Source organism: Falco peregrinus, chromosome 12 (assembly GCF_023634155.1).
Source record: "Falco peregrinus isolate bFalPer1 chromosome 12, bFalPer1.pri, whole genome shotgun sequence".
Classification (NCBI taxonomy): domain Eukaryota; kingdom Metazoa; phylum Chordata; class Aves; order Falconiformes; family Falconidae; genus Falco; species Falco peregrinus.
In genome coordinates, this window is record NC_073732.1 from 7,860,626 (window position 1) to 8,004,804 (window position 144,179).

Below are 144,179 nucleotides of genomic sequence, written 5' to 3' on the forward strand. Positions count from 1 at the left end.
AAATACCATTTATTTCTAACAATGAATGTATAGTTCCCAGGCTTATTACGTCTGCTCCTGTATTACCAACAGCCCGTTCCAAATCTCTGATATGGAGGAACCCAGTTTAAGAATGACAGAGACATAGTCCACATTCTGAATCCAATCCCACAAGAATCATTAAAAAGACCCCATTCCACCCATTGCTAGGCTGCCTGTCACTAGCAGTACTGAATCTGCATCACACCAGCTCCTGTGGCCGCAGAGACTAAGTGCTGATTAAAAAAAAAATGTTTTATGTAGTTTGGTACAGAACAGATGGCGGCAGCAGCTGGAAACCTTTGCAAAATATATATTCTGTCATTATCAAAACAGCAACAAAAAAGATCTCCAGCATACACAGAAAGAACTGCAAAAACCAGAGCGGAATGACCAGCCCAGAGAGCATAAATGTACAAGAAGGATTAGTTTACCCCAAGTGGGAATGCTGCTGGCACAGCAACACATTTCCCACAGCTCCCCAGGGCATGCACAATTACTTGTCCAAAGCATTATCCTGAAACTACCAGTTTGTCCTTGAAATGGAGAAAGCCGTACTGAATCCGTTAGACTGTGGCCCTCGCAGGCAGTAGTGACAAATACAGCTTTTACTGAACAACATCCAAGCCTGGGGGCTGGGGACAGTGTGGCCCCAGTCTCCTCAACAGCCTAGTATGACTGGGAGAGGAGAGGGCTTAATGACCTGCCTGTACCGGGTACTGTAGGCAAGAGATCTGTTCGCCAACCTGTGGCTGACACTTTGACTCCTCCCTGGTCAGGGACACATGACTCAAATTCTTTCTCTGCAGCGTACGGGACCTGTATTAGATCAGACAGATGGGTGGTATGAAGCTAGCAACTTGCTTGCTCTGAAGACAATGAGACATAGCCGGGTACTTTTACAAAGAACAAGTTCTCTTTGGCAGTGATAATTGGCAGACTATAAATGCAATCATAAAACCAGCTCAAATTAAGAAGCTGTATTTTTGGGTTTTTTGGGCTTTCTTGAACCCGTTTAAAATCCCTCTAGTACAATCTCATGCCTCCTTATTTTAGCTGAAAAAAACTGGGTAAACTTTTAGGAAGGGATAAATGCCTTCCCATTTTTCACACACACTCACATTCTTCACTGAAATTTAAAGTCTGAACATCCCCATCATACAACTGCAGGTTTCTATTTTTACATTTCTTCTTCATCCAAAGCATTTCTCAGCCTCACTAACCTACTTAGCTTTATTACTTGTGGAAGAAAATTCATGCTCCAGATTCATCACAGGTTCTGTAAAGGAGCATCACAACATGTTTTTATTTTTATTAGTCACAGTCAGTAAGCATTTCCTAGCTAGAGGTATAGGAGTTGGACTGTTATCTGCAGACATGGCATAAATAGCATAAGCTAAATTTATAAGGAAGATTATGCCAAAAATTAGCAACATAGTCACCAAGGGATTTAGAACTGTTACATAAAAAAAAAAAACAGTTTCTCTTCTTCTGAGCCTCCAGATGAGTGGAACAGGAATCAAACTCTGATTCCACTGGGTAGAAGCCCAGGCCCGTGATTCTCAACACACAAGTGAATCTACCAACCTTTTTGCAGGCACATAGTTTCTTTTCTACACTTTTCTTGCTGTACTAGGTACTGATTTTCCACAGGCAAATATTTTCTGCTGCTACCTACCAGTGTAGGCGGAAAAGCAGCAGAATCATAGACTGGCTTTTCCTGTGTTTGAAGGGAAGGTAATGAAGGGGAACATTGACTTTCCAGCATAGACCATGCAACAAGTGTCCCTATGAGACCAGAAACAGAGGAACCATCCCAACACCATTCTTCTTTTTTATTGTCTCCATTATCTGCCTTTAAACATATATTTAAAAAAAAACCACAAACCCTAAACTAAGCAGTTGCAACAGACAGACTGCACGAGTATTCAGTAAAGCACACATATACTGGATTTTTTAACAAATAGCAAGTCCTGACCAAACTGATTGCTGTTCCATCTCCTTTCCCACTTTCATTTTCTTAAATGTGGCAGGTAATATGTTTTGGCCAGTGTAGCACAGCCTCAGCTGGCTGTGAGTAGCCCTTCCTGGCACAAAAAATTCCAATCACAACTAAGTTGCCACTTCCAGAAAATCATACTTACAAGACAACACCAAACACAGAAGTGATGGGGAATGACTAAAGGAACAATGCCAGGTATATTACAGCTTTCCCTACCAGCTGAGATGGACACGGGTCTTCACAATTTATCTGCCCTATCTTAAGGTGAACAAGATGTGCCAGAATATAAACTAATCTCTATTAAACGATATTCCCAGTACTAAATAGGTCAGTTTGGGTTTTATGCTAAGAATTTGCAACTGTAAAAGGTATCACATCTGAAAACACACACTTCAGGCTGGGAATTTGAGATCTCTTAGGGAGGAAATTCATGCAGTTTGCTTCCTATGGCTTTGAGCCATACTTTCCAGTATTCATATTTTCCCAGTTTCTCAAACCTGAACAGTAATACAATATTAACCATACTATACATCAAGATAGTCCACTCTGTCTATTCCAGAAAAATAAAAATGAGGGTTTGAGTTAATAGTTCCTTTTTTCTTTACTGCTCTGCAGAGGCCAACAGTTATACTCTGTTTATTCACTGACATGAGAAAATATACTTGTTCAATAGCACTTCCCACTTTTCACAGACATACATTGTGCTATCAGACTAAATAATTGGACAAACTGATTACATTTCTCAATGAAATAATTTTCTAGTGTATTGATTTTGTTTATGACAAGGTGCCCACAACTCTATGCATCAAGGATGTTCCTTGAGGTTTTAAAGTTATGACAGACAGGGAGAAGAAAAGAACAACTTTGTAAGAACAGCAACTTGTTGCATAAATATATTATAAGAAGAAAGAGGCCAGGGCCTTAAAAGTGCACAGAAAGACACGTAAAATTTACTAATACCAGGAGTCTTAGTCATGTTTCTAGCTATTCGTGAGGATTGTAATGGAATATAGTCTCATATAAAGAAAATTCCTAAGGGTAACCTTGAAGTAACTGAAAGACAAAAAATGGTACAAACCAAGAGTAAACACAGTGTTTCAGAAAAGCACACACCACTCACTTTTATAATAGCATCATAATATTTACTGTTACCCTCCTTTCCTTTTGTAAGGAGGATCCTTCTTGCACAAATACATTTATTATTTTTTTTGTTAAAAACTCCCATTTCTTTTCCCCTGTGCCATTGTAGATAAGGGTGGCGAGATGAGGTTTGTACTGAGCTCTTTATAGGTTTTCCCAAGACGCCATTGTATATTTGAACATCACTAGTTGTTCAAAATCTCTGTATTACTTTGAAACTAAATGTTAGTACTGAATAGCAGCTGCTACTGTGCCCATTCCCACCAAATTTCATGTCCGTTATAATTTATTAAGTGCTACGTTTGCTCTTTGGAAAATCACAGGTATGTGTACAGCTGTGAACTCACCTGTATCAAAAAAAGGTAAAATAACAAATCTGACAGCAAGCAGTTCAGTCATCACAGGCAACAGTTTTGAGCATAAGTGGGAGTCTTTCACAGATAAACTCAGGAGAGAAAGTTTGGCTGCACAGGAGCTCATTACAAACAAGAACTCCTCACATTCATAAGGAGTTGAACCTACGCAACGTTAGTGTGATCCAGGAAGATTGAAATGTGCAGCATTATAGCCTGACAGCACAAAAGACTGGCATGAGGGAAAAAACCAATACTGGTGATCGAGCTGATTGTCTAATGCTACCAAGCAGCATTTAGCAGTCAACACAGTAGTCTTTTACACTTGTTTATATTTGATAAAAGAAAACCATAATGCAGATATAGCAAGATACAGAAATAACGTTTAAGCTAACCTATCACTTCTATAAACAAGACCTTACAGCAGCTAATGTTTTTGACATTTTCTGCAAATACATCAGAGATCTCAGGCACTAGATTAAGGTGCTTGACTTTGTGTTCTCATGCTACCACATGACACTGACATGATTTATCTACCTGTGTTAAGACAAGTACCTATATCACCGGAACCTGGAGCCCAGTCCACAATTGCTTCACTTTCACGGCAACAGCATAAAATGTGACGGATGCAGTGTCGATTCATTTCCAACTTACATTTCTGAAGTTCCTCCAGAGACCACCAGAAACATAATTCTGTGATATAGAAAGAAAAATGAAGCACATTACTATGGAAATTAATATATTACTGAAATCTCATGAGTAAGACTCTCAGATACCCTCAGATAGGTGTTACCACATTAGATGAAAAATTACAATGATAGGGAAATGGAAATAATGAAGTGAAGAAAAGGGAAATTTTTTAAAGTTATCAATATTTTCTACTTTCTTTAACTCTTGTTGATTTGCCCCTTTTTTCTTACAATACTCCTTTGAATTATAATTATCAGCTCTGTAGGAGATAATTATTTACTTGTCTTTAGTTAAGTGCTTCCATGCTCAGCCTTATAAAGGGTGAGGCTGGTAACTCTTTCACTTATGGTTCTAAATGGATAAAAGAGAGCCCAACAACAACATTGTTAACTGTAACTTTAATAAGGAGAGTTTTGCTTAATTCACTACAGATCAAACCTTCATTTTCTGGTAAAAGAAAACGTTCGTAGTAGAGTGCCTTCTTATTGCTACTCTATTTTGTACCAGTTCTACAGTGCTCTCAAAAACTTTTGCATTTTTATACCTGGTCTGATTTACAACATTCATTGACACAGAAGAGAGTGCTTGCTTGAGGTCACATCTGAGCCATCGTTCAAATTCATTCATAGAATTTACTCAGGCAAGGGGTACAAAAATAAGCACGTCCCCTCTTACCCAATAACAAATATCCAGCCTCCACTTGACAGCTTGGGCAAAGGTACCATTTTCTTGGATGTGATCTCTACAGTTGTGTATCTTCATGTTGAAATGCAGAGGACGACTTGTGTAGATTATGCACTAAATCCATTAGCAGGTGGGCAGATTGTTGCTAATAGCCAATGTGCTTTTTTTGGATGTGATGAAAGTGGCATTTTGCTAATGTTGGTAACAGCTCACATGGCTTGTGATGCTGCTACAGCTGAAGAATGTCCCTGAATTTTAAATAATGAAGCAGACTGCTCTGCATTACAGGAGCCTCATTAGCTACACACAATGACATTGCAAGGGGGATTGTTGAGGACTGTGTCAAGGACTGTCTAGAAAGGAACTGTAATTTCACTGTCTCAAGTACTCTTATTAATTCCCCTCACAGTAGTATCTGAGCACCACAATGCTTTTATTTTGTTTATTTGTCTTTAGAACATCCCTGGAATAAATGGGAAAGATTGGGAAATGAAGTAGAACATGACTGATCTTAATTTGCTCATGTGCTCAGAAGTACTTCTGGGCATCTGAGATGTACACTCAAGGTCACATTGGAGACTTTTGGTAAATAGAGAAAATCCAGCTTTGCCTTCTGGCAGTCAGCCATCTCTCTGAAAATAAAACCTACCCTACAAGAAGGATTCAAATAATAGTTCAAGTGCAAAAATAAAAAATAAAATTAAAAAAGAGAAAAATGGCAACAATGGATTTACACAGAAAAATGGGATCATATAGTCTTTCTATCTTAACTTCTTCTATCAAATTGTGTTCATACACAAAGAATCTACATTGAACAACTTACACAAACAGAATATACTACACACCTGCTGAAATTCGTATTAGAAACTTGCTTTGTCATATCAGAGACCTTATCATGACAAGCAAAGTAAATATATTTAGATTTAAACATTAAAAAAATGTCCAAAAACTACCTTTAAACCCATAAAATATAATGCCTCAGATTTAAATAAAGCCTACACATCAGAAATGTGTGGAAGGCTATTTGCAAAATCACCACACCTTCAGACTTAGGCCATTAAGGATCTGGTCCAGGTGTCATGTAAGATGGCAAGAAACTCCTATTAACTTGAATGACATAATAGCAATCCATAAAATTGTGAAGGCTCAATGTTAGACTGCAGTCAAACATTTAAATGTATAATTCAGAGGTGCGGACAGAGGGTACAGCCAAGCACAGGAACTAGACCTAAATACTGCTTGTTGGAACTAGCCCGCAACATATTTTAATCTTATTGCTCACTTAACTACAAACCACATAACTACAGTGACCATTTTGCTCTGTGGTCCATTAATATGGGTCAGACAATGCAAAATAATCTAACATTCACATTTTAATATCAATATCTAGGGTATGTGAAAGAGGTCATTATCTAGACTCTTTTTTTCCATTGCTTAAAGAAGAGTCTAGGGGACTCAGACTGGGTATATATAATGGAGAGCCAAAGTGAGGATGTTGATCATACTGGTGAGGATGTTCATATTTGCAGCTTTTCACAAATAGGCAGCACTTTCAAACTCACAAGGCAAAGAGCTTCAATACATTTGCATGAAAAAAAACCCAGGGATGGTTCGTGAAGGAATGGAACAACATATAAATAGATGAATAAGGGCTCCATTATACAGAGATATGTATTCCACCGATGAAAGATTAACACAAAAATCTGCTATTTCACACTTCCACTGCTATTTCTCCCCTTGTATTGAATGTTTATTCTATAGGCATGCTATGAACACCACAACTCATAAATTATTTGAATGTAAATAGATTTATAGTAAGACAGGAAGGTTACTGTATCTGCATCAAATTTTGTATATGTTTATATTCTGGTTGGCACAGCCATTAGCAAACACTAGTCTAAATTATTTAAGGCAATCTCTGAGTCATCAACATTTAAAACTTATTAGTATGTATTAGAACTTTAAATTAATGCAAAGTTTGCCTATCTGCATAGCCTTTAAAAAATGTTTTGTTCTGTGCTCTTTTATATGAAATTCACTCCAATTTGCTTCTGAGCGCAGTGCTTCCAGCTCTCATTTTAAATGCCAAAAATTTTATTTTAATAAGCTATAATTGAGGAATGGAAATGAACTTAAACCTGCCTATTAACTACATTATATTAGAGTTCTTGGTCTCTTCTTGTCTTACGGTTTTGGCCATAAAATGTTTTTTGAAAAGGACATGAATGTGCTCAGTTGTTCATGAAATATCCCTTCCAGGCCCTGAGATCTATGACCTCTGCAGCTGTAAGTACAGCATGGAAACAACTATCTATCAAGATTTTTGTTCTTGTGTTGGTCCTGCTGCTGTGACCCTGGGGAAGCCAACTAGCTTCAGTATCCCCAACCACATAATACAAAAGTAACTACCTGGAAAAGTACTTTCATTTCCACAAATGGAAAATTGCTACATCAGAATGAACATTAGTATTTATCACTGCTTCACATGAATTGACCTGTCTGAACGATCCTTACTCTGTACTGGTACCATTTTCATGGTGGGCTGCAAAGAATACAATAATGGGATAATACTACTCAAGAGTCAGGCTACAAAGGGTTTGATGCTGGAAAGCAAAACACTGTTTTTCTTAAAACATTGGAGTAAATGATTTTAAAAGAACAACAATTAAAGTGGTAAAATTTGTTTTCATGGATTTAAACAACTTCCTGTCAAAGCAAATTTCAGGCAACTGCACCCACAAAACATTTTATCCCTTTTCCAGACATATAAGCCACAAGCACCGAGCACAACTTATAAACAGCAGTAGTAGGGTTAAAGGATGCCTGCCTAGTTCCTTGCAGGCAAGTTTTAATTCATCCTACTTAGCATCTGAGTAATAGCAGCAACACATTTTAATAATTTATGTGTTTGCATGTGGCTCCATGCAACCCTGTTTTAGCTCAGTTCCTTAGTCCTAAAAATACACAGTTGTCTCCTGTTTAGTATGTCACTTATCCCCAAAATGATTATGTTTATTTTTGTCCTGAAAAATTAGTGGGGCTTTCCTGATAAATTCTTTTAAACATTGCTCTTTCAGAAACACAATCTGATAAAAGAGTTTTGTACATCTGTATCATGCTCATCTCTTATTTCTCCAGACTCAGTGTTTGACAGCTGGATCATTCATATCCAGAGAAACACTGAAAATGCAGACACTGTCTGGCGCCAGGTGCACTGTGGTTACTGAGTCCCAGAATCACTGGGGTGGCATGCAGGACGTTCAATTATTCTAATGCAATCTCTTGCTGTTCTTGGATTCCAGCTGGAAAAGTCTACTAGGCTTGCCTGAGCGATGCTCACACACTGCTGTCTTTCTTACACATCTTTCTTTTTCCTGGTCCTTGAAATAAGCTGGAAAAATTTGTTGCATCCAATTAGTAACAATTAAGAATATAGCCAGGAACTGCAGGCTTATGGCCTGTATTAAAAAAAAGTTTCTAGTTCGGATATCTTTTAAATTAATTATGGTACAGAATAATAAACTACGGCCACTGGCAGGTGATCATGGTGTTTGTTCTTTTTATCTCTCTGGTTAGCTATTTATTTACGGCAAACACCAAAAAGTATTTGTCTAGGAGGAGCCAGCCTGTTCTTAAGTGGAGCCACTGTGCTTTCAGGTTCATCAGATACTTAGAATTCAGCTTTCTAAAGAGAAAGCATGAGTAAATCATGTCACACTGAATGCTTGTTCATTCTGTTCAGCACCAACCTGCTAGCTTATACCTGCTGAAAACTGAGTGTACCTCAATGGGTAGCCTTTAATATTCCAAAAATAATATGATTCCATGAAATAAACATTAGAATTCACGTAGGTAGAAAGCTCAAATGTCAGAGAAGTTTGATGTACCTCTGTCATCTTTACTTGTGCATCACACCTATCAGTTTCTGAGGTGGGGGAAAAAAGCTGCTCATCTGTACTGATGTGAAATTCAGTAGAGCAGCTTGCCAAGTGGTGATCTCTTGTGCATCTTCAGAGATCAGCTATCTGCAAAAGTAAAAATTTCTAAGTTATTCCAGACCAAGGTAATTTGGGTACAAGAGCACCCTGGGCTCTCAGCCTGACCTCATACTGCTTAGTTCTGGAGTCATTTCCACAAAATCAGTGGCACATGCAAGATCAGAATTAGAAGTTTCACTCTTACAAGGAGAAAAATTAATGAATTTTCCAGATTTTAAACTGAAACTGTAATTGATGTTAATACACAGGGAGAAATCATTGACTTGCTGCAAAAATGCTTCCACAGAGAAAAGGCTGCTGTTTCATTAGAGACTTTTCTTTACATGGCAGCTCTTGCCCCACAGTCTTCAGCATTTCTATTGAGTAATATTGATACAAGTTAGGGGAAAAGCCGACAGAAAACTCTCGTCCTACAGTGGATGTGATAAAGCCAGGAGGTAATTTGGACCATGGATTTTTTGCCAACAGATTATTTCTTTCTGTCATAAACTCTTTATTTGCTTCCATTTACTTAAAGAAAACAAAACCAGATGAAAAAAATAAATTGCAACCCCTGTTATTTTTGGCATGTATATGAACAGATGAGTATGTAGAAATACTCAACTGGTAACTCAGGAGACAGACAGCAGACATCTGTTAAATTCACACAGTTGATAAGGTAAGTAGTGACAATGTATGCTTGCTTCTTAAATAACCCCATAAAACTACACTCCAGACCTCTTCAGGGACCCTTTCAGTCCTCACATTCTTCAGGCCTGGGGTAACCACCAAGTATGACACAAAGAACCAGTTATGTAGGCTTGAAGATGCCAACTGCCACCCAAAGACCTAATTTCACGTGAAGACTGAAAAGCCATGAGAGGGTGCAGTGATGGGCCTGGAAATTAATGAGACTCCACACTCAAAAGGGTCATAATTTAGTTGCTTGTTGCCAGAGATTTTTGTTAGCTGATTGCTTTGTCAAGAAGACAAATTTGTTACGATTAATAGTTGACTTGTTTGTTTCAGCTTTTTAATAGGAACAGGCTCTTTATTAGAGAGAGAGAGACTGTGAAGTGTAAGTAAAGGTCTGGAAAAATCAGCTTTTGCCCTAAGAATGATTAATCCTATGCAGCTGTTCTCCTGGACTATTTTCAAATGTGTTCAATAAACCTTAAAGATTTGTTACAGAGTGGTGACAGAATTATTTTGCTTGACTAACTTCACATTTTGAGGAACTGTGAAAGCCTAAAATTTCAGAGAAGATAGCTTGTACTGATTTGGATGATTAATAGGCAAGAAAGTTTTAAATGGAGAGCACCACCAGCTTTATAAGACACTAAACACCACCACTCCATTACTCACTCGCCTCTGCTAGTTACTCCTGCTTCAAGAAGCTTATTTTCCAAGGACTGCTGCACACTGCTTATTGTCTTCAGAACCTCTGCATTTCCTATCTCACATTTTCTTGGTATCACAGTCCTTTTCAGCTTAGTTTAAACCCATCTTCCTGATTTTCAGTCGTGTTCCTCCCAAAACAATTTCTAAATATTTTCAATTCATTTATCATACTTGCTTCAGCTGTTTCCTTCTGCTAAGCCGGGCCCCAATTCAAGGGGCCATTTAATTATCTTCAAATTTAAACATGTTTTTAAGCTTTATGAAAATCAATTTGTCATGGAAGCAACATTAACAAAAATGGACATAAATCCTTATTTAAACTCTTTCCTTACTAGGGATATCTTCCTAAATCAGTACTTCCATGTTGTGGTGTGACATTTTCAAGAGCACTCAAGTAATTTACGAAATCAAGTGTTGTTCACTTGCAGGTTGGCACTTCTGAAAAATTATGCTCTTGCTGGATAAGGCTGGATTTGGAGACTGTTTTGAAAAGCTTTTGCTGAATTGCAGCTTTATTCAGTCCATTTCTTTCAGCACAGAAATATGTAGTCCAAGCTTTTTTATTTAATTCTGGCTCTCACATTTCTATTGGTAGCCACCATACGCCATCTGCTTCCACCTGCTTTGTCCCCCTTTTCCAAAACATAAACCTTAGGTTTATCCCTGAAGAATATTGTCTAGTGGGGGATAAAAAAAGAAGCATTTCTTTTAAACATTCCTTATACTTGATGTCCTGGGACTGACTGGGTTTCATCCTAACTGCTGAACATCACAGCCTCTCACTAATAATATCCTTTCTGTTGTGAAACAGCCAGCACTGCATGGCAGCAGCCCAAAGCAGTTCTAACCAGCACACACCACTGAGAAGTGCTGCCTCTGTTCTGTACTCTGCATCTCTGCCAGTACAATCCAGTGTACTTTCCCTTCTTCTTCCTTTTATCCCGCTTTCCGCTGATGACCCTGTAAATAAGGCTAACATCAATTTTTTCTGTAACAAACTGTATTCTCTTCCAGGTCAGAGTCAGTAGGCATTGTTGTTGTTCATGTCCATCACTTTTGCTATGCTTTCCCAAACATTTATCTCCTTTAAGAAAGCAGAGAATTTCACCTTAATTTTGTGTTGCTTTCCATGCCCTCAGATGCTTCTAGCTATCAGGACACAGACAGAAAGTTACCTTCTGATTTTACCCCAAATATCTGTTTATTGAGCCTTTCACATCCCTACTCTGCAAACTTCATCAGCAAAATGCAGCTGGTGAAGGCCGTGTTGTGAGAAGGAAGCATTTCAACTGCCAATTCAGCTTGGTAAAGAATAGTTCTGACATTCTTGCACCTTTTACCATAAAAACATTAGACTTTCTCATCTCCAAGCATCTATAAACTTTCCTAATTGAAAAATACCAGCAAAATTTAGGCCCTGGCACAATTCACTGGTGTCTGTGCATGCTGTATGCCCTACACTTCTGTCAGTCTGATGAGTCTCCTGCATTTACAAGTGCTTATTTTCACAAGCAGCCTTAATTACAGGAACATTATATAACAACATATGTTTGATATCCAAGTTATCTGCCTGATAATTTATATGCTGGAAGATGCCACTACTATGCAATCAGAGATTGGAAAATTATTTCATGAGACGTAGATAACCAAAAAACAGGAATTCAAATAACAAAATGCAGCTGTTTCAATAAGCTTAGAGCTTGAAAAATAATCACAGAAAAGTACTAGAGAACACACAAGGATGTTCAGCTCAAAAACTGATCACAGATAGGTCCTGCTAATCTCTTCACTCATTCCCAGAAAAGCATGAACAGTGCCTTGTTTGTGATTTTTCCCTTAAAACTTAATTGCTATGTCTGTTTTGCAGCATCCTGTGAAAGAGTCCACTATATACTAAATGCACGTGGAAGATGAAATGTTCTGGAAAGCAAAGAGCAGCAAAATTTTCCAGATGGTTATCAATCAAAACCATTCACCATTTTCCAATGTGTTTAATCAAAAAATTAAAACAATTAAGAAAGCATTACAACTGAACTAGATTATCTTTAAATCAATACTTTGCATTTAAATGTATTCAACTCTAAGTGTAATTAGAATACTTTTAAATTAAAAATAATCACAATTCTAAATTACATTACTGTATTTTTGGACATGGAAAAGGTTTCATTTCCCCTCCCAAACACCATTCTTTTTCATTTCACTGGAATGACTTCAGGCTAGGACGAGTTGCCCACTTGATGTTCCCATTTCTTTACTGGCCTTTGAAGAGATGAATCATCTAAGTTAGACAAGATCTCAAGATGCATATAAAATATCAATAGGAAGAGTAAAAAAAAAAAAAAAAAAGAAGCAGCAAAACTTTTTTCTCTTACATGAATTTCATTTCTCTAAATGGAAGTACAATCTTGTTTCTCTACGGCAGAACAGCAAGTTCTTGGCACAGAATTCAATCGCATTGCTTGAAAACTTTGTGGTTAAACAAAATTCCTCTGGCAATGTAGCAAGGCTTACTCTGAACACTGAGACTCAATTCTAGTGTGCTACCACAGTGAAATAAGAACTCCCAAAACAGAGGGCTGAACATTTGGGACATCAATTTTTCAGCTATCAGAAGCTAGACTCTCCTCATGACACAACATTACTGACCGCTGAGTGGCAGTGTAAGGAAAACAAAGCCAAAAAGAAACTGAAAATCCATGTGGTCTTTCAACTGTATCCCTTACCATCACAGAAAATACCTGAACATTCAAACAAAATATCCCCACTCGGAGACAGATATTTTAGCAGACAACATGCGCTGATGTACCATACCACATACTGTAAACAGCTGACATGGCCAGGATTTCATATACAAAGCATTTAGTAATGATTCCACATCTGTATGTCAACTATGTTCCATGTTTAAGAAAGGATTAGAAAATCCTTAGGCTTCCTTAAAAAAAAACTTCAGAGAAAGGTTGTGGTTTTCTGCTAGATTATACAGGACTTTTCCCTAAAATCAAAAGGACTTTAAATCCATTTGTCAGTAAGATGGATATTGTTTAAAGAAAGAAAGAAACAAACAAAACCAACCCAACCCACTGCATTCAAGGCCAAGTGAATATTCAGAAAGTAATGACAATAAAACCTTTCTGAGAAAGGGGATGGAACTGAGGAAATGTACAATCTACAAAATGCATTGTGACCTACACCGCTCTAATAAGAATAATTGCCTAAAACACAAACCTTGAGTTGTTTTCCAATAACATTGTGGGGGAAAAAAAACACAACCAAAAAAAAAGTTTTCTGAAACACAGAACTTTACAAATACTTTAAAAAGAGAGCAAACTCCAAGTAAAACCAAACAAAAATCAAAAGAAAACTTCAACCAGGCTAATAGTTAAGTACTTGCACTAAGACCGACTTGTGAGAGCCCAAAAAAGACATAATGGGCTACCATTCATAATCTAGTAATTGCTGTCTACTTACCTTTTAAGATCAACAGACATCAGAAAGAAAACAAAAGATGCTGAAATGAAATACTAGTGTTTCCAAAAGGATTTCACATACAGTCTCCTGATTCCTCAGCTAGCACTCTTCCCTTTGGTCAGTAAATACTTAGAGGGATAAGCAGCAGAAGAGGAAGCTTTAAAAATTGCACATGAAAAATGAGAAAATGTTTCTTATTTGCAAACAGCTAATTTGGGAAAAAAAGTAAAATGGGTAAGTGAGGAAGACTCATTGCATTGCAGAGCATGCAGAAAGGTGGTAACAGATGGCTGGGTGCAAGAGTCCATAGGCTAGAAAGACAAAAGCAACACGGAAGTCTCTTTCAAGATACAGTATATATCTGCACAAAAGACAAATGCTTCCTCCCCTTTGCTGCATCTTAAGATGTGGTTTCATCTTCACCTTAAACCCATCTGAACTCACACTCATGTCTGTACGCTCCTGCCCTTTTTTGTGTCATCACCAGCAATCATTGGTACATGCTAAGTCAGACCAACTTGCTGATACAGCTGAAATTTAATTTGTTTTCTTCCTCTTCTGCTGCCTGCATGGCCACACAACTGCTAGCACCAATGCAGGGAAGGCAGTGCACAATCATTTCTGTGGATGAGAGGAAAAGATTGGATTGCCCTTTCCAGCAGCTGCTACAGTCTCTTAGTGTGATTTATGACAGTAAACCTGGGAAAGTAGGATCATAGAATAACCACATTTTTCTAACCTTTCCTATTACTCCAAATTATGAGAAACCTGAAAAACTCAGCCAGAGGAGCTGCAACAGAGTACAGCACAAGCCACCTAACATCAGGAGGCATTCCTCCAAAACAGGCAGCTCAGTACATTCATGAACTTTCTGTGCAGAGTACTGAATATATGCCGTATTTCACTCTTTGGAATTAATTAAGCAACAGACATAACAGGACATGAATCATGATGTCATAATTTATGAATAGGGTGTTGTAAAACCTGAAGCCAAGTACAGAATATTGATGCAATTAGGCAAAAATTAATAACACACAATTATCATAGCATAGCCTCTCAAGTGAAATTGGAAAAGGACACCATAAATGAAAAAAAGACTAAAAGAAAACCCCAAATATTTGTTAAGTCTGCCTGAGCGGGCTGTGCTGGGTTATTAGAATTGCTGACAGCTGATGCTGTGCACCAACAACACTGGGTATCTCCCCTCTGTAGTAACCAATGAGCTCATGGCCTCTTGCCATGTTGTACAATCTCCTCAGGATCAGCTTGAATGAGGTTTGAATTATTTAACAGCAACTCATGATTTCACTCAGGAAAAAAAAAAGTCTGAAGATGATGCCACCGGCCACAATCCAAGTTGGATTCCTGACTTTATGTATGTACCTACAGGCATGCCAGAAAAATACAGCAATAACATGAAGTATACCAAAACAATCGCCCCATTTCCCACTCTCCTACATTGCAGTTAAGGCTATAAGAAGCTGAGCAGAAAAGTTAAATCCAGCTGTGGAGAAGGACAGATTAAAACTGTGCCTGGCCTGAGCTGAGAAGTAGAGAATGACTTTTGCATTTCCCCTTTGATTTTGACAAGGGTGGCCAGACTGAAGGGATGAATTACACCCAAAACTTAAATTTTTTTACAGTTTATGCTGCTTGAACCACTGCTTGGCCAAATCCTTCTTATGGGTCAGGACAGACCACCAAACCCACCATGCAGTTACCCAGGGAGGGCAAACATCCCCGAGCACGTTATGGGGGTATCTGTACCCCCTCAGCTCAGCCTCCTGTGTCTGAGGGGGGTAGCCCCTCACCTCACAGGCACCCCCCACCAATACCCCTAGGAGAAGGTTGGACCATCCCCACCTCAGGAGTATCTGCTGTGCTACTCTTTGCTGGGAAAACACACATTTCTCTTCTTTAAGTTAAAAGCTGCATTCCCCTCCCTGGCACAGGCGTTACACGCGCACTGCCCCCCCAGGGCCATCTGGCACTTGGTGGGGACTCCCCCCAGCTGGGGGTTTCACAAGGTCCAGCTTCTTTTCCAGCACCACCTGGGCTGCCTGCCCCCAGCCCACCACACAGGCACAACTGAACCAAACCCTGCCCTCCCGCCCTCTCACATCCACCAGCTTTCCCTCCTCTGGAGAAAAACCAAGCGCCCCTCCAGCAAGGGCAAAATGTATTTGCGTCCTGGCCCGCGGCCCACCATCCCCTCAGGTCGCCAGCCCAGAAACATGTTTACCCTGCAGGAGCCGGCAGGGCTGGGAGATGGCGGCCCCGCTCCCCCGCCATGACTGACCCAGCAGGCCGTGTGGGGAAGCACCCCCTGCCCCGGCCACAGCGGCCACCCAGGCACCGAGCCACAGGCTGTGCCAGCAGGCAGGAGCTCCTGAGGCAGGGGGATCCATTTCACCCCCTTGCCTCAATTTATCTGCGCACTGAATCTGTATAGCCTGCCTTCCCTTGCCGCAGCGTTATACTCGCAAGTGATTTGGGCACTACCACAGAGCTTCCCTCCCACTAACACCTCCGAGGCTGAGGAGTTTCCCACCAGGCAGTTTCCAGGTGTGACTTTCCTCAGACAGGCCAGGAGGCAGCAGGCGGAGGGGGCTCAGCAGGCAGGGACAGCACCGCTGCGGCTCCTCCAGGCCACGTCACCCCGCTCCTTCCCGCCTCCCGCACCTCCACAGGCCCCCATCCGCAGCTCTGACTTCTCATCATTTCAGACATTTTCAGGTGAAAGACCCACAAAGACATGGCTGCTGTACAGTCTGACCCTGCCCAGTTGGTGTCGCTTCACCTTAGGGGCTAGAGAATAGTCCTTCTGTCCATATTTTGTAACCTAGAAATATACGCGAGGGGAACGGGGTGCAAGGAGCAGCTCACATTTGTGACTGAGAGTTGCCAACATAACAGGCCTGGGAATGAGGCAGGTACCATCTAAAACCAGGCCGAGAAGTGGGGTTGTATCAGGCTCCCGTGGGTTTCACCCAGCACCCAGGGCAAGGCCACCTCGGCTGAACATCACCTGTGAGCAGAACAGCGGGCGGGCAAGGGGCCACCACCGCTGCCTGTGCCCACGCCATGCCAAAATGACACCGAACAGTCACCCCTTGGTCTAAACCCGAAAGGAGCGTAGACTGAGTATGAATGCGTTTTGTAAGCTTTAAAACAAGCAGAGGTTTTAGTTTTTATGGAATGGCGTTTTGCTGTGTGACATGGAGGGAGAAACCAAGAGTTCACCAGAGGTGGAGACCTGAAAATTTATGGGGTGGTACTGAGAGCTGAAGGCTTTAGCTAGTGACCTGCCACACTTCAATGATTTTTTTGTTATCCTCAAGTGAAAGAAACAAAACATAAAATCCAGAACCGAGACAGAAAAGAGATATACTTTTTAAGCTTATCCCCAAAGAGTTGAAGAATCGTCTCTGTGAGGAAGTAAGGATCACGACGGCTTTTGTTTGGTTTTGCATTTCCTGATCTATTTTAGTCGTGGTTATATCTGACTGGAAATAAATTAAATCGTAACGTGAGAATGCTAATACAGAAGGGCAGGAAGCAAGCAGGATCTTTCAGAGGCAAGCTTTGCCTGTAGCTGCTGCGGAGAGGCGTACTATCAGAAGCCCACCTTGGTCTTCTGCCTCCCACTGCGGCAGGCAGCAACGAGCGCTCACCAGCAAGCTTGCAGCCAGCTGGTAGGCAGCGATTCACAGAGTGTTGCTCCTGGAGTCCTCCCTCATCACCTGTGCTGAGCCAGACTTCATCTGGCCAAGCATATTTTCAGTTTCTGCTGCTAACAAAGCATCGGGTAACCCTGTCAAGGTGCTAAAACATATAACCTTGCTTCCTAAAGAGATACGTGCGAGGCTGCCAAGCTGTAAGAACCAGGCATTTCCTGACAACCTGCGTGCACATAAGTCAGTCATAGCACCCTACCAGTAAACTCCTATAGTATCAACACAGTCTCATTATTATAAATCTGTTAGCATGGTAGGATCAGGCCCTGTAGGAACAAGAAACTGATGCTTAATGGAAGCTACCCCAAAAGTGATTTGTAACCTCAAGTACCTTATTTACCATGTTCACCAGCCATCCTTTTATCTTTCAAACTACTTTCAGGGCACCAAAGGGTGGTACACCTTTAGAAAAATTATTTCACCTATAAATTCCTTGGAAATAGTGACTGGGTATAAACATCTTTAAATGCGGGAGTGGCCAAGGTACGGGCTTGAGCCAGGTAGAAATCATCTGTGGCAAAACTAGAAAGAACTTCTCTCTGTGTTTTTAGCAAGCGAGTATTTTCTATATACTGTGCATCGCAGTAACTACTTTTCAGTTCAGCACTCTGTCTTTGGAGGCAACCACTTGTAAAGCATTAACTTGGTACACTTATCCTTCCAAACTGCAACACCCTCTACAGACTTGATAAGACACAAGAAAGATGGGACAAAATTAAAGGCTACTAATGTTAGATTTCTGGTGTACTGCTTGTAAATATATTCACGAAATATAGTCAAATAGAAATGCATTGATAATGCCTCAATGTTTTAGTCGGAAAGCACGCATGTGAATAGAAATAAATCAATGCAGTCAACTACTGAGGAGTGCACAGTAACAGCAAGGTCATGATTGAAATAAAATTTGTAAAAACCAAATTGCTAGAAGATCTTAAATTTGGCGTTTCATCTTAAAGAACCTGCTCAATATTCTTTAGAGATCATCATAATGACTGCAATACATCATTGGGTCAGCAGAAGACTTTACTATACTTAGTAACAAAGCTCCTCTTCTCTTCCCGCCCCATTACCTTCTCTCTTCTGGTTCCCTTCCTCAAACACACACTTTTGTTTACCAGTCTTCTCCACCTCCGTCTCACATACTTCTTTTGAAGTTTGTTTTAAGATGCAAAAAAGAAAGCACTATTTTTACTTTGGTAAATAATTAGAACTAGTACCTGATGGCTTATTTTAGAAAATGACCGCACCCTCAGCAAAGTGCATGTTGAGTGAATAAGCACTGGCTGCCGACAACTGAAGAGGTTATCCGCAAGCAATGATTACTGAAAAGTACTTCCACTTGAGCTCGACGGTGTTTGAAGTTTCCTTGGTGGTTTGGTTGGGACTATCAAATCATGGTTTATCAAATTTACAAAAGAACTGATTGGGTGATAGGTAATGAGGGAGAACAGGGCAGTTGTACAGAAAAATTTGGATCACTTGGAGACTAGATCCATTCACACACAAAGGTGATGAAAAAGCCAAAGTTAGGTATCAAAGAAGACATCAGGTTTTAATTATGAGACGAGAGACTTTCAGGAAGTAGCAGCTAAAAACCATGAGGGTTGCAACAGACACGCAGCTAAATTATGAGTTTCCAAAGCCATGCCATGGCAAATGAAACAAAGAAGAAATGACAGTGAAGGAAAGAAAGGGCAGAATTGTTTTACCTGGCAGGAGACCACTGACTGACAAAACCAGTTTATTAGAAGGTAGAATCTGGCACATCGAAAGATACCTGTTTCCTTAGAAGTTTCCAAGAGATGTTTCCTTAGAATTTAAGGTTTAACTGTACGGTTAGATCATCAAAAGATGACCAAATAAATTGTGGCTCGTTTACAACGTGTATGTATCAGACTGGTAAGACAATACTGAGTGCTACATCATTCTTCAATTCCATACAAAAAGAACCACCAGTGGCAAGCAGCTCAAGGTACATAATTTTAGGTAGGGGAAAAAATCCTCAGCATTAATTGCTTTTGTGCACAACTGGAACAAACTATAATAAGAAATAGTGAATGAGAAATACATTTATTGTCTTCTAGCTAAGCATCATAGTCCAATAGAAGGGTTTTAACTTGCTAAAGTGAGACGTTATGACCTCCATAAAACTGTTAGATTAAATGAGCTAAGTTTCTTCTCCACTTAAAAAAAAATAATCTGTGAAACATCTGATTTCTCTCCCCCTTCTATTCCCATGTGGGTGCTATGAAAAAAAAACTGTTCTCAAGAAAATCTTCCTTCATCATTTTCCCTCCTTCACCAGCAAGGGCAAGCAGCACAGCTTGCCAAAGAAACACAAATTTTCTTTACGCTGCTTAATGTGTATTGCAGATAACGATGTTCTGGGACCTCCTTGCTCTGCTTGTGCTGCAGAGACAGAGCAAACATCTGGCAAAGGGACCTTGGGAGAGCTACAGGTGGCCAAGAGCAGCTTTGCTTGCCTGGAATTTCTTGAGTTAGGAACCACTGACAGCTGAAAATCTGCTTTGAGTTTGACAGAGGAACTCAAGAGATGTGTGCTGGAGCTGTGTTTCCCATGCATTGCTTAGCAATTCCTATTAAGAATGAAATTGGAATTTTGATCCAACTTAGCCTGCCAAGACATGTAGGTCTTGTGATTCGAAGAACCCATCTCTGTGATTTATAAATTCTGTTTATTTGCATTCTCCTTACCATTTGACACCTCTTCTGCAAATAGAGGGAGTAGCACTTCCAGATAAGCCTGAAGCCAACAGTTTTGTACTACTTTCTTGCAGAAAAGGAGCAAAGGACTTTCTCTAGAACAAAAGAAAATGAATCATTGTGCAATAACCTATAAATTCCAGGAACTGACAGCATAAGAGAGGAACACAGAGGGCATAATTCTGTGCCAGGAGACAGTTTCTGACTAAAAGCTGTTGGATAAAGAAAAGTGAAAATAACATCTGCAATTTGAAATAAAAGCTTTGCTACGCAAATGTCACTGCATCCTAAACACTGCAGCCTAAACTAAAGAAAAAAAAAAAAACCAACATAATACCTATCCATAGCCAATGATGGGTAGGAAAGTAAAGCCTGGAAATACACCTAAGTTTTCATTTGTTTTGTCCGTTTCTCCACTACTTTTGTGCTACCCAAAGTGAGAAGTAACCTTTTAGAAACCCTTGCTAAACTCATGGAAAGTCTGCTTTCAGTATTACATGTTCTAACGAGCAACGATAAATCTAGATATGACTCCCAGATGAGCTTCTGGAGCAGGTTCTGGAGACTTCATGGAGTTAGAAATTACTTCTAGTCGCAAGGATCTGTAGGCAGAGGGCTCCCATTTCCATTACAGACCAACAGAGACCTTTCAGCCAAGAAACATAGTCACAGGTTGACAGCGTTGGCCTATGCAGGCCAAGGGAAGCCGAGACTTCAGACTGTGCTTCAGCAGAACAAGACCAACTGCTATGCAGAAAAGTGCCTTTAACTGACTCTTTGAATCTGTGGACAAACCAGGGAGCTGGGTGACAGGCAAACTGGAAGTGTGTGGATGGGATGGCTGGCAGAATAGAAAATAAAACTATTGCACTCAAATTGTAAGTTCACTATTAGTCTTTTAACTGGTAAAAACAGATTAGGAGCAATTTTGCTTTGTCTGCCTTTTCCTTCTCTCTACTGTACTTAAAAAGAGTGCTTTGGAAGTCTTTTTTCCTTCTTTTTACTCCATTATACAAATTCATAGCCAGCTCCTACCATGTTTTTCCAAGACAGCAGAGCATGTGTAGGCCTAGGAAAACATTCAAACAGGAGCTCTGTGCAAACAGCAGAGAATTTAAATTCTCAGAACTCATTTATGTTTGTTTTCTTTAAACAGGAAAATCATGAAAGGGAAAGATCTTGATTAAATATATGACATCTGCTCTTTTTAGTTAACTTCTATGTAGAAGTGATGGTGTGAATGTACGCATGATTACTGCAGGGTATAAACAGAAGTGAATTTACAGACAAAGATAATATCTTTAATGAGACTAATGCTATACTCTAAAAGCCAGACCAGCTTGCCGGATATGCAGGCTGAAGCTTTGATCCTCAAAGCAAAATACAACTTGAAACTAGGGACACACATTTAACTTATGCAAGTTAATTCATTACATCAAAGAAGTTTGTACCTGCAACTATGTAGGGGGAAGAATATCACAAAGAAAAAATTCCATTGAGTCATTAGTTCCTCTTAAGACAGGGGAAAGGCAGGTTTCTCAGAAAACAAAGGAATCTGCTAGTGGTTCAGGAACATGAAAAATTGTAATAGGGCACAGAAGTAATACAGTTGACTAAAATTTCTGTGTAGCAGAATTAAGTTTAAACAGTTCCTCATGTGTCGCAGCACTCTCCAAACTAGCTGGCTGCAACAAGGTCTTTTACCATTACATACCAACATACCCTTCATGCCAGTCCCTCTGCTGCCTTCTCCTAGTCTCTCCTGTCCCAGGGCGTGTGTTCTCTCTCTTCTCTCTGTCTCTTCCTCGCCTGCTCTCTCTTCCTTGGCTGCCCAACCTCTTACCAGAACCAGCCACAGCTGCACCTTATCTACACCAGCCAACCCACCGCCCCTGAAGCCAGCCCACAGCTGTATATTATCAATGTTAATTAACCCAGCTTCATTCCTTTACACTAATGTGAATTTAACTTTGAAAATTGGCATTTGTATTTCACTGAAGAAAAATTTTTCTGTTTGGAAGTGTCTCTTCTTTTCAATTTCAACCAGTTGGTCTCATAAAAGACACCATTTTCCCCTCTGGATTCCTTAATTATAGCAAGACCATAAAAATATACAGGTTCAGTAAGGAAACTCACAAAAGAAAAAAGAGTATTTTTTTATATCTCTACAAGTAAATTCCAAAACCAGAAAAAGCAAACAAAACCTTAAAGGCTTAATTAAAATAAATTAAAAAAACCACACACAAAAAAACCAACCAAAAAATAAAAAGAGGGCATGATCTGATGTGTCCTTCCTTTTTCAAAGTCAAAAAGTTCCCAGATCCAAAAGATGGGTATTTCAAAATGATTAGGAGCATCTCCTTATGCTCAATGAGACACACATTTAGGAGATCTTTCTGGAGATAAAAAGGCTGTTGAATTGTTGTGGGGGTTTTTTTGGGGGTGTGTGGGGAGGTGGGAAATCACTTATTTCTGCTTTCAACACAGAAGACACAACATTCTAGATCCTAGGAGAGCTGCCCATTTATAACCCGTTATTTGACAACTAAAACCATTTGTTCCCACTTCTGTGGGGGATGAGAATACCAAGTAATGCAAGAAAGCAGGCTCTCCAAATCTCTATTTTCAGCAGGAAGCTGGAGGGTCATGGATATCAAAGAGGAAGAAGTTTCTGAATTATAGATATTTTTTTTTTTTATGTCAGCGTCATCATCGATAGTAAAGTACCGTATAACATTCCTTAGTGGGAGAGAGTTAAAGATGTAAGAGGTACTAAAATACGGAGTTTTAAGCCTCAACAATAAGCAGCTCTATTATTAGAAGTCATACGTATTCCAATCTTTCGCAATGTCCTTTGTAACAGCTCAAAGAACTTTGATCTAAAACAAATCCTTACTTGAAGTACTGCTGATCCCTCTGAGAAGACGAACTAAACTAAGCTCACTGAAGGTTAAAGCGCCCACAGCGATTTTCCAAGAGTGATATCCCAGTAGAAGAGCCAAGAGAAGTTGCAATCACAGGCAAACAAGATGCACAAGACAAAAGGCATGTTAGCTGCAAGCTACCAGTGGTCTCTTGTGTATACGTGCAGAATGAGGCCATTGAGGGGCACTGGACTTAATAACTGGACATTTATTAAATTAAAAATAAATGAGGTCAGTTTAACAGAGACATGTCTCTCAACATGCTTTTGAGTAGGCTCTTGGGGTCATTAACAGTTAAGTTCAACAGTAAAGATTCGCTCCCTGATGTGGATGGTGAGGAAAGGAATGAAATTACAAGGTAGCAAAGTCAATATAAACAACAAGAAACACTTTCCTTCAGACATGGCATGGCACACGCTGCCACTGGAAAATATGAAATGTTTATTTTCATGAAGCTTAGCTTGGGAAACACAGTCTGATTCCCAAATACCATCAAGGTAAAAAATGAAGCAAGATTAAAAACAATGAACAAGTGGATTGAATGGTTTTGTTTGTATCAGAAAACTTAGGGACAAAGAAAAATGGGAAAAATTATAAAGTCATGTTTCAGGGCTCACACCAGCCTTTATTACAGACTAGAAGGCAGCTGGTGATTAAATTGCATCTATCTACAGAAGAGATGCAGTTCTGCTACCTGAGGTAATGCTCTGGCTGTTATCAGAGTTCCTGCATTAGAACCACGGAAATCAGAACCACGGAAACTAAGCTGGGTTATAGGCCATTTGTTTCCTGCAGACAAAGCCACTCACACCACGGTGCAAGATTTTTGAAAGAGCCAAGTATGATGTTGCCCATAAGCTCAGTACTGTGACCCATGAGTTAGCCAAGACCAGCAGCGAGCCTGCAAGATAAGTTGTGGGTGCCCCATCCTTGGAAGCGTTCAAGGCCAGGCTGGACGGGGCTTTGAGCAACCTGGTCTGGTGGAAGGTGTCTCTGCTCATGGCAGGGGGGCTGGGAATGGATGATCTTTCAGGTCCCCTTCCAACCCAAAACATTCTATGATTCTATGATGTTCCTGTGTAACAGCTGTCATGGAAAGAGAAGTCCTTGTTCTGCTATGCCAGCCACAAATAAACCAACAAGTTCATAGCTATTTGGTACCCGTGACTATGCAGCTGGAGAGGTTATCTGCATTACAGCAGCACTGCAGAAGTAATTACAGTATCAGATGTAAAACAACAGTCCTGCAAAGCAATTAGAACCTACACAAGCACTAGCCATTAAAGATGGAAGAAAAATGACAGCTGGTTTGGATGTACACAAGAAAATGATGGGGGAAAAAAAATCATCAAGGTATCAGAGTTTCTGGCAGAACCTGGCTTTCACCCTCCATCTTCTGTAGGCCCATTTAATACTCAAAACGTCCTTTCCTTTTTTTAAAGGGCTTTTTCTAATGGAGGGGTTTTTTATGCATTTAGATGATAGAACATGGGAAACATTTTTAATAGCAGCAGCACCTGATGCAAGGCTCTGTTTACCGAGGTAGTTTGATTTGGGGGGAAGTTTGGTTCTGGTTTGTTCCATCTTGAGACAAGCCCTGATAGATACAATACTTGGCTCAGGAGGATCCATTCCTATTAATTCCCAAGAATGACATGCAGTAAAAATCTATCTATAAATAAGGTAAAACTCCAGGTCCAAAATAATGCCACAGGCACCTTTACTGTGCTTGAGAAGTCACTTCCAAATGCGTATATTGAAATTCTGGCCCTATGCCTTAGAGCTGTTCACATTTTGCTACACAAGAAGCAATGTACTTGCCAAACTGATTTTCTCAGTGAAAAGAAAAAAGGCTGAAGCATTTTGCCAATAAAAACATGCATTAGTTTCCCAGGTATGTATGCACCAGTTACTTGTGTCTGTTAATATTATGTGCAATATGAACATTTCATTCTTTAAAAACCTGCATTTTCAGGTGGAGCTTGCAATTTGAATAACCTTATTTAATACCTTTTTATTTTTAGACAATAAATAAATATGGAGGAAGCTGATCCAGGCACTGCTGAACAGATGCTGACCTCAACTAAGGGCCTCTATAATGATGGCTTATGACTGGTATTTCAAACTGTCAGTAGAACCTTCAGCACACGAAGGCTCTCAGAAGCATCAGCTCTTTTCGTAGGTTTGTTTTTGTGGGGTTTTTTTGCTTTTCCTTAGAAGTCTGAAGACACCTGCCTTTTGTGTTGTAGTTTTCAAAAAAGCCAGAGAAACAATTTATTAAAATCCCAGAACATAGCTATCTCAACTGTAAGTACCCCCTAATATGTTAAAGTTACTAAAAACACGAGCTCTACTTATACATCTATGTCACACTAGAGGCTACAAAACGTACAAAATTTCACAGTGACACAAATGAAACTAGAAGTATCTGATCCTGACACCTATTTTAAACAGGATTTGCAGAGACACCTCCACATTGAAATGCAGACCCTTTTAAGCTCAGCCATTTATTAATCACTTCAGATATGCTGACACTGCTGTCTCGCTGCTGCCTGGCACAGTAAACCACCCCATACTGAGCTCTGTTCTGCCAGTTACTGGGCTTCTATTTGGCTAATATTTAAGCTAGCCTGGGTAGCCCCATATGTTACTGCAGCCGCAGCAATAATGACAGAGCAGCTGTGCTCTTTGCCTAGAAGTTAATTCATTAAGTTCCAACAGGACAATATGTGGAACAGGGTGCTACTCTGCAGAGTCCAAGGTCCTTCAGAGGTTTCTGAAGCCCATGCAGTCAGTGTAGAGCTTTGGGACGTTAAGTCTGTGCAACAAGAGTTTAGTGGGGAAGATATTATTTAAGCTTTAAATATCAACGTTAAACACCTGGTGGCAGTGGAAGCATGAACCACTTTTTTTCTTACCCTGTGAATTTACTTGCATTCTATAGTGGGGCTAAACAAAACAATAACAACAACAAAAAAAAGTTAAATCCTTAGAGAAATGCTACTCTCTAGAGCTCTGCTCCTTTGTTCTCTGACCCCACCCACCGTACATTCAAATCTGCTTCAATATACCCTCCGTAGGGTGTTCTGCTTTCTAGCAGATGCTCCAAATCATACTTATTTTTAGACACTGCCTGCAGAACACACCGAGTTCTTCTCTGAATAAACAGTTGCAAACTCAAGACAAAAAAAATAAAGAAGGGGGGCATTCAGGCTGATGTGTGTTGCATATTACTCATGGCTCTGTGTCTACAGAGAACATTTCCCAAGGAGGAAGGAGGTTTTTTGGTGTCTTTTTGAATCAAGCAAACAAAGGATTTCCACTTCGTGATCACCAGACATTCTTTTGTGAAATAAACAGGAATGGATAAAGATCCTACATTCCTTTAAGTATACAGAATAAAAACCGCTGTGAGATTTTAAAGGTTTATAAATGAAAAAGCTTTTGAAAATCATCATCAAGGAGCCAAAAAGTCTAGCTTCCCCTTTGAATATCACTCTCAGCCTGAACTAGACACACTTTTTCGTTCCACTTTCTCACATCTACCTAACTACACTTGCCAGCATGTTTTGCCAAATTAGAAAAACTGCTGCAGAAACCATCTGCTTGACATTGCTTACATATAATAAAGTATCGCTCAATACAATGTATTGGAAATGTTTGGAGATCTTTACATGGGAACCAAAAGCAGCAGTGCTGACTCGGACAGATCTCCCGCTGATGTCAGTGGGAATTGTACCTGAATGAGTACTGCTGGCTCTGATACAAAGCTTGCTACATGGCGATTGCCGCTGACTGACGTGAGAACATATGGTCATAGTTTAGTTCCAACTGTAATGGAGATGAGAAGGAAGTTTTATAGCATTCCTGGCTTGCTGCTCTTTTATAACTATCAGAAACACTCACATGACTCGTACATAGCTGCTTCCGTTAACAGTTTTTCCCAGCTTCAAGCGAACACTAAGAAACTCACGAAGTTAGATCCTACCTCAACAGGAAGAGTTTGAGTCTATCTGTTGAGATACAAACCTGATCACCAGAAAGCCTACATGCGAAGTCTAAACCGAGACTTCACAGTTTCTCTACAGATTATATTACATTACCTCTGGATGAGAACGCAGACATTTCAACACATTTCCCTTGGCCCAATATGGAGCAGAAACAAAGTCTTCACAGCACTGACTTTGCCAGCCTAGTAGAAGGGATACATGTGACAGCTGCTATACCAAAGGACAACAGCTTCTCAGATTTGACCCCAAATTTACATGTTGTGAAACAAGACCTTTAGTAAATCTAAAAGCTGAGACTGTCAATGAGGTTATAGCAAGTGCAAATTGTGATCACGACAACAGCACCTCTAGGTGGGTAAATCAAGACCCTTCCCTCACAAGAGGTGCAGAAGGATGAAGAATGGAAATCTTGAAAAAGTAATGAAGGGACACCATGATATATCCACAAGTCTTAACCACAGTTCTAATAGAAGGGATTCTGCATTTTTGGTACCTCCTTGGAAGGGGTCATATTAGAGATCCAAATCCCCAAAAAAGTAGGTGAAATACTTTCTACTGCAACCCACTAATTAGCATGCACCCATCACAAAGGTCGCAATTTGGTGGCAGCTCCCAGGAATGTGCCCTGTTCTTTTAAATATTACGGTTAAGACTCGTGTTTTGCTTTGAAAAGTTTCTATTGGCCTTGGTTTACCAGCCGTGCGAAAACTTCCAGATCATGTCTAGAAAAGCTATACTCCTTTTGCTCAGGCGCAGGGATACAAAAGCTGAAAATAATCACATCTATTGTCTATTTCTTTGTGTGATGAAAGTCAGAAGCAGCTGGAAATTAAAAATAAAGGTGCAAGAGAGATCTTACTGCAAATCTTGTAGTACAGCTTTGTAGTAAGTAATCACCCCCTCTGTTAGACACGTCTGAGCGTAGACTTCTGGGCAGGTATCTTGCTGCATTTAGGTTTCCAGGACAGAGGGACTGAGAAGTTTCAGCTGCATTGGTTGAAGAATGATTGCAACTTAGTGTTTGACCTCCGTTTTGGGCAAAAGCCAATGCACTGCCACCTTTTAATTAGTGCTCAATTCACTCCTAAAGCAGACAGTAAACAGTGTTTGCATTCCAGGAGAGCCAGCCTTGAGCATCCATGTCAAGAATGTACCACCCAGGCTGGAGTTCCATAACAGAGAGGAGACTCTTGATACATTCGGTGAAGAGGTACTCTGACTACATGCTTAGCCTCAATGCTTGACTCATTTTTACCAGCAATACAGATGGGCACTGTGGTTTCCCTATAAGCCCTCCTGGAAAAGAATCTATTCACAAAGGGATGGGTAGTAGGAACGCTGAAGTATGGCTAATATTCTCCATGGTACACCCTCCTTACAAAAATTCTGTGGACCAAGAAACTTTGACCCCCAAAGGAGGGCCCTAATCTCACATGAAGGGGTGTATCTACCATCCACAGCATCACAGCATGCAATTAGGGAAAAGTAAAAGAACAAATCTATCACTCCTGTAAAATTAGCACTCCTGGAAGGCAGCAAAGTGTTAGGAAAAAACCTGTTTGAAAGTTAAACCACTAAAAAGCTGTTAGCCTGTGCCAAGTGAAACACCAGAGAAGACAACACTTAAACAGTTGTGTCACTGCAGTTATTGAAAGGAACATGAAATCTAGTTACACACAGCAAAACTGATTTTAGGAAATGCTTACCTACAACGGACTTCAGTGGTGGAAAAATAAGGTCTACCAGGATTACTATGCCATTCCTGAACAGCTGCTTACCTTGCTTATGAAAGATCACTTGACTTAGCTATATTTTCCTTTCGAGTGTGTTACCTTTGTATCTCCTTCTTCCTACATACCTATAGAGACAAAAGGTTTAATATTAAACAAGCGGGAAAAGTAAGAAATACAGATCACAGCTGTAATTTCTTCCCCTTTGCAAGACTGAAGTAACGAATACAGTTAATGAAATGAAAGCAAGCCCAAAAGTAAGTTGATGCTGAAGCAAGCATCAACTTTGATAGTCAAGTTCAGAGAAACAAATACTTAACTGTTGACATCCCTGTGTTACCTTGCTCTTGTTGTTTCCAGTCTTGCTGTGGTGTTGTACCTTGTTTATCTCATGTTTCTCTTTCCCAATTGAAACTGTAATTCTGTTCCTTGGGGTGACAGAGAAGGGCAACCATCTGCCGTTCAGTGGTTGTGCCTGTATCATCAGTGCACAGCAGTCAAACTTCAGCCTACCTCAAAAGCACGGAGCCTTAAAGTGCAACTTTGCAAAAAACTGAGGTTTTGTTTAGAGGAATCTAGCCAGAATTGTGTTAAAAGCAAGAGTACAGCTATATTCTGAGCAAGTGGGACAAATCAGGAACCAAACACATTGCCCACAGTGTTGCTCACACGTGAACCCAAAGCAGCAATTTGAAAGAAGTGCTGAACACAAGCATTTGCAAAGCTGCAGGAGGAACTGAACTTCAACTCTGTATGCATTGCTATGTTATTTAACACTTCATCAAAGGAGACAAGAGTTTTGTTTTGGACAGTAGACTTTATTAGAAATTTTCTCCTCATTCATCAGTAAATTCACATTAAAATATGCTGAAGGCAGCTCAGTCTAAATATTTGACATCCTGCCATAACAACAACTTCCAGTTTAAAAACTAGATAACTGATCAGGCAGATAACTTGAAACATGTAAGAAATGCAAATAGAAAGCAGCATCTTAAAAAATGGGATGAGCCTGAAAAATTAATACATTTCAGGTGGAGTTGGGGAAAAAAACCAAAATCAGTCACCCCAAGATGGGAAACAGTTAAATGAGAACTCCACAGACTCTAAACAGTTAAATAAACATTATAACCACACATACATTAAAAAGAGAACCAAGTACTTAGAGTTCATACCACATAAAAATTATAAATTTGTTCAAATAAAAAAAGTGACAAGCTTTCTAAAATACAAATATCCTAAATTCTTGGGATAGTGAACACTTTGTTACAAACTGCAGAACTTTGGAGGGACTAGATTTGGTCTTGCAAACAATGAACTGCATCTTACTGTTACCACATCCAAAACCTGATCTTTCTGACACATATACCTTTTTTTTCCTCTTGTATTTTTAAATCACATATTCTTCTTCTAGACAATACTCTACTTTAAATGTTAGAACTTTTAGATATTATAGGCCTGATTATGTTGAGTGCTGAACACTTAAAGCTCTCAACAACTCTGCATATCAAAGGCAAGGTTTAAATATTTTTTCAAAAGTTACTGTCAAGGTTTTTCTTTTGCTAATTTATTTTTATCTATTGGGGTGAGGTGTAGCAGAGAGAAAGAAAAAGGAAAAAAAAAAAATCACATTACTGAAAAATTCTCTGTCCTGTATGACAGTGGATCTTGCAGGTCTGATTTTCTATTGGCATTGACCAGAGGCAACAAAGATAAACCAATATGAGAGATGAGAATAATGGCCTTCAGGACTGTAAACACAACAGGCAACAGATAATACACAAATCTCGATCAAATCAATGTTTTCACATTCTTTAGTAGTCCCCCACAGTGATCTGCTTTCACTGGTTCAGAAAAAATATATATTAAAAATTAAATAACACTTAAGTGTCCATCACGAAGATTTATATTTTGCTGTAAACAATTTTCTGCCATTTGCATTGATGTAGTCCAAAGTGAGGCCAGAGGGTTCTAGATGTCTTATTGGTACTGTAAATAATTTTTCAGAGAGAGAGGCAAAGGTAGAATTTCTATATCATGCAGGCGGTCTCTGCCAAGAGCAAAACGAATTGATCTTCGGCACAAGTCCATTAAAGGCAGGGGTTCCGCTGAAAAAAATAAAAGAAAACAGAGTTAATTTTTCTGCTTCTCCATTTACAAGCAATGTTTTATTTATTAATGTAGACTCTGTTTTGTATTAAACAGTCATAAAGATAGTAATGGTATTGTGAAAAACCTGACAATCATGAGGCAATTAAGAGAATCAATAGGAGCACAGACAGAATTCTATGCATTTCACCCATAGTAAGTGACTGTAAAGTTTCAGACTGAACTTCCTTATCTGTAAGGCTTAAAATAATAATCTAGACGCACTCTTCAGGCCTACCAAATCGCAGCATAAGAAGTTAGAAATCTGGAAATGCAATAACGAGACAAAGAGCCCCTACTTTGTTTCTAACACAGCATTTGTCATGTGTTAATGTGAACTACACTGGCAACTTCTCTTTACTTACCAGTTCCTTCTGCATCTTCGGAACTGGAAATGGTACTTAAAGGGTAACCAAACCACTCATCAAACACTGCTTTTCCTGCAACACCCTCTTAGCCTTTCTTTCTAGGAAGTTCATTGGAAGCAAAAAAAAGATAAACAAAAACAACCTCAGAAATCTAGAAGAAAATTAACCTCTTCCTCCATGAATAGATTAAGGGAAGAGGATTTAGCTGACCAGAAAGCAGGGAGGGTGTTCTCATATATACACAAACACCCCCAAAATAAGCAAAAAACATCTGTAGATGCTCTCAGTTTAACAGAAGTGCATTAACCATCTGTGAGAAACGTCTGGCTGATAACACTTAAGACTGGAGGCCCAAAACCAGTGGTCTGTAGCATCTCAAACCATCTCACCCCTATATCCCGCCCTGGCCTGCGGAGCTCACACAGAATTGCAGGAACCATCATTGAATTTGCATCTAGCGGTAGCATGAAGGACCTCTGTGGCTGCAGAGCCGGTTACAGCTATCTGCAAGAACAACTTTAACCAGATGGATTTGGTTACACATGTTGGTTTAAAAGGGTAGGTGCTTAAAAGACTACAGGAAACACTTCCTCTTTACATGATAAAACAGTAGTAGCCTTTAAAACCTTACTAGGACTTCAAAATGGAGAAGGGAAAAAAAAATCATGTGCCTATATTATATTAATAACCTTTTATAAACTTGCCAGATCACTTACAAATGCTCAACACTGCACAGCACTCAGTGTTTTTATCTAGAGTTCCTTCACAAGCCACAAGTTGATTTCCAAAAACTACGTTAACCTAAACAATCGTTTATCTGAATCTATTTCAACTTGAAAAAAATCATTACAAAGCACAAAATATCCAATTTAAATTGGCTTTATATGCTAGAACTGTCCGCTCTGGTGACACACCACTGACTTAATGGATTTTCCATCATTTATCCCAGCATCACAATTGATCCGTATAGTCCACAGTTCACTACGGTGTTTCCCAAAAGCGTCTAGCAGAAAAGCTTAGAGAGCATTCTGTTGTACGCTAAAAGACTAGAAAGCTTATTTTACTTTATAACCACTTCAGTGACTCAGATATGGAGTCTACTTCTCTGTAAAAATCCACTTAATCTGTAATATTGTCTATTAAAAGATTAAATAAAAAGTGACCTTACATTCCAGTAATAAAGTAACATTTTCTATACATTGGTGATCTTAAGTTTTTATTTTCACATACCAGAATTATGACCGTTAAATCTTAAGGGATGGAGCTGTAAAATTTATCAACCAGGATTAATAAATTGGAGCAAAAATAGCTCATGAGTTCCAGGACACAGAATACACCGCATCTTACAAGTCTTACACCATAAACAACAATTTTCTGAATATCTTCCCAAAATCTCTGAGGTCCCATTAAGAAGATGTAAAATAAAGACTAAGAGTGTTTAAAGCCATTAACTGACCATGTGGTCCTTTTTTTTTTTTTTTTTTTATTCCCCTAGACAAAGGAGTATGTAAAATGTAGCCATCTGTGCAGCCAGGCACAGAGTTAATCCTAAACTTCAAAATACAATTTAAGAAAACGTTAAAATATATTTCAAGTTGAAATTCTAAATAATGTCTCCTGTCTCACTTCTTCAGGGAATTTTCAAATGCTAAAGAAAATGCCCCCAAGTGTTTGCAACAGCTGCTAAATTACACGTACTGAATGTGGTTTTCCAACTTGAAAATTTAACTAAACTCTTTTCCCTTTTTCTATCCAACTGCAGTTCAGATCTACAACAAATTTAGAACAGGCTTGTCCTACAATACTAAATAAAAGTTATATTTTCTGGGCTTCTGGCTGTAAGAACTTGAGGAAAAGTTGTCATAACAGCACTTTAAGTAAAAACATTTTTGCAGCTGTGAATAGTCCTAAATGATCAAAAAATAAATTCAGAAAAAGAAATAATCTTATTTTTCAAATTAGTTTATGGGATAAATGTAAAACTTTAAAATTAAAGACCAGCAATATTCAGGCAGCCTAACTCAACAGAAGCATTATTCAACATTTGGTATATACCTTAAGGCGAGCACTCTCCCATCCATCGCATTGCACATTTTTAGTAAGTATTTTACAAAGGAGGATCGTTCAGAAAAAAGTTTAGAAGCACAAGTTAGGTTCTGAAAACCGGACAAGTTCCAGCGGGAGGCACTGGGATTAATAAGGGGGAGACAAAGTACAAAGATGATGCAGACCTTTGGTGCTGTGCTCTATGGCAGCCCGGAGTGCTCCTCAACTCTGCCATCTGGGGTCACCCCCCGAGCACCCTGCCCTGAAGCTAAGACAGGCTCAGCCGTGCTCCGATCTCCAGGCCCTGGGCTAGGTGGGTACCATTCTGTGCCCCAGCAGGTCCCCTGCCTTGGGAACCGGCAGGGCAAAGGCGTGCCGGAGTGCCATGGCCTGCAATCTAGACGTAAGCAAGTGGGAATTTCAGAGATGCTTTAACATTCATCAGGTGCCAGTATCTGGCGCGCAGCCTGGCTGCCATATCTGGCACTCACGCCGCGTGCCAGGCCCCGCTGTGCCCCCACTGCTGCTCCGATGATTCTCCAGTTGCATTTCCCACACTGGAGCTCAGAGAGGGGGAACTGGGATGCTGTTAGCACAGCACAGCGTGCTGGTGAGGAAATGGACTGCTGCAAAGAGGTTTGCTCATCATCTGTTGTAACGGCTGAGTCGTTGTCTTTCACACACAATGGAATGAAACTGGAGCGTTCAAGTCTCCCAGAACATGAACTACTCATTTTGCTGAAGTTCTGCGACCTCTAATAACGTTCTTGCCATTAGAAAAAGGAGGAATGAATTGCTCAATTGGAATGCAAAATACACATGCAAACACCAAAAGGGCTGCAGGTTTTCAGAAACAAAAATACCACAAGTAGCTCAGCCCTTTCGGAAAGGAAACGTTCAACCATCCCAAGTATATATTGCTGTGCACCCCACCTAAGACACACATGTAGACTTGATGTATCCAAAACACTCAACAGCACACCCAAACATTTCAAACAGCATTGTCAAACTGCTATTTTAATTTGAGATCATACAAATGCTGAGGGTAGTCTAATAATGCAAGAGATAGGCAGATGAATATTCTGAAGACACACAGTTAGCTGTAAGTTTAGCTACTGAAAAAGTCTTTCTTTCACATTAAATATTTACCTTTGAAAAACTTTAAAATTCAGGGTTATTAACTGATTGTCAGAACATCTCACTCATTAGTATACCTAATATGCATTGTAAGTGTTGCATTTTTAGAATAAAACACAACGGAATGAAACTGGAGCATTCAAGCCTCCCAGAACATGAACTACCCATTTTGCTGAAGTCCTGCGTCTTCCAATAACGTTCGTGCCATTAAAAAAAGGAGGAATGAATTGCTGAGTTGGAATGCAAAATTGTAAAGAAAACATGATTCACAAGAATGACTCTTTATATTAAATTTCCAACCAGGCTAAGAAATTCAAAGTGAGCCACTCTGGGGCAAGGCAGCAAGCTTCGCAGCGGGAACCCAGCGCCTCCTCCCAGGCTCCAGCAGAACTCGTATCATGGGTTTACTGTAGATGGAGCAGTTCTTATCAAGTTGCAAGGTAAGTGGAGCTCCTATATTGAAAATGCAACACTACTAAGTATTTTCATTTTCCATGCCTGATTTTACACCCCCACCCCCCAAGCACACACCCCGTTTCCTGCGTGTAAATTTGCATACATGGCCTAATATGCTTTTTCTACTGCTGTCTCTAAGTTAGCACCTTCCGGAATGCAATCACAGTACTGTATTTGCTTGTTTTTCACCTTCAAAATATCCACAGAGAAAAAAACACAACTACAGCTTGGTGGGTAAGAGATGAACTGAGCCTCGGGCCATCTCCTGCCACCTTCCTGAATGTACCTTAAGGAACAGTCTGCTCATTTAAAGTTTACTATGAAACCTCTTGACCCAAAATTAGCTCCTCACAACTGTCACATTACTGAAAACTATTTTTCAAGAGGAAAAAAAAAAAAAAAAGTGAGAAAGTAGTACTGTTTAGTTTATGTGGCAACGTTTAATCCCTGTATCTCCCAGTTTTTTACCAGCAGTTTACAAGCAGGCCCATTTAAAAAACCCAGCTAAGCAGCAGACCTTTGCTTCTGTTCCTCAGCAGTATCCGCAGCAGGCCCACCGCGGGTCCCCGAGTGGGGTACGCTGTCACAGACCTTCCGTTTTCCCTACGCAACGGTTACACACACACCCCGACACCTGCACCCCTGGGAGCCGGGGCAAGGCACAACAGCTGCTCACCTTACGTAGAGCTGCATTTCACCAAGCGGTGTAAAAAATAGCTGCAATAGTTACTTAATGTAACAGCAAAGAGCTTAAAAATAGCTTACATAGCTATTCAGTAAATTAATTTTAAATAGCTATTTAGTAGCCACTTAGCTATTGATAACACAGAATAGCCGTGTTTATGTATCTGGATTTATTTGTTTTAATGTTATCACTGACAGTTTAAGGACAAAGGCAAAGAAATGTTTGTAACTAGAAATAACTATGTGCTCATGAGCATTTCCGCAATAAATATGCATCTGTGATAGCAATTTGCACATCATTACCAGCTGAAAAGTTCATTTAATTTTGGCGACCTGTAGTTATTTAACAATCCGACACTCCAACAAGACTGCCTCATCTTTGTAAACAGGCTTTTATAGTTGAGATACTAAAGTCATTTAGGATCCAATAACACTAAATGTTATTAACTGCGATGTTACATAAGGCTCATACCAAAGAGCAGCTTTCAGCACACAACAGTTGTTTGCCAAATGACAATATCAATTTTTAAAAGAAATTTTTAAAGCTTTAACAGCACATAATGTTCATGGCCTTCACTAGCCTATGAGGAGCATATTTTAATCTCATTTGATAAAACCAGAGCTGTCTGAGGAAAAAAAAAAAAAACCAAAACCAAAACCAAACAAACCACAATCAAAGCAAAATTAAAGCTGATTGAAAAACAAAGGGAGTTTTTGCGAGAATCCCTGTAACCAAAAATTTGTTAGTTATTTTATAGGTCTACCTAAGATACCAAATTATCTTATCTTTTGATGTTTTTGGCATTAAACTTATTAAAAAGCACTTCTATTCAGCGATTCATGTTGCTGATCCCAACTGCCGTCAGGCAGGGTGGGAGCAGGGAAGAGGGAGGACACAGCGGTATGAGACAGAAATGGAATCACACATCATTACAGATGTGGACGCCATCTCCCCAGCCCCAGCTCTGCTGTGCTAGCAGTGCCATGCGGGAAGAGCCAGCTCATTTACAAGGCAGCACAACCTTTCTTGCCCCAGAATGCTCATCACCCGGCAGAGGAGCGAGGTGACGCAGCGCCGCCTCAAGAACAGAGAAAAAAGTAACCTCTTGCAAGAGCAATACATGCCTGGTGCACCGACAGTGGTCTTGGAAACGAGGAAAATGAACAATGCACTTGTTCGTATCCTAACTGGGCACAAGGTTTTCTATACAAGTTACCAGGCTGTCGGTACACGCGCACTAGGCTATTGCCTGGCTTCCCGTTCTGCCCTCTCCACTTTCCCACCAGCATCACTCCGGTTCCTGCCCTGCGCTTCTTTTGATCTCGGCAAAATACGAGATTCAACAGTCATCAGCATCTTTAGAGGGATGGCGTTCCCATAAGAGTAACCCTCTGTCACAGAAAGGGGATCCAACACAGACCCGAGGCGACCCTCAGACTGTCCCTGTTCTGGTGGGCCTCCCATGAAGCAGGTGGGAAGGGCAAGCTCCCCCCACGGCTCGTGACCGCTCTGCTACCCCACACCTACCCCTTCCAATGGACAATCCTCTGTCCCCTGTCAGGCTGCTTGAGGTCCCGCTGTACTCCAGACTGCGGCACATTTGGGTTTTAATCCTTTTTCTTGATTTTTCCCCCTTCCTCCAGGTATTCAAACACCTGCTAAGGAGTAATGTGGCCTAAGTGTTTCCATTAGGATGATTTAGGGTATACAGAAATTTGTAACTGCCATTTAATTATCACATAGAATAAACATACAAATACACATAAGCCAGGAGTTTTCCTTCCAACCTTTCTGCCAAAGCTTAATGATTGTTCTAATTTTATGCATTGCAGGCCAAGTTCTTTCCCCCACATAATACGATACATAAATACACCCCCTGTGACTTATTTATGGCTTCCCTGATGCAACTGATGGAAAATTTGAGTTGTGTTCCTTAACTGGCACAATCTAGAGAAAGGAAATTGCAAATAATATATTAAAGAACATAGGCTTTGACCAATCATAAAAAACGCTAATAAATCTCCTAACAGCAATGAAAATTCAGTCAAAGGATAACAGGATAAAAGAAATCACTTATCTATTTTTCCCACAGATGTCTTCCAGCTCTGCAGCCTACCCCAGCAAGCCATACACGGGAAGCACCTCAGAACAGCCCATTTTAATTACAGCTTAGGCGATCCAACAGAATCACCATTCTCAAGAAATCTGCAATTAAACAGGAACACCCTGGCTTTTCGAGCAAGGATTACTATTTCTCTCTAACTCCCATGTTTATCTCTCTATATCATGTTTATACCATGTAGGCTCTGGCAGCCTGCTACCAAACTTAGGCTGCCTTCGCGGAAGTTGCGTGTACAAAGCTCTGACATCCCCCGCCGCAGCTGATGCTGTTACGGGAGGCAGAGTGCACACACCCCCCTCCATCACCCCCTCCCACCCATGCAGCTTGTTCACATCCAGCTGGAAGCTATCGCACTCGCTTCTTCAAAAGCATAATGGGTGGCAGATGGTGAGATTTTTTCCAATCAGTCAAGGCTGATAAACAGCCACTGTGCCTGTATCAGTCAAGGCTGATAAACAGCCCCTGTCTCCAGCAGTTGCCTACTAGGACAAATAAAGCTTTATGTTGTACCACATCAGCACCTTGCCTTTAGCAGACAGGGTGGGGATGTAAAAATACAAAAATAACACAAACATCCCCCTATGTCTGAGCTAAGCCATATCCCACAAAGATTTGGTACTTGAAATTAAATATGCTAAAGGGAGAAAGGAAGGCCAGAAAGCTTGAACAGAGGGAAGGACTCGGGTAAAACTTGTCCCCTCCTCCTCTTCATGTCTTGTGCTGGGCTGGGGGGATTGGTTTAGATACCTTTGGCTTTGAAGTGTTAATGCATTTAAGTACAGTTTAAAACTTCAAATCGAGGACCATTTAGCAGAATTAAGCTGAAAACCAGCAATCGGATATTCTGCAGCATTATTTGTTTTCAGTTAATGCTCTCCAGCTGTGCCTGCTTGAGAGAAGACTTGAAAAGCAGAACAGAATGAAAACAAACCAAAATCAAACCCAAAAGCCAGTGGCCTCTTGATAGGGGTTTGATAAAGAATCTGTCATTTGAGCATGAGTATGTGTCTCCTTGGATTTCTCTTTTGTGTTTCAGTGTTTGCAATCTCCTACAAAGAAGACACAAGGCCTGGACAATTGGTCCCAACTCATAAGCACCAGAGCACATGCCTAAATCCAAAAAATTCAACACAGGCTTCAAATTTATTCCTAAAGATTTCAATTGATTAGACATAAGCATATGCCTAAACATGTTTTTTGAATCATATTGTTTACAGGAGTGTTCTTCCTAGGGAAGCAATTTGTCTGTGTACATCTGTAGGGAGACTATATATATAGTGTCATACACATACGTATCTGTAGAAACCCTCTTCTGAGGTGCAATGTGCTCTACATTTCTTACCCTTTAGGTGTGTTTATGATCCACCTATAACAGGCCCTAGATCAAGTACATTTAATATGTAGAACAGGAACAATACAAAGTCTGGCCCAAGCTGAATCTACAAGCAAACTTCACTGTGGAAACTTTCCTGAAAAACTTCATTTTCTGTATTACAACAGCTAATTTAAATGAACACATGCATTATAATAATTCAACTTCCAGTAACAAAACACATAAAAAAAAAAATCACAGGTATGACATATTTGAAAGCATTTTAACACACTGTTTCTCCAACCTACAGATTACTAAACCATACTGCTTACATAATTCAGAAGCTGTGAAGGCAGATTAATAGTTTTATCAGTGAACTAATAAGTTTTTGTAAAAAGGAGCAAAGCCCTATCATAACCTGGTTTTGTTAGAGCTCGATGGATTTGCATGCTGCCAGAGAGCCAGCGAGAATGGTGGCCACTGCCCTGCGGAAAGAGGAAGCACATGTACCATTTCATTCCCCGTGTGCATCGGGAAAATGCAAATAGGATGAGCTGGAAAGATTCGCTTTCAGGCCTTGATTTGTTTGTTCTTCTCCTCCTCTCAAGCAGTTCCACAAAACAACTCTTTGCTTAATTCTTGAACACAGTACGAAGGTAAATTGAGACAGTGACTTCAGCAATGACCTAGATGTTCTGGAGTAGAAAAAACACCTAAATATACGCTCTTTAAAACCAACCAACAAACAAAAAAAGAAGTACTTGACATCAGAGAGGAGCCTAAGCTACAGCCTGAGGCTCCTTAGCTCCTCCCAGCTCAAACCTCCCCAAGTTTAACATGGTGCAAATGACGATTTGGCTTAGATTAATCTTTAAGATACACTTTATAACTTTTGCTTTTAGAAACACATTTATCACCATTAAATTCAGCTTGTGTGCCAGGCCATAAAGAGGGAAGTTAAAATATATCAAGGTGAGAGAAGATTAAAGCTTGGATGAGAATTTCACTGAGTAGATGCACTGGCGTTCAAAGACGATGTTGTTCAGGAGTTATAGACAGATTTATAGGCAAAGCAGTAACAGAGAAAGTTGAAGGAAAGTTCAGGTTTCAAGGACAAACCACCACAGACAACTATTGCTACAGGAGTTCACACACTGCAAACAACATGCAACACGATGACTGCAATACACCAAAACAATTTCTTATGTTTTATCTGTTCGTGAAATGTGCTTCATAAATGGGCATATAGAACACCCATGTACAGGCACACACCTGTAACAACCCTTATGGCCGTGAACAAGTTTTATTGCTCTGGACAGGGGATCAGAAAAAGATTTTAGGTGAATTTTTTTCCTATCCCTCAATCCATTGGTACATTTCTGCCTTAACAGTATTACAACAGATGATATTTCTTGTTGGGAAACCTAATCATACTGAGTAAAATATTCTAAAATTCATAATTGTAAGTTTTTGCAGCTGTTCCTAAGCATATTTCTTATTTTTGGTTAAGATAATCAAGTACACGCACGAGAATGAGAGAATGAATGAATGAAAGAAAAAAGGAAATGCATGCAAGAAGACAAGATGTTGGAGCTACATGCTGAACCAGGTGGGTACCCGGTTGCCTGACTGCCCCATCCGCCCTTCTCCCACTGGCCTGTTTTATCTACTTGTTGCATTTTGTATGACATAGTAATTGCATGGGATGATGAAGTACATACACCCTGTCATCTTTCCTTGTACTGTGCCCTGCACTCTGGCACCTCACAAGAATTTCTAAATACTACCATACTAAAATAACACATGCTCGTTCAGGATTTCCGTTGCTTACAACTCACACATTCTCAGCAGGAATCTATCACGGTAGTTTTCAGTATGGGTGTTTAGTATTACACTAAAGTTATTTAGTTAGCAATTCAATTGATTTAAAGCATCTTCAGCATCACATTGCAGCTTTCTTCAAAGTTTCACCATATTGACAAGGCAACAGAACTGATGACTACTACTTTAATTAATACAAATTGTGCTGAGCTGTTTAAGACAATTATTATTTGACTACATTCCTCATATTATTGTTCTCAATTGCTTTAATTTAAATTACCCGGAGGCTCCAACATATGCATATTTCCTCAAACCAAGTGAAAAAATGGCAGCAGTGTGACATTTAAATTGTAATGCAACTGTATACAAGCTAATGATCTCTACGGGAGACCCACAAACAGCAGACCTGACTCATCACTTTGCTACTCTAGTTTTGATATTAACAGAATTACATTGGAACAAATCTGGATCAATGATGCTGCAATTAGGCTCAATATAATGAATTCGATCCCATTAGTTTAGTACCACTTATATTTTCAATTTCAGGAAAGTAATTTTTTTCTTAAGTACCATAATCTTTATCAGCACAAAATGGGTACTGGAGGCAATGTGAATTATTTTCACACTGAATTTATGATTTGTCATCATTCCTGGTATGCAAACACAGCTGACACCCTCTGAAAACATTTCTAATGCGTTCACTTGAAACACAAATGCGCTCTCATACCCCAGGTAGAGCACACAGGGCTGCCTTTACTCACTATTGCTCAGGTCTTCTCATCACAAGCTCCTGTTACCACCTTTTATAACCTTGGCAAAACCCTTGTCTGAAATTTCACACAGCTGTGCCACCGCCTACAGCCGGTACTCCTGCCATGTTGTCTTACAAATGGTCCGGCCATTTTGTGAGAAAGCATGGAACGATGATTTCCATATTATGCATTCCTACAGCCACCGCACGTGGTGTTATCACACCCCGAACCTCAAGCACCAGCATAAAACCCACTGATGGGAAGGGAGAGGTGAGGGGGTAGGTAGGCTAGGAATGGTTTGCCACTAAAGTGACTTTTCCTGTTCCTGGAAGCATGGGGGGATCCAACATGATGACAGAACATTAAGACTCACACACACACACACCCCCAAAAAAAAAAAAAAAACCAACCAAGAAAAAACACCAAAAACACACTAAAACCCCCTGGGATTTCACATGGGTTTACTAGAATCCGACAGCTAACTAGAGTTTTGCTCACACTGAATTTCTTCATCTCCAGGGCAGCATTACCATGCAGAACTTTCCTGTACTGGGTCCTACTGGATACATGGACAGCAGGAGCTGTACTCCTCACAACACTGCTTAAAATATTTGGGGAACTAGGCCTGCAGTGGCATACCATGGCTCCTTCCCCATCCTCCTCCAGCTCACCAGATCCAGCTCACACATTTCCTTTGGACCTCTCAAACTAAACACGATGACTCTTCCCCCAGTGGAACTGGCTTGCTGTTCCAAAGAATTCAGACACAAAGGGAAGGGCAGCAAGAAGTGAGACTGGGTGAGCTTTCACCCCAGCCCTCTCCTCCTCACACACCTCCCAGCTTCACGCTTGGTCCTTCTGTCCTCGTGCTTTGTGTCACCCACTCCCAGTTTTATGACCACCATCTGCACAGGGCATCACTGGTGCCAAACAAGATGAGCAGAAAGCCAAGCGCAGCTGAACCGCTGAGCAGTGTGGCTGCGCTCTGGAAGGAGCTATAAAACACTGTGAAGGGTCTGGGATTATGGCTTCTTGCTGATTCATTATCAAATACGCTCTGTCCATAAACAGCTTTTTCCAGCTCTCGCCACCCCCAGCTGCCAGCCAGCTAATGCAGTTGCACAGGTGTAAATGAAAGCATCATTTGGCCTGCGGAAAAGCTATTATGAACAAAGATTTATCTAGACTTTCAGATCCCAAAGTCAATCTGTAAGGCTGGCAATTAAAAAATTGCATTTGGGAACAACAAAGCAAAGCTGAGCAATTCCTTCACATCTTCAATGTACTTGTACGCATTATCTCTTTTGGAAAGGGAATCCCATCAACCCACTAATACAGCTGATTTCAAATACAAAACTAGAATGAAAGCAATTGAATAGGTAATACAATGCTTATAACAATTTGTACATGTTTGTCTTTTCAGATTCATGAAGAGATTCATCTTGAGGCACTCAGCTCACTACTATCTATGTGTGTACATACACGTGTGTATATATATCAAGCACATACATACACACACATGCACAAGAACATGAAAGAGTACGAATACGAGCGAAACATTTGAATGATCCTCTCCTCCTTCCTGCACACACATTTTATTTATTTCAGTGGCAGTATCACACCACGGAGTTTAGTGACACAAAATAGCTATTGCTATTTGATTTTAGATGTCAAAGGGAAACAGACAAATGAGATGAAGCCATGAGCTGGAATTAATACTATTCTGCTTACATTAAGATTAACGTTGTGATTAATAGCACAGAAAAAATATTTCTAGAATCCTACAATACAAAGATGTATAACAGTTTTAGTACAAAATATAAACTAATTTCAACACAGTTTTAGCTACAAAAGGATACATTTTCTCATCCTGACATTCACAGATATGCAGGTTAAGGTTTTCAGGAACAAGTGAGTTTATGCAAACCCGTACTTAGATATCAGAATAAATAATTTGATTCATTACAGTGTCAAGCAGGCAGCAGAGCTTAGTGAAGACAATAAAGCCACTTCCAGCCCCAAAAAAGGGGTGGCATTTTTTGTCAGTTTTTCCTTTGGTATTTTATTTACAGTTTGGGATATGGTAATTTAAAAATTACACATTAAGTTCTTCAATGGGAAGAATTATGGGCTTGTTTGGGGTGTGTGTGTCTTTGCTTTGGGTGGGTTTTTTATTATTTTTAATTAGTGGAGTATCAGTTTGATGCTAAATTTCCATTATGTTTTAATAGATTCGAGATAGACTCCTTTACTAACTATCAAGCCTTATATTTTGAACACTAATTTTTATCTTTTTCTTAATGTGATTACAAAAAGAAAAAGAAAAAAGTGAGAGACAAAGATCAATCCCCTTTTATGCTTTTGTGGCATGCATAAACATATGTATTATTTTTATTTATATACATATATATAACTCCACTATGACTGTCGTCTTTTCAACCAAATCTTCTGATCTGTTAGATCATTTAAGTATGTCTAATTCTCTCCTCTTACTGGCTGTCTCCTTCCCTTTCTTCTCTGCTCCAAATCTCAAAACAGCCAGTGTCATTCAATGAACTGGGGTTTAAAAGCAAAAAGTCCTTCTAGCTGTGGGTCTGTAAACATCAGGCACAGCATATTTTGCTTTTTTTAATCCAAGATCTAGGTGACATTGGTGCAACAGATGAAATGCTACATTATCAAACCAAAGTCTTTAACTCGGTACTTAATCCGAAGTACAAACCCCCAAAATATTAAAAGCACATTCAGAATTACACACAGCACAAAAGAATGCTTCCCACCGAATTCCTTCTGCTCCCTGTCGACTCAGCCTTTTTCACTCCACCAGCATTGTCAGCAAAGCCAAAGGGAATTTTGCCAGGGTAAATACTGCTAAATGGGGTCCCCCATACACAGATATTTCACTTTCCCCAGTTGCCAAGTCATTTCTGATGTCAATCTGCCTGTAAGATGAAGTATATTATTTTGTTTCCAAGTACTCACAGTTTTGGGATAAACGCTAACCCCTCGGGCACAAGAATATGTCCATGCCATTTTGATGTCTTGGGTATTTCTTAACCAACTAAGTTAATCACATAAACAATGACCGAGTAAAAATCTACACACAGCTTTCCAAAATCATCCTTGGTAGGGGTGGGAACAGCCCCCCGGGCCAGACTTCATGGGGAGTGTTCCATTTTACCCATCCTCTAAACCCGACGCATTAGTCAGTTGTTTACTTTGGTTATGCTTTTACTCCCCTGTCCAGGAGAAGGATCAAGACCTTGTGCTCATTTTAAATCTCACTCAACCATACACAGAGCCAAAACCACAACTCCGAAGAAGCCTGCAGTCAAGCACTAGAGCAAGAAAACTTAAGGGTTTGGGGTAACCTGACCCACTCACGTAGCCCATTTCCCAAAGTGCTGATACTTGTTGTGCATCTCCTCCTTGTCCTTTCAAAAATCAGAAAAAATTCTTCAAAAAGGAACTCAAAAGTGCACCTCTTGTGCTCCTCCTGCCAATCCCCCACCTGGGAAGACTGGGAGATCAGGAGCCTAACCAAAACATTACTAACCCACAAAGACAAAAGCTACTCCAGAGCGGTAAGCACTACACCAAGATCAGTGGAAAAACATCGATGAACAAAGAAAAATAAAGGCTTCTTTCCTTTCTGCGTTACCGTTTTAAGTATTGTTATCAATACAAACCTTATACTTTACATCATCTCTGCCAGTAATGACATATTTGTATGTTGAACATCATGCATTTCAGATTCTGAAAGAAATCTTTTTATAATATATTCTTTAATTTTATTTACTGATGCAAATTCAGAATTCTGGGGTTTTACTACTTGGGGTCCTGGTACCAACTGAAGCATGTGTTTCACTGTCTCTAAAGTAACTTTCCAGCTTAGTAAAAAAGGGCAATATTTACATATTATTTCCTTTATCAATATACCTTCCACAGAGAAAAGCAGAGCTACATATTATTCATCACTGCCTTTCCCTTGTTAGGTAACACCAATTAAAACTAGCCTTCCAGGACATTCTTTACTTTAAAACATCAAAGCCAGGTGACAGTTGTGCAAAACTTCTGGACTTCTTGCCCATACAGCTTTGAACAAGAACTTCTAAGCTTGAGTAAAAACAATCTTCATAGAGAGCAACTTGGATCATTACTGGAAGCCCTCAGAAGAGTAAAAGTCACCCGCCAGACAACAGCAGACTGCAGCCCGTCTGGTCAGAATTCCAGTATAGACTAGGACACAGCACACTGCAGTTGTAACCTTCCAGCACAGTAAGAAGACATTCCCAATAAACCGTTTGATCTACTTGTTTCTCAGATGCATCACATTTTTTACAAGCTAGTTGTGCATAAGACTTCTCATTTCATCAAATTCATGCTTGGGATGATCCATAGGGATTTATCAATTACCACTGACAGAAAAGGTCACAAAATTTTGCCTGTTCTAAACCTGTCTGTTCCTCTTCCGTGCTCAGTAGCCACTGCACGACTGAATCCTTGCTTTCAAATATGTAAAGCTCAATTAATTCTATCTGTGTTTTTCCTTACGGGCTTTAGCCAATTTTGATGAAAGATTCATCTTGGTCCCTTCAAACATGGATCTCTCACAAAAACTGACTTCCTCTGAGGCTATTTAGAATATCTGAATGAAATCTCTCTTACTTTGGGAAGCACCTTAAGGAGACATCCTGGTTACAGAATTTTGTTAATGGAAAAGCATTTCCAAGGAGTCCTGAAATGAGAAAATGTTCCTAAATAAGAGCACATGGACTAAAAAAACCCCCACAGATCTAGAAACTTCAAAAGGCTGAGTTGATTGTTACTCATTAAATGAGAAACAAAGTTGGTTTCTTATGCAAGTGCCACTCTCTGGCAGTTACCATGTATCTTTTAAAGGCCTGCTCTGAAATTTTGTCTCCACAAAGTCTTTCCTAAAATCCATTCACCTAACTTTTAAATATACTTTTTTTTCTTCATTATAGCAAGGTATTTCCAATGGTTCAGACTAAGATACTAATCTGCATGGACTTTAGCCTCATGCCAGGTTTTGCCATGCTCTGGGCAGCAGGAACACAGTTCTTCCCTGCACCACTGGAGTAAAACCACGTCCCTTCCCACCAGAATTCAGACCAAGCCCAGGACTTGCCGTTCCTCTTTGGACAAACACACCAGAGGGGGAAGGGAGAGGGACAGCAGGGGATTTATCAGTGGTAACAAAACATTTAGAGAAAGGACTCAGAGCAAGTCTACACGCCTTTCTATCTTCTGTAAGTTCCCAATGCTTAGTGACCCTTACATGCTGATGGCTCTCCACAGACTTCTGTGTTTCAGTGCTGTTCTTCCAAAGAGCTACTGCCTGCTTCATTCCTGAAAACCTGTTTCAAAGTTCTGGGTTTTGATGCTTCTTTTCCATTGCCTATCCATGCCAAAGCCGAGCTTCAGAGAAAATGAAGACAAACATCACCACATTGAAAGTTCTTACAGGGCAATTCCAAATTCATTTTTGGTTGAAAGGCAGCCACACTGACACCTGCCGTGCTTCAGCTTTCCTATTTTTACAAAACATGCCGCCTGGTCAAGATGGTACATTAGATACACAGTAATTACAACAATGAGGGCTGCAGATACACTGTTACTATACAGTTAAACCCGTTGCCACACTGATGAAACACATCTGTAATAAATCACTAATCCACCACTAAAATTTTAGTATTGGGGTCCAAACTAATTATATATTTGTTTGCACAAAGCAATCTAGAGCCCACAAAGCAGGGAAGTTGAAGGAACAACAGAGAAGACAAGAAGTAAGCAAACCAGCAGCTCTCTGAAGCCTCCGACTCCCTCCAGGATCCCTGAAAACTGCCTCTCACCCTGTGCAAGTTGCACTCTGCAGATGCCACACATGATCTTAATCCTGCAGAGCCTCAGTAAAGCTCCACCTACCACAGCATGAAACCAGCTCTTTGGGAACCTCCGCTCAAAGGAAGGTAAAACTAAGAGCTGTTATCAGAAATTCCAGTAGTAGCAATTCCCCCCAAGTGCCATAAACAATTCACGATGCTGGATGTTCAGTATTTTTTGGAAAATGTAACAACTATTATGCCCCTCCCCATCTATCATTTGTGAGAATTTAAAATATCACTTCAAAAAACTGAAGTTCATCTGATAAGGGCAAAACAGCACTGCTGACACAATGCCAGAATACATCTTATGCAAGTCTTCAACCCTGGCTTTCAGAAACAAGAATATATAAGCTTCCCGTTGCACCGATCTGACTCCATTCTCTCCAACAGGAAAAAGCTATTTATTACCGCTCAGCTACAAGCTTTCTGCAGCGCAGGGAGCCCCGGCCGGGTAGCGGTGCCAGCCGCCTTTGTCAGACAGCTGTGGCTCTGTTCCCAAAAGCACCAGCCAACCTCACTGGGTTAAGAGCACACGCTACATTTTTCACAGGGCTGTGGCCTGTGATGTAAATGAGGTTGCTCTCTAAGCCTGCCTTCAGAAAGCACTCTCAGGAACCCAGGTCAGCCATTTCCTCCTTGCAATCTCTCATTCCCAGAAGGAAAAAGAAAAAAACCTAAGCTTCCCTAGCAATAAGCATCTGCCAAGAAATTTTAAGAGTTCCCATCCAAACCCTCCTCCCTTTTCTTAAGCTTTCCATTTCTTGCTGTCTTTTAAATCACTCTGGGGAAATAGCATGGACTCTGAATGTTTAAGTTATGTTCTTAAATGGTAAACCATCTAGTTTTACTAGACTCTTTAAAATAAAATAGTGCGGTCTATCTGCAGAAGTGAAGTATATCTTGCTTTTTCTATATTAATTATATGTTACACAGATTAAAAGCCGCAGTAACAGGAAGTTAAACTAGCACTTATTATGGAAAACCTCTATATCTGAAAACAAGCAAATATCACAAGGGTGGAAGAAAGCTTTGGGGAATGCATCAAAATGCTACGCAAAGATTAGTTCCCTTGGCTCCAAAATACCTTGTCAAATAACAGCAAAATACTTTTTAAAAATTCAAATATAAGAGCATCTGACCTGTGGTCAGACAACAGGCAGTACCCTTCAAAATGCTGCAGCTCTGCTACAAGGCAGCAGGTACACTTTGTCCCCTGCAAGAGCTTCTCCTACACATACCTCCTCCAATTTTGGCCTGTGAGTATTCCTTCCTTTAGTAACAACCTCCTAATCACATTCTTTGTTCCAGGAAGGTTAAGAATAATGTACTGGAATGGTTTCCAAGTATTTACAGAAAGATGTTGTAGAAGGTAAGGAATAGCTTAAGTACAACCGAGACTGTGCATCGCTGATGGCGGTTTCTGCAGAAGCTGAGCATTTGGACAGGACACCAGCCTGGGAGTGGAGTTACTAAACCAGCAGAGATGCAAACAGGCAGAAGTACCAGCCATCAGTCAATGCTTTCGCCTGACATCAACTGATGGACTAGTTTCCTTTACCACTACAGGACGATTTACATGCCCAAGGGACGTTCTCGTTTCCTGTAAGTGGTGACAGAAAGTAGGAAAATAACCTGAAAGGCTTGGGACCAGTGCGCCATGTTCGCTCAGGTCCAGCGATCGTTTTATTTGCACTCCAGCAAATGTTCAGATACTAACTTTGGATATTCGATGTCTAATGAAATAGCACTGAGGTTTATTGCACACATCTGTGGGGAGACCAAAATACAGTATCATCAGCTTTAAACTATACACCTAACTAATAAAAACCATCATCTTGCATCATTTTAAAATTGTGTGCATCTGGTATAAATGCAAATGTCTGGGTTGGTTAGCCAGGGCCTACAAAACCCTACAAAAATCATTATTCCAACACTGTAAGAACCACCACAGTGGTTTTGGGGAATCCAGAGGCTTTGTGAATACCAAACCACCACACGTGAAAACATGTCAGTCACAGAACATTTCTAGCTGTGACACATTTCCTACATGACGTTGGCCAAACCACTTAGGTTACTGTAACAGTCAGCTCTGCTGCACGTACGTATGGAGCGGAGCTGGGTTCCTCATGCACAGCAACATCGAGCCGTTTCTGAAATGACATGAGTGTGCTGCACATAGACCTGACCCATCCCGGGGGGACCTTCTGCTTCGGAATTTAGAGGAGCGCTACCTCGCTTTGCTGTGACTTAAAAGCTTTTTGTAAAAGAACATTTAGATGTAGGCTTCTATGTCTTCTGTTTCAACTGCTGGAGCAGCAAAGATCCAGCTCAAGAGGCTGAGCTAGGTGCAATGTTTGTCTTGCCATGGCTCACGTTTGGAATGTGCTGGACATGAGATGCAGTAAAAGCTGGCACACAACCCTGCCAAACATTGCACGTGCATAACACAGGCCTGAAGAACTGAGAAATCCCCTTGTGTGAATGAAAGGCCACAAGTACATGTTACCACAATTAATTCAACTGACGTGAAATAGGTCCACAGTCTGGTCCAGAAGCAAACACCCTCACGGAGCCACACAAGGAGCACACGTGCCAGAGAAGCCACTCCAGCCCGAGGGGCAATGGGCACTTCTCTTTGGCACTGGCAACCCGTGTGGCACAGGCAAGCCAGGTGCCAGGGAGCCAAGCCTGCTCTGCCTGCCGGGGCTCCGTGCTTCGGCTGATAAATCCTAACAGCAAAGAGATGCTCAGATGGCAACATGAGAGGTGTACTGCTAGTCTTTACACGCCTCATTTTGTTTCTAAACACAGAAAGAAACATTTTAATGAATAAAATCTTGTATTTTCAATTGTAGAAGTTCATGGGTTGTTGGTTTTTTTGTTGGTTTTGTTTAGATTTTTCCCCCCAGAAAATTCACGCTGTGGTACAGCAATGCAGTGTAACAGATTCTGGCAGGAGACAAGCCCAGCTCGCCACAGATCTCTGTCCTGTTAGCAACATTTGACAATGCTTCATCATTATCTGCCCTCCTCACTGGGAAAAACACATTTCCTTTCCAAAGCACATACGTTAAAGATCAACATCCAAAGGCTTTTTAGGTTCTCCTATTGCTATTACTGAGGAAGGAAAGTGAAAATTAAGTCATTAAAAGGAGGTGACCTTTCTGCCAGACTGGTTTCCATTCTAGCAGCTTTCACACAGTGAGGAAAATCTCTAAGATATTAGCAGAACGGGCACTTGCAGCGCCTCCTCCATGAAATGGAAGTTTGCTTAGTTAAAAACAATGCCAAGGAAATTTGTTCTGAAAAGAAACCAGCTGTGCCGCTCCACAGAAACCGGGGGGAGGCACTTAATGCATGAAGTGTCTTTCTTTCTACCAATGAGTGATTCAGACCCAATTATTTCTTTCTTTTTCAAGGAAACAGACAAGCTGCTACAATATCTAAGCTGGATAAATGAACTGTAACATCTGATTGCCTCCGGAGGAGCTACAGGGTTTACAATGTTCAATTCCGTTAGGCACATAACATGTTACTGGGACAGAAGTGGCATGCCCACAGTGAGCAGCACACCGCAGAATCACCTTGTTCTGCACAGAGGGAGGGAAAGAGGGCTTCAGGAACATCCCGAGGTGCAAATCCCCCGGGAACACCCAGCTCCCCTCCTCCTCCAGCACCACGGGCACCCTGCCTGCCCTGTTGCACAGCCATGACAGAAAGCTGGGAACAGCAACTGCAAACCACCACAGCCTCACTCACTGCAAGCCTCTCTAAGAGCTTCACTCACACTTAATCACTGCTCATGACAGGTAAAATATGACGATCATATTCAACAAGCCAGTGGCAACCACATGCCAGATCATTTACCAACAGTGCTCCGTTGCTCTGTCAGCATCGCTGCCTCTGAAGCACAACCACCAAATCCTAAAGAAAATATTAAAATAATTAAAAAAAAAAAAAAAAAAAAGACACACACACACGTCTTTGGAGCATTCTTCTGAAGTAGGAAAGGAAAAGGGCTCACCAAAGTGCCAATGGTTCCTGCACATAAGCCCTGAGATTATGTTACTCACTTGCCAGGACCAAGAGCTAGCCTGATACTGCTGATAACATTTTTAGCACAAACTTAGTAGCAAAAATGCCTGTCAAATTACTTTTTTCTTATGATGAATACTGTCTTCTTCTTTTGGTTCATGACCAGCTGGAAAGAATCACAGCGGCTGTTCAGGCAGGCAGGAATGACATCGGAATGCTCCGTTTCGGATGTGCCTAGCCTAATTCCATTATTAAACCATCCGGTCTTGAGGAGTGAAGCTGGACATCACTCATTCCACTTAGACTTAAAATGCCTGAAAAAAAATCTCTTCCTTCAGCAGCTTTCAGCATATTTGAATAAAAGTGACTGCAAGATATACTAAGAGCATAACAGATGGCTTGTTCTGAAAACGGGCAGCAACACATGTCAAGGGGATGGACACAGAAAGTGTCTTTCAGCAGTGAATTATGGAGCGTGAGTCAAAAGGCAAAGCTTGGCCATACCCCTAGCTCCTTCCAGTTTGTAACAAGAAGAAAAAACAGCCTTCAGTTTCTCTGATTTGGTGTAAAAGGAAATCCCTAATCCAGTTTCCTAGTGCAGAACCATTAAATTGTAGTAAATGGTATATGAATGGATTACAATAGTACACTTCCAATGTTCTAACATTTGTATGTAATAATTCAACATTTAAGCCTGATTTCAGAGTGACTAAATTTAGCTTGGAAGGAGAGATTAAAAGAACTCTCAGCACAGAACTTGTTAAAATGAAACGGGACAGACAAAAATCAAATGTCACAGCTCTCAGCATGAAAAGCAACTCCTTAGGAAATCATACAACTTTGGAAACAAAGGTGGTCGAAGATGAGTATCAGAAATGAGCTGTGGAATAACCTCTTGAGCCAGACTATGGCAGTTTCATCAATTGATATTTTTAGAACAGAAAGGGGGGGGGGGGGGGGGGGGGGGGGGAAAGATACTGAAACCATTCAGCCCAATAACTAAGTCTTCTTGCAGATGAACACAAGCCATTAACGAAACAAAATACACCAAAAAAAACGCAAAACTGAACTGGGTCATGGAGTTTACCAACTTGCTACAGTGAATGATGCAATATAGACTATTTCATTAACTCATTGAGCCTTATCTTAGAGCAGCCTGAGCTTCTTTCCCTTGTAAGAAGTACTAGAAAGAGCAGCAAATGGTCAGCCCTAGCATCTATAATTAGATTGGGTAAATTGGAAAAGGGATGAGCAAAAATTTTTGTTTTCTATCCTCTTTCATCATTCAGGCAGTGGAAAATGCAACTCCAAATATACAGTTATAATCTAAAAGATAAATGCTGTCTGACCTACAGAAAAGTTACTGTGCATTTGTGCAGCAAACTTCTGGTTGGCTTCTGTTCATTTCAAAAGCCATTTAAATTAATCTTTTTTTAAAGACCGCTGATCAACAGGGGAACCTAACTAAACGTGCCTTTTTAATTTCTTTATTTATTTTTCTTTTCAATTTGCTCCTGCCGCAAAACGTACCCGCTATTACCAGGGACCAACACAAAACGTGCCTTTCCAGCGGGTTTCACGTCGTGCTCGTGCTGGTTCGCAGCACCCAGGCGAGCGCTGACGGCAGCGGAGGGGAGGGTGCTGCGGCAAGGGCTGCCCGGAGAGACGGCTCCTCTTCCCAGCCAGATCTGACTCCCACCCCTGGAAATCATCTCCACAACCCCTTCCCCTGGCTCTCAAGCTCACGGGTGAGTGACTGCCTCCCAGATTAACGCTCGCCACCACCCTGCTCCAGGAAGCTGTTCAAAGATGGCAGGCCTCAAGGTACAAACTGGTTCGCTTTGGAATCTTTAAATCCCTTCAGAAACTGCCTGGCTGGTTAAACAAAGCTGTGGCCTTCGGTCTAAATCTTGCGCTTATCACCCGTCCTCAGCTCAGGCCTCCAAGCACCATTTCTCTCCCTCTGAAGCGCAAGGGCACCGTGCTGGACGATGGCACATCAGAGCCCCTCGAAGCCCCTGCCCGCGCTGGGGGACACGGACCCTGGCCCCACCACCAGGCTCCATCGGTAGCCCACGACAGGCTGCAGCTGCCAACTGCGGCTGGGGAACGCCACTATCAAGAGACTTTTTCCCCTCCTGGCAAGCTTTTATGCAGCAAAAAAGAAAGAGAAAAAAAGCCCCTGTCCTCTAACACAGGCAGCAGCACGTGTGCGCACGCCTGGAGTCATCTGGGTGGCTGAAGGAACTGCTAATTATGATGTTTCAGAAATGGCTTGATTTCAAGTTGATAATATGCTCATAACTATTAGATACTTCCATTACCAGATGGGCTGTTTAATGTGAAGAATAAGTTACAAAACACTTCCCAGGGTTGCTCAAATGACCGATTTGTAGCTGCAGGCATCTAGCAAGTTGTGAATGATTATTGAAGTTAAAAAGCAACTCTACTGGGGATGACAGTAATTAGTCTTTACAAAATTCAGCGGAACATCATCAGGGGGAAGAACAAGAAACCCAAGTAATTTAAGCACCACAGTTAAACAATTGTTAGAACTTGCAAAAAATTTAAACCAGACAAATGCAGTGTATAACATGCAGCACCTGTGGATTTATAATCTTATCTAAGAATACAACTTCTCTCCTATACAAAAATATCAATTAAGTAAAGCATAGCAAATAACACACAATATTGTCAGCTTAAATTACCACTTCTACCACCACCAAATATCTTTCTCCAGTGTTTCTCCTGTGCTACGAAACAAAATGACAAAGCGAGGCCACTTACATTATCTATGGCAATGCTTAACAAAGTCAGCCAGGTATCCAAGGAATAAATCAGCTAGAAAGCATTATATTAGCTGGTGCCATAAGTTCTCACCATTTACATGCTTTTAGCACAATATAAAATTAATCTGGAAGAAGCATGACAGTTTTCAACCCGCAAAGCAATCAACTAAGGAATGCAACAGAGGCTGGTTATCGTGTCTGCTTTCTGCGGGGCTTTCTGCCTGTGCAGACCCCTGGCACCACGGGGCAGTTCAGGCAGCACAGCACGCTCAATGCCAGGTCATCCCACCCAGCACTCTGAATGAAAACGTGCACGTGCTCCTGACGTGACGTGGTCTTTCTGCACAGAGCAGTGTCTATAAAAGCTTCTCAACTTGAGAGCAAACAGGGGAAATGAGTGATGTGATCTTGGAGGTAACGGAAAGGCGGGAGTGGAAGCAAAGGCAGCAGCCACGCAGGTAGAATAAATTCTTTGCACAAAAGCTACTCGGAGCAACTGGATGCAACAGAGAGGGTCTGACTGCCTGGCACAAACTCCCTTAGTTTTACTGCCTAAGCTTTTGTTGTAACAATGGGACCAAGCCAAAGCTGGGCTGTTGCATGCCAGCAGAGAATCCAGCCCTCCACCTCCGACCTGCCAGTATCAGTAATAATGACAAATTGATGCAATATAGTATATAATGATTAAAAACTAAGTTCCAGCATTGAGCTGTTAGCATGTTGCGCCAATAAATCTCACCTATTCTCAACTATTTTAGGACTGAATGTAAATGTCACTAGATACTACAAAAGACTTTTAATGCTCCTGATTCTCCAGTCCAGCTACAGCTTGTCATGAATCAGAAATTATTTTGTTAGGGTTCAGTTACTCTTTACAGGGGTCAGCAAATCAAGTTAACCAGCTGAAAAATTCTTGAATATAGTGCCTTGAGAAAAGGTACAATGTGCCACGACGTGGTTCTACTTCCTCCTATCCAGATAGGCTTAGGCTTACTCAGCTATCATCACACACTTCATAGCCTGCCAACCAAAGTATTTCCTTTTAAAATAAACATTTGAATTACAGATTATAAAGAGCAGTCTGTTTTAGCAGGTGCACCGTCAACCCCTGCCATCCTCAAGTTTTGTCTTACCTACTCAATGTCAAGAGAGTACGTTGCTAAAATTAACAAAGCATGCCAAAAATCTCTCTGCAGCTGTGCCGGGTAAAGCAGAGAAGAACAAACTTAAGCTTTAATTAAGACATTCAAAAGGATATTCCATCCGGATAAACAAAGCCAGAAAGGCAAGTCTCTATATTCCCTAGCCATCCTAGGAAGGCCATATCAGTATTTCAAGACAGTCTTCTGACCTTCAGAAACGGTATCCTAACACGCAAAGTGCAAATACAAAAAAGACTGCAAATGGCAGCCCTGCCTGTATGTCTGTGCCACGCTAACTGGTGGGGTCAGGGCTGAGTGGGAGCACGCATGGAACCAGCTGCAGACATTTCCCAACGTGTTGCCCCCCTCCAAGCATGCAGCTTCCAGGCTCTGCCCTGCCTACTGCACTGGTTGCTCCCCTCTCGTACAGCAACGGCCAGAGGGTTTCACTGAGATCTAATCAAGCTCTACAGGCAAAATTATCTGAATATTGGTATACCAATTATGTCCATGGCACAAGAGAGATGTTCAGAAAGTCTAGAGAGACACATCTCTGCTAAAGAATTTGGACACTGGAGTTGCTTTATCCATTTAATGTAATTGCTTCTAAATTCACCAGCATTTGTAGACTTGTGGCTAATTTGTTCCCTTCAAACAGGATGGCAGCTAAGTAATAATAGGGGGAGAGAAAAACCTTAAAGGCCAAGAGAATTAACTGTATCTTACCGAGGCTAGCAAGGTCATGCATTATTCATGCATGGAGGACGAGAGTACACTCATCAGCTTAGAGGGCTATAGGGAACTGAATCTGAAGCTCTCATAATTTGTAGCCAGTAAAGAGGCTAGGTGCATTATTTTAGCTCAAAGTAAATGATAATTAACTACTGCATCTCTTACAGAGCCACATGTAGGCAAAGGGATTGCTTCCAGTTCTCACAGACGCTGCGGGAGCTCCTGTTGCAGAGCTAATGAGAACTTGATTGCTCTCCCCTGTACACTGCAAGGGAACACCAAGGAATATTTAAGCCAACTGAGATACCTAAATGCAAGAAAGAATTCTTGTGTTACTAAAGATGTCAGAGAATGTGGCTATTATACAGCATGCTTTCACGGGCCCTAATGAGACCATCAGCACTTAATGCCAGCCAATACACAACTTTTAAATCAATAAAAACACAGAAAATAGCTACATTGTACTAAAAGTAGCCCTTTTCACTTGAACTATTTACACGCACTATGAAGTGCCAGTCCAAACTAACATTGCATGATTGCAACCTTCTTTCTAAATATATACGTTTATAGTGCAGTAGCTATTATTTCTCTACAGTATAATCATGGAAACTGCATGACTGCATTACTTCTAGCCCGTGTGTGTTAAATAAGTGAGCTCATTTTGTAGAAAATTTCACACCCATGTCTGAGATCTGTCTGTTATAATACAGCATTTACTTTTCACCTGGGCTGTAAACTATTAAAAACACAACGCCCAATCTTGCGGACAACACTCACATTCACTGAAATCCTAATTGAAAACTGCAGAATATTGAGCAATGCTGTTCATGGCGAAGACAGTGTTGGTGAAGGAGGGCTGAAGAACCTCAAAGAATTATTTCATATTTGCCAAAAGCTCTTTTTCAGGGGGTGCCTTCCCCTAAACTAGGCTTTGCAAGCTGACTACCCCTTAATTTCTACTTCTCCTTTATTCTTCTACATATACTGATATGAGTTGTTATATGATGTGCACTAGTTAAAACATGGCACATGAACAATGACTCCACTAAAATATTCTTGCGTTAATCAACCACATCTCACAAGCCAAGTCTCCAGATCTGATGAACTATCGATCCTTTTTCTCCTTCTGCTCTACAAATCTAATGACCTATTGATTCTTTCCTCCTTCCCTCATTTTCTCCTTCGGCCATGCATGCCCCTCCTCCACTGTCTAAGTCTCCTTGCTTGTTCCACCTTTCTGCCTGTAAGAGCTCCCTTCTCCCTCCACTCCAAAGACTGCCAGGGTGCCCCGGGTCCCCCACAGCTCCAGCCCCACATCCCATCCCGCACGGCGCAGCCACACCAAGGTCCAACACAGCTCGCCAGCAGCCCCGGCCGCTGCTTCCCAGGCTGGGCCACAGCTTGAACCTCCTGACAAAGGTAAAGGTATTTGTAGTTTCACTGTTTACAAGAGGTTTAAGCTGTACTTTCCCCCACCGAATCCTTTCCTTCACCATCAACAGCTTCTCGGCAGGCAGGGCAAGCGAGGACAGAGTTCCCCCAGCCCCACACGGCACAGAACAGGGACAGAGAAGAGCCACATACTTGGCTGTTCCAGACAGATCTGCCATAACAAAAGTTTAACTAAGGCTATCATGAGTTTTCAAGTAATTTTTTTCTATTATTCTCTATATGTATGGAAAAGTTGCACTTCCCATCCATCAAACCTCACTTCAGCCAAAAGTTTTCCCACCCACCCTCCCTCTTTGCTGGCCACCAGGCTGACGAATTATGACTTCATTACAGCACCACCACAGACCTTTTGATTGTTCTATGCAGCCTACTTCCCTTTCACAAATCCCTACCCTCCTCTCCGGAGAAAACAGACACTAAATCCCATGACAAAGCTCTGCTTTGAACTCATTAGCGAGTGTGACCTCAGTCAAGTATCTTCCTTGCAGTATCTCCTGCAATATTCACCATAAACCAACAGAAGTCAACTGCTTCGTCACACACACCAGTCCTGCAGATCTCACATATCTGGAATAAATCCTTTACCTTTGGCTTGTTATTCTATTAATGGAAATAATAGAGTTTAAATATGAAACAAGAACTGCTAAGGTGCCGTTATTTTTCCAGTTGCATTCTAGTTTAAAAGAATTACTTATTCCTTAATACTTGGAGGCTTAGGATCATTAAGGAAAGAGTATGTTCCATATAGACTCTGAGTAGTACCTAATGCCCAAATACTGGCCACCAAGCTTGGAAAAAAAAAAAAACACTTCTATTTTTGGAGGAATGAAAACATTAACTGGTTCCTCAGTAGAACCTTTTGTCTCAAAAATAACCACTGTCATAAGAACAGAAGTACAGACACAGTCATTCCTAAGTTTTGTTTTTTACTTATTGTGAAACATTTTTAAAGCCTTTTTTTTTTTTTAAAGCTCTGTTTTTATCATATGATAAATACTATGCGCTAACACAGTCTCACAGAAGTGGTAACGGAGCCAAATTGTGAAATGGAGTAAAATTAACTACGGATACATTGCTATTGTCCTTACCTCCAGATAAAGCCTAATGGCCACATACTGTATAGCTCAGCAGGCTATACAATATTTTCATCCTTTCTGTAAGAGCCACAGAAATACAACAACCCCTTCATCTCTTTCTGCTTATATCTCAAGTTGTTCTTTTGGATGCCTGTTCTAATCTTAACTGTTCCAATGTTAAAAGGAGTGGAAAGGCAGTATAGCATAATCTAAACAGAATGGTAACATCCACAATTAGCTCACATGGAGTTCATTTTCTACTACTATTTAGGAAAGAAAAAATACAGGGAAAAAAAATCTTCAGTTTATCTCAGGAAAAGGCACTCACACTGCCAGATTACTTGGTTGTGTGAGAATGCAGTAAAATATGCAGCGTGTAAAAGAGAAAAAAGCCTTAAAAAACAAACAAACAAACAAACAACCACAAGAGAAGAAACTGTAGTCCCAAGATAACTCCCACAGAGCTTGACAGCATGAGGTCTACATCCAGGCACCTTTTAGACAGAACCCAGAAGTTTCCCCTCAACTAGGAACATTGACTTCTAAACTAAATGGACAAATTCACCAGAATAGGTACGGTCACGCACAGAAAAGGATGCGCAAGTCCACAAATACTTTGGGAAAGATCTTCCCAAACATTTACCCTGAAGTAAGCACCCCAGAAACACCACAGAAAACTCATTCTCAAAGCCTTGTTTCATCAGAACAAACTAGAACAAGGTAATGTTAAGCAAAGAAATTTAGCTCCCATAGATAAAACAATTCAAATTAAAAGGTTTGTAAAGAAACGTCCTGCCACGGCCTGGCAGCAGAGGTCCTTTATGGCTTGCCTTTCGCTCCTCAACTTAGTTTTCTGGGTTGGAACAAATTCCCCCTAGCATGTCCACAGAGAAGCTATTTCTTCCATTACCTCAGAGACACAACCCCTGGCCATGCATGGGCTTCCTGCACCTCCAGCAGCCACCCCAGCCCTGCGGAGCTGGAGCTCACCTCTGGGCTGGTGTTTCCACCCCTTCCACCCTCCTGGCTGAGAAAATGGGGCTGCCTTCTAGGAAGGAACTGTCCCTCCTCTCCTCCCCTGGTGTCCCTGCATGATGGCAGGGCACAACCCCAGGATCAAACATAACAGTCCTCACGCTGGCCACCCAGTCACCCCCTTTGTTTTTGTTTTGTTTTTTAAAAAAAACCAACAAAAACCCAAAACACAACATCTGTTGACATTCAGTAAATAGGGAATAAATGCATTAAGCAGTTTTATCACCTCTTGTACCTTCCTTCTTAGCTTTTGGTAGAATGTGCTCAGCCTTCACCATCAAACCAGTATTTGTCTGTCCTGATTTTGTTCAAAACATTTCAATGCAGAAATCTTTAATTCAGCTTTCAAGCAGTCACTTAAGTAAAGTAAGTTTCAACATGCATGAAAAAAGACACCGGTAACTAAGCACTGGACTAGGAGGAGATCAGATGGGCGCAGCCTGTGCCCTCTCCCATACCTCGCACGGGGACCCTGAAGCAGCGTGACCAGCAGAAAGGCCCTCTGGCAACCCAGGGACAGGAATCCCCGCTCTTAGTCATAAGACTGTGAGACCTGAGGGGGGAAAAGGCAACAAAGAAAGCACCTAACCCACCCTCCCAAACAGGTACCACCACAGCTTTGGACCATCTCTGTAATAAACAACAGGCTGAGAGCAAACACAAACATGGACTTTTAATGACTTGCTTTTGTGCCCTGCTTTTTGATGCCTACAGATACTAAACCCTTTTGCTTAACTGGAAAAAAACAGAACTTGGCTGCACACCACAGTTATGGAACACATTACTATCAATAATATATAAATATTAACAACAACAAGCAATAAACTTGTTTCTGTTTCCAAACTACCTCCCCTCCCACAATTCTGAAAAAGTTTTAAGGGCTTATGCTATTATGAATCATCTACTCAGTATATTATTTCCCACCTGGAATAGCATTTTACTTCTTTATTATTCTTGTAAATTTATATGCGAGTGCTTCAGACCTATTACTACTAAATAATTTAATCAGTATGTGTCTCCAAACCTGGCGGCAGTAGCAGACCAAATGAGATAACTGAATGCAAAAAACAACAGGTGAATCACAAGCTACCAGAGATGAGAGGCAGGAAGAGTTCCACTTCATCAGCCCTATTTCTATAGTCTGCCCAGATCCCAACTCCCACTCATTAAGGAGACCACAAACAGCTCCAAATAATTACTTCCTCTACACGGTTTAACTTCTATTGTGAAAAAGTTGCTCACATTTTCCCGACAATGTATCACTGCATCAGCAGCATCAACCAAAGGGTGACGGGAAACACGCAAACAGTGATGAGCTAACACCGAAAACTAACTTTCACATAGCCACCTCCTCTTCCAAAATACTCGAGGCAACAAAAGCTTCATTGTTGTGCCTCCAACCCAAAGCACACAGATGCTCACCAGATGCTACTAGACTGGGAAGTGAGGTAGAAAATGGAGCTTCAGCTGTTAGGGACAGGACGGGGCTTGATCTGCCACTACTGAAATCAGCAGAAGAACGCCACTGCGTTTCATGATCATAGACACTTACTGACAAGGGCTTGTCTTCTGCAGGCAAACATCTAGAATGCCCTAAAAAAAAAAGCTCTCTGAAAAGCAGCCTTATCTTTCCATCACTTCCCAGGCTCAGGATATGCATCCACCAGCTCACCTTGCTCTGTCCGGTAAGAGGTGTCCCCTCTGTCGGGGCCAGGCGCTCTTGTACTGGGCAGTACGAGACACACAGATGACTCCTGAAAGGCTGTGTACTGTGTAACAGGGACTCCATTTTCTGAACTAGGAATCTTATTTTCTGCTGATGTAGTTTGAGCATTGCTTACATTTCTCTGTCTACGCACATCCCAATGTCTGTTGTTTCAATCACCGGGGCTAATGATACCACAATAAATGATATATATCTTGAAAAACTAACAAATGCGTTATATTCCAAGTTTACAGAAACACTGCAGTTCATCAGAGCTTCTGAAAAGAGGAATAATGGAAAACCTCCACATAAATACCTTCTCCTTATGCTTCAGAGTGGTAGCAGACACTGGACAAAAGTAAACCGCCACGGAAAGCACTCTTCACCTCAAGACACATCCGTGGTAGAGACTATCCCAGAGCCTGCAGCACTTAGCTCTGCTGGGACACATCCCACCCCTTGGGACAGACCCGGGCAGGCAACAGCTTTCAGCTCAAATTTTACAAGAAGAGGAACCTTCTGAGTCAACCCCACTGACACGTTCCAGCATGGAAGGAAACACCGCCAGGAGCTCTGTAGGAAAGCCGCATGCTGTTCTCAGCTGTTTGAATGCTGATCCCCGTTCTTGCAGTGGGAGAGTCACAACGTTCATTAAATGCTGAGGATCGATAAACAATCTCCTCTGAGCCATACGTCTGCATGTCAGAAGCTCACCACATAAAACAGAACCAAAAGAAATCTGACATTTGAAAACAGGAGTGAAGTATATTTATTTCCAGAGCTGTGAAGTGTTCTTTAGCTACCCGAATAGTATTTACACAGTTTTATTTATCGTGCCTGATGCTTGCTAACCAAATCAATGAACAGATTGTCGATCACCTCATTTTCAAAGCAATATAGGGAATTTAGACGTGCATTGATTTTAAGCTGTGCCCTGAAAGCCCAATTAACACTGCTGTGCAACCTAACACTATTCTTCCAACGGTTTGCAAATAAAACCCCAAATGAGTAAATATGGCATAATAAGAAAGTTAGTACAATGGTAGTATATATTGCGTGCCTGAAAATACTGTAACTACATTTTATGCATGAATCTATTTAATGTCATGACAAACACAGAAAGCTGACCCACTGCCCGTTGCATTACCAAGATTTACCAACTCATCCCGGCTGGCAAAGTATCTCACCCGGCCCAGGGCTCAGCGTATTGTCAGCACCGCACAGCAGTCCAGAACAAGCTTTTGCCAATGGATCTACCACGCTTGCTTGACCTTGACAAATGATACCTTAACAACAACAACAAAAGTCAGAGCAAAACGAAATTTTTACATTGTCTTTTGCATGTAAACAGGAAGAAGTTGAAGCATGAATAAATGTCTGGTCGTTTCAAGAGCCAGTTGTATATAACAATTTAACAGGCAACTCCTGTTCCGCCTGTCTTTTCTTCCTCCCAGCTTCCAAGAAATTCAATGATCATGTAGATAAAAAAGGTGGTTTCTAATACATTGAAGTAGTAACCTGACTAATTAAAAAAAAACCACCAAAACTTCCCCACCCCTCAAACATTTTAAATAGAACTTGGTTACACAGACACACACCAAAACAGACAAAAAAAAGAGAAGCAGAGATAGAGGGGAGAGAATGAGGGAAAAGGATTCTTAATCTCTTCTTTCACGTGACATGCTTTGTGATCTTTAGATGACCGAGAAAGCCACAGCTCTCTTACCAGTAAGAGCTGCTTCCTCGTGAGCTGTACCTGGGCTGGGAAGACTTTTCTGAGATTAAGTGCCTTGTGGAGGCACTGCGGGATATCTCTGCTCATCCCTTGCCTCAGCTAAAGTTTCATAATATCAAAACCGAAACGGTGTGCATATGCATACATACACATATATACTCTGTATTTGCATATATACATACCTAGATGGCATTTTCCTCAAAAGGCACATAAAAAAGACAGTGGCCAATTACAAAGTAACGTCTTCCTATTTTCTGCTTACACAAGCCACACAATTTTAGACCTCTGCACTGGTATAGCGATGGAACAGAGACAGACCATGTTGCTGTGGTTATAAGAACAGCATCACGTGAGCACAGCTTCCCACAGGTGGCCAAGTATCAGCTCCTGGGAAACACAGGCAAACTGGCAGCAAAGATGTTATGACACTGTGTCGTTCCCCCCCCCCCCCCCGACTGCTACGGAGCAGTGACCATAAGAGGCTGGACCAGGGATGATCCTGGCTGGTGGGTCTGACATGGGACTTATCAGTCCAATTCTTTCCAATAAAATAACCAAAAGATAGCAGCCACGTGAGTATATAGAAATCACATTAACAAGAAGTTGCATAACGCTTGTAAGGATAATTGCATCTTCAAAACAGCGTCTCGAGGTGCTTTAAGAGAAGGGCAAAAAGATACAGGAAAAAACAGGACTCGTTTCAAAAGCACGCTCCCCACGATTACACAGAAATAACTCGGTGCTTTTATTAGATTTTATAAAAGCTTAAAAACATTGTGGGTTTGGTTTTTTCCTCATTTTATGCAATCATTCTGCAAACAAAAGAGTCATCAGGCTGGCATAAAAGAGAAAGATGGGAAAAGCCTGACCCCAAAACACTACAGTGTTGGTCTTTCCTCAGCATTTCTTGTCTAAAAACAGGTTTTAAAGGGCTTATCAGTGCCACCAGGCTTCCGAACCCCTGCTAAATCAGGACCTCCTGAAGTCCCGTCTTTCTGCCAGTGCCAGTGCAGCCCATGAGAGGAGCAGCAAAACCTCCAACATGAAGCCTTTCACAATTTAACAGTTTTTCATGCTGTGGCATTTTTAAAATCAGATTGGAAAAACTGAAACACGCACATTTGTCCACTTTCCAACACTGTGGGGCTTTTTGTACTCTGGAGAAGCTGAAAGAGAAAGACAGAAGGAGGCAGTGTCTAGGGCAGTGTGGGAGAGCTGCTGCACCCTACACCGTCAAAGAAAAGCAAGCAAGGACCCGTGGCATCTAACACTTGCAATGACTGATGTTGCCTCCTGAAGTGGGCAAAGAAACTTACACCGAGCTGCAACAAGGAGCCTTCTGTAACTTTCCATTTGTCAGTCCTCACAGTCCAAGTACCGCCTGTGTTTACCATAAAGCAGATCAGTGAGTCCACACGCTGGGTCTAAAACACGCGCTAACAGCGGGGCCCAAGACCTGATACTACCAGTCCTAACCAGCAGCTGCTCCAGGATTATCGCTTCCATGAAAAGCAACAGGTGCTTGTTCATAAAAAACAGATTTATTCTCTGAGACTGTCTTCCTGAGGACCATTATCTGTGGATACACATGTGGCCTGGATTGGATTCCCTCTCATACTCTCATTCCTAGGATTTTAAGGGGGAAACAAAACCAAAAAAATATCTGACAGTCTGCAACCATATGCCAAATGGGCTTTCACCGTTTTGGATCACAACTAGCCAGGGATGGACCCAGCCTCCAAGATCGCCACTCTCCCTGGAAACCCGTGCATCTTCCCTGCAAAGATTGCACCTGCTTCTTCATCTGTTGCATTTTGCTGACTATTTCTTCCTTCAAATTTGCTGCAAAAGTAGCCTTGATAATGATTCAGGATATATCAATACAATGGTAAGGGCTGCATTTTAACAGAAAAAAGCAGACCACAATTTTGCAAAACCTCTACTGCTCTGTATCGTGTTATCTATACAAAAGCATTTTGTAGGGCATAGCTCTACTGCGGAAGCAAATGTCGTTTTTCAATACTAAATATCAAAATCCAATACATGCCACGCATATTGCATGCACATAATTGCACACTAACATCAAATTAAACACCAGACATTTTAATGCAAGCTGTCTTATCACAAATTTCAAAGCCTACAATGATTAAATGCAGAGTTACCAATAAAAATCTTACGGTGATAAATTGGTTTGTAATAAAGGAGACATTCAAAAAACATCTGATTTTTTTTTTTTTTTTTAAGTTTCAGGGTGATGCAATTCCAAGTTTATGAACTTGTTTCCTTGGTTTTCAGAAGGATCAAGATTATTTATGGCAACACACCTGGAGAGCTAGAATATAACCACCACTCCAAATACATGGAGTAAGCTGAAACTGGAAGGCTGAGGAGCCGGAAAAATTACAAAAAAAGGTCAACGTGCCCTCAAGAAAGAGCAGATGCCAGGCCCAGAGCTGGTGAAATAATGAATGGATGTAGCTTTCAAACGAGTCCGCAGCACTCACGGCCCGCCCTACTGACACTGATGAGAGCAGGATTACCTCCCACATCATACCACTAAGAATCAAAACTACATAAATATTGGTGTGCTTTTGACTCCAGCTCCTACCCAGGTTATTAAAACAATAAGTAGACCACAATACAGAAAACCAGTCATCTCAGCCCAGAGAAAGAAATAAGAATAAAAAAAAGAATGTTTCGTATTGTATACAATTGTAAACAATAACTTTTTGCATGTTCTCCATTAGCTTCAATAAGGTTAATAGGTAATAATTCAAGTGAAAGTTTCATTTTTCCAAAACGAAACAAGACAATGATATAGGAATACCAATTCTATCAAAGCCATAAGAAGCACACGCCATGACAGTACTTGTGCTGACAGCTCAAGCTGATATATGAATTACCAGAAAACACACAGCTCTTGATCTCCACCCAGTTTTATGACCCTTCTTAGCAGAAATGCTCGCCACACACCCCACTAAAACATCCTCACTACAGGTAAGGAAAAATATTTCTATTTTGTTTGTCTGATTTTACATGAAAAGAGACACCACCGCTCTCTAAAACTTATTCTTGGCTTCACAGACCTCGTAAACATTGCATTGATTCATGCAGGCCAGTCACCAAAGACGCAGATATCTCTGCAGCAGAGAGTGAGAACACTATCAGCTTGTTCTGAATCAGCAGAGAAGCTGGCAGCCTTTCAAGTCATCTGAAAAAAATTAGGTAGTTGCACAAAGAATAAACTTCAAAGCGCTTGTCCAGAATTCCCTCTGGGAAAGAGCATGCATTTTTTACACACTAATTCCAACAATTAACTGGTAGGCGCTGCTTATTTATAACCTTCCAAGTAATTTTTTAAAAGCAAACAACAAAACTCATGTTAAATACTAAGCCCTTAGAGAAGATACCATATTCCATATTTATGCTATACTGCACAGAAGTATGTTCACTTCTTTCAGCTGCATTAAAAGTTCAAAGGATCCCCAAGAGGCTGATTCAGCAGTTAACACACATTTTTCAATATTAAACTGGTGAATCTCTTTCCTCGGGCTGCGCACAAACACCACCCTCCTCTTATTTTTAATGCATGAAAAACACTCAGTCATGATTCAGAAGAGGAAACTTGTCTTTATTTGTACTTTTATGTATAAGAGGGCTGATGCTCTGGCCAGTTTGAGTCCTGTTCTTTATGAAGAGCACAGCGTTGGCTGCAGTCACCTGCACTTTGACCCCAGCAACAGCAGGTACAGCAGGGCTGCTTCAGACCTGCTCGTGCTTCAAGGAGGAATGCACACACCAAAATACCTGAAATTACATTTTATAATATTAGATTCCAAAAAACTGGAGGAAAACAAGGGGGGAAAAAAACCCCATAGCAGTACTGTTTAACTCATGTATGCTCCCATAGAGGCAGTTATTACTTCCAGGACGTTAAGCACCTTAAAACCCCAGTCTAGGACCTCAGTTCCCTGCAGTCTTGAACCACACACAATACTGGGGGCCAAGGACGGCCAGTACTTGTGCGCTGAATTCGGGGGCTCGTGAAGGCACGGCAGCCTCGGGAGCCAGAAGCCAGGCAGGCTTCCCAGGCTACCCGCTCCCAGCCCCGCCTGCGCAGATCCCACCGTGCGCATGTTTGATGTGAACGTCTTAAACATTTGTTTAGCAGATTTATAGACTTTATGTTAATTGGAGAAGTTTTTGACAGAAGCAACAACTCTTTGAACATGGACTACATACAGCTAGGTTAAAAGGAAAAAAAGAGGATTTGGTGGTTTTGTTATTTGAATATCTTACACTTCATTCCTGCCTCCTGGAGCAGCACTAGCAAGACTATCTGAGACCCATATAAAAGCAATATCTTTGTTTTGCAACCCATTTCCATTTCAAAGCAGCAAAACTAGACATCCCTGTTTGAATGATTTCTTAAATCTCATTTCCATATGCCAAGCAGAGAGGTAACCTGCTTCTTCTGTTCTGTACTGCGAAAGCTTCCAACCTACAGACTCATTTGGGAAAGACACAAAAACACAGTATACATATGCTCCCTGGGGCTTTTTGCTAAAGAGTTGATTTGCATGAGGCATTACAAATTAGCCTTTTTCAAATGAATGCAAAATCCCTAATTTACTCTGTGCACATATTTAACAGATTATGAAATTCATAACATTGGATAAAAGAAAATGCATCAATTGTAACTGTTGTTTTCGATAGGGTTACTATGGAGTGATCCTAACCACATTAGTGGCTTCAGAAAGAAAAAGGAGCTTTAACAAACACTCACACTGCTAAAGTACTTTTCCTGAAGTAAAGCTATGGCTGGCCATAGGTACAGCGACAGAGTGCAGTTTCTTCCTCACTCAGTCTATCCTGAATATTTGTTGGCTGTTGTGCAGCCAGACAGAAAACAGCGTCAAACTTTCACGCTATTCCTCGCTTTCGGCCACGTTCCTAATCTGCCTTGGGAAGCAGCTATATTGCTTTAACGCCTTTGGTAGATTTAAGCACTCCAAATAAAAAAAAATGCAAGGTATGCAGGGAAAACTGGTTCACTTCACATACTTCTACTTATTTCAAAGTTCAAATGGAGACATGTAACTCTTAAGCCTTTAACCACAGAAATACAAAAGCCACGCTCATAAAAATTAAATACACATCCTATTTCAGCCACATCCTTCTCAAATATTTCTGCAAGCTAAATTTGAGATTTCAACCCAAGTTGTCTACAAGTAAGAAATGTACTATGACAAACCTTAACCCCAGGCACAAAACCCCACGCTTAGATTTTCACTACTCTTCTAAAAAAAAAAAAAAAAAAAGAAAAAAAGAAAGCTGCATTAAAACGTCATTTGTGAAGGCAACAAACACCACAGGGACACACACGTGACCTACACAAGAAGCATTACCCTTTGCTATTTTGGCACCATTAATCCCTTCTCTTCCCTGCCAGCTTTTTTTTTTTTCCCAGGGAGACAGGCTCAGCGTTACCCTGTGTGATGTCAACGGTTATTTTGTGCTGATTACTGGAATCAAATCTCCAGACAAGATATATTTACAGCTGTCTACACCGTCTTACAACAAGCTGATGGATGACTCATCCTTTTTCCCCCTTCAACTGAAATCACTACAAGTCAGATGGAGGCAGAGGGCCAGCCAGCGGGAGCGAGGGTCCCTTCCCACCTGCCCTGCTCCCCTCCGCTGCCACAGGAGGCTTCCGCATGGGGAGAGGTGATCTTGCTGTGTTTAAAATACATTAGAATGCAAGTCTTGACCCATGTGTGCAATGACAAAAATAATTCTAGAAAACTTAGCAGTTTTAAGATTTCAGTATACGTAAACCCACCAGTAAGCACGTGTTTATTTTGAAGTTCCAGTACCTGCGTGTTTGCTAAGGCTAACATCCCAACACCCCAAGTCACATCCCCTCACTGTGCACATGAAACAGAATACAAGTAATTAAAAATCAATGATCATAAATGTAAATACACCACAGGAAGGTCAAGTATCAGTAGAAACAAAAACTGGATTTGTTTCCATCGACTGTCTAGATGGTGCAGATTTGCCAGCTGAATAAAAAATACGACCAGATGATGGGCCGATAGCACAGACAGTGACAGAGACTGTCAACTCAGCAAGTCTGCAGGCAAAAAGCACATCTCTTTGTGTCAATGAGGAAGGATGCGAGTTTTCATTATCACAGACAAATTTAAGAGGGTAAGTGTATTCATTGCATGCCTGCCTCCATCTCTTTTCTGTCAGCATCAGCAAAATAGTATTTGATGACAGACTGGAAAGAGTTTGTGGGTTTGTTTTTTTTAAAACCAGGTAAGTCAGTTTATAATCACAGCTGATTATGTTAATGTATGGTGTACCAACAGCAGAGCGAGTCTTTCATAAGCTCTGTCAGTACTAATGAGTCAGCTGTCTCAGTAGGATGTGCACGTAATGCCATTCCTGCCACTCACAGGTTGGTCTCTTCCTGCAGATTTGGGCTGGCTGTGGGGAGGTCCTTGAGGAGAGTTAAGCATGTGCTATGTGCCATTCATGAATTCACATGAATCCAGGCATGCATTTGAAGACTTCGCTGAAGAGAGATGATGCCTTGAACTGGGGTCGGTGCTCAGCAGACAGCTACGGCACCAGCATTTTCAGCTTTTCTCATGCCTTCGCTGAACTAAACACAAGGACACGCACTGAAGTACAACACCTGCACTATGCTGGTGCCTTTTAACGTTGGGTGAATAGCTTTGGGGCAGACAGAATGGTTTCTGTGTGAACTTCTCAAGCAATACAAGGAAGCTCTGGAGTGGTTTTTAGCATAACATGGAACTAGAATCTTTAATACTGCATAAAACACAATAGTGCACTATGTAAAAGGAATTCAACATGTTTGCGTTGATTGCTTGGTTCTTCAGTTACGAAGTTTGCCTGGTTATGGTTTAAGCCCTTGTCTGAAGTCAAAGTGGAGCTGCTAAGCTTCTCCATCAAGATACAAGATATAGCCTACCAAAAAAACTTCTCTCAAAATGAATGGTATACGTAGGGGAATTTTCAGCACCAAAATGGCTTTACTCGTTTCTTACTACCCCATTTGCCAGTTCAAGTAATTACTCAAATACTACTAAAAGCAACAGGGAAGAGAAATCTCACTTAACACCTTGCCATATAAAAGAGAAGCAAGGTATTCAACCTGGAAACACTACCTGAAGCATATCTTCCCATCAACAAAATGGGGTTTAAACATGTTCAGCCATCTCACGTTCCTTCATACACTCCACAATGACCTGCGGGGTAGAACAATACGCTTGAAGTTTTTCCCAACTAATTATTCACTTGGCCCTGTGTTTTGCTGGACAAAACTACACTCATTTCATCAGTTGTAGGAATCCTACTATGTCACCGGTGCAGATTTAATAAATGAACTTTGCCTCAGTCAGCTTAGAAGCCTAAAACAAAGTAAGGTTTCATAAATGTGTCACTATCCTTTATAGTGTAAGGAACCTAAGTGGCAAGAAAGAAAAGGTTAATTTTGAGTCTAAGAAAAAAAAAAAATCAAAATTAATACATTGAAGAGAACAAGTGTCCAAAAGGCTTCTCTTTAGCAGTTCCAGGTGAAGACCACGTTTATAAGTCCTCATTCCTTACGTACAAATCACTATCCAATTTTTATTAGGAATATCAACTTCAGGATTAATCTGTATTAGAGCTATAGAATAACAGTAATAGCAATAACACTGTTGAGGTATTTGCTAGATAGGAATGCTGCCTCTTGAACAAAAAGCTTCCAGCACCACAGAGATGAGCAAAAGCTTAATCTGAAATCTTTTTCTCTTTGTTTAATAAAATGCAATTATATGTTAAAAACTCCAGTTCTTTAACATCATCTCCCCAAATGCACATTTGCTACAAATGTTTGAATGCATATTTACAATGTGCAAAAAAAATAAATCAAATTATAGAAATAAACACATCAATATTGTTTTTTCAACACTTAACACCCCAGGTAAACAAAACCAAGCAGGTGTATGTTAACTCATGCATACAAAATCTAGACTTCTGAAATTCTGAATTACATGCTTACTGTCAGCCTTTAGAGGATGTTTTGTTCAACCAAAACTGCAGTTTATAAAGTCCATTCCTTGCTCATCTACAAGTGGCAAAGGTTCCTAATGCTTTTCACAGCACCATGGGATCACCATCTCCTTTTGAATATGCTCCTGGCTTAGACCGTTTCTGCCAAGTCATGGCATTTCCTTGCCATCTGCAAAGGCACAGGCAAGGCTAAAGTTATGTCTCCTTTCTGAAGGCAACTTAGAGGACTCCACTGATACTCTCAAAGAACACGGCACAACACAAGTTGCCAGCAAACACAAGTGCTGATTTTCTCTGACTGAAGGAGAACAGGCATGGAGATAGCACATAGAAGAACTAATAATTCTTCTCACAGGCTACCCCATAGAGAAACAAAATGGGAAAAGGGGAAAAAAACCAAAACCAAAGATCCAGCCAAACAACAACCTAGTTTCCAGACACAATAAAATAATGATATTAAAATCTATTTAGCATAGTAATACACCCAGTATAGTCCTCAGCACTAACCTGTCTTTGCAGTACAGCTTGCTTTGCTCCAGGGGATATTGATTTCATTGCATGGCTGTAAGTCAGGGAGTCATCTGAAGTAATTATAAAAATTTTACAATTAGCCTCCTTGCTTCTAGGTGTGACTTCAAGGTCACAAGGAGAATCTACATCAAACTGGAATTACTAAAAGAAATCTCTTACTGCCAAGAGTTAAATTATCTTTCCACTTCCCTCCCCAAACAAAACCCAAAGAAACAAAATCAATTCTTTAACGTGGTCTACGTTGCATTATTGATGTAGAGATGACATAAAATATCCATAATTCCATTAGCTGCCGTCTAAAAGAAATGTTAGCAAGTACATGATGCTTAATGACACAAAAGGCAAGATCCCAGCAGTGCTGTTCTCAGGGTGAGCCCGCTGACAACAGCCGAGCCCTGCTCCTGACGAGCAGTCTATCAAACCAGCTGTCAGTCAGCCAGCCGTGCAGCAGTCAAGGGCCTCGGAGGCTTGGCAGGCCAAAAGACTGTCACATCTTTTGTGCCTTACCCAGCCAACCACGTAAAACACCCAGAATTAAAGGTTGCTTTGCATCATAAATTCCTGAAAACCTTTAACTTCCAGATCTCGAGATCCGGAGGGAGCAACTTGTGGCTGCCTCACGGTGCCCACGAGCCGAAGGAAGGAACACCAGCCACCTGCACCGGTCTGCCATTGCTCAAATGGAGAACGCAACGGCCACGTTCTGTTACTTGTCACAGTTGTAAACCTGCTCCCAGTAGCAACCAGCGAGTAACCTTGGCTGCCATAGCTACAGACATAGCGAGGACGGGTGATATCAGAGGTGCTCAGCTGTGCTCCCACTGAAAAACCAGGAGCGGAGCTGCCCGGGCTGCGGCAGAACAAAGCCCAAATCAACATCTGCTTCTGCTGAGACCGAATGAAGCTCAGCAGCTCCTGTTCCAGAAGAATCAAAATCACCCCAAATTTAACCCTGCATAGCAACCACCACAATCTCATCCTGCAACCCATCAGATGCAATAAACAGAATGCAGCTTTCTCAAGGTGGCTGAATTAAATGAACAAGCAAACATACCTACCTACCTAGGGGAATGTACTGCATGTCCCCTGATAAAGCGTTCCAAAGGATAACAAATTACCATCACTATTAAAACAGGCAACTTATTTCCAGTTCATATTTTCCTTCTAATCAGCAGACCCTTCTGGGCCCTGCACATGTTAACTGAAAGAGCTCTTTCTCATCATTTTTCTCCCTGAATACAAACTCCTAAACCACGATGCAGTTCCTGGCTGCAGGAGCATTCGGTGAGGAGAAATGAACCATGCAGGGAAGGGAGCAAGGCAGCCGACAGCTGCAGCGCGGAGGGCAACCTTGTCTCTGACAGACAAAGACAGAACACAGTTCTTCCAAGATTAGGAAGCTTGCTTTTTCAAATTTATTTATATCCATATAGATGTGGAAATGTATGGGGAGAGACAAAAATCTGATGCAGGAGCTGCTGTGGAGTTTTCTCAATGACAAAAGGTTCTGAACTTTTCTAAACAAAACCAAACAAACAAGGCCCGAGTGTGAATTGAAGAAAAATGGGCATTTCAGGAAGTTTTAATGAGGATTTATGATTTGCCGGTTTGTTTCCACGTAACTTTAAAACCTAACATTGAAGGCACACATTTAAACTGTAATGGAAAAACGTATGGATTCACCCACACATTTTTCAACATTTCCCCTCATGGAAAACAGTAATCACTCACCTACAGGAACTGTTTGTCAAGGGAGATGCAGTAAAATTTCTCTTAAAAAAAGTCAAAGAATAGAAATTTTATTTCTCCCCAGATGTACCCCATATATTTTTTCTATATGATAATGGGATCCCATAGTGCCTGCAGGCAGCCCCTGAGCAAGGATATGAATCCCAAGGAACCCCACCAGCTGAAGAGAGATGCAAATCACAAACCCGGAGAGGTACGGGTGTTTAGTTTGGCCTCGTCCCAACACAAGCTTTTTAGCTAAAGAAGTGCACAGCTCTTTTCCTCGCCTTATGAACTTTCTAGGAGCACATGGCCACGTTAACGCTAGAGTAATCACAGCTACCAAAAGCAAGACAGACAGAATCACTTTCTCCACAAAAAGTTTCTTTGTAATAAAGCAAGGTCAAGCAGGAAGTGAAATAATAGAGTCTGTGTTTCTAATACAGTAGTACTCTAGTCAAAGGATTTTTGTAATAAAATTTAATAGCAAATAAAAATTTGCACTAAGAGCTTATGCAACAAATGCTTCAAAATTTAAAAAAGTACATGAATGCACACCAACAAAAATAAGCATCTGAAAACTGATTCTTACACAAAAGCCTCTTATGTCGATTTTCCATGTTTTCTGACAGGACTTATTTTTTTAAATATGCTGATGTCCATCTGAATGGGAGTCAATCACAATATGAAGCTCAAATACTTCTCTTAATGGAATCACATTTAATAAGCCTACCCCAGAAGCCTTCCTATACCCAAAAGTGACCATACTATCAAGTTACCCCCCTCTCTTTTCAGTCCAGGATTTGTTAGTTTCAATAAAACATTACACACTACCGAGATACTTCAGAACAGGAGCTTTTTAAATAAGGCAAATAATTATGCTGTGCGATTTTACATACTCTTCTTCACCCCTGAAGCTTAACTCAGGGCATTCAACACAGCACCAGTAACTAAACTTAGCTCCGACGCCCTGTAAGCAATCTAGTCAAGTATTAAATGTCGTTGCACAATACTGAGCCCGTAAGTCTCTTCTTGTCTTGCCACCGCACTCAAAGCTTGCTTACTTTCCATATTCTCATTTTCCCAAGGGAAAGCAAATTTATCCTTGCGAAGAATGAAAAACACAAACTATGTCTAGAACACCAAAAATTACCCCAAAGTACATCCAGCACAGATGGGGCAAGAGAGCAAAGAAGGGGAAAAAAAAGAGGAAGATCAGTTTTCTTCACATGCACCCCTCTTGGGCTTAACCACCAGGACTACTAAAGGTGATTGCTAAAACTGATAATAAACCTAAAACATCGACATTAAAAGGAAAGCAACATTTTTCATGGCCAACTCCCCTGTGTAATGTGCACGTTATCAATTCCCCTCCTTGGTCCTTTTGGCACTTTAATGGGACCTTACAATCAGGAAAGAACATGAAGCATTTCAAAGCCCCACCATCATCACCGCGCTGTTAAGTTATAATTTTTGACAGAGGTCAAAGTCTCTCAATAGAACAGCAGCAGGGAGCACAGGGAGGATTGCGCAGATCATACTGTCAAGTTACACCCCATACTTAAAATAACATTTGGAATAAAAGAGTGTTTAAGAAACACAAAAATAATAAAATCAAAAAGGTACAGAGTTCAGGTAACTCTTTTAGAAGAGCACACACTTAGCTCCAAAATAGATCTTAGAGCTAAAATGATGAGTTTAACTGAAGAGTGGAATAGCCAGAAGGGTGAACCAGATACCAAGTAGAATTTCTCTCGATGTCCTGGCCTGTGTAATGCTCTGCAAGCCTCAACAGACAGAAACCAGTCAGAGAGGACAGGCAGCTGCTCACACTCTCACCTAACACACCGGCTGGCCCAGCACACTGGCTGCACCGGCACAAGCAGCACAATACCAGCAGCTAAAGGAAGGGGTGACCACTGCATCTCTATCTCGGAAACAGAAAACCTCCTAAGTGAAAGTGAACAGCACACTGAATTAAAAAGATAAAATAAAATATTAGAAGTATTGAACTTCTGGTATGGTTTTAAACCACTGCACAGAAGCTACTATAAGCTTTCCTGCTCAATGAACGAAAAGCCACCAGTTTAATTATTTCTTTTTACTTATTTTTTAAAAAAATTTATCACTAGATGCCAACAACAAAACAGCCCTGGAAATGAAGCATTAAAAAGTCATATTGCTTTCATGTGTCACTTAAGGCACTTAATTTTCCTCTGAAATCAATTACTTTTTTTTCTTTTTAATAGGTCAACTGCTGACCTCCCCAACACTCTCCAGGGCGACTGTCCGACAATAAACAGGCACAGGAGGTTTGCTGAAAACATAGCCTTGGTGGACATGTGGTGCTGCTGGAGGATAAAACACCAAGGAAATAAGGTAGGGGGTGGGGGGGTGGCATCACTGTGGGCTGGGAGACGACTTGGCTAATGTAAAACCTTGCCAAAGTTAGGCAGTTTGGGATCTTAAGCTGCAGTTCAGGGAATAATGAGAAAGTGACCTTCTTTAATGGACTGGATCAATGCATGTCAAATAGATTAAGCTTCCCAGCAAATAAATCAATCTGCAAATGAACTGCTCCAAGGTTGTTCCATGATTCAAGGTATACGTAACCAATTTCTTTTAAAAGTCAATTATCTTTTTTAATAAACTTCTCAGGGTTAAAAACAAGAAAATGTAAAAATGAATGCTTTTTTTTCTTCTTATGGTCCATCTTTTTTAGATAGCAACGAGTTGCTAATAGACAACTTCACTGGGACACTATTTTGGTGACATATCTGTTAAGCGATGTTTTGGGGGAGGCAAAGATTTGCAACAGAGAGTCATACCAACTTCACCGACTGCCAAAAAGGTGCCCTGATGCTTTACTCCCTGCCCCCAGATTCCGCAGCAATTCTGTTCCACAGCCAGCCCACTGAGACCAAACTTGCAGCAGCAGTGTGCAACAACATGAGGCAAGAGGCAGCTTTCATCACATGCTGCAGAATGCTTTAAGGATATATCACAGAGCATCAATCTCCAAGTGTAAGCAGAAACAAGACAGAGCAGGCTAGCATCAGCCACCAAACATTCACAATATAAATACACCATCTTTAAAAGGAATCGGTCCACATATATATATATAGTGGAGGCAAACCAGAAAGGGCAAATTTGCCACAAATTCAGACAAAACTCACTTAAAACGAACCATTTCAAGGGTACGTATCAGCAATTTTAGCAGTATCAGTTTTTACCCATTTTCTGAATACAACTCCTCTTCCAGATACCGCACCAGTTACTTGATCAGTGCTAACCTGTTAACATAATCCTCAAAGTTGTGTCCAATCAAGTAGATACAAAATCAGTCTGGAGGTGGCATTTGCTTCCCTCACTATCCTGAGGCACTGGTGATGGGTTTGAGTAGCAGCTGGATTTTTAGATCAGACCTAAAAAGATACTTCATTCTAAATAGACTATTTTCTTCCTTCACAGCTGGGGCTGCACCTATTTTAAAGAGAGAGAGAAAGCAAAATAATTGCTGCTTTTCCTCAGCAGGGAAGGTTTCACATTTACAATGTGTCTGTGATGACCAGTTCTGAATGAACAACCGGTCAGCAGCTATAAGGATACCTGCAAACAACATCTGCAGCTTCCTTTTAGGTTTAAGGGTTACCTAAATATGAACAGATGCCCATATTCAACTCAAGAAAAAACGGTGGAATTAACTCCACTGCTGAGCCACAGCAGGAATTCTGCCATGGTCTAATCTTTATTGAGGGCAGTTTTTAGGCTTACCTATAATAATCTGTTTTAAGCTGTTTCCATTTTAAGTTGTTGAAACTATTTTATAAACTGTGTCTGACAAAAACTTGTTTTTAGTCTCCTGGAACTATTTTAAACATTTAGTTGGTAATGGAAAACACATGTGAGAAGCAGAATATCAAATAATTCTTACAGTAGTATTTCCATACTTTATTTTAATCTTATTCATAGAGGCAAAGTGGAAATGAAATTCACCTTATATGACCAGACAAACCAGTCCTGTAATCCCTGTGGCACTCCCTCATACAACAGTTTCAGTGCTCTTCAAAATTACTCAATGCTTTACTACAAAAATCAAGTTACACTCTCTCTCTCATCACAGATCATTCATTTTATGTAGAGCCACAAATTCACTTATGTTACCTTTCAGCATTTTAGTTTTAATAAACATATAGCTAAATCTTGTATTTATTTTAATATACAAGAAAATGCCATATGAAATTTCAGCTTTTTTATGAGCATATAATTTTATTATCGTGTCCCTAACGCTATTTTGTTTTACATTTTCTGATGTTTCCTGTGCTGAAGGACGTAACTGGATTGGTAGATTCAACCAATACCAGTAGATCCTTTATGAATATATTTAATCTTTTTTTGGACCCATTTATACTTTTGGTTTCCATGAAATCTCACTGCAATGATTCATAGGACTGATTTTTTCAATGTATGGAAATTTTATATTTTTAAAAACAGTAAGGCACCTGATACTTCATTGGAACACCTCAGTCATCAGATTTTGACCCAAGACCCTCCATAGTCACCTCTTCTGTGCCATTTATGAATGCATAGACATTTTTTTAATATTCTCTGCAGTTCTTTCTTTTTCAGGCTGAAGAGTTAAGCCAACACAAACCAAAGGAGGTGGTTTGTCACATAACACATATGTAAGCTGGCACAACGCGCTCTGGATGCAGAAAGCTTACACAGCTCCAGAAAAGGAGACTAGAGCATTTAGGAAACTAACTATTACGGGTTACTAAACACATATACATCTGGTTAAGTAAGTGACTGAAATCCAAATTATTAGAGACTAAGGGATCACCCAGACAAAACAAGCTTCACAGGAATGCAGTGAAAGAACAGGGAACACCCTGTGAGCTTACCCAGTTCCTGTACACTCCCTTAGCCAGCCATTAATTGTCATTACTGGAGACTTTACACAGAGCTAGGTCGACCACTGGTCAGATCCAGGTTTATGTATTCTTTCCTTGTGCAGAAGCCATTCTTTCTTCTTCTCCAGCCCATTAAGTTAGAGTATTTATCTAGTTTAGTATTTGTTTACTTATTTTTACAGCTGGGGAGAAGAGGTAGAGGAAGATGGGTATGGACAACAAGAGCACACACAAGCTGGCCACAGCAACAAAACCAGGTTTCCTGTTCTGTTTCAATTCACAAGACCATGCTCACCCTTTGGATCACTCATTATTGGTATTTTCATAATATTATGCACAATGCCTCCAGGATCTTTTTCCAGGTGGCAACAGCCCACTGTGCACAAGAACTCTTTACACACTACATACAAGCAGATTTGCTCCTCTCACCCCTGTCCTCCACTATGCATTACTGGGCACATAACACTGCTGAATTTCACCCACCACTTTACTATTGAGTTGTTAAGTACTGTGAGACTCTTCTACAACTCTTCTTCGAATCAAATTTAGATTTTTCCACCTTGAAAAATATTGTGTAAATTATTACTTCACCTTATTTTCCAGTTCATTAATGTACTAAGCACAGTCAAACCTACAAATAGTCTTCTTCCAACTTAAAATCTGAACATTTGCTTCTATTTTTTCTTGCTTGTCTTTTTAAAAGTTCCCTAAATAACTTTCCAACTTTAACAATGTAAATGTTTCTTTAAAGGGATGCTTTTGTCAGGTTCTCTCAAGTATCTGGAATTTCAAAACATAATGGATTGCCCTTACTCCCACACGTGTTACTACCTTCAAAAAACTGTGAAAAGCATTACACTAACTCTCTTCCATGAAAGGATAACAGTTACCATCACATATATTCACCTGCCTAATAATTCTATTCTTTATTACAGTTTCTAATAGCAAAAGCCAAAATTCTTCTTACATTTTTAATTTAATCTTTATCTGAACACTAGATCTCCAGCCTGGAAGAACGAGAAGCAAAACCTGTATGTTTCCCCTCTGTAATGGAATCTATTTTACACAATGTTGACTAGATGAGAAAACAAGTATATTTTCAATTGACTGGAACATCTAGATAAATTGAAAAGCACCACAGAAGTAGGTCTGAGGCCTCAGTGGGAGCAACATGAAAACTTCTGTAGTCTGAACAGAATGGCATTTGAAGTGCTGCAGAGTCACCATTCGAGTGGTGGAAGTTCTAGTTTTACACATTTACTATTAAAAAGGCACTGAACTCCAATTGCAACAGCTGAAGACACCCCTAAATCCCTCTATATAAAGAGTCTAAAATAAGCATTCATCAAGACCACCGTTGCTGCCAGTTGTTTTGTTCAAAACTATCATTTTAGTACAAATTTTAGCAGCAAACAGGCAATAAAACCAAACCCCTCACCTCTCAATAGCCAAAAGGCGGTCAGTTTAACACTGCTTCAGGACCAACAGCACTCTGCTGCTAAGAAAGCCTCACGCTGCAGGGCTGCTCGGAGCCGTGTTGCACACTCGCTGCTTTCCTGCAGCTGCACTGCACCCGGAGACCCGGCTAGCTGCGCGTGCACGGCAAGGAGGAGCGGAGGGCAGGAGCAACCCAGCCAGCAGCGTGCTGGGAGGTTCGGCAATCCAAGCCACAGCCAGCACCAGGCAACACAGACCACCAGGGATGGTGGTTTAGTGCAAGTCTGAGAAACAACAACTCAAAAGAGATGCACGTGTGCCCTCAGAGCCTGCTGAACAGCGCATCAACCCCTGGACACACGCATCTGTAAGGGACATCCAGGAAATGCCTATAGGGACACCACACTTAATGACTACACCTTCTAGTAAGCTTCAGGGCACGCATCTCTGACAGCCTAATTAAAATCACAAATCATTTACTGTTCGCTGTTTTTCCTGTGAGACAGGAAACAACCAGAGACTGATGGCAGGAGTGCCCCAGAGGGCACTGAATTCCCTACTACAATTACCTAGCAAAAAGAGTAGTAACATCTTTGGAGACTGCAGTCTGCACCACACAATTATGCGTTTAATGAAGCAGTTGGTTTCACTTTTTCAAAAATAGCTGAACGTGTTCTATGAGAATTTCAAGAAAGACCTTACTAAAATGGGTAAGAACAAAATACATGTATTAATTAATCTTGGACGGCCCACAGGGGCATAGATACTTTGGCTCTGTCTGCAGCAGCTTACTTGTAAAGTTACAAAGCAGCCAAATGTGGAAGTCATTACCTAAAACACAGATAAAGGTCTGGAAAAATTACAGGTCTAATCCTACTTAATCCAAAACGTTTCATTCTTTGAAAGTGTCATGTAATACCAAACATCAGCCCCTACGTGAAAAAGGCTCCATTTGCCTCCCAATTTATTGCACTCCAGGTGAACAAGAAAAGTGAGCTGCCAAACCAAGCCAGAGAAACCCCATGACCAAGACCAACTTTGACACAGAAGCAAAACAGGCCCTTCAGCATTAGCAGTAAGAAGGTCCAGGAGGCCCTTCAGTCAGTGCCTCTCCCACCCATCAGCTAAAAATCCATCTCTTTGGTGGAATCTTATTCTGCAAGGTTAAGGTTAAAAGAGTGCTCTACAACTGAATCAGTTTTATCATGATTTTCTATGTTAAACAAAACTAATGACTTCTTGTCAGTCAAAAAAAAAGAGTATTCTTTCCAAAAACAAAAATCAAGAGTTCTAGAGTTTATTCAGGGGATTAATTGAAATTTAGATGTGTTCAAGACATCTAGACAGCTTTGCGCAACTGCATTTTTATGACTTGGCTTACCCCAGTATCTTCAAAGGTAACTTCTCATTTCTACCTCAAAAGACTATTTTTAACTACTGTTTGTGCAAAACAACTGGCAGAATCATCTGAACAGAGGCCATTTCCCAAATCTGCCGGAATAGAGACAGTATCATTTGCAGATTAAAGAAAGAAAAAAAAGAAAGGAGTAAAAGATGGCTTACAGCCGTTCACTCAGAAAAATACATACATAGCACTCTTCTTCCCTGCCTCGTGAAAAAATAATATTTTATAACACTCACTGCAGAGAAACAGCATTACACATACCTGCTCGCTAGCAGGAGGCACTTTTCCATCACCAACTACATCAACAGAGAAGACTTTTTGCATGAGGAGACACCGTTTACCGGCAGCCTGTGGATTTCAGACAATCACACAGCATTACTGAGCTCCACAGAGGATCAGAGCATTATTGCCAAATTAGCATTGGGAAATGGATTTACCATCTGCCTTTTTGGCTCAAAATCCTAATGCTAAAAGCCTGAAAAACTAGTTGGGGGGCTTTTGGGTTTTGGTGGTTGGTTTGTTTTGGGGCTCATGTTTTGGTTTTTTTGGGGTGGGTGTGTGTTTGTTTGTGGTTTGTTTTTTGGATTTTTTTTAAGAATTAATACACGTTCTCTGTTATATAAATGTGGTTTTCTTCTTTTCTTAGTGCTGAGAAAAGTCTCTTGTACAGAGAACATTTGACTACCATTTTCACTTGCTGTAAGAGCAGGTCAATTTCTACCAAACACCTACTTTCATGTCTTACATGAAATACTAACCATGTAGAGTTAACCAAAAGCTGTAGTTAAATAAAAGCCTAATCTCTTTTTTAAAAACTAACACTGCAAAGGCGGTTGTGAGCTGAGGAGAGAACGTACTCAGATGTTGTTAAAATTAATGGGGTTTGGATCTACAGGTTACCCTGTTTATAAGGGTGACTAAACATGCAACAAGGAAAAACCAGCAAATAATGCTATTTGTTATTGCAAGTAATTGCCAACAATGGAAAAACAAACAATTGTACAAAATGTTAATTCAACTCCCTCCTGCCTAATGATTAGCATGGTTTTTCTATTTTCATATAGTACTCTTCCCCCCACCTGCAAAGGACTTCACGTTCATGACACTACCAAAAATCCTTAAAATCAGAGTGCTATCTGTGGGTCAGTTAGGATCTGTGAATATAAAATTTATACAAGTAAACAGCACTTAACAGTAGAGCTCATATTGAGTTCTGAATATTTACATTTGCAAATAAGTTGTTCTCTGTTCAGAGTATATGAAGGGAAACTAGTATTGTTACCAGATACAGTACTTTGTTATTTTCTACCTAGGAAAACAAACCTTTTTCCCTATTTAATGTAACACAGCTACTGTAACAGTTTATTAAGATGTCTTATGAATTAGACAAGTACACTTAAAGTGAATTTCTGTTAAACCAAAACAACAATAATTCAGAATAATGGGCAACAAGTGATTTAGTACACTATGGTAAAAGTGATGTTTACATTTTATGCTCACTGGCGTTTCATACACAAAATGTTTCTTGATACTTGTATTTTAGGGAAGTTTCTATTAACACAGAAATCTGGGGAACAGAAAGTAGATGGTGGTTCCAGCTGACTAGTCTGATGAGAAGTTACTTGGAGCTCTGGGATCTGTTGACCAGCATGTGCAAGAGGGTTGCTGAGAAACTCTTCTGCCACAACAGCATAATGGTTCTCCTTGCTCTGAAAGTAGCACTGTACATGCAACGATGAGCCACTTCCACAACAGAATATCTCTAATGACAACAGCAAAACATTGCAAGGAAGGCCCCTAAGGGGACAGACGCCCCACTACCAAGCCAAAAGGCAAGCTTTTTCCGACAGTTTTGAAAACAGTCAATCTGTAGCAGATTTCTACTGCAACTCCTTTTCAGCAGTGAGCTTTCGCCCATTAACTACTCATGTGTGCAGCACCTCATATGAACCCCCCAGCCAGGCAGGTTCTCACATTGCTATCACCATACCACACCAGACCCTGGACATCCAGAGAACCAAAGCAGCTATGTGTGGGAAGAAGCAAAAGTACAGACCTGCTGCTGCTCCGCTGACAGAGAAGCTGCTAAAGGCAAAACCCCCTTCAGTACAAAGTCCAGTCTGTCCTTCTGTTATGTTTCCATCTCCACCCTGCTTTAAAGACAAACTTATTTTTATTAATATTTTAAGATTATAGCTTAGATATGCATTATGTATTAAAGGTGTTTGAAAAGATGGGCCAGAGGAAGCCTGGAAGTTCCTCTGCATAAGTGGTTTAAAAAAAACCCTGCAGTCTCAGGAAGCTGCTGTTTACATATAGTTGCTAGTATTGTTCATGCTACCAGAGTTTCATTTCAGAAATGTCACCCAGGATGATGATAAAAGGCTGGAACTCCAGTATTTCAAGTACATCAAGCTACATGCTGGATTTTGAAAACATTTGCCTCTTAAATAATTTAGCTTCTGCTTTATTCTCGGTCAATGAAATTATAAAACACTTTAAACTTCTTACTGGTGATCAGTTATACCTGGAAGTTAATAAAATTGTTTTAGAGGATACAAGATCCAATATGTAGAAATAACAGATGTAAATTTTCAGTAAGTCTTCAGAAAATGAAGAGGAAAAAAAATAAAAAAATAACAGTACATCCGTAATTAACTAAGAAAATCCCAGAAAAATCTGCAGGGTTGATTCAGCCTCTCAGATCCAGACACATTAGCAGTTCACTCGTTTCTACTCAAATTGAAATGTGCAGTTGTAAACTCACGAATGACAAAAAGACCCTGTGAGATGTCAACAGCATCACAGTGATTTCTATAAAGTTCATACTGAAAACACACCAAACACTTGTCAAGTTCTTTAACTTCTACAGGCTCTTCGTTTGAGTTACAAAAACAAGCAGTCTCCAGCAGTCAGGAAAGCCCAGCACGGCTGTGCTTAACACCAGGAAGAGCCAGGTGAATTTTCACTCCCTACCAGACAGCTGGGGGTTGGAATCTGAGCTCCCATGTTCCTGCCAGAAAAACCGCTGATGAAAGTGAAGAAAGTAAAAGTAGGGGTGTTTGGTCATTCAGGAACTTCCATAGTCCTGACCTTTCTTTTCCATGTGCTACTCAGCTTACATACTTCTGTCAACGTCTCAGCGTCTTTCCTTTTCTACCCTCTTGCTGCATTTCTCTGCCTTCTTTCTTCATTTTAAGCACCAATGTCTCCTTCACATTTGCTCTTTCAAACATATCTTCTTAGATCTTGCTGGCACTTCTCACCTTACCTCTTCCTTCTCCTCCTCCCTTGACACACATTTCATTCTCTTGCCTGTGGGTCACCCGTTGCTCGGTCTTTGTACACTGTAGCCCTTTTTCCAATGGCCTGTCCCCACAATTTTAACATTTATGTTAAATCTCAATCTAGATGAAAAGTAAAGCATGTGTTAGCATTACTCTTTGCCAAGACAAGAAAATACCACTAAAGCTGGTTTCTTAACCTAACACCAATGCAGTTACGTGCCCTGAAGTCCCCATGCACCAGGCGAAGCTATCCTCCTTTCCCAAATGTGTCATGAACAAATTATTTATAAGTACAAAAGGATTGGCTGTAACCAGATACTAACGTACACTTAATGGACTGCAGATTTTGCGGGATGTTTAAAGTTTCCCCTCTGATCTCTCTGAACTTTGGCCTTCATTTGTTTATACAGGCAGAGGCCAATAGGTCATACCACTAAAATCAGCAAATTGTTTACACATATGGCAGGGGTAATGTAGTCATGGTTACACCCATACATAGCACACTGAAGCAATTGCTTAAGTTAAAATAACAAAGATACAGTGAGTCCATATAGGTGATGAGGAGACCTTCCAGTGCTGTGAAACTCGATACAAACTAAGAAATTAATTAGCGTTTCTGCAGAAGCCAATGCCGGAGCTCCCGCCAGTCTAACGCCAGTCAGTCACTAACAGTCCTTGTTTCATAAAAAGTGGCAGCTTTTGACATCATCGGTGTCAAAATTTTTACAATTTTTTAAGTGCAAGTGCTAATTCAGCACTGTGGCGGTTAATACTGCAAAGCATATAAAAGTTTACAAGGCGAAGGCAAGTGAACTCCAGGCACGCTGTGGGGCTGCATTTGTTTGAACACCAGATTCTGACATAGTGCCTGTGGCTAGATGATGCGTTTTACCAGAGGCAACTTACTGGGGAGTTCTTTATTCAAGCAAAATGCATTATATTCATAATACTAATGGTAGCTTTAAAACTATAATTTGTTATTTTAAAAAATAAAATAATAAATTGCTTAAAAAAGAACCTAACTCCTAAGCCTTTAAAAATTATTTCAGCCTTTATAGAAAAAGATCTTTAAAAAAGCCTCTCCAAACAGTGTATTTTACATAATATTAATTACTTGGAAATGAGGCATTTTCAGAAGCATGAAGTGTTTCAATTCTGAAAGTGTGAACTGATATAACCCGCACACACACTGTTCTCTTTTGATGGGCAGAGGAATGTATTTTTGAGAGTGATTACAGGCCCTATGCTTAAGCGAATGCTGAAAAATAAAAGGCAAATACTAGAAATAAGGAAAAGCACCAGTATCTAAAAGAACCTAATTGCCTTATCTTGGTTAAATATACTACAGCTGTCAAGCCTGCTGAAACCACAGAGAAAAAGAAGCCACTTTTTTCTAGCTTCAAGGTATCAATGCTTCGTGGCCTATTCAGTGGCATACTGAATAGGCATAAATACGTGGCATACACAAGAAGATTATTATTAAACATTTATAGTTACTTTTTATTGAAAAGCAGAAGCACATCTTCATTAAATTTTGTGTCCAAACAATACATGTAGACATGAATTCCCATTTGCAATGGAGATGCAGCAGGCTGTAGAGATAAAAGCCTCCACTGTGAGAAAACACAACTGTGATTCTCAAACAAAAATTATCCTTTTTTTAACGTTACCTTGTTCAAAACACATTTTGGTTTCATACAAATCACTTTTCTGGAATAAGGCAAATTTTTTGGCCCAACAGTAATAAGAAATTGGCAGACACAGAGGTAATAAGTTATCGTCTGTTTTTTTAAAAAACAAAACAGCCCCAAGATATGCCAGGTCTGGAAGTTCATCACTTTCAGAAAGAAACGTTCACATCAGGCAGGGAGATACTGTTATATCATTATTCATTATACCGATTTGACACATCTAGGCAATTTGTGTTTTCTTGGCCAAGTCCATGAAAAATACAGTTATAGCTTTGACTAACTGGGCTGAGATAACACTGGACACCTGCCTCAATTACTACCCGCTAAGTCCATTCTAAACAAACATTACCAAAAATATTTTACCCAATGCGCCAAATGAATAACCTTCCCAATGCAACAGACACTCTTGGCACCAATGCTGAAGATGCGCAACTCCAAACCAGTCATGCAGAATCCTGGCCAATACACAGAAGACTATATGAAATGCTCAGTTTGTTTCAAATTACCAACAGAAATCTTCTCAGGAGTGTCATCATTTCATCTTCTGTATTCCACCACCCGCTGACATTTAAAAATCATGTTTAAACAACTGAAAGAACCCTCGTAGTTCTTGTCCTGTTAGAAGTTATTGACACAAATGAATTTGATGTACATCTCCTCTGCCTCAGCCCTGAGTTTCAGCTCTGAAGATTGAAATGCCCCATCGCACACTTTTAGTGTTGGAGGTTTTCCAGCAAAAATCAGGTTTGATAACAGGCCTGAAGACAGATATGATCATCAGTCCCACCCCAAAACAATTTAAAGTGAAAGACTAAAGTTATTTAAATTCCCTGTATATGCATGAATCAAACAAGACAAGCAGCAGCTTTGATCCAGTCCTGTCCTCGCTAGTAGGACTTTTCATTTGTTATCTTCAAAGGGCAATGCAAAACCCAATCTGAGAACACTGTCATGCTCCATCAGGTTTCCCCACTGGCTATCCTTGGGAAACTACAAAATACCCCAGCTCACAGACACAGAGGACTGGAGAGAAAAGATTCAAATTAAAAACGCTGGCAGAAAAGGAACACAAAAAGATGACCTGCAGCAAAACTTACCACCTTTTACCAGAGTGAAACACTATCTGGGAGAAAGCAGGACACAGCTAGATGAAGGCCGCCAAGCTCAGAGTTACAGCTGCAAAAAAGCAAATCCCGTTCTGCCACTTGCCATCTTCTCAGTGTCTGACTTCACAGCCTCGGCATTATTTTAACACAGCGTTACTACGGGGGCAGCCTTCCTCTCGTGTACACAGGGAGGCAGACAGCAGCGTCACTACTTTCAGGGGAACCATCTGTGGAACACAGCAGCATTTCTGGACATGCTTGTTTTCAGGCACGCTGACTGTCAATTTACCATAAAAATATGGATTTTGCCATAGTATGGAGACCAGTATATAAATTGCCACTCACCACAATATACTCCAGGAAGATCAGAGTCTTCTCATGTTTACCTTTTTTAAGGGGAATTTGCTCTGAACCCAAACTATAAATTACATCGCTACCTGCCTCTCCTAATAGAGAAGCTATGCTGTCTTTAAGGGAAGACAAAGAGGCCATCTGCAGAAAGGGCTTGTGATTGCAGAAGGGAAGAAATTTCTGTGGCTGGAGAGACAAAGTAGTATCTTAAGGAAGAATATAGCTTATGAGAAAACTTCTATGAAAACAATCAAAGTGGACAAAGCACACACATTTTTTGTAATTAAGTAAATGTATCACTGGATAATGTATTGCAGATGCATCATTATTTGCACTGAAGCTTGGATTTATGCTGTACAACGCCCAACAGCAACACAGATAAAGCAAATCCAAACATAAATACCCTTTATAAATTTCCACTTCTAATACAAACCTGTGACAATTAGTTCACATCACTGAGTAACTCCAGCATCATAACTTGAGAAAATTCATAAAAGGATTAAGCAAGGCTATCAATTTTCTAATTGCTCTTTTAGAGCAATAAATACGATATTCAAAGTGTAACTTTAGATTACAACATTCACTTCAATTTTGAGAACAGAGATGTAGTCATCACTATGCAAGGCTCTTATTTCTTAAGAACAAGATACATGGGAAGTCAGTGGAAACATGATCAGAACACATCAACATGCGTTTTTTTCTTTAAACTGCCAGATTTGGCAGCTGCCATGGCACCTTTATGAACCACAGCTGGAAGAATGGCAGGTTGCAAAGAAACCCTAACACAGCTGTGGACTACTGGCGCTTGTTCTTAGCCTTAGGAGCTACTAAACTTGAAGTATGCCAGAACCTTCTTATAGTTTAGGCCAATGGTAACTGGATTCCCTGTTAAATAAACAAACTAGATTAGTTTGTAACAGAAAAAACCCAAACCCCTCTTATCTGTAAAGCTAATGAGTGCCTTAGATTGCCCGAGTCTCTATCGCTAGAGGTCTTAATAGGTCAAAGTTGTATAAAACAAGACAAAGCTAATCTTAAAAGCATAGGAGCTTGAGAAGGTGGTTTTAGCTACATACTTCCATAAGCAACTATTTGCTACTAACCTGAGGTAACCGAATTATTCTCTACCCAATCACAATTAATATCTACAAATAGGAAAACAAATATTTGACATTCACCCAAAAAGACCATTACAAAGACCATAAGTCACACCCTTAAATCTGAAATGAAATGTCCTTCTCCTTGCCCTGGAAGAGCAACCACTGCACCCAATGTTCTACTGTTACCAGTAACAAAACCTGCCCTACCTGAAGTTAGGGACGAGGAGGCAGGGGGAGGTAGGTAAGGCTTTATTATTGGCAAGTGGTGCCAAAGAAGGGAAGCTCAGCTGGAGAAGGCAGGAAAGAAACGGGAGGACTGAAAAAAAAAAGAAGAGTATCTGGGCAAGAGGTGTAATGCAGGGACCCCCAGGAAGGGGCAGGAGGTGGCTGGAGCAAAAAGCCAATTAACTGAGCAGCATATTCTAGTGACAACATAGTAGTTTCAGCCTGCTGAGAAAAGGCTGAGAATTAATTAGAAAGTGTCAACAAATTAGGATTAAAGGACAAGAAATGCACTTAACCCGGGGTGGGGGGTGGGGGGTGGGTGGGTGGGTGTGTGTGTGTGCATGTGGAAGAAAACAAATAAACCCCAACAATGAGCTATCAGATTCCTGAAGTAGGAACTGAAAATACTGTTTCCTATTAAATTATCTCAGAAGCTAAAGATTGCTTCTTCACAGCATTAGCTGCTTAATCACTACCGCTTCAGACTCTGATTGCATGTCTGTAGGGAAAATTGTTCCTAAGGTTTAGCAATACTGCATTTTCAGAGCATGTTACTCTGGAGGTTGCAATGGAAATAATGTCTTACGTAAATATATAAACCAAGCAGGTTGAGATAAACAAAAAACCATATCCATTTAAAAAGTTTAATTGAAAACTATCTGGGGGGAAACCCACAGAGTCTGATGAGAAATTCAGTATTTCTCCTGGCAGTTAACAATTTGCAATTTTGACTTAGATTTCTTTATGGTAAAAAGTCCATATTTATAATTAGCATTTGTGGTATGATAGAGACAGACCAATGTGAATAAAAATAAGTTGAGAACAGTAGGAAAGAGGGGAAAAGTTGCACGAAGCTTCTTAGCTCCAAAGTTTTTATTTTAGCTTAGAAACATCATCCTTGTTTCACAATGTTAGACGTGCAACCCAAGGCCTGCAAGGGATTCAAGGGTTAAGTTGCGGTCTTCTGCAGGGCTACAAACTAAAGGTCTGAACAGCCCCCACATCCCAGAACTTCTGTTGCTGTATCCAAACAAAGGGGATGTGCCTGAGGCCCCTCCTCCCTCCTTCCCTACACCTGCCCCGCAGAACAAGGCCAGGGCTCCTTCCCCCCGGCTGCAGGGGCAGGGGCAGGCTCAGCACCAGCAGCCAAACCTCTGAGAGGCAGCAGCCAAAGCCATCACCCTTCCTCCAGGCAACCCAGCGCCACAGAGGGAGCGCAGGATCCAGAAACATGAACTGCTGGTCCTGGGCATCTGTGCAGGAGCAGATACGGCTCCCTGCACCCAGCCAAACATCCTCACTTTTATGTTTGCACCGGCTCACTGCAGGCACAGTGAACAGGCTGCTGCTACTTAAAAGCAGGACCCCAGAACTTCTGTTGGGATGATTGCTTTAATACACCTATTCAGTGTATTATGATACACTGTATTATGAACACTTATACAGTGTTCATATATAGGTGTTTTCCACCTATATATACACATATATAAAGTGGTTTTCCACCACTTTGTTTAAACACACAAATACTAACACATATGTCCTGATCTGCAATATACATTTATACAAAAGTGTTTTGCTATTTCTCTGTTCCGGTCTATAAATAGTCTTCAGGACTGCTCATTAGACGAGCAATATAAATAGCCTAGCTTTTTTTAAACATGCGTGTACTGTGACAAAAAGAGCATCTGAAAAATAACATATGCTGCACTTATTTTATTTGGGTTTAATTTTTGCAACAGGCAAAGTGTCAGAAGCCTGATGTAAAATTCTGTAAAACTTCAGTGCTGGGCAAGCATCAGCATGCTAAATACTGATAGCATTTGATCAAAGAAGTTTGTCCTGGGAAGAACTCAATGTACTTATGGTAAGCACTCCTCATCCTGTTCCCCCACCTTCCTCCCAAACCCTGACAAGTATTTGCAACTCTGACTCTCTCAAATGTGAGTGAAAAACTCTTGTGAGTCACAGCACATCATCACATGATGCTCAAAGTGGCTTCTGAAGCAGAATATTCTGGTTAACAGATACAGCTGGAAGAGCTACAACTGATTTTAACTGCAGCATTATTCTAGGAGCAGTACCCAGAGTCCAGAGGGCACACAGGTTCTTAGTCTTTGACCTGCAGCATTACCCTTCCAGGATTCTGCCATCTATGCAGTAATTAACATACTTCAAAGTCTGCATCATCTCTATACCGCCACAACATACGTTTAAGTTCACTGCAGCTGCACAAGCCCATCATTTGATCCTTCCTCTCTTCCATTCCTGCAAGTCTTTCACTCTTTGCCAGGCGACTGAATTACACAGGCCTTTCAAGTATTCAGAGGTCTCTGAATTTAAACAGCAAGTACTGAAAATACTAGAAATCCCTGCAGTCAAGGTCTCCATTTGCTCTGTAAGACACCACATAAACAACCATTGCAAGCTGTGGTGTATGCATTCTGAGCAGTAACAATCAGTCACTAAATAGCAAGTTTCAAGTCACTGTTTCACAGCATAGTTTCACAAACAGCTAAGTTACTATTGCCAGATCTACTAAAAGCTGCAATCAGCAGTATGAGACACTACCAGGGAAGAAGGGAGGCAGGGGAAGAGGGAGAATTTGTAAGGTTATAAAGTAAAAGAAGAAAAAACCAGAAAACCACACATGCGTATGTTCAAATGTATTTGAATTTGTGAATGCAACATGAGTGTCTCACTGTTCCTCAAGATCTACTCCAATTTTCACAAGAACAATTATAAAAACCTGTAATATTACATGCTATGAGAGCAAACATGAGGAGTGCCATGACCAAACTTGCATAGCTACACAAGGGCTGGCTGGATAGAAACACTTTTAGCAGAGAACAGAAGTGTTTGCTTTAAAGCACCAGCTGAACAAGCTACTTTGGTTTCTTGAATGCTGTTTTTGTTGCAGAACAGTAATGGATCAGTGAACATGTGATAACAAATGATGCGATTCCAGGATGTCAAACTGCCCCATGGCAAAGTGGCTTTAAACTTCCTCTTTACATAATCACACTAACACTCAGGCCTACAGAAAAGTAAGTTCACAAGTTTACTTTTAGCCATGGGTTCGGGGGGGGGGGGGGGGGGGGGGGAGGGATAAGAAGAAAAATAAGAAAAAGAAGAAGAAAAAAAAAAAAGAATACTTTGACTTTCTCAGGGATAGTTTAGGAAGCTATCCTGCCTCTTCCAGCAAAATTATCCCACGAGAAACCGGATGGGAATTTTTCTCTCTGCCATCTCACAGACCACAGCTATCCTTCCCTACTTAGCTCCTTTTATTTTGTAATTTCTACCAAACTCATTCACATCCTCCTCCTGCATTTTCATCTTTCTAGAGGTCCCTTGAGCCACCCTGCGAAGGCTACAAAAGGAATGCAGAACGATTCCTTGTGTGGATGTGGTGGATCAAGCAGAGCTGTACTTTGCTTAGCTTGGCAGATATTCCCAGTATTATAAAACCTGCTTTCGCACACAAATATTCACTTTGCAGAAGTATCTCTCCCCTACCACCCACCCCCCCCCCAAAAAAAAAAAAAAAAAAAAGCTGTCAGCACAGCATCTTTGCAGTGTCTGTGTAATTGCAAAATACTTAATGATCCTCTGATATTCCCCTGTATGAAAGCACTTCAGGAAGCTGCCATTTAGCATCTGGCTGTAATAACCTGCAGGGCTTCTGTAGAAAAAGACTTTTTGCCCCAGTGCTTATTACAGATGTTTACGAAAAGGCAATCTTAAACAGGGTCAAGCTATTTAATTATGTTTCTACTTTGTATGTCAGGTGTAAGGCTAATGAGCAGAGATTTAATTCTTGACAGAAAAAAAATTAGACCTCCCCGTCCTAATTGAAAAGAATAGTGAATTCTTTCAGAAATCAGTAACTGCAAGTCAGGTGTTGTAAAAAGAGAGTAATAGCAAGCATACAAGACCAAGTTCCATTCATAAAGCCCCAAACCCACAAAAATTTAGTTTAGTCATCTCTTTTTGTTAAATCTGTGTGTTTATATTCCTCTTTCCTCCTACAGCTCAGAAATACAGTCTTAAAACAGGAACGAAGTTCCACTTACTACCTCGTTCTGCCTTCCACTTCCCAGTTGACAGCAGCCGATGAGCTGGCTGTAGGTAGGTAACTGTGCGTGACCGAACACACGCTGTGCCGTGTGTGGACCCAGCAGAGCACACATCTTCACCCCAGCAGCAAGCATAACCAGCCAAGACCCAGTTCTGCAACTCATCTTCTGGTGGGCTACTACTTCAAGGTCACAGCAGCAACATGCTGTTCCTTACTCCAGAACGATTTAATGGGATATTACTCCTTTAGATCAAAAATAGCTAATGCTTATCCAAAACCTGATATTTCTGGAGAGGAAAACGCTCCTGAGGGGGCACCTTCTGAAACGAACTCAGGAACAGAGCTCTCTTTCAGGCAAACTGCTGAAAACAATACTTGACCTGAGCTCCCAGATTCTTGGGGATCCACAGCTGCTTCTGAGGGTCCTGGCAAGGCAACTATGGAAAGAAAGCCTACTGGCCTGAATTCAGGTATGTTTATGCACACCATGTAAGAGTTCCCACTGCTACAGGAAATTTTTATAAGATCCACAAATCCTATTTGAAAACCACAGATTTAAAACACATCCTGCAGTAAACTGTTCTTTTAAATATACTCAAGAAGTTTCTCAAGATCTTTTTTCTCAGCTTGCTCGCTGTCTTTAGACACAGATTTCTTGACACTGCTTGGCACAAGGGGAAGATATTTTGATACAATCTATGTCATCATTATGAGACACATCTGATAGATAGTACTTATGGGCTGTAACTATGGGATGCAATCTACGCACAGTGGGCAGTCCACTCCTCCCCAGCACAATCACAACAAAAAGATAAAGAAAAAAAAAAATCCTACATGACAAAAGTTGAAAGACAGCGTAGTGAAGAAACATGGTAACACTTACGGTCAAGTCCGTTGATGTATCTCATTGTAATTTCACAGTGCCCCCAGACTGCACTGACTATGGGGTAAAGTTTTTTCCCTTTTAGTCCCCTGAAGGCCACTCCAAGATATTGTCCATCTACCATGAAGCTAAGCGTCCCTTCATCCATATCCAAAACCACCAGCAGGGAGTCTGGGAGTACAAAAGACTCATCCGGTTCCAAAAAGACAGGATACGTGACCCCAGGCTGGTTTTTACAATTGTGGTAGAGTTTGTTGCGTCCCAGATCCCAGCCCCACGATTCACTATTGCTACCAACCAACGACGTGTATCCCACCGAGTGCAGCGGAGCTTCGGCTGTGGAGACCCCCACCACAGCATGAGTTCCCCGTTGCCTCGTGGGCCAGTGGATTTGCCAGACATGCAGGCCTCTCGTGTAGCCGACTTTGCCCCGGATGCAATCTGTGCTTTGGGCAACTGGGTGTCTATGAAAAGTCAGTTTATCATCTTCCTTTACAAATATATTTAAGGAGCGATCTTCATTGTTCCAAGCATGCTTATACTGGACCTCCAGCTTGGCAGGGGGCATATCCAACAGCATGTCCAGTCGTGCTGGCTTGCAAAAATCCGGGCCTCTCAGCTCTCGTTTGACAGGCCTATAAGGGGGCTCCCTCACATCCACAGACTTTATGCTCCCTGAGATTTTCTGGCCCATTGCTTGGCTGCAGACTGACAAAGGAGAAAGAAAAGTTGACTTTGGCCCAACGTTACCTCATGAAAGCACTTTTACACTGAGCCAGTGACCTGACAAGCTGACTGGATTTACTTCTCCTGTTTGGAGCTTTTTAGCAGCAATGTTTTCAGAGAAAAAATGCTCCTGAAAGAAAGCAGAAAGTTTCCAGTTAGTTTAAGAAAGCCAACAGAAAACCCACAGCATATTTTTAAAGAACTTCTTCTCATCCCTAGTAGTTATTTTAAACACCAAAGCTGACAATTCACCACTTTTTGTTCAGTATCCCTCAGCGCTGACGAGCCTGCCCACAGGACGCCGAGCCCACCAGCGCCCAGAGTGCAGACAGTCATTTCCTCCCATTCATAATAGGATGCAGACATTCCCCACCTTCTGCCCTTCCACCTATTTTGTCTGGCCAAGTTCACAGCAGGCCTGAAGAAGGCATACGCTAATCCCCAGCAACAGTGATAAAGTTTATGTTCAGCCATAGCTTCACTTTCACTTATGCTTTTGTTTCACAGCCTCAGGAATAAGCACTATGTCAGAATCTCCTTTTATTCCTAGCTGTTCTCTTCCCTGGGTCCTGGCAGAGGGCTTCGGCTTCTCTGCTGTTATTAAAATAAATGCAGCTGACAGCAAATGGCTGCAAAATTTTAGTGTTTCCTTTTAACCTATCCTGTTCTTACATAAAAACAAAAATAAATTCATCAAGCTTTAGGTTTGTGGGGTTTTTTTTATAAAGAAGCTAAAAAAAAAAAGTGGGAAGAGGAGCCATGGAAGGACAAAAGAAGAAAGGTAGTTTCAGGTTTTTGGCAGATTTCTGTAATAGGCAGCTACTACAGCTGGGTATGTTCTTCATGCTACTGGACAGCAGGCTAACCCACGTTTTCTATATTTCAGTATTACGCTGATGAGGAGGATGGGAACACAGTAAGACATACCAAGATGAAAACATGATTTTGAAATGTATTATTTCTGTGCTTCCATAGACAAACGTGATAATTTAGCTGGAAGTGGTCAAAAACACCCATGAAAGAGTTTTTACAGCCTGGATAAATTGAATTCATTCAGATTTTAGAGCTCAGGTAAAACATAAAGGGAAGCCAAGAACCTCTAAAAGTACTGAAGGAATAAAAATTAAGGCAAAGTCCCAAAAAAATGAGTGGATGATTGACATGGGACCAAGTAAAGTATCTACAGCAGCAGACATACTTCTCTCTTCTAGCAAAGTAAGCGCCAGGTCCAGGAATGCTCCTATCTAGCTGAGCAGACCCACTCTGCTCATTTACTGACAGAGCAATGGAGTGTTTCAAGCAGCAGCAAAAGTCACCAAACTCCCAAAAGCCTGAAGAGCCCAGGCGAGAGCTGGTTTTCATAAAGCACAAACCAGCAGACATAGGCATTGCAAAGTCTTGCAACATACATCTTGCAAGACTTCACTTAGTAAGTCACAGGTCTACATTCTTCCTTTTAAAGAACTTCTACCCCAGACATCCTGTCCCACTGCAAAGATCATTTCTGAAAGAAGTAAGCAACATACACTCACAAGGGAAGGAAATAAAAAGAATAATCTAGGAAAAAAATACCTGTAAAATTTACCATCCAACTATGTTTTAGAAGTGATTGAAGCTCTTATATTACTTACAATGGCCAACACCATGTAAAGTTTTTTCTGTGTGTATTAAATACAGAAATGAAACAACCCCTATGTTACATGAAAGCTTTTTTGCCAAAAAAAGAAAGTTTAAAAAGTTAAAAGTTGATTTGCAAAGCCATGTGACAGTTACTATACAAAAATATTATTTTCTGGTGGCTGGTCCCATATGGGTATATGCTCACACCTGAGCATACAACAACCACCTCTTTACACCTAATTTTAATCTTCAAAAATCAAAATTAAACATAAGCCCCCAAGCCCCTCATATCATGCCTACAGAAGGCTTCAGAACAATCCACAGGAGCTTCCCACAAGATTAGCTTGAACAATCCCCCATCCTTCTTTCCAAACCATGTAAAAGTGATCTGAAAGTTTAATCAGTAATTACGTTAAAGTTGACACTTGCCATTTCCACTACTGCAGAGGCACTCATGGGCTGTTTCAAAGATACTATGGCAAATTTGGCCCACTGAAGCAAGTTCAGTACTTTATTCCACACTAAACCACCCTGGGGGAAATGAAATAATGATGTTAATATACACACAGGGAAATACCAGGGAGTAAACATCATCAGTAAGCAAGCTTTCCTAGAAGAACACGTGCTTGGGATTGGGTTGTTCCTTTTTAAAAGGTGCTTATTTGAGCTTGAAAGGGAGATACGGAAAGGGAAAATGTCAGATGTTCCAAAGGAATCTCGATGATTTCTCTATGAGATTTAGCTCTACATGCCTTTTAAAATGTACTCTTTAAAGCACAAGACAACTGCCACATTCCTGTCAATGCTGAGGGGAGATGGCCGGGGAAGTCCTCGGTGCATCCTCCTGTATCACTTCCTCATCACATGAGGAACTAAACTTGGCACAGACATTTGCCTGGCAAATCACCAATAGATTACAAACACTAAAGTGACTCACTTGGCAAGCCGCAGACATTCCTCCTAATGTGCCCCAAACTGTAACGAATAGGCTGATAATAGATAGACCAGTAATACAGAGGAGTGAAATGCATCATTGTAAGTACCTTGATACACACGCCGCTGTGCCTTTGCTCTGGGATGTGCTCAGTAAGTACTTTGGTTTGAAACTGCATCTTACAGTTAGGTCTTTCTTCATACACGGACATTACCATGTCATTTAATTATATAATGTGATGCTTTGCCAAATAGCTTTGTATGGACATAGGACTGAACAATAGTGTAAAAATCTTACAGTTACCAATGCATTCAAGACATGGCAGTTGCTAAGCAGCAGAACAGCTCAAAAGCTACCTTTCATCAAATACTTTCTCCCACCCATCATATTATACTCTCTTGCATCCTAGTTCTGTGTAGCTGGTAGTTATTTCAGCTTCTACTAGAAGGCCAACTATAGCCATACTGATCTCATTCAAGTATCACCAGACTTGAACAAGTAAATAACAAAAAAAAAACAAACAAACAAAAAAAAAGGCACCGTTCTTAATCATTTGTACCAGTACAGCAAAAAAAGGTGTAACCCTGTGCTGGCTGCGATCTGATGGCTCTGACTGCTGGTTCTGAGTAGCAGTTGACATGAAAACTTTGTAGGAGGAGGCAGTGAGAGGTTGAAACACATGCCTCCAGCTTGCAATCCATGCAACATTAATGTGAGCGACTCACACAGAACACCCTCCTGGCAGCTCATAACAGTCCCGTTGGATTCTTGCAGGAGCAGCCTGTCTCAAAGCCAAGATCAGCTATTCCCTTTCCTTGTCTGCATCCTGTCCGTTCACACCAAGCAGATGGCAGAGACCCACACTGAAGCAAGGAATGGCAGAAGCATCACCTTGTCCTTCTCCTCACCAGAAACTGCTGTAGCAGGAATGCAGCTTATCAGGACCCAGCCAATCTCCACTGGCAAACACCCCTCCCTACATCTCTCGTACCATCAGACCCCCAACACAGAAGCCTTGGTCACACACCATTACTGCCAGGATCTCCAGGCAGCCTCTCCCCATACAGCTGCACAACTACTGTGCGTGGGGGGCTGCTGGGAAAGCTGAGTACACGCTCACAAAGGGAAGCAGAGTGACAGATCTGGCAAAGGTACCCCAAACCGGCTCCCTGTCTGCGGGCCCGGATGGCTACACCACACAGGAAAAGCTGTGGGTCAACCTGAAAGAACATGTTACTCATTTTGGATTATGTAGTATTCAACCCATTTGCTGAAACAGTTGGATGTAAAACCTTCTTACCATCTCCTCAATTAATAAAACTTGCAAAGCACAGCACCACCATTCAACTGCCGTGACTTTTTGTAATCTTATACTACTTGGAGAAACTTAGATTTCCTTGCCTGTATCCTCTCACTAGGCACACAAATATTCTGAAATTAAAAGAACATGCATTTTCACTGTATAGTTTTGCTTCAAAGGTCTTCCCAAAGCTTTGCACTTCCAGTCATTTCAAACCACTACAGGAATTGGCAAATAAGAAAATATTTCAATCTGGCTTAATATATGACCTCTCCCTTATACCTGTTCAGTGACTACAACTGAAACACTAAATTTCATCAGTTATCCCTGTGATAAAAGATATTTTGTAGAAAACAAAGTAGTATTTTGACAGGAAGAGAACGACCACCACATTAGTACGCTCCTTCAGCAACTAGAAATCTCTGGTTGAGAAGACTGTTAAGCTTTTGTAACCTAAATTATTTCTGTCACACAGTTTCACATTCATGTCACGCTTTGTCAGGGTATGATGATTAGACTACATGTACTGTACAAGAGCAAGCCAGCTTCAAACAGGAGAAGTGTGTCAACGTCGCTCAGCAGTGTCCTCATGCAGACTGCCAAAATATGCAAGGAAATTTTTCACAATAAAAACACAAAATAAACTTACCAGAGAAAGGGTTGCTGGGACATCAGTTTGCTGTAATTAAATAGGGTGCATTTTTTAACAACTCGTAGGTTGACATCAGTAGAATATAACCGCTGATAAAAGAAACATGCGTTCTGCAAGTCAGCTTTCAGAATTCATAGCTGTATTTCCCTCTGGATTATGAGCTAGACATGCAGAAAGCTTGAAAATCACCCATGAGAAATGACACCACATAAACGCAACTCAAAAACTGCAGTAAGAACATGCTAAGGCTTAGGTTAATTCTCCTAAATTGACAGTTACCAAAAAAAGTAAGAACCAGTCAGGTGAGTCCCAATCAACAACACTGATTGGTGAAATTGTCTATCAGAAAAAGCAAGGAAGGGGATGCCTCTATCTGCCAGCATTTCTAACTTTCCCACAGCAGTTCCCACCTTTTGCTATTGACCCTTGTTGGGTTTCTTCCTTCCTGCAGCCAGACTTCACTGCCACCTCCTCTGCTGACCTGGGCTTTTCACCAGCAAGCAAGGGCTCCTGAACTCTTAACAGAATTGCAACGGGAAGCTCTGAATCAAAGCATCTTCTCCACGGGCACCAAACCAGTTTTTTTTCCCCAGATATCTGAACAGAACCAGTACCCTAAGTGTTTGAGTACTTTAAATTTAACCCTAGTCCTATCATCTCTATAGGAGCATTAGAAAGAAGAAAAACAGCAGCTCTGCTGAGCTGGGCAAGTTGATGAAGAAGGGTTTAGAAGTTCAGGAACAAGGCCTTTTACCTTCACCCAGACAAAGGCATGAAGCCCAATATCTATCAACTGCGTTCCCAGTGTGCAAGCAGCTGCATAACCACGACAGCACTGTTTTGAGAGTGACAATGAATTAAGCACATTTTTGGCACCCAAAAAAGATTAGCCAGCTTGGATTCAACTATAGATCCTGGTATCTGACACTGTTGATTTACTGCCCATTTTGAACAATGTTGGCTTTCTTTGTCAAATTGGGAATATACAGTAACAATGCAAAAAGCCAAAAATGCTTGGATACCCTGAACTATCCTGTGCTACAGATAAAATGTTATGCTGCATGCACACTGAGCAAATGACATTTAACTGCTGCATTGTTCATCCCACATGTAAGTCATGACTTCTTCAATTCCTGAAAATCCCAAGGACATTCCTCCATAAAGAGTAACTTGTTTTGTAATGTTAAAAAAATGTAATTGTTTCACAATTCAAGATAAGCTTGTTATTAAAATAGACTGTGCATTTAGCTGCTTGGAATTAGAATAATCTGAAATACCACACCATCTGTACCACTAGTTAGAAGCACCTTAGTCATATGATGAAGAATTCAGAAAGAATCTTGCGTAGCTATGAATACAGCAAAATGTGTATTTTTAAATGCTTTCATCCACTGTACTTGGAATTGAGCTGATTTGAGGGTTTGGGCTGGTTTGATGCCTTCCGCCTCTCTGCATGTTTCTGGAATTTGCCTCTCCGGTAATGAAAGTTGGGTTTAGATGCAAACATTTATATTCTGTAGAAATGTGAAAGATGACAATAAACCACTTCAATTCTGTAAACAGGGGTTTTTTTGGTTTTTGGTTGTTGGGTTTTTTTTTTTTTTTTTTTACATATTTACTTTTCAGTTAGAATACAGCAGTGTAATTCAAAAAAACAATATAACAACATAATACAATAAAATTTACTTTTTTTACTACTCTAGTACTTTTTAAAAACAGCAACATTCCTTACTGAAAGGAAACATTCACTTTCTTCTCAGGGTATTTAACAGGAATACCCATGTGATTCCACAATTACCATAAACTTACAGATGTCCAAGCTGCTACATCCCTTCTACCACCCCTTCCTATTCATTTTTCCCTTTTGTCTTGCAGCCACCTGCATTCAAATGGCCTCGAGATGGGTCTGCCTCAGAAAACTAAAGGAAGTGTAGTATTTTATTTTGCCAGGTTATTTTCAGGTGGATAAGCCCTCTGATCTGGGGCATCAGACAGTCATGTAAACACTTGTTCTGGCATAAGGAAAGAGAGGGGAAAAAATAAAAGAAAAGAAAGCTGAAAGAAATATCTATTTAGGCACCAGCCCAAACCCTGGAGTAAATTTCCACAGTTGCTTCAAGTTGCCCTAAGGGGCACAGCTGAGCTTGGTATCTAAATTCAGTAGTCAGGAGCTTCTGCTTACATCTTCCTCACCCTTCTGGCACAAAATCAATTCATCTTTCACCCTTCTGTTACAGTGAATACCTTCCTGTCTTTCCCGAATGGCTGACATAGCCATTTTGAACATTCAAGTACCAAGTTTATATTAAAAGAGCAAATCAACACATGAAAAAAGGCTTAACATTAAATTGAGAATTATGTTTTCAACTCCATTTTGGATTTTACAGGATCATTTGCCATTTTACATTTCTACTCAGCTGTGATCATCAAGTACTACCAATAAGTGTCAGACCACATGAGATTTAAAGCCCAAGGAATAATTGTTTTAATATTGTAATTTCTCTCCAGTCATTACTACTTTTCACCAGCCTAACACTTTTTTTTAGACAATTAATTTTACATTTTACCTTTACAGCTTTGTAAAGGATCAATACCCATACAGATTCAATTTCAAAACCAGAACATTCGTTAAACAATGACCTCAGATGCGGCCAAATACTTCTCACAACCATTCTTTTGATGTGATTCCTTTTGCTGTAATGTACAGTAGAGCCGGCTGGCCTTTAAAATAAGTTACAATGCCACAGATGAAAGATAAGACTCCTGGAAAACATCATTCCTCAGTCTAGGCAGCAGCAAATCCCAGGGAATGTGCCAGAGATGATCCCCAAGCAGGAAGGAAGGTCCAAAGATGTTAGAAAGTGACAGTCAGATCAGGGCTCCTTTAGCTTGACACCATTGTTCACCAGAACTTTACTGCAACTGGAGAAACTGTAATAACATGTTCCAGTGAAAATCTGCCCCCTTCGCTCAAGCTTCAGTCTTAGTATATTATGTGCATCAACGTTTTCCAAGCCTGGTGAGTCCTTATACATCATGATGGACCCTAGGTAACAACTGGTTTTCTAGGGGCAGTATCATGATGAGGATGGGCGTAGGGAGGAACACCCACTAATAGCAGCTCTGCAGGCACCTAAAGCATCACAAGGCTGTTGTGGACTTACCAGACTCTACAACAGATGGGCACTGTGAGAGTGGAACTGTCTATACATTTTGCACTGGATGTTTCCAGTGCTTTGCCTCACTATAAGTAAGACATTCACTAATGACTTAAAATTTGCAATGCGTCTGGAATGGCCAGGATGCTTTTGCCTTCTTCTTTTGCTTCTAAGTCTTTGTTTAATTCTCATTTCAATTGGCAGCATACAGACAATACCTGTCAGATGCTTTCATGGCCAGTGGGCATGCTCCAGCTGAAGCAGCCCATTAGAGGCAGTTCCTGATCCGACCTGGATGACTTGAGTACTTCCAACAGCACTTCCAAACTCCAGTGACAAAAAACCCCATACTGTGCCTGTGGCCAAACACAACAGACAAGAGTTGAAGACATTCTTCCCCCTACAGCGAGCTGAATAGACTGATGCAGAAGAGATGCCCAAATAGGCTGTCTTGGACAAACCGTGGGTGATCTGCTGTACGGAAGCCACTAACACATGCGGGGCTCAGGCCCATTTCCTCCACTCAGGATTGCACTGGAAGAGGGGGAGGGCAGGGTTGGAGGGAACCCAGCCATTGTACTTGCACAAACATGTAGGAGATTAATCCATGAGAACAAGTTTGATCCTGAACAAAGCATATTCTTTTGTTTTACAGGAAAATAGGCTTACACAATCACACCATCTGCGTCCCTCCTAAACCTTCCCCCTTAACTACTTCAGTCAATAGCCATCATCAGACAAATCTGACAGAACAGCAGCGAGAGGCAGCTGGGGAGAGGACGGACATCTTGGAAGTAACCACATGGAAGACCAGGCTGGACCATGAGTTCACATCTCGCCAAGGAACCCAGAAGAGAATGAGCTACCGTCAGAGCTGTAACTGCAGGCAAAGTGTCCTAAAGATTTCTCAGCAAGTCAGCCACAAGACACAAATTCAGGAAGGAATGCTTTGTTAGTCCTGAAGTTTCTAAAGTGTCTGTTTTTAAAGAACAGAAATAAAGTAAACACACTTTACTTAAGGAAGCATCATCACAAATTCAAATTGTGGAGATGATTTTGTATTTCCCAGATGAGGCAACACAAATTAGTTACGTACAGATTTTGAGTGCTAACAAGAAGATAAACCAACTTCCTGTTAAATAAGGAAATAAATGTTTTATCAACAAAAACTCAACACATTTAAGCAACAGCAATGAATTTCATCTGCCTTAAACACATGCCTCTACTAAAACCCATCTATCAGCAGATAACAACTGCCCAGACAAGCGGGGATGATTGAGAAAGCAGTACCATGAAACAAATTGCCTGAGCTCTAAGCAATATAACCGATTTTCCTTTTGCACATAAAAGCTCCCCCATTTTACACAGTAGCATTTTCATTTGTGTTTACTATTAATTTAATATGTAGGGCACATAGTAATGCAGGAGAGAGGCTGCAAAAGGCCGCAGGGCTTTAAGGAGTTAAAGATTTACAGGCAGTTATATCCTCAGATCAAGAGCCTGTGACTTCTCCTGAAGATATGAGACACTTTGGGTCTCAGTAGCGAATCATAGAACAGTTGGGTTGGCAGGGACCTTCAAGATCATCCATTCCCAGCCCCCCTGCCGTGGGCAGGGACACCTTCCACCAGACCAGGTTGCTCCCAGCCCCGTCCAGCCTGGCCTTGGGCACTGCCAGGGATGGGGCACCCACAGCTGCTCTGGGCAGCCTGGGCCAGTGTCTCACCACCCTCACAGAAAAAAAAAAACTTCCTAGCATCTAATCTAAATCTGCCCTCTTCCAGCCTCCAGCCATTCCCCCTCGTCCCGTCACTCCATGCCCTTGTCAGAAGTCCCTCCCCAGCTTTCCTGCGGGCCCCTTTAGGCACTGGGAGGTTGCCATGAGATGTCCTCAGAGCCTTCTCTTCTCCAGGCTGAACAGCCCCAACTCTCTCAGCCTGTCTTCCTAGGAGAGCTGCTCCAGCCTCTGACCATCTTCATGGCCTCCTCTGGACTTGCTCCAACAGGCCCATGTCCTTGTTACGTTGGGGGCCCCAGAGCTGAAGGCAGCACTGCAGGGGGGTCTCACGAGAGCAGAGCAGAGGGGGAGAATCCCCTCCCTCGACCTGATGCTTGCCCAGGATACAGTTGGCTTTCTGGGCGGTGAATGCCCATTGCCAGGTCATGCTGAGCTTCTCGTCAGCCAACACCCCCAAGTCCTTGTCCTCAGGGCTGCTCTCAGTCCGTTCTCTGCCCAGCCTGTGTCTGTGCTTGGGATTGCCCTGACCCGTGTGCAGGACCTTGAACTTGGCTTTGTTGAACTTCATTAGGTTTGCCCAGGTCCACCTCTCAAGCCTGTCAAGCTCCCTCTGGAAGGCATCCCTTCCCTCCAGCGTGCCAACTGCACCACACAGCTTGATGTCCTCATCAAACTTGCTAAGGGTGCGCTCAATCCCAACGACAAAGATGTCCCGATACCAACCCCTGAGGAGCACCACTCTTCACTGGTCTCCACTTGGTCATCAAGCCACTGACTGCAACTGTCTGAGAGTGACCATCCAGCCAATTCCTTATCCACTGAGTGGTCCATCCCTCAAATCCATGTCTCTGCAGTTCAGAGACAAGGATGTCACACAGGACAGCATAAAAGGCTCTGCACAAGTCCAGGTAGATGACATCAGTTGCTCTTACCTTAATAACCAATGTTGTAACCCCATCATAGAAGGCCACCAAACTTGTCAGGTACAATTTGACCTTAGTGAAGCCACGTTGGCTGTCACCAATAGCTACCTGGAGTGTTATTTTCTTTCTGGATCTTTCATTGTCCTAGAGCCAGATTAAGCAGAAAGGCTGCCTTTTCAAACAAATACTGCTCTACAGAGAAAAAATACCCCAGACTGTTTCCAGTGTTCAAATCAGAGAGGGCCTCCAACTAGGAAAAGCCATGCTGAAGGAAGCTGCTGCTTTGAGTAGTATTTACATCTCTTTACTACTGCCCTAACAGTGTACATCCTAGAAGAATTTCATTTTACAAATGCCAACAATTTCAGGTATTTTTGACCACAGGGAAGTACTTTAAAGAACATACACTAGACTTCCTAATAGAGGTATGGATAAAAATAAATCAGCTTTGTGCCTACCTCCAGGAGTCTCAACACAGACTATCATCTGTAAACTGAAACGCAAGGCCGATATTTCTCAAAATAACTTCACACTTTAGTTCCCACTGCTAAACAGACTTTCAAAGAGGATTTCCTTTCAAGCAGCAGTTTATTTGTAACAATTAATTATTAATTATATTTCATTCTGTACTGCACTGGGTGAAAGAGGAAAAAAACGTGAAAGTTATTTGGAAGAAAACTGTGCCAGGATGCAAGTGTTGACAGGAATAAAAAGAGATTGGTACTTAATCTCCAGGTGTACTGTCACCAAAATAAAATAACTAGCATCACATTCTGGAAGTCTTACAAAAGCTGTATTAGAATGAGCATACTCTGATTAATCTTTGCACAAAACCTCCATATTTGATATTGGGGGAGGTGGGGGAAATCTTCAAGACATCTTCTAAATTTGCCAGACAAATTCTCCAACACTCAGGCAAGCCCCTGCTTTGCCCTGGAGAATTATATGCTCAGTCTAAATTTGGATCAGCAGCATTATACACAAAAAGAAAGCACATCAGTAAATACAAGCTGAGCTCCATCAACAGTTTGTTTTTTGGGGTTTTTTTTTAACAAAAAAGTTAGGTTTCAATTCTAGAAAAACAAGTGAAACCCTAGATTGCATTGGGATATACAGACCACCTTGATTTCCCACATAGTAATGAATAAAAGTAACATTTAGAAATGTCTTTAAAAGTAAGGGACTGCCTCTAGGAAAAATAATCATTTCCCACTAAGTTATAAACCCCCTAACACACTCAATACAGCCTGCATTCCCAAACAAATACTGTGAAAATTATTCTTTTTTCAACTTTATCAGAGCTTTGCCACATCGTCAAGAACAGCACAGGCAGGGTAGAACTGAGGTGATTAATATGAAGATCCTTCCAGAACCATTTGACATCTAACCAACGTATTCACATGAGCATAAACGCAAATTTGTATTTATCAAGCAAACTATGGTTTACTATTACAAAAGACTTGGAAGTCACATACAAACCGGACCACTCTTTTGAATGTAAAACCATGTTGGATACTGCATGGACACTACAAACTGTTTTGGTTGAGGAAAGCAAGCCCTTTGGCCAACAGGTTCAAAAAAAAAAAGTATCTAAAGATACTAGAAATCCGAGTTGTGCATTTTTATATTTATCATTAACTCTGTTACAATTTACAGAAAAGAGATCAAAAATAGAGGTAAGTTTGAAGAAAGTAATTTATGCAGTACAAAAGTTAAATGGAGCGTTAAAATCCTGAAGTTTATTAACACTTCAACCTGAAGAATCTCGCTCACTGACAGAGATCTTCCTCCACAGTGAGGGAAGGAATGAATAACAGGTATTTTCACTTGCCCTGTGTATCATCTTCATCACAGATTTATGGCAAAGGGCTTTCTGTTACAAACCCGGTCTTTCCAGTCTCCCTCTCCTTTTCATCCCTTCTCCTCTTCCCTCCCCTGTATATCCCATTATCAGCTTCTTCAATACTGGGAAACCACACATGTCCTGCTGAAATCATACAGCCTTCCAGATGGACTTAAGCCTGCTCTCATATTAGGACTCAACTGTTCACAAAAAGCTGAAACATCCCCAAAATAATTACAACCAGGCAAGACTGGTTTATAAAAGCTAACCAGCTTTCATTAATCATCACCACAAGATTCTACACCAAACTCACCCCATTGCATAACAGAAGGAAAGGCCTCATTTGTGGGTCCCTGTTGGGTTTCCCCTTCTTCTTAAGAATTAAGGCTTTGACTCTCCCCCACCTTCAGAGCTCTTTTCCATGTGAGCCTTCTTGAACCTGCTCCAGAGGCCTCATCGTTGCAACTAATCACCAGTAGATGCTGCTCCTGTTTTCTCCACAAGCACTGGCCCACTTCAATTCCACTTTGTGCGTATGCCGAGACCACTTGTTTCCAAATTATAAAAGTCAGCTGCAAATATTAGCCAGCCCCCACAGGTGGGATCTGCCTGACTAAATTTAGATTCTATGATGCAGATGAGCTCATCACTGAAATAAGATTAAGGTCAGTAAATGCCCATTTTTGCAATGGACATAAAAGTGAATCTTGTCCAAAATTAGAGGAGAGAAGAGAAAAAAAAAAGAAATTAATCTCATACACTTCCAGAACTAAAAGACTGATTTATTTAATGTTCCACTCATAATCAACATAAAGAAAGGGGAGGAAACTGATGCATAGATGAAGACTACTGAAAACACTAATTTTCCCCATTTTTTTTAGTAGCCTTTTAAGACATTTGCCTCCAACCCCACAACACAGGCTTTTAGAGCCAGTGCAGCACACCTGGCACTACTGGAAAGAGAAAAATCATGGAAGCACACTCAACCACCATCTTTCATTAGGTAGCAGACAGCTGTTTCAATCCCAATCTAGAGTCACCAGTAACTATCAAAACATGTCATCACTTTTGATTAACACGGTACAATGAAGGGGAGGACAATAAGTAGAAGTAGTGTCAGGGTCCTCTCTGAAATCCTCAAAAGAAAAAAAAGGCAGTTATAAACACATCTCAATTTCTGAAGCTACTGCATGGATTTAATGACAATCTATGCAAGACATTGCAACTTTATATACTGCAGAAATACAAGTATTTATTCAGAAAATGGTTCAAAATAACCTGTGGCCATGTACCAGTGGAACTGAGGACATATTCTTACTTGCAGGGCAAGCCGGAACCAGATTGAAAGACCTATAATTTGAAAATCAAAAATTTGTTGGGCCAGCAGCTGAAAACATGAGAGATAAGCTCCAGGCTACCGCAGCACCCAGACGTCAAAAGCCTTTTTGTGCTGCATTAGTTACTAATGGTGGGCTCCCCAGCACCATCAGGGTCTGCGGGATAGAGAAATTGGTTCCATCCGAGGCCACTTTTCTGTGCTCTGAGAGGTATAAGATACTAAAACATAACCACCATCCTTACAGGAAAGGCAGAAGACATCCTCAAGGAATGCAGAGAGATGAACAGGAACCCTGTGCTACCATCCAACTTCCCTAATGTCCCTATCCCTATTCCTTATCTAATGACACACGCCGTGAAGATAAAGCATTTGGGTAGGAAAGGAGATGTACCAGCATACCTGGTGGGGACACTGGTGGTAGTACAATTTAGGAAATTTAATTATATTCCAAAGTGGTCCCCGAGAGCAATTCCCTTGCTTGGGAACCTGTGCCTTAAAATGGCAGTCAGAAGAATACAAGAGCAGCCACTTAACTGGTGGTGTGTAGGAGGAAAAATATTTGTTGAACCATGCAACAGCTGCAACCAACACAAACACCCAAGAGCAATGAGAAAAAGAAGTGCTGTAACTGGAACACAGCAGACAGCGCTCTTGAACAAAAACTCCCATGTATAAACTTCTCAGTCACTGCTTTAGCCAGGCTCTACCATAGATACACCAGCTACCTAGCTCAGCTATCAGAGGAGGGCATTCTGAGCTAACCTTGCACTACAAAACACAGCTCGAAAGCAGAGGAACAGGCAAAGGGAAGAGGGTACACTCTTCTCTGTTGACAAAGGATTCATAGTGATCTAAGTAGCAGGGAACTTTCAATACTATTAAAAAATAAGGCAGTCGGTCTCCATTCAATTGCACTGTGCAGAAATCACTGTGATTTATGACTTCTGCCTAGATCCAACTGCAGAAAGGGGAAAAAGAAAAACAAACACTCCTGCATGTGCCTCCCATACTAAGCAGACACCATCTCATGTCTGTACAAGACAGAGGAGCAACCAAGGCTGCCTGCTTTACACAAGCAAGATATTAAAAGGAATTAATTCCTAAGGCAATGAGAAAATACTTCATGGGAGAACTTCCAATTCACCAATTCTGCTTATTTAAACTAAGCTGCTTAATCAAGTTAATTGAAGGAATTAAGAAAGCACCTGGAGAAGAATATGTTCACCAACCAGTCTCCAGTCACTCCGGATCTGTTTCTTTTTCTGGGCGCAAGTTCCCCTGCTGGCACAGTACAATCTATCACCAGCCATTACGCTGATTACCATCCATTAGTTTTGCTAAGTACAGGCATGAAATTTAAATCTACTTTTGTTATTTATTTATAAGCTATTCACATACTGGATATGAGGTAAGTATATAATGCTTCATGTTAACAAGAGAAGTGTAGCTGATTATTAGAATTACACATTAAAAGTGACCAATGGAAGTAATAATTCTCTTCACAAAAAAATTGTTTACTGAATTTGTGCTTGGTAAGATGGGCAGGACAGAAGCTTACACTCTTTAAAAATACAACCGATTAATATACAGCAGAGGAACAGGTAAGAACCCATGAAAAAGCCCCATAAATATAAAATTCAATTAAAACGTCATTCTAGAAAACATTGAGGAGAGAGTTGGGACTCTTACAAAACAATGACTTTTCTTCCCTGCTATTAGAGGCAGAATGATTAAAATGAAAGACAATCCCCTTTATTTCAAAAGCTAATTGTTACATGTAATAAAAAATTCTTCTTGCACCAGAAGAGACCTAAATACAAGAACTGAATACTACCAAGACCATCAACCCACACAACTTTGCTGTAACACAGTAACCACTTGAATTTTCCCTTACAATTATATTTATACAGCAGACTATCTGGCTCAGCTTTGATTTCAGCATACCACATTTCTTACCACTTAGGAAACCAAATACAGAACAGCTGTGGAAGCAAAACCCACTATAAGCAAATATTCAGATTTAAAAAAAAAAATGTACAAGCAAAAAGTCCCTTGTGAAGGCCACTTCAGTGGGAACTCTGTGACGAAAGCTGTATTAAAACGTCAGTTATGTCTTGCTGTAAGGATATCCAGAGGAAGCATCCCCCACACATTTTTCACAATGGGTGAAGAGATGCCTGCGTGAGTTAAGTGCTCAAGTTGTCTATACTGCCAGCAGTCCTCCGGAGGAACTGAGCAGCTTACTACACTCACTACTATGCTTCCTGATTGCTAATTCAGGCATCCAAATTTAGACGCCAGATTTCGGCAGTGGTTTTCCCAGTCTTTCCAACAGCCAAAATGAAAAGAAAAACACTTCTGTATTAATTCAGCATCTTCATCCATTTGCAGAAGCAAACAGGATGTCAGGCCTCCACACACTGGAATAAGGTTACACCAACAATCAATCAATCACAGCAACCTCTAGCTACAGGGAAAGAGAATAAGACCCCCTCTTATCTCCCAAATAATTGTGTAGCAGGCAGCATTCTCACTACTAAGTGAGATTTCTGCACAGCCTTGGAAATAGCTCCCCCAAGTTCCAAACTTTTTACCACAGGGAAAACAAAATCTAAAAATAAAGGGAGTAAAAGGAGAGGGTTGGCTTCTGTATTCATTAAGACATCCTGCTCCAACGTCCTCTATTAGCAGGATGTGGATGGAATACAGCAGTAAGAGCTAAACTCACCAGTCACTCTCGAGTCCCTGGTGTGCTGATACATCTCAGCTTGAATTTTCCTTTGGTATCTTCTTCCAGCAGTTCAACTGTGATGGCCGCCTGGCACGTATCGATTTTTTTCTTCTCTTGCACTATCATTCAACATTGCTAGAAAGAGGTGTATTTGAGTAAAAATAAGCTGTTGATTCTTGTTACAGGGTTTAAGAGTAGGAAATGCAAGCCAATTATCAATGCTGTAGGTGGCTCACTGAGGGGAAAAAAAAAAAATAAATTGTAAACTGAAAGACCACTGTATCCCTAGACAGGAATTCAAGGCAGCAGTCTCATGGACTTTCTCCCATCCAGCCCACGGCAGCTTACTGAGCCGAGGCAAGGTAAGTTAGCACATCAGTGCTGACTCCTCACAGGAATTTGAGCATCACAGAACTATCCTGCAGCAACTCTGACAGTTTCATTCATGTACTCTACCTACGAAGTCTATTTCCGCTCCTCATTTCTTTTTTAAATCCTGATGAATACTGAAGCTTACTCCCTTTGACAAACTAATCACCTTTTCTCCAGGTGTGCCTCCAAGAATTTGTGCTGTTGAATGTTCCTCCCCTCCTCCTGCTACATCCACACTTCAGTACATGGCTACCAAGAGAATTATCGCACAGGTGAGCCTCTCCTCCTTCTCTCCACCCACACATTTTGCTTCAAATATCATTAATATGAACATTAAGAAACTTAAGAACCACCAGTACATATTCCAGGTCTCATGCTCATGCTTGTTTAATATATCTTGTTATATTTAAACCTCAAAGGATAAGATACGATACATGTTGTAACAAATCCTTCCTGAGCACATTCCCACATCTTTGGTAGGTGATCACTGCATCTCAGTCTAAACAAGCCGTGAGTGAACTAGGGGTAAGATTCTCTAGACTACTGGAAACGGTTACGTCAGCACTGACCAAAGTACAAAGGAACTTCTTTATGTTATGTTTTAATCGTTTTAAATAATCAGCAGCCTCAATGCATTACTTGCCTTTGAATACAAAAGATGATAGAAAACACACCCTTTTTATCTTGCAACATCAAAACCAAAGGACTATATAAATATTTAGTGAACAATCAGTACACTGAGTTAGAAGTGAGAATATTACAGTAAGCATTAACCAGATGTTAACAGCATCAGAGACTGACAATACCAAAATGCAGGGACACAGTCAATTGCTGGCACACACCAGGTGTAATACTAATATGCAGCAACACAGTCAAAATAGCATCAGGATGGCAATGTTTGCCATCTCTTATACACTTTGATGTGTCATCATCTTTAGTTCAAAGAACTTCTGTCATCTCTGACATGCCTGACAACAGTTTTCAACAACAGGGAAAACAGTATTTTGTGTTGCTTATGCTGCATCAATTTATGAAAGCAAGATGACATAATGTACCTAAACCTCCTTGCAGGGTCACACCCCCAAAATAACCACCTAGCTGCTGTACCCCACAGACAGGGATGCTGCTAAAGCATGAGATGAAACTATCAAAGGTCAGAATTAAATTCATTAATAAACCGTCTCAGGTTTAATGCATGCCCGAAGGGTGTGCTGCTGCTGCATCTTTCCTATGCAAAGGATAAAATAATGGCCCTGCCCAAGCGAACTAGCTGAAGTCCCAAAATATTCCCAAGGCCTGGAAAGAGTTCAGCATGTTCTAGTATCACACCAACATCCTCAAGTCCAAGTAGACTAGTGATAAACCACAGGGAATAGATACTCAATTCTCCATGCAAATATGTTACAGAAATCTGAAAAAAATGTCTACAAGTACATCTTTTTACCAGTTAAATAAGCATAAACTTTTAAGATAACCAAACAAATGGAGTAGTTAAAAGTCAATTTTAATAGGCTTTTTTTAACCTCAACTGTCTCAGCTAAAAAAGTAAATAATACAACACAAACAATGCCATAAAGACCAGGTTTCAATCTTAACTCTTAAATCCCCAGATTAGCTACAGTAAATTTTGGGATCATTTTCAACTTGAGACAACAATTCACGTTGATGAAGTTAAACACAGGATACACTACAAAATGTATGTAATGACATCACCGAGCAAGGAATACTAGTATCAACAAATCAATACTTGAACTTTATTTTAAAGCAGCCTTTCACTTCAAAACACTACAATGATTCTACTGCCAAAAGAACATGACAGCCTCTGGTGAGGAACATCGCAGAGCTTATTCTGGAAATGGAGTCCAAGATATTTAACTTGGAAAACAAAAGTTTCAACAGTATCAGTACTGGCCCCCAGACTATTCTGTATGTCCAAGCTACCCTTAAAGCAATTCTCAAAACAAGAAACCTTTTATAATTTAGCTAGTAACTTACAAGAGAGTTAAAGGTCCGAATTCAAAATTCCTTTACCTTACACTTAGTCCAACTATTTCCTTGGCTATAGTTAGGTTTGACTGTCACAGCACATTTTCACTTGTGAACTAATACAGTCCTCATGTGCATTTATTGTTTAATTTTGTGTGGCTTCAACATAAAATTGTTTCTTGAACTAGGAAATAAGCTCAAGATTTTGGAGAATTGGTTCAATGTTCAAAGGCAACAACAGTCAACTTTCTTCCAAGCCATTTTTGTCCTTCCCTCGTAAAACTACTTTTCAGAATATTCTTAAAGAAAAACAAGAAAACCAAATACATAGATCATGACTATGCCTACAATTATGACTTTGGGATCTCTGTAGACAACACATTCTCAGTATGAAATGTATCACTGACATAAATACTTTGTGCAACAAGGTTTTCTTTTAGAATTACAACCTCCAATGTCTAATGAAGAAAAAAAATTGTATCCTTCCACTGGAGGCAATTTGGGTTTGCATTCACTGATGAGAGATGTATGAGAACCAGTTAAAATTAAATGACAATTGAGTACATAAACCTTGCAGCAGTTCTGAAGAATTCCACCTTTTTCCAAGCCTAAAGCTATGCAAGTACTCTTGCATGATTAATGCCCCCTTGCAAGAGCAATTTAACTACGTTGATTTTTAAATGCTCAAGAAACACCATTTTTAACAAAAGCTACTGAATTAAAAAAAAAAGTGGAAACAGCCTTGCTCAGACAAGTGAACATCGTGGTCTAACCACAGAACAACTGAAAGTCACATGAGGTAGCTGCTGCTGCTAGGTGTAAAAGGAGCTTGAATGATCTCTCGGTACCAGCCTCACTTTCTCCCCCTCACACGGAGCTTTGCTATATTCAGGTACCAAGATGAAAAACTACTGAAGAAATACAACAGCAAAGTGCAAGTCAGCAATCCTTACTGCAGCTGCAAGATAGAGGAGTTCCAGGCTGCCCAGCCCACCCGCTTCTGCAGAAGCTCGGCAGCTGCCCCCACCACTGGGAGGTTTCGGAGACAGAGCTACTGCAGTTCAGACCCTGGTTAGGTCCCAGAGCATGGACCTGGTTCTGCAGGAAGGAAATCCTCATTCCTCTGACAAGACAGCATAAACACAGGCAACGTCTCTCTCTCTCTCAAAATCCCTTTGCTACATGTTCTTTAGAAACTGTTAGAATAGAAAGGGACATCCCCATCTAACAGAAGACAAGTGCACACTAGACTTTGGTGATATGGTAAAATAAGAAAGGCAGTAGTAGAACAAGCTTTTGAAAATGCACATATTTAAATCAAGAAAGCAAACTTAACTAAGGAGTCTGCTGTACGGCCCTGAAAGAATTAGTCTGCAATCAGCTCAAAGATGGATTTCATACATTGCTGCGCTTCGTGCTGCACACCAAAGCTTACTTGTCACTTCACCCTTCGACAAATCCTCAAAGATAAAGTTGCTAAGTCACCCACACTCTGCAGTGCAACACAATAAAACTTGTCATCTGACACCAGGCATGAGCAGGATTACTCCCTGATGTTCAACCCAAAGATACAAAAAATAAGCAGAGAGAAGCAAAAAATTATACAAAATACTGCTCAGCATTGCTCTAAGTTCAAATGACTTCGGTATGAACAGACTCAGGTGACAGCTGAGCACCCATGTTTAGCCCAGGTGCCTTGCTCTTACCAAGGGAAAAAACAGATAAACACTCTCCCTCACGTGCTCCTTCCCTATGGCCAAAGTGCAGCAAATTATGTCAAATTTCTGCATTTCAACTGCTACACAAATTAAGAACTGCACTGCACTGGCCTCTGAGGCAAAGGCAACATCCATTAAAAAAACACACACAAAAAAAATATAAATATACACACACATAAATTTAAATAGGCTAGTACCTGTCACTACTCCATTTTTGGTGGAAAAAGAGCCAAAGGAAGGGAAGTTGCGAGCTCTGCCCAGCACCCCTGATGGGCAGGCCCAGTCTTTAACAGAGCAGAGGCAGCCAAAATAGAGCCATCAGGTTTCAATCAAATATTGCCAGTTAAATTGCAACTGCAGTTCCTAGCTCGAAGTCATGGCACCCTATGAGCACAGCTCTCTCCTACACAGCGCTGCTCCCAAAAACATAAGCCACATTTTCTTGCTCTCCTCTTTGATGCATTTTTCTATGCTGCCACCAAGGCTACTGAGGCACACTGTTCTCTTTAAGATTTGCTTTAGAAATAAAACTCTTCCGGGCAAGGATTTTTCCCTGATGGGTCGTGAATGCTACAGATTATACTGTCAGCTTTCCAAATACAAAAAAAAAAAAAAAAACCACCACCAAAAACCCCAAAGCCAATTTTATCACCATACAATCTGAAGGACTGTGGGCTGTGAAGCAGTACAAGCAGCTGAGGCAAAACGAAGGCATTTCCTGACACCATACCAGACATCACCTTACAGCTACATTCAGATAGCATACACCATTACAAATACTGGCCAGAGCACAGGTCAAGTACACAGCTGTCTTCAAGCAACAGTAGCTTGGATAGTGTAATAAAACAGCCTTCTCAAAGAACAACAGTTGATTGTTCATTATCAGTAAACTCTGGATTCAGCTCTTTCAGAGTGGCAAGCTATATTTTATTTGCAGGACATGGTCTACCGGCCAAGTTAGTGATCCACACGTACCTTTTCAAAGCAAAAAGCAAATAAGCAAAATGCCCCAAACAACCCACCCCCACAAATGACCTGAGGATAAGCTGAATATAGTTAAAGAAGTCTGAAGACATAAACTACTCTCCCAAGAAGCGCGTGATACATTAACATCTTATCCTGCAGCACAATCGTACATCAGCTAACAGAGTCTTCAGCTGCCTAAATTGCACGTTACAAAGACAGCTTAAAGCCGCCCCTGAAGGATGTGTGTGCTGCAGGGAGTGACGCAGATTCACTAGCATGTACACGATCCCATGAAAAATACGTGTGGGTGAGGCAGTTATCTGGTCTTGCAAGTTTCAATCCACAGCACATGTTTATTTTCAAACAGTTAAGACTGACAACACTAACTTCCAGAATTATTAGCAAATATATAGCTACGCATAGCCACCTTACATTGAGTTTTGACTTCAAAAAATTGGTTAACTGTTCAATGGGCTGCCTTAAGCATTGCCTTCATCACAGTAAATGGATCTGTGCTGGTTTACCAAATGCTTCCAAGTCCCCAGGACAACATACATGGCCTATATCTTCACTAGCCTCAAGTTACCTACTGGACTAAGGTAGCTCAGCCAGACAATGCTCAGTTAGTGGCACCCATCTGAACAGAGTTCTGACAGCATGGAGCCCTTCGCTGCTCAAGCCACCAGCCCAGGTTCACTTCCTAGATAGTGTCAGCAAGGTAGGCACCCCCATGATACCAGGCACCACTCCTCACTTCTACCAGTCTTGCCTTGGCCTTCAGCCAGGATTTATGTAGCCCAGCAACATTTACATCAAACCTCTATCCTGGGAAACCTGCTAAAAAGAAAATACATCTAGGTTTCCTTTACAACGATATTCTATTAAGAAGAGGAGTGCATTTGTCCTCACTAACTGAGGGAGGAGATGGAAGCAAGTATCAAGGCTGCTCTGCATTACCATTATTCAGGCTGGGATTTACTATGCCTGGAAGCACTCTGAAAGCCTCAAATTTACACTGAGGTGATGTTGCCCCAGCAAAAAAAGAACACAGTAAAGGATGTCAGTGCAGCAGTAGTGCACAGCCAAGCAGGCTAAAAAGAGAAGACAGCTAAAATGCAGCATGGCTTACAGAACCTGAATCTGGTAAAGGCATCCCTCTTTCTGCCTCCCCCTTCCTAGCCAAGAAGAATTACAGGGATGGGACAGCTGAGTATCTAACATGATGTTGCTAATCACTTTAGCCAAGTATTTTTAACAATTAACATCTCTGAAAACTATGCTCTGCTTTCCTCCTTGATTGCTGTCACTATGCCTGAAATGTATAGGCAAAACAGCTGCCCAAAGGAAAAGCCTCCAGCTGTCTTGATGTAAAAAAGCCAGCTCAAAGTAACCATCACACAGAGTCCTGCAACACGGCACGGAGTGCCACTGTGAAAATCACTCTGCTTCCCCACAAAGAGGACAGTGACCTATACACAGAAGAGGGGCAAACAGTGACTGAAGGAAAACGAGACAAAAATAGCTTGCTCAACCTTTCTTGGTACATGGAAAATCCATTACCGAAGTTTACACAGCAACAATGAAGCCTGACAAGTTAACGAGCTGCTGCTTGCAGAGTCGCAGGAGAGATGGCCCATCAGTCAGAAATACCTATGCTGCACAAACGTGAGTCATAAAGATGACTATAATTTGGTCAAGCCAAAAATCGGAAGTTCAGGTTCTTTACAGAAGCACGATATTCAATTAGTACTTCACTATGGGTTTTTATGCTTCTAGGAAAACAACCCAGATATCTCACAGGACTGAAAAGCTCCTTGCAAAAAGGTGGTAGTGCTTTATTACTCCCAAAGCCTGTCGAACAGCAAGCCTGGTGTTTCAAAGCTGGCTGAGGTGACATTTGCAAGGGCAGGCAGAAGGCTGGGAGGACGGCGGTGGGACGGTGCTGGTGGGAGCACAGGGCGCCCAGCCTCGCAGCGCCCGTTCGTGCTCCCAGAGCAACACCACCATGGGGGCCTCCGCAAGGCACCGGGCGGCGAAGTTTCACCATCCTTGTGACACTGGGCCTCCCTTCGGCCCTGGCAGGGACACTGAGGCACAGGACGGTCACCCAAGGACATCCAGAGGCAGCGGCAAGACACCGAGGCGGATAGCTACCGAGAAAACCAGACGTCCATACCAAGGCCAGTCATAAAACTTCCGCTTGTTGTTACGAGGCCGCACGGTATCTGGCACTGCTGTCAGCAGCACCAGATTGTCTACCGGCAATTTGATATTCGCGTCCCTGACAGGCTCCTTTCGTTACAGAAACAACATTAAAGATGTAGCATCCTTTGGGAGACGCTGCACAGGCCGGGCCGCCTCAGCCACAAGCCCGGAGGCAGCTCCGCGGGGCCGGCTCCCCACGGCGGACGAGCTCTCCCGAGGCGGAGCCGGGGCGGGGGGGGCTGGCGCCGGGAGGGCAGCAGAGCTCCGCGAAACCACCCGCACGGCCCCGCCACCGGGGAGGCAATGTGGCGGGCCACCTCCCCGCACAGGACGCTTTACCCCCCCGTAGCGGCCCGGCCGCCAAGCCCCCGGCACGGAGGAACAGCAGCGCGGGGCCGCCACACCGGCCGCTCCCCTCAGCCGGGCGCGGGACGCCGGGGCAGCGCTCCCGCCCCGCCCGGCACAGCGCGGCCCGGCGGCAGCGAGCCCGGCTGCGGGGCTTCGGAAGTAACGTGAGGGCTAATTCGGTCAATACCTTTCTTTGTTGCAGCTCAAGGCTCGCATGTAAATTCCGGCGGGACTTGACAAAGGTTCTGCCTGCCTCCCACCCTCGCTGGGAAGAGAGTTTAGTATCGCAGATCCCGTCTGAACAGTGGGCCGGGGGTCTCGGCTTTTAGTGCCCGGAAGAGCACCGAGCACCCGCTGCGAAATACTGACTAGCTTGTGGCAATCGTCGGGTGCGAGGCTTTGCTTTCACCAGCGCAAAGTCAAACAAACTCGGTTCGTAAGAAACGCAAGCCCCTAGCTATTTAACATCTAGAAATAACGCTCTTCCGTAGCTCAGAAAACTAATTTTCGACTGTAACACATCTCGCTATAGAACAGAAAACGGTTTAGAAGTGCATTTCTTTCAACGCCAGCTTGGAAACCGGCACTATTTAAAACAAACAGCAACAAACCCGAACTCGCCTCTCCACAATGTGCAACAGACCAGGATTCCCACGAACAGAAGCGCCCACCCACCGCAAACTTACCATAAGCCCCCTCGAAGCGCCTCTACCGATCCGTTACGCGAGCAGAAGGGGAAGCCAGGGGGAGCGAGGCGAACGGCGAGCGCACACCCCGGGCAGCCCGGCCGCCGCGGCTCGCCCGGTGCCCCCTGCGCTGCCCCGCCGCAGGCCGATCCCCGCCGCCGCCTCCCAGCGACTGCCGCCGCGCCAGGGCGAGCCGCGGCCCCGGGGAGGCGGGGGGGAGCCGGGAGGCGCCGCGGCCCGGCACCGAGGCGGGCGCCGCGCCCGGGGGGTGGGGGTTCGGGCGGCTCCGGGGCTCGGGGCGGCGCAGTCCCGCTCCGCTCCGCTGGGCCGGGCCGCCCGGGAGCCCCGCCCGGCGCCCGGTGCCGGCGCTGAGGCGGCCTGTGGCGGCTACCGGGCTTTGTGCGCGCTGCCTCCCCCTGGGCCGCCCGCCGCCGCCTCATGCGAGAGCCGGCGCAGCGGGGGAGCGCGGCCAGCGCCGTACCCCCTCGCGAAAGCCGATCCCGCTGATCTCATCACCGCGGGTTACTAATCCAATGACCGGGAATTAACAACAGATGGCGACGCCCCTTCCCCCCGCCCCGGCCCGGCCCCCCCCGGGCGCAGAGCGGCACATGGGCCGGGCCGCCACAGGATCCCGACCTGCTCCCCCACGCGTGGAACACGCCCTCGGGCACCCGAGAACTTTCCTCCGGCGGCACGGCCCGGGGGGGCGGCCGGGGGGGCTGGCGGCTCCCCCGGAGAAGGCCCCCCCGACCGGCCGCCTCCCGCCTGCCTGGCTGAAGGGGAAGCGGCGGGACCAGGCCGGGCGCGCTGCCAGCCGGGCTGCTCCCGCCGTGCGATGGGGCAGCGGAGCGGGGCAGGGCCGCACCCCCAGCCGGCCCCGGGGTTCGGGGCAGCGGAGCCCAGGCAGGGCCGCACCGGGGCGAGGGGCAGCCGGCGGGGGCGGGCGGGGGGCGCCGGCACGGCCAGACGGCTGCGGGCCGCGGACACGCAGGGGAAGCTCCGATCACGCTTTCGTACGCCAAACCCAAACCCACGCTCCTAGGTGAGCTTCCAGCCTCCTAGGGGGCCACGGGCAAGGCAAGTCCTGTCAAACCAGCCCAGGTTACAAAGCAAGAGGTGCGCGTTTCCCTTGTTAGCATCAGTAAATACCAACCCGAAAGTCTGTGTTTTTTAATCCTAATAATCTCTGGCTCTAAATCCCCACCAGCAGGAACAGCAGCATGGGTTTACAGAGATGCTGCGATTTCCCTCTCACGCAGTGCTCGGGAGACATCAGGTGCCGCTTCCCCTCGCACGGCATGGATGCACCCCAAAACATGATTCACCCCTCGTGGAGACTTCACAGCATGTAAAGGTGGCATAAAATAACTGCCTCTTGCAGAAAAGGTCCAGAAAAACATACAAAGGCAAAGAACTTACACCAGTAAGTATTTTCCCTCAATTTCTTCTGTTCTACCTCTGATTTAGACTTCCTGGGATAGAGGAGGCAAGATCTACGCACACACTCACATGCTCTTTCTTGGTGATGTTTATTTCTACATTATTTTGCTTTTACTAAATCTTTTACTAAAATCTTCAGACAGGCTTTTAGCAAAGAACTGGGCCAGACAACAGAAATACCCACGCTTAGACCATAAAAAAAAAAAAAAAAAACCACCAGAGGAAATTCTGCAAATTCTTTGAGAGTCTTCAGTCAAGAAATCCTCAGCACAAGCTGCAGTAAAACTGGTGGTGTGTTTCACACATGCCATGTGGGCAGGAAAAGTGTCAGATAATGGCAGCACCCCTTCTGTGGGGACCTGGAGATGACTCCTGGGGTCAGACATTCCGGAACCCTACAGAATTTTTTTAGAAAAGAGCACTAAATTCAAGTTCCTCTCCAGGCCGTGCCTATAGCCCCCAGCTTTGGGGATAACTGGTGAAAGTACAGTATATAGAAAACTAAGGATGAGGGGGAGTTTTCTATATGTTCCACAGTCCTTTAAGCCTAGAAAAGGATTCCTACTGCTTCCCATTCACTCAGGCTGTCTTTGTCTGGTTTATATATACACACGTAAGTCTTGAAATTAGTAAGTCGCCTGTGCTCTTTGCTAGCAGACAAGTTGCTGAATTTAAATCCTCCTCTTCTTGGATGTGCGCACTGGCTAATACCTGTTCCATGGCACTCATTTGGGACAGGAGCCCTAGAATGGGCATTGTTTGAACAGAGTAAGCAAAGCAGGGAAGCCTGTGCCTTGAAGGATGTTTTGCTTTCTTTTCCTCAGTTCTTAACAGACGTCTTTCTCTTACACACTTCCCCAAAGCAGCAGTGTCTCCTAACACATTTTTTGGCAGTAAGCAGTATGCTTTCCAGTGTAAGATGGGATGTGGTCCTTCACGCCTATGCCAAGCTCGATGCAAAAAGCGAACTTGGAAAGACTTTCTACACGGTTTGTAATAGTAATTCTACAAAAGCGAATTAAAGAAGTCACATCAGAAGTGAACCTTTGTATCTTTTCAGCCAGCATTAGACATATAGGTCTGAAAACTGAACAATGCAGAGATCAATCAGGCAGCACTGAGTTTTGGGAACACACTTCATGTGCAAATGTGAAAACACTTGAGGGTATAGAAAGTGTCATTTTGATTAATGAGGGCTAGAACATGCTATTTGTATATGGATGAGAATTTATATACCTCTCCACAGGGCTCATTAAAAGAATATGAAACAACCACATTTTAAAATATTAACATGATTTTAAAACAGATTTTGTGCATGGTATAGGTAGATACAGCCAGTTCTTTTGAGCTGACCTCATACAATACCCGGGGAGCTGAGGAGGAGGCACACATTTGTAGAACAATACGAAGTTTTCAGGATAAACTCTGTGACACAAAATCAACAAAATGAACCATTTGATACAGTTCCTGGAGCTGCGCACGACGAAGGGCAGAACTCAGGCTGTCTCATAAGCACTGCGCATTACTCAGATTCCCCAAGTCTTCTGCTGGTTTGATTTACCTCACGAAATAAAAATCACAGCCAGAAAGGAAACCTTAAGAATAATACACATTTCTCTACATGACTGGGAAACACCACCAGCATCGGTGAGGTGGTGAGGGGCAGATGAGAAACCTCCTGCCTCTCCTATCTGCTTGAAATTGCTGGGCAGGCAGTTGACAGTGAAAGCTGCCCGCTCCTGCCCGTGAAAGAGTAAGTGCAGTTAAGAAAAAAAGATGACGGAAAAGAAAGTTGTTTTAGATCAAGAGAGAGAAGGCAGTAATCCGCTTTCTACTTGTATCACACATCAGAATCATAGTTTTATGTTGTAACAGACCGAAAAGTATTAATGGCCCAAGTTTGTTCTTCCCACACATACTCACCTTCAAGGCAAGTTCCTCGCTTACCGCACGATGAACCTTCACCCACCCTCAATGCCACTCAAAAGTAGTTATGAAACATTTCCTACACATATGCAGCAAGTACTGTGGCCTGATCCTGCCATCTATCTACATAACATCAATTCACTATTACTTTACCCACCCCAGTTTCTGGGCATTGCTATACTTGGGGTAGCAACATCATCTCTGTTTTTTATACCAGGCTGAGCTGCAGTGCTGACAGCCCAGGCTGAGCTGCTCTGCAGCCGCCCGGCATTTGGGCCAGAGCTGCCCCGCAGCACAGGCAGAAGGAGCTCGCAACAAAAGGCCGTTTAGGCACTGCTTCTGTGTCCTGTGCATCTACATCCCTGGAATTCTTCCTGTTTGGATGCAGGCCTGAATGCAGCTCAGAGTTTTGGGCAAGCTCCAGATCAGGGCAGAAGGGAGAGCTGAACGAGACCACAAACAAAAGGTTATCAGCAGAATGGAGTGTTATGGACAAAGCCCACCTTGAAGCCCACAAGACAGGACAAATACACAACTAAGATTTATGGGTTGTAAAGAACTACGTTTCATTGCATTGTATCTTCCATTTAAGGTGCTTAAGCAACATATTATTTCTTAACAGCTCTCTTAGGTACAGCAATACAATCATCATTCTTATAGAAGAACCAAAGTTGAGAACTCTGATTAAAATCTTTGTTTTCATGCATTTTAGATACCCACATGAAAAGACATGACCTTAGCTGTAGTTGTCTAAAGTTCACAAAATTCCCACACAAGATATTCCAGTTTCAAAGCTCTGCTTCCGTGAATGCTGGATATTTTACCAAAGGATCCAGAGAAACACAGAAGCATACACGTCCCTTTAACTACTCAAAGCACTATCTGGTGACAGCTTCTCTACAAGGATGTTTTCATTCTGACCTGGCCACGTATTTGTAACAGTGAATTTAGACTTTACCACTGCTACTTGGAGTCTACCAAAACCATTAATCAGGAAGCTAGGATACGTGCATTTCTTAATGAACTGACAAATTGCTACTGCAACTAAGATCTGCTCCCACAGGCCACTGGGCAGAAGTTAGAATTTACCTTCTTAGAGTATATCCCCCTACAACCACAACGAGGAAAACTCACAGAGATTAAGAAATCAGCACTTGTGTAAATGTTTCATTAGTTCAGAGATTCTAAACAGAGGATAAAGATCCTGTATGCCCCATCTGAGAAATAAGGATGACATTCAGAAGTACTTCACATTGCAAAAGTAGCTTATTTTAAAATGTCAAAAGTCCACCTATCCAAAAGCAGAGCTACCCACACTCTCAGATGTATTTCCAAAGCTTGCAATATACTTCATACCCTATAACATAGTCAAGACTTTTCCCCAAACACATCAGATAAGGAAAAAAAAATAGTCAGACTATACGTACACAATACTCTCAGGTAAGAATAAAGCAGCTAAAGCCCCTTTTCATTTTGCTCATGTATTATCTTCACCAGAGCTCATGGTCTCAAGGGCTGCCTGAAGTGACTGATTCCTCCATGGAGTTGGTATTCAAGTCTTTCCTTTGTGCAAAATTTAGCTGGACATAGACAGCCATAAATTTCTGACAACACAGAAAAAAGTCAGTCCAAGGTTTTTAGGGAAGAGTTTTTTTCATAAACACTGTAAAGGCTACTTGGCCTGTGCCAGCAGTAAACAAGGTAGGGACATCTCAGAGGATGTGATAGAATCAATTGATAGACAACTGCAATAGTTATTACAGTACTGAAAACAATCCCAAACTCATGATACTTACTTATTTTGGGTTCTGCATAACCTAAAGGGAAAGTTCCAGTAGTTAAATTCCAACACAGAAATGTCTGTCTGAGAATGGTCTCTGAGGAGTAAGTTCCTTTTTGGGAAGCTCCAACAGCCCATACCTCCACTGGCTGCTGCAGTCCAGTACAAAGAGGTGTTTTTTTAGAACTTGCTTTGAAACTACATTAGACCCTTTCAAGTCATTACAATGCCACAAACCCCATCAGAATCTGCCTGGCAGCCAGTTCACATCACAAGGCTTTGGCGTTGTGGTCTCCTCTTTGAAATCTAATGATGAACGTAATCATATTTTGCATTAGCTTTAATTTTCAAGTGGTATAGCACTTCCTGGAGTACCTTATAGCAATCAAATGCAAATACAGGAAGGTCCATTTCAGGAGAGAAATCAAACACAAAATTTTCAGTAGGAAGAGATGGATATAGAGCCTGGGACGATGGTTGTCACAGGAACACCTCAAACCAAGTCAATATACAAGGCTGCTGAGGCTGCAGTATGTTAACTGTGCTTGCTTTACAAAAGGACAGTGACACTGATAAGTTTGGGGTGCAAGGTGATCCTCATTAGCTCACTTAAGTCTCTTCAATGTATCAATATCACCTCGGCTTGATTTAGACTTAATCATGACTGATCCAACCCCTGGATCATTAGGTCACTGTGTATTCATTCTGCTACATCAGCTACTACACATGTGAAGGAAACTTAGATTAGATATTATTGATGCTTTTTATAATATTGGCACTTGTCCACTGAGCCAGTCAAGTGAGAGAACAGGTCTCCATGGCCTTCCATGGGAAAACTTTTGACTTTATAGTTAGCAAGAAGTGGCTGCAATGATCCTTTTCTCCCACCTTTTTCTTGTAAAGTAAATATGACATCCCAAAATAATTACTTGTGGAAAGCACCAAGATGCACACGTTGGACCACAGGCAACTCTAGTGTGCAAAACCACAGCACATTAGCTGTTCTTCCAAACCCTGTCAAGAGGAGCTAACATGGGTAGATCTGTCACTCAGATTTCCCCACGATGTATTTCTGGAAATACAAGTAATAGTGTGTCTCTCATACACAGTGCTCAGAAATCTTTTAACTGAAACAGACTGGGCTTTGTTTCAGAACTGCTTCGTGGATAATTTCCACAAGATTTCAAAATATAACTATCAGACAAAGGAAGAGGTATATCCAAAAAAAGATCCTTCTCTTCGAAAAGGCAGAATTTGCCCTGTGCTCTGCCTTCCTTCTGGAAGAAAAATCCTGCATTTTCTAAAACTTGTGGAAACTGTATCAGAGATGGATTTATTCACATCCATCCTATAAAAATATACTACTGCTGTTACCCAGCATATTCCAGACATTCACCTTTGTTGTACAGGTGTTTTTTTTTTTGTTTTTTTTTTTTAATATATACATATAATATTCCATGATTATTTCATTCTTTCATAAACTTACCTTCTATGTTAAAAAAAGTCCAGTGCTAATTACTACTCCCAAAACAGATTAAAAAACCTGCTAGTTGTTAGAAAAACATGTTTTAGCAATACACCTCAGTAAGCTAAAAATACCCTACATTAATACATTTTTCACCATGTTAAAAAAACAAACAAAAAAAACCCACCCCCAACTTTGTTTTCCCAGCCCTGGAATTCTTATTCAAAGATACCACTTAAGCCTGATTAATATCCATGTGGATTCTTTTTTGAGTTGATTACCAACATCTGAAACTCCAGGAAACTCCACCTGAAACCCTCAGGATGTGTCACGCTTTTCTGTTCCCTGATTTGAAGGGCAGAGGGGAGGGGAGAGAGCCTCAAAAGTTTTCAGTTATTGCCATTGCAAATTTCTGGGAATACTCTACCAACTATAAAGTCGTCTTCTTGAAAGCATTTTGTTTCAGTAACATTAAACTGCTAAGTATTCCAGGTATATGTATATAAAAATATGACCTACATGAATTCAGAACATACAAAAAAGTCTGTTACTTAGCTGCAATAATCTAAACAGGATTTAGAAGATATTCTACCAATTCCACCATATCTTCTTGGTGCTAATTTCAACTTCTGCAGTGCTTGTTCACTCAGCAAACCCAATCCGCAGTTGCAATTTATTCAGCTCGCACCCTCTCTTCAAGATTTACAGCGATACATATCTTCAGCAATTTTCCCCAGGAGATCTTTTGTTTCTTCAACTTGAAAACATCCATTCACATCAAAAAGCAAAGTCAGTACAGTTTATTATCCATTAGCCCATTTGAATATGATTCTTCTACTAAAGGCTGTGACTGCAGGCAACCATCTGGGGTCTGGACACACAAAAGGCTGTTCGTAAGGGTGTACGCACAAAAGCACCGTGGGGATATGGAAGCATGTACCATACAAAGACACCCGATTGTCTTTGGTTTTCTGGGTTTTTTGGTTGTTGGTTTTTTGTGTGTGGGGTTTTTTTGGGTTTGCTTTTTTTTTGTTTGGGTTTTTGGTTTGTTTTTTTTTTCTGAGGGTGCCATAAGCATGTAATCAGAGAATTAAACGCCAGGGAGGCAGCCCTCAGATGGCAGACGTCAGCTCCAGCAAGGACAGATGGTGAACAAAGGTGAAAAGCACACAATACGCGTGGCCAGCTCATACCAGACAGCAGCTCCACACCTCAGTTACAGCGTGTTGCAACTCTTGTGACATCCTATGCTGCGAACGGGGCTGTCAGACCTACAGGGCCACTTTCCAGCAGCCTGCAGTAGATGCAGACTCTCTGTTGATATTTTCTCTCAATACTGCCAACCCTACCTGGGACAAGGTGCAGGGCTCACAACAGAGAGACAATCTATGTGAAGGGAAACAACAACTGACTGCACCAGAGAGACTTGTCCGGCACAACTGTTTGCCAAGGGGAACGCATCTCAGCTGTCTTTTAGAACAGAATCTCAAGGTCTGAGGAGACAGAGAACAATCTCATCACTTAACTCACCAAAAAAAAATATACCTGAAAACCATTAATCCTTTATTTTTCAATCTGTTACGACTGATTTAAAAATAGGATTCTTAAAGTAACAAGTTGCCCTCCCACAGAGCTTTTTCTTTTGCAGTTTACATGATGTCAGATGTGCTATGGCATACATACCACTGCTAACTAAACTTTGAAAGTCTAAGTGTACTTCTAGCCCATCTTGTACTTGTCCAAAATTTCTGAAAACAGAGGATAAGTAGTCTTTCAACATACTTAAACAGCAAGGATATAGTGACTCTCCAGGCAACAAAGCCCAAATATTTAAATAAAGAGCAAGATGCCAGCAGGAACACTGAAAAATCTAAGAGATCATAGGTCAATACAAACAAGCATTAGTCTTCTCATATGACACAAGCCTTACTGAATGTGTAAAATACTTAAAGTATTACAGTTGCAGTTGTCTAGGAGAGGACAGTAACTCCTTGTTCCTTTGGTAGTATTTTCTCTCTTAAAAAATAAAATTATATTAAAAAAATAGAGACACATGCATAATTTGTGGTGCAAAATAATGTCCCAATTTAAAATTACCATGGTCTGTCTTTCTTCCCATTCTTATATATAGAGAAGGAAATATATAAAAGTCTTGAAAGACTTTTCTTGTTCCATGGAACACTGCCCAGGCATGAACATGTTCAGCATCTTTGGGAAGGTTGTCAGTTGTTCACTTTAGACTCTCTGAAAATTGATCCATGAAAAAATAGTGGCTCTTTGTGAATCAGCCCATCTGCCTTCCAGATGGGGGAAAGGTAGTATCAGCGCAACAGCTGCTCCAACAAGTTGCGCTGGGTTTGGCTGGGACAGAGTTAATTTTCTTCCCAGTAGCTGGTGTGGGGCTGTATTTTGGATTTGTGCTGGGAACAGCGTTGATAACACGGGGATGTTTTCCTCACTGCTGAGCAGCGCTCGCACAGAGCCAAGGGCTCTTCTGCTCCTCACCCCACCCCACCGGCGGGGACACAGGGGGGCACAGGGAGCTGGGAGGGGACACAGCCGGGACAGCTGGCCCCAAATGGCTAAAGGGATATTCCATACCATGAGATGCCATTCTCCGCTTATGCAGCTGGGGGAAGAAGAAGGAAAGCGGGGATGTCTGGAGTGATGGCGTTGGTCTTCCCAAGTACCCGTCACACGCGATGGAGCCCGGCTTTGCTGGGGATGGCTCAACACCCGCCTGCCCATGGGCAGTGGTGGATGAATTCCTTGTTTGCCTTTGCTTGTGCGTGCAGCTTTTGCTTTCCCTATTAAACTATCTTTATCTCAAGCCATGTGTTTTCTCATTTTTACACTTCCAATTCTCTCCCCCATCCCAATGTGGAGGATGTGAGCGAGCAGCTGTGTGGGGCTCAGTTGCTAGCTGGGGTTAAACCATGACACAAGTATAGCAGGTCACAGAAGAATAAGGATGAAAAGTAAATTGAGGAGAGCTAATATTCAAGAAGCACGTGAATTTTGAATGATGTCAAGATGAGCAAATACAGAAATGTGTCATTGCCATATCGGCACAGAGAAGATACAATGCAAGTTTAAAAGTTGTAAAGAGAAATCAAATATCACTGTGTTCATTTACTTAGAGAAAGGAGGAAAAGATCTTCAGGAATAATATACTGTCCCTTTTGCTATCTGTAATTTTGATGTAAAAGCCCCTAACCTTGAGACCCAGGACTTCTTTTGTGTATCTATCACAGCAGAGCTCCAGCCCTCAAAAATGAAAATGAAGTGTGTGCGGAGTTGGAGATGTGCTTTGTTTTTCCACTTTTGGAGTTACCCATGGAGTCATAAATCAAATTGTCCTGTTCATATTAATGCAGCTAAGAGCTAGGCAGAATTTCTTTTATATCAACCTGTTTTTCTTAGGAGTTAACACTACTGTATATTTCATCTCTAAGGTGAGTATATTTCCCAAATTTTAGCCTGCATTTAGCTTGAGACAAACTCTTACATGCTACAAACACCATCCTACAAGCTTTGCTATTAACAGTTAATTAACAGTTTGAGTTTCCTTGAATTCACTGGCAGAAAAAGACATTTAATGGAAACTGTGGAGAGCGAGAGAGGAAAAATTAAAATTTTTCTGAGCTAGAAGTTAAACAAGGACTTCATAAACTCTAATTTTCTTCTTTTATTTTTTCCACAGTTAACTGGATCGACGCATTGTCTGCAACACAGCATTCCTACCTACAAGCGATTAACCTCTAATTTATTTCTTCCTGGATGCCATGACCTAAACATTTTAACAGGAGAACTGCTTGTTTGGAAGAAGTGCTGTCATGCACCTTGCTTGGTGACACCAGGAAGCGCAGCCAGTATGTGAAACTGGAAGCTCCTTTCCTTTGAAAGATTAACTGGTTTGTATCTAAAATAATAATTGCATGCTATTAAGCATTTCATAATGCTGAATTGCATGCATTTCTGCTATGTTCATTTTTTTTGAGAAAGCTATTTTTTTGTCTTTCTTTTAATCAGAAACTTACCAAAAGACATCCTTAATGGAAACAACTGAGTCATTTTTTAGCTCTATTAATAAACTATATCCTCAGGGTAAACTCCTAAATATATTATAAAATACCTTAAGCATTCTATATACATGTTATAAGGTGGAACATAAGTACATTTGCAGATTTTTCTGTCAAGAAAAATAAGCATGTTTGAACAGTAACTTCTTCCCAGTTCTGTCATATGATAGAAGCAAAATTTGGCTAAGAAAGAAAAAGAAAACGTAACAGCAATCTCGTGTTGTTCAGTGCCTAAGTTCAGAAAGTTAACTGATATTCAAGCATATTCAAGCAGTCAGACCTCCTAGTAGTTTGCCAGAACAATAAAACCTGTCTTGAATACACACAGAATACTAAAATTCATCAGAATCACCTTCCAAAAAAAGCAAACTCACTCTGCAACATACTTGGGGATAACTGACATTGCTTACAGGCTCCCTTTCTGTTTTCTTAGAAGCCTGTGAAGTGCCATTTAAACAAAAGCTCAGCACTAAAAATGCATATACACTCCCAAACATTCATTTGCTGAGTTTTGATCTAAACAGAGCAAGTTACAATTCAGTGCCACAGAAGGAGCTGATTTACCTGGCTCTGCCCTGTCCTGCCACCGTCCGACACAGCCCTGTGTTGTGGTTTAACCGCAGCCAGCCACTGAGCCCCACGCAGCTGCTCACTCACTGGCTCCTTCCACATCAGGATGGGGGAGAGATTCAGGGAAGAGTAAATGTGAGAAAACACGTGGCTTGAGATAAAGATAGTTTAATAGGGAAAGCAAAAGCCGCACGCACAAGCAAAGGCAAACAAGGAATTCATCCACCACTGCCCATGGGCAGGCGGGTGTTGAGCCATCCCCAGCAAAGCCGGGCTCCATCGCGTGTGACGCGTACTTGGGAAGACCAACGCCATCACTCCAGACATCCCCGCTTTCCTTCTTCTTCCCCCAGCTGCATAAGCGGAGAATGGCATCTCATGGTATGGAATATCCCTTTAGCCATTTGGGGCCAGCTGTCCCGGCTGTGTCCCCTCCCAGCTCCCTGTGCCCCCCTGTGTCCCCGCCGGTGGGGTGGGGTGAGGAGCAGAAGAGCCCTTGGCTCTGTGCGAGCGCTGCTCAGCAGTGAGGAAAACATCCCCGTGTTATCAACGCTGTTCCCAGCACAAATCCAAAACACAGCCCCACACCAGCTACTGGGAAGAAAATTAACTCTGTCCCAGCCAAAACCAGCACACTCCACCAGTGAGGCCACGCTCACCTCCTACATTAGCTACACCCACCACTCGCAAAACAGAAGAGTAGACCTTTCGAAGCATACATACGCATCACTGATACCTCTACATACAGAAAACTGCAATTTCCTGTTTTAAGACCAATTTCTAGGACATTTTTGCCAGAAAGACATTTTCTTACCCCTTCTGTACAGTCAGTTGCATTCCGTACAAACAAAAGATGCAGTCCATCTCAGATGTACAAAAAATCAGGACTGAGCATTTGCTGAGAAAAGATGGGGTGCCTAGAATGTTTAGTATGGAACACATATGGAAAAACTATCCTCTTTATTCATAAAAAGGGAAGGAAAGACTGTCATCTTGTCGCCTCTCCTTGTTTTCACACAAGTCGATGGAACATCATCAATATGAGCTAAATCAAAATTATATATTCCGTATGTTACTGGAGATCATATGCTGAACTACTTTTGCCATAAATTTTTCACACAAAGAGAGCATTAAAGACAACTATTTCAAATCATGAGTGAGGAAAGTAAAGTTCAGCGTTAAAGTTTCTGGAAGGAGGGCTCAAACGAATTGTGTTCCCTCTCATATCCTGCAGCAATCAGTTCAAGCTCCAAACATATAATAAGAGAATTTCTGCGACGTCTAAATTTGACATAATGCTCAGATGTCTACTACATAGACAATCAGCTCGTGTTTCAATATGACTTGACATAATCTCGCTCAGCAGCATAACATTAGACACCAGAGATGGTTTGAGCGATTGTCCTAGCAGCACATCCTCAGTGTGTTTGGTACTGCCTGGGCATGTGCTCCCTGGAACACCCAGGTGCCTCCAGCCAGAGCAGGCACAACCAGACACTTGCTTCTGATGAGCCACGAGCCTCCAGCGGGCTTTAGCGAGTCTGTGCCGCTCCTCCATTCCACCGGCCCAGAGACACTGGAGCAGGAAGGAAAACCAGCCCTGTCGTCCTCACAGGTACCTGGTTGGGTGATGGGTCTCAAAACAGCTCACTGAGGCAGGTCAGAGGAGCACAAAGCTGCATTCACCACCCACCTACTCCTAGACGGGGAATGCCCTTACACTACCCTTCCCCACAGCTACGCAGGAGGGAAGCGAAGCAAATCCTGAGCCGAGAGTCACGAGAGGCAGCGGTGGAGGGTGGGGAGGAAGGTTGCACTGTTGCCTGTGAGTTTGAAAACTTCAGTCTTCCCTGATACAACAGAGTAGGGGTAGGATATTCAATCCTTCCCTCCAGAAATAATCCACAAACACGGGCCTCCCTCCCCCAAGTATTTTGCCATGGGATGCTAAAGTGACCCGTGACCACGGAGTGTCAGCCATCTCTGGGGCAGTCATCCATGGAAGTTTCTAACAGCGGAGCCGGGGATGAGAACAGGCTGCTCAAGAAGCGTTGTAATTGCATGTTAGTTAAATTGTAAGTCAGCAGCTCTATCATTAAACGGTAATAATATTACTGCAACGCAGAAAGCTCAATTCGGAGATGGAGTTAAATAGCATGTTGCCAAACTGTGTTCGTTCACCTTGGCAAATAAATGAATTAGTTACATGAAACTTCCCTTAATCATACCACAATATTACCACATGGTTGATTAGAGGCTTTTTTTAATTAAAAAAATTTACTTAATGGACAAGATAGCAGGCTTTTAGAAGTTATATATATGCAGCTAGCTATTTATTATATGGCTCTGATCTCCCATCCATATAAATTCGTGGTGGAGTTGCTATGCACTTCAAAAAGCTTTTAACTCGAGTTCTTTAGATCAACTCAAAGAAATCAACTTTGACAAGATCCTTTACAATTTTCTTAGGTTTAAAAAAAGTCACACATACAAGATGCATTAAGCTTTTTGCCTTTTTTTTTAATAGATCATACTTTGTCAAAAATTTATTCAAAATCTAGAAGATGAAAGGAGGAGAATGCTACAGAAAAACTAAAACCAACAAAAAGCATGTTCGGTAAAAAAAACACTCACCAAAGCACATTTATTTAAAGCGAACACTGTAGACGTGATTATATTGTTCAACTGGTGACTTGGAATCATCCCGCACGTCAGCAAACTCTTAAGGAAGTATGTAATTTTCTTCCAAAGAGTAGGCTTTTGTATTTGTGTTTTCGCAGGGGTGGTTGGATTTTCTTTGGGGTTTTTTTAAGCAGGTGTTTGTTTTTAAGGAGCAGGTGTTTGTTTTATTATTTAAATAATTGCTTGTTTGCTTTTGAAACATTTGAAGCCTTGCTATTGAGACATGGTTCCACATGAATGTGTTTCTCTGGACTGCTAGACAGTTACACTCCACTTGAATAAGGGACTTTTGAGAATGTGCTCAGGTTTTTTCCTGAAAGTGGATCCAGACAATTGGAAAAAACTAAATACAATTCAACCAACATTTCAAAATGTTAGTTCAACTATATATATTTACAGATTTTTACTACAGGAGAAAAGTTTGTTCACAACAGAAAAAGTGTTGATATTTCTTCTCATAAAAAAAAAAAAATATCCTAAGAACAAAAATTGATACTTTCAGAAATCCCAGCTAAAAAAAAGCCCAATTCAAATCTACAGACTTTTACCAACAAAAACATAAACAGAACAACAAAACCAAACCAACAGAAAAATTTTTGGTTCCTCATTAAAAGCTAATGTCTTTATGAGATTACTAAAATGAGAATGCTAAACATATTTATTAAAAAATGAATTAGATCATTTTAAGATCCCATTTATTATTAAGATCTGATTTAATTATGTAACGTTCAGACCATGAGATACATTGCTCAAAATGCTGATGGGAAATAATTAGAAACCATTAAGTGTAGGACCCATTATAACCAATTTGAGCCACAAGAAAAAGAAAAGTAGCCAAACCATATACATAACAAAATCTCAACTATCATTTAGCCAAATAAGGCATCAACTTTATTTTCCTTAGAACACAGCAGAATGCAGGCTCTGGAAAATTACTATCTGGAGGAAAGAAGATTGATTGAAAATATTAATTCATGCTGCTGACAACTGAACTTGTAATTTGAAGCAGTGTTGCTTTCAGAATATGGAAATCTTTTAAAAAAGTAAATTAAATTAAAACAATCAATATTTGGTACAGGTACCTGAAATGTATTAGTAAGTTGACTAACTCAAATGTATTTTTAGGGCCCCTTAAGCCCTTTCAGATTAAACAGTGGACTTTTTAAGCCCAGTAGAACTACAGATAGCTACATTTAGTACCATCTTGCCATAAAGGTATGGCTCAGAAGAGATGCTTGTGAAAAACAAGCCGATGTGGAAATTCTATTATTGCTCATTTCTTAAAAAGCATAAGGGTTAATACCTCTTAATCAGTATTAGTAAGCAGCACTAAAACAATGACAGGATTAACTAATCTTCAAGACAACGTATCCAAGTATTAATTACTGTAAAACTCCAGTGGAATTACAGTTGGCAATACTGAAGAGCTCCTTTAATAGATGTGCAGTTTGGGCTTGGCTCTGCCTCTCCTCCATCCCCAGGTGTCAGCCAGCACCACTGCAGCTCTGGCTCCAGCCAAATACCTCCGCAAGGTCACCATGGGAGGGGATGGGGGGAAGAAACCTTCCGAGAGCGTAAGCAACATATGCAGTCTCCCATCCTGCAAACTACGAACCTAAGGAAGAGCAGTTTAGCTAAGGCTGAATGTTGCTCCTCCACACTTTTAAGGACCAACCCCCTTTCAAGGACTAGTTCCAAGGGCAACAGACAACAAAGACACTTCCAGAAGTGTGTTCTCATTACTGCCATGCTTCAAGCGAGCCAGGAAAGTCACTGCTGACCTTGAGCCAACAGAAAGGAGAAAGTCGTGTAAGGGAAAAACCATCTTAACAAAACAACCCGGAGGAAGCTCTCCCCGTCTCCTTTGCAGTCTGTCCCTCCAGGCCTCTCCTGCAAAAGTAACGTTTTGCTCTAAAGAAGGAAATTGGTTGAATGCACAATTAGGTTCTCTCTAGAATAAAGTAACACTCAATGTGTGAGTAACTACAGTTCTTTAAGCAACTCACTAGAGTCTTCTTATACCAGATTTTTCTTACACACACAGATTTTTCTTGTACCAGAGCAAAAAGGATGAATTTACTGATACTATTCAGTGTTCTAGCGAACTTAGTCTGAAACAGATTCATTTCAGTAATATCCATGAAAACTTTCTTTTCAGATTAGGATCTGTTATTTCAAGTTTTATTTCTTATTTTTTAAAAATTATATTAACATGCATTTTCACACATCTATCACACGATCCAGATTAAATGCTGTACTGATGCCCTACTCAAGTTTTCCCAGAAAAAATTGCAAGTTTTGGTGAAAGTTTACAAAACCATTACAAACTGTGAGAGCAGGTATTTTTAAGACTATTTCCTTAATTATACCTAGAATTGTTTTATAAGTGGGATCATTTTGAAATGAGTGGCAGATTTGCCATGAATACGAGGAACATTCATTTACACGAGTATTGTCCTTTAAACATTATGTAATGAAACTTCTACTATGCAGAAAATGGGAGTTAATCATAACTCACAACACATGGGGCAACTGACAGACACTGAATAAACAAAATCTACTTTCAACCACGTCATTGAGAATAAAACCTTGTATGGAGCAACCTTTCCACATCAACAGGTTCTCAGACGGTCGTGATTCAGAGGCATTAACAAGTGTGTTTATAAAATGAGGTCATCAAAAGCTCTGCAAGTCTGAAGAAGCAACTGCCAAGGTGTGGTTGAAAGTCCAGAGCCCACAATGTTTGAGTGTGTTCAAAACCAGGACAGTCACTGCTCCTGCCCCTTTACTGAGCACTCACCCATGGAAGACAGCGCATAATAGGCAATGGCGTGAATTTACACGTTGCCTATTACACATTACAGTGTGTGACTTGATTTGGATGCTGCTGTATAGTCATACTCCCTAGACACCAAGGGGGATAGTCACCGTGCTTACTTCAGATGTTCAACTTTAGGTAACTAAGTCTCCTTTCCTCACAACCCCATACCGAGACATGTGTAGGGTGTCTCCTGCACGGATATGGGCAGAGTCCTCTAGAAAGCAATTAGAATTATGTTATAGTTATGTTAGAAATCACCTGCTAGGGGTACTTCTACGTCTTGCTTGGAGCTATATATGAATCCTCTGAGCCTCAATTCAGAGTCTAAAGATAGAAGCTTTGTACAACAGCAAGAATACACTGTAATTTTACCCTCAACCTACAGAACACTCATTTCCCCAAATAAATCAGAAAACGTCCCAAAACGCACTACCAGCTTTGCAGATACTAAGGAACAGAAATCCATAACACAGAGAGCTTTTTGCTTTAGTGATTCTTGATGCTTTTCACAGGCACCAATTACACTCAAATACTCAAAAATAGAACTATTTCCTGAGAGGCTGAAAAGACTGAAGTCACTACATGAAAGCTTTCAAGTATTTACATAGTCTCCAAAAATATGGTAAAATCATCCAGCTACTGTATTACATGACATTGCACAACTGCGAAAGACATGCCAAATGGCTGTAATCCACACTTAACAATTTGGGAAGTTCTTGTCCGAATTGCTGCCAGTTTTAGATTATTTACACATGATCAGGAATTTGGTTTGCTTTTTACTTCTTCCTGGTTAACAAAAAGGCTGCATTTGTTATTTTCAAACCATCACCACAGCAGCCACAAAACTGTCACCTTATTAGTGGTTAATTAGAAAAAAATAGAAGAACAGAAACTTAGGAATCAAAAGGGCATTATGATTACGTTTCATGAAATACCTTGACATTTCAAAAAAGAAAGTAAAAAGAAAACAAGCTACATAGCTATAGTGCTCTTTAGCTAATCATTTTTTATTTTATTCTTGTAAAAATATCCAAATATAAAGGTATAAACCAGCCAAGAAAGATATATTGGTCTCTAGCACAACTTGGTGATAAATTGACATCTACAGTAAATACTCTTGTTTATAAACATGCTTTCCCAGAATTTCTGCATTTGTTTCACCTCATTTGAACTACCAGAGCAATGTCAAACAAATGCCTTGTTTGCATCAAAGTAAATGACACAACTCTGTCCTGGTCCTTGTTACTTCACACAGATTATGATCTTTATCACCTCTTATCACTCCATGTTAATTCTTGAAACAGCAAATCAGACTTCAACACTCATTTTACTGTCAAGATAACAAATTGCAACATCTGCCCTTAGCTTCATGCACAGGATCAGTAGAAGGACTAGCCATCTGCACAGGTCTTTAAACAATAAAGCATATGGAGACACATTATTCTTTACCACAATGAACTCAACATTGAAAAATTTTTCAATCTCATTTTTTAAAAGTTCAGAAATGCATCTTACTATATGTCAAGCACTATTTCAATAGCAAAAAGTATTTCAATTATGTAGTAATGTGTAACCTGCAAATTCAGCCTGAGGACTGATCTGAACGTTTTACTGATAAAAAGTTTTTGCTGATCAAAGAAATACTCTCTGACACCGCTGAAATCCTCAAGAGCCTACAGCCATGACTGTCTGCATATACAACAGTGTACACCGATTATTTCACTGGTATGAGGCAGTAACAGAGCGAGAAGCAGCAGGCTCACCTCTTGGAGTAGCTCCAATGTGTCCTCCTACCCAGCCCTGAGCACGAGTGTTCAGCAGACACGGACTCCACTTGTCCATGTACTCCACCACAAGTTTCTCAAGAGCAAGAAAACAAAACTCTTTCGTTATGCTGGCAGCTTACTGAATTTCAGTTGTGTTTGATCTAAACATGAGCCCTTTCCCTGTACTTTCTCATTAGACCAAATCCTACAGCTAAGTGAAATCAAAACTCTCGCATCACAATGAAAAAAAACCAACTAAAAACCCCAAAGTCTCTGCTCTCTGCCAGCCACCAGTGCCTTCTCTCTCCACCACCACCGACGCCTTCTGTACCTAGAAAAAAGCCAAAACTTTCTATAAAAGCAGGTTTTAAAGGATTTCCCCCCTTTTCCTTTAAAGTTATATGAATGCCAAAAATATGACAAAAAAGGTTTTACTCATCCACTGCCACTCATGGAGGGTTGGGGGGTGGGGGGGTGGAGAGCCTGTCCTACAGTTTAACAGACTTTCCAAAAATTTTTTTCCTCGGAGGTTTCAAATTCCTCTAAAAAACTTTCAGAAAATCAGGTTAATACAATCTTGGAATAGGTATTTGAATGCCTTACTCATAAGCGTATGGTTATGGCATGTCAACTCTGCAGAACAGCTGGAGATTTGTGGGCATCTCATTCCTGTGTTACCACACCACTTATGACAGTGGGACATCATTTTAAATTCCTTTAACTCTACGTTCACTACACTAAGAAAAGCAGATTGCTTATGTTAATGAGGACACTCTCCTGCATAAGCTAACGACTGAAACATATTTTCTGCTATGGTTTCATTTGGGAGACAAGAGCGGGGGAAAAATACTGAAACAGGCTTAAGAATTTGCATCCAAAGTCTGCTTGACTTAACACAGCATCTCAAATCCGGGTTTCTTTTTTACTACAAAAATAGGGTTTGTATTTCTTTCTTTTAGAAGGAACACTCAATTTACTTAGATATTTTAATCACATTTTATAAGTCAAGCTTTGTTTTAGAAGCACAGCAACACAGATGCCTTTGTTCTAAGTGCTAAGAACTACCCTTTGACTTTAAACTTTCTCATGCTTTTTTTTTTTAAGATAGTCTGACACAAAGCCTAGATTGTTATAAATGCTCTTACGGGTAAAGCACCATGGAGATCTGTTTCCAGAGAGGTAACAAGAAGTGAAATTGTAAAAGAAAGAGAAAGGACTTCAAGAAAAAAAGCAAAATATATCAAAGTGATTGGGTTTGGAGGTTTTGGGGGGTTTCTGTGGTTTTTGTTTTGTTTTGCTTTTGTGTCAACTAAGTGGAAATGGAAGGCAGGCTCAGCAAGTCTACAGTTTTGTCTCATATCCAGTTTAACTGTACTAGTCACACAGATCTCAACAACTAGACCAACTTAAGACCATGCACTGTTATTTGCGGGTAAACCCTTATCAAGCTCCATACGCACGGTGAAGGCCAAATCCCAAACACCCTGAGCACTAACATGCACACACACAGGATTGTCATCTCAGAAGAAAGTAAGAAATGCCACGTAATTCTAAAGTAGCCTCCAAATATTCCCAATTACAATTTCCTAAAAATGATACTGTTCTGCCACAGTATTTGTAGCACAACACTGAAGATTTTCAGTTACCAGGTTTGGGTTTGGCTTTTCCCCCACCCCCGCTTCGCTCCTTTTCTGTCTTCGCATGTCAAAATAAGACATGTTCATAGCTATCCTTTTTGACTAACAAGATCATGGAAGTAATTATTAATTCTCACTTTCAGGTTTTCACTTTCACTGGAAGACAAGAATGAGGACAATCAATATGATTTAAAAATAGACAGTAAGTTTGCTATGTATTGCTCAGGCTAGTCCTGCTCTGCAGTGGTCATTTCTGCCTTTATATGTTACAATATTCCACCTATACATATTTCCCACCTCATATCCACACAGTGCCAGGTAATGTTTCCCACCTTCTCCACTCATTGTTAGAAATCAGGTTTTGTATCACTAAATTTCTGTCATCAAAGATCCCCCTATACATCTCAGGAATGCTACATAACTGGGGAAAAAAAGAACACCCACAAAAAACACTAAACTTTTAGCACGCTGTCGTCCGTTCTCTTGCATTCTTTCTCACTTACCGCAGTCCTACTCTCTTGATGGCTTGTAAATCAACCAGTTTCCAACACTGCCTTTGCAGAAAGCATCTCAGATGTGTGAAGCTGCTAAGTTTTTGTCCGTCCTATACAGTATGAAATACATCAGCGAAAAAGTATACTAGTGCAAGTTTTAACTCAAAGGCTCCAGAGAGAATTGACCTTGAAAAAATATGCAGTCAGCTGTGCTCGACAGTCTCTGTTCTCCCTCCTCACATACTAAAACTAAAGTAAACATGCCAACACACTCCTACCAAAACCATCTTACACGTTAGAGTAGCCCGATATCAAGTACCTCACTGCTGCTCTTTTAAAGCCTGCATTTTCATCTGCAAGAACAATCTAAGAATGGGGAAATTCTCCCATGAACTTATGTCAGATCAGCAGGACCCATTTCTCCCTTTCCCCTTCTTCTGAGCGAGGTGGTTCAATACAAGCCCCACCCTGGCAGGCAGACAATAAAGCTGCAAATAACTTATTCTGATCAAAGCCCCATCTGCTTGGCAGCAGCAATTCAACTGCACTTGTGGGTTTTGTATGGCTGCAGCTTCTGAATTGAATGATCCTTTCATTTAGATGGAAGTTTAAACAAAATATGGTAATTAGCATCAACCACTGTGGCTTTCATGGCTACTGTCTACAAAGACATCTCTAATAAAAGGACTTTCCTGCTTTCCCATCTAATTACGTAACATTGTTGAACAATACAATTTAAATTTAAATCAGGCAGCTTTTTTTCTTTAAGTCAGTTAAAAGACTTCCTGCCTTACACTACCCATTGGACGGTTGAGACCATGATTAAAAACAATTCCACCTCAAAAGCATCTCACTGAATTTTGTTTTATCTTCCCCCTGAGGAATACGGCTGAGGTTGGTAACATTTAGCACTAATCTTGCTAGTATAAAACTATCTATCTACCTTTTGAAAGGAAAGCAGGATTTAGCTTTATACCACACAGGGTGAAAAAAAATCAGACATTAGGTAGCATTGCAGTTTTATGACATAATAAAAGATGCCAGCGTGCAATGATGAATGTTTTTAATGAGACATCCACAATGCTGTAGTCAATAAAAATCTTTATAGGCACAATCCTCAGTGATATAAACAAGATGAAAATTAGTTTATGTTAACCACTACCAGTTTTTGTTTAGGTACTAGAATTCCTCATAACAATAAAAATCAACAGTGGAAAATTCAATCTTACAAAAAAAAAAAAAAAAAAAAAAGTATTTTTGGCAAGTGATATTTTACAGACACACAATCACATACTCGGCTGGACCTACCTGACCTGACAGCAAAGCCACTTGGGTTGAAAGGGAAACCCCTGGGGTGTAACAGCAGGTGCTGCAGAAAAAAAGCCAGTGGCTCAGTGTCAAACACTTAGTAAACATTAGCCCACCAAAACTGATTGAATGGAAACACTTCATCTGGCCCCATCAGCGCTAATGATAGGCAGGAATAAAATACTGGTTTAAAGCCTCTGGCAGGGGCAGGGATTTGGACACCTGAATTCCCTTAGGCTGCTCTGACAACTCCAATCTAAAGATTTATCCTAAAGACTTTTCTTACCACCTTCTATCTGCCAAGTGAAACAAGAAGGGCAGGCAGACAAAATATATCTGAGGGAGCCACATATTTTAGTAGTATGAGTAATAATTTGAGGGAACAGTTTTACTGTGTATATAGTAAGTCTTGACATGTTTGTGAAACTCATTTTCAGAAGTGTAATTGGAAAAGAAAGCTCCAGACGGGTAAGTGGCATCCTCCATTAGTTCCAAAACAACGAGAGCAACACAAGGCACCAAAAGAGGAAAACTTTCTATTTAAATATCATCATCTCCTGTACGTTCCTCAAACGGCTAAATCCCAAACAGATTGGGAACTGGAATACAGACAGACAGCATTCCTCACTTACATCCTGTTACAGAGTCGAACAGTAAAACAGCAAGTTAAAATAGAAACTCTGTTAAATCCAACTCTACAGCGCCAGCTTTCAATAGCCGTTCCAAGGAGGCGGTCTCCCACCCAAACACCTTGGGCAGACCAACTTGGAAGCCCCTCTTGTCCCACCCCGCAGTACAGCTACTCTCATCAAGCAATTATTTCCTTCTCTTCTTGGCCTGACCCCCGGCCTGAGAGCAGGAGGCTCCTCCAGGGTTGTTGCGTGGACTTTTCTCACCTGACACATTATAAGCAACTCATCTCCCCATCCACCTAACCTAGCAATGAAACACAATGAAACACAAGCACTCTTGGGCTTTCCACTGAGAAAAAAACCCCAAACAACAGTAATAACAAAATAACATATTGACAGTTTTGGAGAGAAGTGGCAAAAAGAATGGAAACACAAAAACTACTCGTCTGGAAGCTGCCTGAAAGACATTCAGCTGTCTCCTAAGCAAGGAGAGCTTACACCAACCTTAAAACCTGCGGCAGACAAAAAGTGGAATTCTCACCATAAATTACCGCCTTCTTCAGGATTATTTTGCCTGCATCTTCCTGATATTATATAAGATACATTTAGAAACAGTCAATACAAGATTCATGAATGATTAATCAGCTTTCACATTATGTGATGCCGATGGTTATCTCCACATTAGGGGAAAACATTTTATACCAGATATGACACCCAGTACCCATAAGGCTCTGAAACAGAAGAGGCTTTTCAATTCCCCCTTAAAGATCTGTGAGAATCCTGTAATTTCTTGGTATCTATTTCCCTCATGTAACAGAACCACTTGCACGGCACCTTTGTGTTTGACAGGGACAAGCCAGAAGTTTGTGTCTGGGTATAGTTTCCTAAGGTACGTTATCAAGTTGTCGTTGTGTTTAACTTGTGATCCAAATACATCTTTGATTAAAAAAAAAAATCATTAAAAAGCAATCTTCTGAGGTTGTATTTCTTAGCAGGAACACTGCCAAATATTGTGCCTTTAATTGTTGCAAGTAGAAAAAGGTATTAGCTTGAAAATTGTGTGTCGTGCACATTACTGAAAAATGACCTTCTGCGCAGAGGAAAGTATTTGCCAGTTGCGCAGCTACTGTTATGCCAGGATAAACTCCAGGTGATTTCATTATGATACAGCAATGTTGTTTGAAAATTAACTTGAACCTTTCAGCAAAAAGCATTCACTAAACCGAAAATACTACTTCTAAGCAAAACTGAAATATCCCCCAAAAAGGAAAACCACCCACACTGCCACGACTACAGCCACACGGGCTCAGAGCTCCGGCACGAGGGGGAATGCACACACATGCTATGTGACAGCTTCCACATGCGCAGGGAGACCGACACATCCCTAGGGAGAGATTCCAGGGGTGGAACTGGTACCACTGGTCCTGCTTCAGCACAACCGACTCAACCCGTGCACAGGCAGCAGGCACTGCCCGCACGTTCCAGCTGCTGCTTTAGGTCACAGGGGCTGTTGCTCTGATCGGACTGTGATGTTTGGGAAATCATGAACCACTTTTTCCTAGAGAGCTCTAGCATTATCAGATACATATTAAATTTGTTACAAATTTGCTAGTCATGTTCTGTGTAATGTCTTTTTTAGTTTTTCTATCAGGACAAAATGCCAAGCAAGGAAAATATTCAGCTTCTCAGAATTTAGTAGGCTGCTTCAATGAGCCCAACAATAACTCCACAGGTATCTTTGCAGCAAATGGCAGCGATGCAGCATGGAAGGAGGTAGTCAGTCTTCATCACACTAAAAGCACTACAATTAGACGCCTTCTTTTCCAGCAATGACAACCTTAATAAATGCTGTTTGATATTCCTATCATTATCAATGCAGATGAACGATCTGCAGTTCTAACGGTAAATTTTTTAAACACTAAAAAGGCATCAGATGTGGATTGAATGGCACCATGTTAAAAAGAAATATTTTCCTTCCATAAAAAAAAAAAATATGCCTTTTTGTACTTTAAAAGGCACTAAAAAATTAAATAGGAAAGTGAAGGTGTGGAATGCAGGCTTTTTATATGGAAAGTGGCCCACAAAAAACAAGACCGGTATTCAGCTCACACTGGCAGCCCTGGGACTAAACAACAAGTCCCAAAGACCTACAGGTAATCATTATGTAGCATTCATCCTCCTGAAAAA

At 41.3% G+C, this 144,179-nt stretch overlaps 1 protein-coding gene across 1 annotated transcript; it reads right to left on the reverse strand.

Moving 5' to 3' along the window:
* Positions 1-29,655: 29,655 nt before the first annotated feature.
* SPSB4 (splA/ryanodine receptor domain and SOCS box containing 4) lies at positions 29,656-119,924 on the reverse strand. The gene is made up of 3 exons (XM_005232240.3): positions 119,387-119,924; positions 94,142-94,997; positions 29,656-30,963 (listed from the first exon to the last, which is right to left on the reverse strand). The coding sequence occupies exons 2-3, from the start codon at positions 94,833-94,835 to the stop codon at positions 30,836-30,838; spliced, it is 822 nt and encodes a 273-aa protein (XP_005232297.1). The 5' UTR covers positions 94,836-94,997; positions 119,387-119,924; the 3' UTR covers positions 29,656-30,835.
* Between the last annotated feature and the right edge of the window lie 24,255 nt (positions 119,925-144,179).

Bases quoted from the DNA above. Each gene is read 5' to 3' on its own strand.
- SPSB4 (XM_005232240.3), bottom strand. From the start codon at position 94,835: ATGGGCCAGAAAATCTCAGGGAGCATAAAGTCTGTGGATGTGAGGGAG. The intron at 30,964-94,141 runs GTAAGTGTTACC...TATTTTTTTCAG, and splicing joins ATACATCAACGGACTTGACC to CGGAACCCCTGCCTTTAATG.